This window comes from Miniopterus schreibersii (genome assembly GCF_964146895.1).
Source record: "Miniopterus schreibersii genome assembly, chromosome: X".
NCBI lineage: Eukaryota > Metazoa > Chordata > Mammalia > Chiroptera > Miniopteridae > Miniopterus > Miniopterus schreibersii.
The window spans coordinates 10,526,423-10,668,007 of record NC_138104.1 but is presented as its reverse complement, the minus strand read 5'-3'; the positions used below and the strand labels follow the sequence as shown (position 1 = coordinate 10,668,007).

Sequence of the window (141,585 nt, the reverse complement as noted above, 5' to 3'; positions counted from 1 at the left end):
GGGAGGGGGGAGGGGTTGAGGGAATTGGTGAAGCCTCCACCAAGGTCTCCTGGGGCCTCCTTGTTTTCAAAGGGGAAACAAAGTCTCTTTCCTCCAACCAGCACAGTACATTCTCTTCAGATCTCTACAATGACCTTGCAACCGGCATCCTCCTCTTCAGCCACGCTCACCTCCCTCAACAGGCATTGCTCTTTGCAGCCTTTGTTCTTTCACAACACCCCGCACGATCCACCCCCACCCCACACGTGCTGGTCCTCTAGCCTGGGACACCCTCTCCACCACTCTCCATACCTAAATTCTCCAAATCAAGGTTCAAGACTCACCTCCTCCCAGAAGACTTTTCTGTTTCTGACCACCTCCTAACTTTTCCATCTGGTATAATTTTTTTAAAGTATATTTTTATTGATTTTAGAGGGAGAGGGAGGGAGAGGGAGAGAGAGGGAAACATCCATGTGAGAGAGAGGGAAACATCCATCTGAGAGAGACTGATGCTCTGCTCACTGGCCTTGTTCTCTAGTTGTTTCTTTTAAGCTGTTTCCTGACCTTCTGAGCTCACAGCTTCTGCTACAGAGAAATAAAGGAAAGTCTTTCTTTTTTTAAAAACATATTTTTTTATTGATTGATTTTTTTAGAGAGAGAGAGGAAGGGGGGCAGAGAGAGAGAGAAACATCAGTTTGTTGTCCCACTTATTTATGCATTCGTTGGTTGCTTCTTGTATGTGTTGGCATATGGGGTCGACGCCCTAACCAATTGAGCTACCCGGCCAGGGCAGGAAAGTCTTTCAAGACAGTCATGTGATCAGCTTCCTTTTTCATCCCATGTTCCTCTTGCTCCCTCCATGTTGTCGCCTGGGTTTCTAGCTTTGCTGCCACTGGCATCTTTTCTACAAAGATCATGAGATAAAAAGGGAGCTTCACATGTTTACCTCCATCTCTTAAACCACAGAAAATTCATCCTGAAGCTACTCTCCAGGCTTTGCTGGTCTTTTTGTCCAGGCATTTGTAGAAGGGGAAACAATCTATTGGGCATGTTAATATCTGCAACACTACCTCCCACTTCCCTCCCCTTTATCTACCTCAGCCCTCTCCCTTTCCTCCCCATCAGCCTCGAAAAAACACCCCCCCACACACACAGTTACAGCTGGAACACACAGCCCATTTTCCAGATCTGAGGACCAAGCAGGGAAATGTTGGGCAACAGTGTTCCACAGACTCAAGATGAGGCCACCGCTTGCCACCAAAGGAATTCTTTCCCCTTACCAAAATGCTGGCCATTAAGGGGTCACTTTAACCTTTGAGCAGTGATGGTTGGGATAGGTCTCCCCTGCCAGGCTAGGGAGTAGAGAGAGGCAAGGCTTGAGCCCCCTTCCCAGGCCCCACCTCTGAAACTTAAGTGGGGAGGGGGGAGGTATGTCCTAGTCCTTAAAAGGCTTAGGCCAAATGCCCAGCCTTCCAGTGCCTTCCAGTGTCAGTAAAGGCACCAAAATCGACTGTAACTCTCTTAGTGTTCTGTGTATCTCCCTCCCAACTGATCCTGAAACTAGAGCTGCTTCAGGAATGCTGTACCAGATTCTGTCTTATGCATGCTCACATATCTCCCCAAGGAAGCTGGACCAGGAAGGCTGTTGCTGTCCCATTGTACAGATGGTTGTAACTGAGGCAGTGAGGGAGACAAGACTGGTTCAATTATCTGGCAGGTAGGGAAATTCCTTTCCAGCTTTGGGGCTTTGGAACAGTCCCATCACCTCCGCTGGGGTTTCCAGCACTGAGGAGTTCTGACAGAGCTTCTGGAAATAGAGGTGAAGAGGGGATGGATGGTCCACTGCTGTCTCCTCAGTTCCTCAGCAGCTCTCAACACTCCCAGCCCCTGCGCTTCCCCCCAGTTTCCTAAAGAACCGCCCTATGCCGGGCCACTCCCTCCCCTCAGCTAACTTGGGGACCTCGGGAAAGGCCTCTGGGCCTGGCCCTTCTGAAGGAGCAAGCTGAGAGCCCCAAATAGCCACATGGGCTATTGAGAGAGATGTTCTCAAGAAAGCCAGGCTTTCCCCAACTTAGAACTCTGGTTCTGAGCATCCTCTGTTGGAGCTGTGGACTTGCCCTTGCCCTTCTAGTTAAAAGGTGCCAGCTTGCCTGACTGCCTACAAGAAAGTGCCGCCCTTGACCCTGATGGGGAGGAGGTTGTACTGATTCACCCATATCCTACTCCTGTCCCCCTTCCAACCCCCACCTTCCAACCGTACAGATTTGTATGATGGGGGAGGGGGAGGGGAGGGAGAGAAAAGGCTCATTGTGCAACACAGATCAGAATTCAGACTCGCCTGGATTGGGGAGATTGTTCTGTGTGGAGTTGCGTCCATTGCAGCCTAGATTAAGAGAGGGAAGATGGTTTAGTCTGTGGCCATGATTAGAGCCAGGAGTAGAAGTGAGGGCAGTTGTCTCATCTTTGAGGCATCCTATTCAAGAATGTCTTGTCATGGTCCCTGTCAGGAACTGGTTTAACTGGGATCCTTCATTCTAAGAGGCAGTGAAAGGTCCCTAGAGTTGGCCACAGGGGGCTTGACTTCCAGTCCTGGTTCTGACCCTCATTTTCTGTGTGTGTGGTGGCATTAAGCAGGTTACTCTCCTCTCTGATCCTCAGTTTCTTCATCAGGGCAGGTACTCTGTTTTAATTTCCAAGGTTCCATCCAGTTCTGAGAATGTACTACTTTAGGTTTGTGGGAATAAAAAAAATAAAATAAAATAAGAGACAATGTAAGGGGACAGAATCTGAAAAAAAGTACAAAGTATGAAAGAGAAATGAAATACTATTTTTCCTCCATTAAAATATTTTAAAAGTATCACATTCTCATTGTAGAAATTTTGAAATTACAGGAAACTATGATGATCATAAAAATCATTTGTAATCCTACCACGTAATTTACCATCATTAACATTCCAGTCTTTTATTTGTATTTATTATATATTTTAAATAAAAATGGAATCATGTCTTTAACTGGCTTTTAACTTGTATTTTATAAATATAAAATGTATATTGCATTTTTCTTTTTTAAAAAAATATGTTTTTATTGATTTTAGAGGAAGAGGAAGGGAGAGGGAGAGAGAGAGAAACATCAATGTGAGAGAGAAATATCGATTGGTTGCCTTCCATACTCACCTCAACAGGGGACAGAACCGAAACCTGGGAATTGCCCTAATTGGGAATTGAACCAGTGTCTTTTTTGTGCCCAGAATGACGCTCAACCAACTGAGCCACATCAGCCAGGGCCGTATATTGCATTTTTCAATGTCATTAAGTATTCTTTGTAAACATGATTTTTGAAGACTCCATAGTATTCCATTCAATAAATGTGCCATAATTTATTTACTCAATCTTTTGTTGGGTATTTAGGTTGTTTACTCTTTTTCGGTTATTATAAATATAATACCTTATTGAACATCCTTTGTGCATATCTGACTTTAGGAACAAATTGATCAAGAGATATGTGTATTAAAGTTTTATGATGGAAACTTTCAAACACATACAAAAGTAAAATAGTATAACAAACTCCCATGTACCCATCTCCTAGTTCCAATACCTACACCCTCACCCATTTCTTCCACGGATTCTTTTTGAAGCAAATCCTGGACGTAAGGTAATTTTGGTATGCATATTTTTAACATTTTGACACATGCTACCAAATTGATGTTTTACACTAGTTTATACTCCCACCAGAATGTTCATATAAAAAAAAAGATGTTCATACCAGCTTTGTTTACAACAGCTTTGTTTACAACAGCCCAGTTGTCACTAACTGGAAATAACCCAAATGACTATCACCAGGTGAATGAATTAAAAAAATGACATATTTATTACAATGGAAATATCACTCAGCAACAACATGGATGAATCTCAAAAATATGCTGAGAAAAACCAGACCAAAATACTATATACTGTATAATCCTGTGATATAAAATTCTAGAAAATACAAATGAAACTGTAGAGACAGAAAGCAGATTGAAAGTTACCTCCTGGGGACAGAGATAGAGGAAGAGATGGATATAGGGGCCTGAGCTGAGTTTTGGGGGTGATAAATATGTTCTGTATCTTGATTGTGGCAGTGCTTTCACAGGTGAATATATATGTCAAACTCATTAAATTGTATAATTTTTTAAAAAACCTTTATTGATTTCAGAGAGAGGATGGGAGAGGGAGAGAGAGAGATAGAAACATCAATGATGAGAGAGTCATTGATTGGCTGCCTCTTGCACTTCCCCCACTGGGGCTAAATGTAGCTAAATTATCCTTCAATAAAGCTGATTTTTAAAACGTGCTTCCCTGAACTCTTATATGTATAAATATTAAAATAAGTTAAATGTTTACATATGTATTTACATATGTATTTGAATTTGTGCTTCTCTAGTAATATTGAATATTTTTCCTAGTTTATTGGCAACTAGTATTTCTTGATTTGTGAACTGCCGATTCAGGTCCTTTGTCTTGTTTTCTAATGAAATGTTTGTTTTTTCTTGTGGATTTGTAAGACTTCTTTATATATCAGAGATACTAACACTGTGATATATTGCAAATGCTCCTTGCCAGTAGGCCTTCTAATTTTGCTAGTGGTGTTATCATTTTTAAAATATAGAAGTTGATTTTTTTTAAGTCAGACAGAGAAAGACAAATACCATATGATCTCTCTTATATGTGGAATCTAAAAAAAAAACAAACTCGTAGATGAACAGAACAGATTGGGGGCTGCCAAAGGTTGGGAGGTGAGAGAAATGGGTGGTTAAAATGCAGAAGTTTGACATTTTTACATAGCCAAATCTGTATTTTTGTGTCCTTTATCATTTCTTCATTTACTTGTATGTCTAGAAGGACTTTCCCTACTCTCAGAACTGGAGGAATACTCATTCATTTTCTTCTAGGTTGCTTATGGCCTGTTTGCCACTCTTGACCACTCTGGAGCCAAGCAGATCCAGGGGTGGGGAATGTACAGCCTGCGGGCTGTATATATACACAGCCCACGAAATCATTTGGTCTGGCCCTGCCAAGTCCTCACCAAAGAGAAGCAATTCCAGCCATCACATTAGAGGTGAGTTAATTAAATGTTTGACCAAACATATCAGGCTAATTTTTAAGTTGATGATTTTGTATGGCCCTCGAATGATGTTATAAATATCCAAATGGCCCTTGGCAGAAAAAAAGTTCCCCACCCCTGAGCAAAAGCTTCCACTCTGGAGCCAGATGGAGCTGGGACCAAATCTTAGCTCTACCCCTTACTTATCAGCTGTGTGACCAAAGGCATCTTCACCTTCCTCCTGTATAAAGTAGGGATAATAATAGTTTCCAACTTACAGGGTTGTTTTCAGGTTTAAATGAAACAATATATGTGAAGCGGTTGGCCCAGCACCTAGCACATAGCTAGTGCTCAATAAACATCAATCGGTTTGATTCTCACCTGAGTGTTGCCACAGGTGAGAATGAGAATTACAGAGAGCCAGTGAGAGGGGTGGAGTGGGAGTGGGTACTTGTCTTGGACCATTTCTTTTTATCATTATGTGAAAAACCCCTCTGAGATTCTCCAAATTGAGGCTGGAATTGTCAAACAGACGTCTTGCTATGGGGAGACCTAAAGTCAGAGACATGTTTCTGAATGCAGTCTGTAATTGGACATTTTGGGTTTTGGTTGCTCAGTATCCAAACACCCTGATGAATACTGAGAGACAGGCAGGCAGATATTCTCTCTCCCTATCCACTAACAACTAGGTAGCTGGGATGTGGCCCAGGGTCTGCCTGTTCCATGCTCTCTCTCCTTCTGGACTTTGGGGCTTGAGCATCACAGCAATGCAGTGGGAAACAGCAATTAGTCCTGGAGGTCTCAGCAGCCAGGCATCCAGAAGTGCAGGAGCCAGTCTCTGAAGGGGACCGTGCAGTCAAGGCATCCTGAGCAGGCCAGTCATCCTGAGTGCCTGCTTCCCTTGGTTCCTACCCTTTCCCTGTAGCTTGTTCTTTACGTTTCCAGTCACAGTGAGATCCCCACTGGCCTTCCAGCAAACTCCTTTTCTGCTTAAGTTAGTTAGAATCAGATCCTGTGGTTTGCAACCAAGAATCTGACCATTCAGGTGGCTATGATTTAACTCTGGAATTTACTTTGGTAGATGGCATGAGGTGCTAACTCTTTTCCCCCAAATAATCAGATATCCCCAAACCAATTGTTAAATAATCTATTCTTTTCCCACTGATTTGAAATGGGTGGCATTTTCCATTGAATGAGCACTAACTCTTGGGACTGTCCCATTGACTAGAATCCCATACCTCTCCTAGAACCCCAGAAGGTTTTTTATTCTTTCCCCAAGGAAAGGCTCATGTTCTAGAACCCCAGAATGCCTGCCTGATGCCAAACCCCCTGGACATCTAAGGATTTCCCCATCTTGAAGCTAGAGGACTGCATTCAGAAACATGTCTGACTTTAGGTCTCCCCATAGCAAGACGTCTGTTTGACAATTCCAGCTTCAATTTGGAGAATCTCAGAGGGGTTTTTCACATAATGATAAAAAGAAATGGTCCAAGACAAGTACCCACTCCCACTCCACCCCTCTCACTGGCTCTCTGTAATTCTCATTCTCACCTGTGGCAACACTCAGGTGAGAATCAAACCGATTGACTTTCCTCCAGACACAGGAGCTTGATCTGACCCTCCCAAGGCCTATCATCGTCTACAGAGCTCGCCTCCTGGTCTATTTTCTGGGCGACATCAAAACCAAGTTTGTAAAGCAGTGGAGGTGCCATCTCTGGCTGGAAGGGTGGAAAGGGGATGGTGTCCAGAGGATCCTTGAAGAACCATTAGCCCAGGTTTAGAGGGCAGGCCAGGGAGTGGGGAGAGGCAGAGATGGCCAGGGGAGGGAAGAGAGGGTTCTCTGGGGGAGGGGTTGTGTTGAGTTACAACAGTATCACAGGTCTGAAAATGTCTTGGCTGCCAATGAGTGTACGGAAGGACAGACACACGTGGAAATGGTTAAGTAAAAGGACCCATCCTGACCAATGTCTCAGGAAATAACTGGATCTGAATGTGGGCGTTGGGGAACAGGTTGTTCCCTAATTGTCTTCCCCAAAGACCTGGTACGACTGGGGTGGTCATGGGTAAAGAATAAAGGAAACAGCAGGCCTAGGAGCTTTTATTCTTTTTTTTTCTTCCCAGTTTTATTGAGATATAATTGACACATAACCTGGGAGCTTTAAAAAGCAACAGAAATCTACACAATGGACTATTATGTGGCCACTAAAATGATACTTACAAGGACCTTTTAATAATATGAAAAAATTCTTGCTATAACTTTAAGTAAAAATAAGAAAAGGCAAGCTATGAAATGGTATATTGAGTTAAATCACAAACTGTATGGGAAAAAGTATGGTTTTTAAAAAGACTGGAAGGGAACACACCAAAATATTAACAGCAGTTAATTGTTTCAGATGGTAGTAACAATACTAGGTACATGCAAAATATTAAGAACTATTAAGTTCCAGATTCTATACTTGGCATTTTAAAAAAATTGTATTTATTGGTTTGGGAGAGAAACATCAATTTGTTGTTCTGCCTATTTACACATTTCATTGGTTGATTCTTGTATGTCCTCTGAGTGGGGATCTAATCCCAGACCTTGTTATTTCAGGATGACGCTCTAACCAACTGAGCTACCTGGCCAGGGCTATGCTTGGCATTTTACTTACATAAATTATCACATGTGTTTGCACAATGACCCTGTGAGACAATTACTCCTACTTTACAGGTGAGAATACTGAGGCTCCCAGAGGCTAACTAAAATCCACACAGCTCAGAAGTGGCATAATTAGAAATTATTCATTAAAAATTTTGTTTCTGCTTTTCTTTTCCAATTTTTAAATAATGAACCTAGGGCTTTCTGCCTTTACCGAACTATCTCTTTCTTTATTTAATTAATCCTTCTTGGATTAGGAACTAAGGGAAGCATTCTCTCCAGCTCCTAAGAATTTGTTACTGCTTTCTCAGTAGAGCAGGAGGAGCTCCTCGTGGGGAGGGATTCAGTCCCCAGTCCTGAGCAGAGAGTGGCACACAGTGATGCTGAATGGATATCTGTGGAATAAAGGACTGAATAAAGGAATAAATGAGGAACAGTCACGGAAAAGTTAATTGTGATCATGTTGATGTCTTGAATACACAAGGTGTTTGGGGAAGGGGCAGCCTTTTTACTAGGATGTTGAGAAGGGTGCCTTTAGGTCTATAGCCTTCCTATGAGAATTGGGTCCCCTTGCCCTGAACAACCCCGCCGGCCATATCTCAAGTGAAATTTCTAGCCTTAGAGACTCCATGTAATGGGCCTGCTACCCAAGGTTTGTAGCTACCCTTCCCCCAAGGAAATATCCCTGTGCTTGTCAGGCCCCAGGCAGCACAGGGGCTGGAGGAGGAGGGGTCTAAGGTCAGAGAGATGCTGGAATCTCAGAGCACTCTGGAAACCCTTGTGGATAACAGAGTTGACTATATTTTTCAGGCTAAAAAGGGTAATATAAAGGAATTCATATGATTAAAATGCAGTAAGAAAGGGCCAGTGTGGCCAAGGAACACCTGACCTGCTCACAGGTACCTGGAATCTGGAATTAGAAGCCCTTCCCAGTGCTGCCAAGGGTGAGGTCATGCTTGTGATGACAGGGGAGGGCAAAGGTAAGAAAAACCTCTGGGTGCCCCCGGTCCATGCTCACTGAGTGGGTGGCCACCTCCTATCCCTGTGGGGCAGGGGGAAAAGGTATAGGAACCTAACTTCATTTCCTCCTGGCCCCTGCTTTCCCAAAGCAAAAATGGGGCTGAGGGAAATTTTCATTGAACTAGTAGCACTTTGGAAAATTATAGCCAATTCCCGGTAATCAGCACCAACAAGGGGCCAGCAGTAGGGCCTGCAATTAGATAAAGAAAAATAGCAATGTTTACAATCTAATTTGTTTTAAAACAACAGATTTACCTTTATAATTACGAACCACTGCAGGTTCCTGCGAGAAGGAGCTGGCCAGGGCTTCAGGCCTTATACTCGGAATAATCTCTCCACCTGCATCTGAAACCCCAGACTCCAGAGCTCTCCTGGGGCCTCAAGGCCTTGCTCAAATCCTACTTCCTTCAAGAAGTCTTGTGGTTCCTCAGTCATTTCTCCTGCTTCCATGTGCCCTCTAGCACTTTCCTAGCACTGGGTAGAGCCCCTTTCAAAGTCAGCTCCGTCTGTAATCGCCTCTCCCTCAGGCAGGAGAGGAAGGGAGGTCATAGCCTTTCATCTGTGTTCCTCGGCTGCCTGTACCTAGCACAGTGCCTGGCACAGTGGAAACCTCACCTGAGCCTCATTTGTTGTTGCCCAATGAACTGGACTCACCTTGTTCGGGCCCCATCTCCCACTGGACTTGGGGTGGGGGGCAGCTCTAAGGTCTGGGAGATTCCGGATTCCCAGGGCCCTGGGGAAGCCCCCTGCGGATAACAGGGAGTTGCCCTGACTTTGCTAGCTACAGAGGAGTATTTGCCAGGCCCAGTTACAGCTGACTTTGTCGGCCCAGGAGTGGGGAAGCTGCCAGCTCAGCTGCAGGGGCCAAGTGAGCCAGCGCGGAATAAAGAGCTCCTCCGTCGGGAGCGCGGGGGTCTCCGGTCCCCGTTCGGTCCCTACTCCCGCCCCCCCCCCAATGTGAGACCAGAGTTGAGGCTGGAGAGCGTCGGGAAATGGGGGGCCGTGCCGCCCTCCTCCCTGTCGCTCTGCCTTTCTCTCGCGGTCCCCGCCGGCTTCCCTCTTGGGCTCTTTGTCTGTCGGTCGGTCTGTCTGTTGGCTTTCTCTGCGCTGGCTGCACCGGCGCTCGCTCTTCTCTCCCTCTCCCTCTCCCTCTCCCTCTCCCTCTCCCTCTCCCTCTCTCTCCCCCTCTCCCTCTCCCTCTGTCCTCGGCTCACGTGACCGCCCGCTCTCAACGGCTCCGATCACCTCTTCCTGAGGCAGCACCTTCGGTTGGTAACAGGAGACACTCGGGTGCTGGGGGCAGGATGGGTTTCCTTCCTCCGCGTTTTCCTCTCGCCTTCTCGGGCAGCTCCGGGCGCACCTCGGGCCCGGCCTCGGGCCGCCACCCTCCCACCTCTCCCAGCCCCCACAGTGCTCGCTGCCCTGCCCCCCCCCCCCCCCCCCGCCCGCCCGCTGCCTCTTTAGGGAGGGGGCTTCGGCGCAGGGGACAGACAAAAGGGCCTGGACGAACCCGGGGGCACCCCCCAAGGCGCCCCACCGCGTGGCTCCTCCCTCCGCGGGCGGCGCGCAGCTCCCCCCTCCCCAGCGGGAGGTCTGGGGAGTCCCGGCCCCTAGGCGTCGTCCTTTCCGGGCCCTGTTCGCGCCACTTGCTCAGCTTGGGTGCTGAGCCTCCCCGCACCTCGAACACCGAAAAATGCGCCGGCCGCTGGTGGGGGAGACGCTCGGAGCACTCTCGGTTCCCAGGCTGGGGACCGGCCAGCCTAAAGGGCGAGACTCAAGCCCCGCCGTCGGAAGGCTCCTGGTCCTGTGGGGGTGACAAGGTCTCCAACCTCAGGGATCCTGGGTCTGATGGGAAAGACTTAGCCACCCTCCAATTTGCAGTCCAAACTCAGTAAAAAAAGAACAAATCCCAAAGTGTGATGATGAACGTGCCCTGCCAAGCACAGCTGGACCTCCATGTCCGTCAACTCCTGGCAGAACCAGATTGTTTCCCTGCCCATCTTGCCCAGCACTCAGTGAGCTGCTGCTCCCCAGCCTACCAACCCCCGAAGCCAAATTTTGAAATTAAAAGTGAACTCTCCTCTCGTTCCATACCAGGGTAAGGTTTTCAACAAAGGCCACTTAAGATAGAAGTTATCAAGTAAATCGGACACAACATTTTCGAAGCTGCGTCACTGTAAATACACACTTAGTTAGTGGCTGTTGACAGGGGACTAGTCTGGTCCTAGACACCATGGTATGCATTTTAGAGCCTATGCAGGGACACTTTCCCTGAGCCCCCCAGCTGAGCACTTAAAACCATTTTAGGCAATAAAGCAAAATTCCCCCAGAGCATATTGCCTGTGGCCAGAGCCACACTTGCTGCACCTTTAGCATACCCTAGGCCAATCCTGCTAACAAATTACCCAGATTCTGGGAGTTGAGGGGTGCCAGAAGGAATTCCATCTCGAGGGACTTGGGACTTGACAGGTAGCAGGCAGAATAGTACTTGCTTTCAACAAAATCTAAAAAACAATGGTCATCACAGCTACAATTTATTGAGCACTTACAAAGTGCCAAGTACATAGCACACATCATATTTAATCCTAGTAAGTCTCAGGTGGTAGGTACTATTAGTACCCCTTTTCAACAGATAAGGAAGCTATAGCTCAAAGGAGGTAGCTCGAAGAGGTCTCGCAGCTAGTTAGTGACAGAACTGGGTTTGGAATCCAGGTCTGGCCATTGCCCAAGTCCAGGGCCTCAACCACTGTATTATCCCACCTCTTTCCCACAGGGAGTGACTCTAAAACTCTCCCAGAAAGAACGAGGACAATTATGGGCTAATGTGGAGGGGTCAACAGGGGCCCAAAGTCACCCTGCTGGCTTTGTAAATGCCACAGACTCTCAAATAAAAGTGCAGAAGGCTGGATTCCTAACTTAGAATCCAAAGGACATGTCCTATCTGCCCATCCCCACAGAAGTCATCCACTTCCGGTTTCTGCTCTTTCTGGGTAGCATAGAGATTTGCAGGAGGCCAGGCCATGAGTGAGCTTCTTGGAGACAGTGTTACTGGGGTGGGAGTGGGCTTGATAATGGACCCCCACTGCCCTACCCCCAACCCTCCCTGGAGAGAGGACAAATAGACGCATTGATTTGAAACTCTCCCAGAGGGCATCAGAGTAATGACTCTGGACTGTGTGATGCCTACACCCCCTTTGACCTCCTGACTGACCCCTGCCCTGGGAGGTTCCAAAGGCCACAAATCTCTGTTGCTTGTGGGCCATGTGGTTTGTGGCTGTTTGTAGCTTTGGAAGGGAGGGGGAAATGACAGGGATAGGGGACACTGCTTCTCACTGGGCTGGGCTTCCCGAAAGAACTAGTAAGGGGCTGGCAGGGCCCCTTCCAAACCCTGCCAAGACACATTGCAACTACTGATATGGCTCCATCATTTATTTTTGAAAGCAGCAGGGCTCTTGGCTCATTTGCATAAATGTTTGCACTGCCTGCTATATTTTGGTTCCGGAGAAGGGCATCAGGGCACAGACCATACAAATTTGTAACTGTGCAGCTCAAACCTGCCCCTGGCTAGGTAAGCTAACCAACCAGCCACCGATGGCCCCTCACCTTCTGTGTCTACTTTTGAAAGCCCCTCTAAGTATAGAGTCCAGCACCAGGATACATGGCAATAGTAAGATCTTGCCCCTAAAGGAGTACTTCTAAGCCAGGTGTGTAGGTGAATGGGTAGATAAGGCAGCATTTTGACTTGAAAACGCCTGGGAGTCTGGACTCTTGATTTCTACTGTTCAATAAGGAAACATTTATTGAGTGTCACCTATGTGCCAGGCACTTAACTAGGCACTGAGATAACAAATATCAAGACACTGTCTCCATTGTTGAGGCACTCATAGTCTAGCATGGGTGACGGAAACATAATCAAATAGCCCTAGTGCAGTGTGCTATCAGAGAGGATCGCCAAAGTAGCACTCACCTAGTGGGGGGACAAAGTCTGCAGAACTTGGTGGAAGATGGGATTGCTAAATCTGAGGCTTAAGCATCATCCCCCCCTCCCCCCATCTCCAAGCTGTTTTAACCTCTATAACTGACTCCCTGTGTGAACTCAGCAAATGTATAAGCTCTCTGGGCTGCCTCAGTTTCTTCATCTTCAAAATGGGAGCAATAATCTGGAAAACGGGCCCCTGTATGTCCTGTGTGCCCTACCTCCCATCTTTGCCTGGTCCTATATCCAACATCAGCCCTAGAGTGAGAGCATAACTTTCAGATGCCATGCAAACATGTGGCAGAGCCGGAGAGTAGAGAATATTGGGAGGTGGTGGGAGTGGAATTGAGGTGCGGTTAAGTTCAGGGGCGTGGCTTCAAAGGGAGGTGCGGGTAGAGATGAGGTTTAACTTTCTATTTTGATGTAACCATCTTTATGTAGCTTAGCACCAGCCTGGGGAGGAAAGTGAGGCTGCTGGGGAGGAGGCAGCTCAGGATTAGCAGTCAACTGTCGCCTGCTTCAGGTGGCACCCCCCACCCCCGCCATTCAGTCCATTTTGAAGGCAGAGGCACTAAGGGGCGGGTCGTCCTTTCTGACCTCCACCCCTCAACGATTGAGATCGCCTTAATTTCTCTCTGGAGTTGAGCACTGGCGCGCACTTCTTAAAAAACCCTAAATCTGTCCCATCTTTGGGGAGGGGTTCACCAGTTCCGCTACGTATTCCCCACGTTGAGTAAAGGACTTCCTTTTACTTGTTGTAAGCGACCCCCTCAGGGCTTCAGGGTGGCGCGGGAGCTCGGGGCCCTGCGGTGGCCGAGCCGGCGACGCTGCCCCTCCAGGATTTCCTGCACTCGGCGCGCCGAGATCGGCTCGAACTTCGGCCTCCGACGAAGGCAACTTGGCTTCCCTTTAAAACGCACGAACTCCGGGCACCCGCCGCCGGGGCCGCCTCCGCCCCTGCCCCCCGCCCCCTCCCCGCCAAGGCTCCGCCCCGAGCCCTCGGCGTGGGGGCCTCCCTGCCACCTGCCCGCTGCCCATCCCACATACAAAGCGTGACCGCCGGGGAAGGCGGCCGCGCGCGCCTCCCCGGCCCCGCGCCGCGGCCGCTGCCGCCAGCTCGCCTGCCCCGCCGTCTGCGCTTACCCAGCATGCACTTCCAGGCCCCGAGCTATCTCGGAGCTGCAGCCCCGGGGTCAGAGCGGCCGGAAGAAACAGGAAGTTTGGGACTGTCCTAGTCGTGGGGCCGGGAGCCCTAAACAGCAGGCCCAGCGCTCGGCTTTACCTCGCCCTTCCCCGCCCCCTCCCTCTGGCGGACTTCCCTGGGGTCCGTTTCGGGGGCTGGCCCGAGCTCCAAAAATCCAGATGTGTTTGTGGGTCATTCAGGCGCATTCCCAGGGTTCCCTTCGCTGTAGCATCTCCCGGCTTTCCGGATGAGGGGTGGGCGCGCGGGGGGGGGGGGGTGCTGCCGCCCTGGTGGGGTGGTAGGCCCCGAGGGTGGGTTGTGTTCTGCCCGCGGAGAGGGAGAAAGACGCTCGATTGGGTGAAGGAGAGCTGGAGATTAGTCTCCCACAGCCATCTCTTGGGCAGGTAGGGCAGAGGTTGGAACTTGGTGCCGAGTCCAGGGTTATTGGCTCCCCTCCCCTCTGCCAGTTAGCTTCGCTCTAATCTGCCCTCTACACTGACTAAGGCTGTCCCATTATCCTCAGCAACCATCTCACTAACGGGCGCTGCTGTTAACCAAGTAGAGGGGATACCTATTGTAGCCCCACTCCTTGGGTAGAAAACGCAAAGGGCATGCCCTGTTGAAGGTGTTCTCTACCACACACCCCTTTGTCCAGGCAGGTAGGACTGGAGTCTCAGTTCCTTTGGCCTCCCTCACAGTCTCTATCCCTGCCCCAAGGTGAGCTAAACCAGTGCCGCAGGCAGCCACAGTTGTCCACCCTTGAGCCTTTTGCTGGCCTGTATCCGAAAGGATACAGGTCATGATGGATCCCAGTGGGCTGCATTGATCCTAGCTTGCCACTCGCCTAATCCTTTTTGGGTTGTGCAGACAGGCCCTTTGTGCGGACATGCTCATTCTCTTCCCATAGCCTTATACTTCCAGCCAGGGACTCCTCACTCCCAGCTCACAGGATTTCTAAGGTCTCCTGATGACCTTGACTAAGTTTGCATCTTCCTAGATTTCCCAAGAGGAAGGGGGGCAAGCAGAACAAGAATGAATATTTTGGTATTTAAGTAGGAAAGTGAAGGTAAAAACTCATTGGCTATAGAATGATTATGTGACTGTCACAGACATAGTTTCTGTCCCAGACACCCCCCAGGCAGAATTAATTGGTCTTTCCTCTGTGCTCCCATAGCATAGGATTTATACCTCTATTATCGCATTGTATTGTAATTATTTGTTTACATGCTTCTCCCCCCTGCTAGACAGTGAGCTCCTGGAGGGCAGAGTCTATGCCTTATTTATCTCTGCAGCTCCCTGCACAGATCCTGGCTCTCAAAAGGGCTGTTGAATAAATGAACTAGAAATGGAAGGGATTCGATTAAATGACCTCCAGGATCTCATTCAGCTCCAGTATCCTGTTATGTAATTTAAACATGCACCCATAGATGCACTCACATACATGTAAACACACAAACAGAGCAAAAAGACAAGCACCATCACACCATAGTCCCAGTGTCAGTTTGAGACTACTCCTTGGAAAGTGAACAGATGTTATATGATGCCAAGTAACTGGCCTTTTGAAAGTTGAATCTCCAAACCTAAACATCTGAAGTGTTGACAGCCAACGTCACAACTGGTTTGGCTGATTTTTTCCCCCCACTGCCCTGACTTTTAAAGCAGCCACAGCCATACATGTAGAAACAGTGAACATTCCAGCTGAAAGGGCCCTCTGAGATGCTCTGGTACAAGTCTCTTTATTTTACAGATGAGAATTCCAAAGACAGACAGGAGCAGAAATGTCAGTCCCGCATTCTCGCCACTTGGAGCGTGCACATATATGACACATGTTTGTATGCAGACACCTGCCTGGACCTGCACACGTGGCTGCTGACATGCATAGCTGTTGTTGCATCCCTGAAACATGTGCCACCTCGACACTTAGGGCACACCCTCTCCGGAACAGCCCCCTAGCAAATGAGGATGGCCCCACCCCCATGTAGGTGCTGATCAGAGAAGGGAGGGCAGGAGTCACCTGGGCCTGGGCAGCGCTTGACAGAACGTGAAGGGAATGGAGAAGCCTACAGGTTTGCAGCTGTCATTTAACGTGCTCGGCTAGCCCAGCTCCCCTCTGCTCGCCTCTGTCTGCAGAGGGCGAGGAGAGGAGACATTCCGGGCTCATTCCAGCTAGCAGTGTGCATGCTGCAGGCATGGTATGCGAGTAAGCAGCGCGCTTCCAGCTGCTGCCTTACACTTCGAGGGCTGACAGGCAACCCCCTCCCCCCAAACAAAACTCCCTACCCACCGCTGGCCTCTCTTCACATGGCCATGATTAAGGCAACCGGGGCTGCTGCAAGCCCTTCTCAAAAGGAGCGAAACTGTGGATTTTTGTCCACATAGCCTGCCCACTGTTTCCTAGGGGATCTCCTCTCTCAGACCCACCTCTAACTGGAAGCCGAGACCCACATCACACTCCACCCGGCTCTGGTCGCCCCGTTACAGAGTGCTCCTTTAACGCTCCAGTGGCTAGTTTGCACACTTATCATTGGTGCCTAGTCACTGTTCCCCAGCAGGGTCCTTTCTCCCACCTCTACCCCACTTAGCGTGAGCATCCCATCCTTGCCTTGGTAGAGTGCTTTATAGCTTTCAAAGCACTTTCCCACATGTGTCTTATTTCACCTTTACCACAACCAGGAGACTGAAGCTCAGAGAAGATAAGCCAGCTGCCCCAAATCACACAGCCAATACATGGCAATGGGGCAGCCACACCTCTACCTTTGACTACAAGGTGCAGGCTGTGCCCATGCTACCAACCTAATGCCCAGTTGATGTCCCGGTCCCCAAAGAGAGGGAGCCTTCTTTCTGCTGCATTTGTACCTCCAGGGTACCTGATGTAGGACTGGCTCTGCACACAGTGGGTATTCTGATGTCTGGTAGTCAGACGACAGCAAACCCTGGGAGCTCCAGAAAGGGAGAGGCACCTGCAGGCTAATATTGTGCTGTACTACCAGAGTCTTTCCAGTAGCCTCCACCCCTCATGGCTACTCTCAGTCCTTACTAGCTCAGAGAAAGCAGCGTCAAGGCCAGAGGGGAGAGCTTCCCTATGGTGCAGATCACGGCTCTCCCTTCCCCCTCTCCTTTGGGGCTTCGGAATGTTCAGAGCTCATGAATAAAGTGAATATTGGAACGAGTATTATACTAGCCAGAGAAGGGCTGTGGTCTAGATCCTTCTTTGCAGGGACTGATTGTGCCGATAGAATGCCCCGAGGCCCCAGCTCTTTCGTGCTGGCTCGCTAGAACTGAGGGCACCCCCCACCATTTTATGAGTTTCAGCTGATTTCCCCGGCGGGCGGCCCCCCTGGGCAGCCCCCACCCCGGTCCGACTCCGTCTCGGTACCTGGGCCCCGCCCCGCCAGCCCTCAGGGGCGGGGCCAGCCCTAGGGCGAGCTGGGGCAGGAAGTGGTTGCAATTACACTCTCCCGCCCGGCACTGGCTGCCACTGCCTGAGCGACAATGCGAACTCGCTCGGCCCCAAATGCCAGGGTAGGGGCTGGGAGAGGGCTCTGCTGGGGCTCCTGGGCTGGAACGGAGCTCCTTTCCTGAAGGAAGGGAGTTTCCGAGGCTGGGCGAGGCTGGAAGGCTCAATTGACTGCTCATTACATCCAGGGATGAAGGGAGGGGGTCGTGGGTCTCCGTCCCCACCCCAACAAGGCAGCCACTGGGCATCGTCATTTCTTTTTAGCCTGGCCACTAGCTAGAAGCAGTCTTCCCCTGCCGTTTGGGTTCCGGGCTTGCAACTGCCAGGACAGTCTGCCCTGACACCCCCTACCAGGAGAGGACAGGCTTTGACCCTCTGCTGCTCTGCAAACCACCAGAGCACAGTGGCTTTATACCTCCATTCCTCCCTAGTTTCTTGGGCATTCCCGTGGGGGCGGGCTCTGGACTAGGTGGAGGGTGTGAAGCGCGTGGCCACGACGCGGGCTAAGTGCTGAGTACAGAAGGGGACGGGGGAGTTTGAGGATGTTTGTCTGGGACGGCTCAGAACTCCCTGGGGTGGGCTTTCAGGGAAAGCACCTTTAGCTCAGAACATTGGGGCTACACTGCAGGAATGGAGGTAGAAGGGGGCTCAGTGAAGAGGCTGGAGGAATGAAAAAGATATGGGAGGATGGGAGGTGGGGGATGAGTGAAGTAGTTTAACAAAGTCCTAGAACCCAGTGGATGCAATGAGGTTTCTCTTTGCCCTTTACCAGCATCTTCTGCAAGCCCAGCGTCCTTGGTTATGTTTGCCCCTCCTCTTAACCCCGCCTTAGTCTGGCTTCATTCAGTGATAGAGATCACAATCAGAAGATTGTCTTTGAATATGAAAAATGATGACAGGACACAGGATCAAATAAAGGAATAGGGATGGAAGTGTTTTGTAAACTATTAAGTTTTATACAGATGTGAGGGATTACTCTTATTATTACTGTGCATTACAAATTTTCATTTTGCTCCCATGGATCTGGTGTATTCCATACTCTTCTTAATAGAGGAACATGACACAGCCAGGTTAGCTCTGGGGTTTTGAGGTGGAGTGAGGCATCTTGTGTGTGTGTGTGTGTGTGTGTGTGTGTGTGTGTGTGTGTGTGTGTGAGAGAGAGAGAGAGAGATTGAGAGACAGACAGAGAGGGAGGGTAATGGGAATGAGTGATTGGTTAGAACCCCTTCTCTCAACATTTGTTCCTTGGCAAAATGAGGTTATATAATGAACAAGGAGAGACTTGAAGGGAAAAAAGAAACAACCTAACAAATCATAAGGTCAGAGACGTCTAGGGGATAAGTCTTGTTCTCTTTGTACCCTCAATATCCAGAACAAGCTAGAGACAAGTGGTTCTCTCTGTACTCTCTATGCTCAGAACGAGCTCCTGATGTCTGCCGAATGAGTGACTGATGGCCCAAAATGAGGGAAGGGCGCTCCAACCCTTCTGTCTCCACCGCTGCTGCTACAGTGCTGATTACCTGCAGATGGATCTCAACTCCTTGCAGCTGCAGGAGCCACATTCTCCCAGCCCCGTCGTCCTCCAATTTCTGGTATGCCCCTTTAAGTCTGTGGCAGTGAGTCACTGTACCCCTGATGTCTCTGCCATAGCAAGAGGCCTGGTGCTCAGATGCCCAGCACATGGCCAAGGCCACTCACCCCACACAAGTCACTGCTATTTGATTCTTCGCAAGGCCCTCCAGGCTCTTGTAAAGCCTCAGGACCTGTCCGAACATCAATCAGCAAACAAATGGGGTCACGGATGGGGAAGCACTTGGTGACCTGCAAAGCCCCGTATAAATGTAAGGGATTATTGCATTGTATTGCAAAAAGAGATTCAGATTCTTTGAGGGTTGTGGTTATTTGGATTTTGGCAAATAGGAGTTGACTGTGTTATAAAATGAGTATGTGTGGAGAGTGTCTGCACACGTGTGTGTTCAGTGATAAGACCCAGAGATAGAAACCTACGTGGCCAAATGGCACAAAGACTCATTTAGACCATGCGAAGCCTATATTGGTAAGTTAACAAGAAGTCCTTGGCCCTTTTTCAATATGCTTTTATATAGGTGCTCTCATCAGAGTCTCCCCACAACACTGTGCCACTGTTAAATCCCTCTGACTTGAGTTCAGTGGAATAAAGCACACAGTGAGCTTGGAGGAATCTACTTTTGAGACTTGCAGGCTCTGAGAACTTTGCCTGCGAGAAATTTTCAGGCACAGAAAAACATAGTCTGTGTAGGTCCTGGCAGGGCACTCCAGTTCCATGCCAACTTCCCTCCATTCTCTGTCCCCACAGAGTAGCTCTACAATGCCTCCATAATGACCCCCAGGACAAGAAGAAGGCTCCCTTTCAGTTAGTCATTCAATCGACAAACATGTTTTGAGCGCTTTCCCCGTTGGTGTTGGTACTAGGCCTTCTGCTAGGCCCTGGGGCTACGAAAATGAAGAAGGCTTCATTGCTCAGCATTCATCTCTCACCTCTCAAGCAACATGTTTTGTGGCGTCTCTTCCCCTTCAAGGCTCTCCTTGATGTTCATTTTATTCTGCTGAGTGAAGCCAGTGCGAATGGTTTTGAATCCAGCCTGGTTGTTTGGTCTCTGACAGGGCAGCAAGGGACTCCTTTGGAGAGCGCAGTGCTCACAACATCAAATGGGGCTTTCGGACATGTGGAGCAGGTATCACAAACCTCCAGAGGAGATGCAAGCACGCCTGATTTTTTTTTTTTTTTTTTTTTTTGTCCACACCCTTAAAAAGTCAGGAGAAAACTCATGCGATCAGCATTGTGTTGGAACAGAGCAGACACTTTGGGTTTGGAAGGCCTCTCTGGTAACTCCAGCTTAGGCTGTCACCTTTGGGGGGTCAGTTAAAGGGCTGTCTTATTGGTCCCCAGTACATGGTCATGTGCATTTTTTTTTAAAGATTTTGTATTGATTTTTAGAGAGAGAGGAAGGAAGAAGGAGAGAGAGAGAAACATTGATCAGCTGCCTCCTGTATGCCACCAACCGAAGATTGAGCGTGCAACCTGGGGAATGTGCCTTGATCAGGAATCGAACCAACAATCTTTTGGTGCACATGGATGACGCCCAACCAACTGAGCCACACGGGCCAGGGTGGCTATGTGCATTCTTGGTGGAGAAACTCTAGTTAGTTAACTAGAACATTCAGGTAGAATGACTTCGTGGATTTTGGAATTTTCTAATTTATTGAAGGGTCACCTCCAACTCCTTTCTTGTTTAGCTACTAGGTGTGGATAATCTAACATGGATGAACCCACTTTCTAGATTGTCAGTGGAGTCTACTGAACAACTTGATGGAACCTGTCTTTCTTTGTTGGCTTGGTGTCTTGCAAGGATTTGCAATCAATGGATCCCAAACTGGAGTCCTGAAGCCCACAAAAGCCTGGGTGAGAGCCCATGAATTACATCTGTTATTTCATAAAGTCTAGTGAAATGTGCCTGCATGTGGCTGCTGAGGCTGCAGGGGTTAACTATAATATCAAATGTTTTGGCTTTGGCTGGAATTAAATGACCTCTGTGTAGCTGTCCATCTGAGGCTGATATGAAGTTCTGGTGTAGTTTTATATGTATCCGATACATTTTAAAATTTTTTATTTATTGACTTAGAGGGAGAGAGGCGGGGGAGATTTGTCCTTCCACTTATTTGTGCATTCATTGGTTACTTTTTGTCGGACCTTCAACCTTGGTGTATCCGGACAATGCTCTAACCAACTGAGCTACCCGGCCAGGGGCAGTATCTGATATATTTTTAAATAGCAAATTATTACTTGAAAATATATCCTCTTTAAGGAAGATAAGTATTTTGAACACAGATGGTTAAGAGCACAGATTCTAGAACCAGACTGCTTGGATTCAGATACCGACTTGAAAACTTACCTGCTAGGAACGGATAAACAAAATGTTGTACATCCATAGGATAGAACATTATTCAGCCATAAAAAGGAGTGAAGTACTGATACATGCCACAATGCAGATGAACCTTGAAAACATCGTGTTAAGTGAAAGAAGCCAGAAACAAAAGGCTACATATTAGATAATATTATATTAAATGAAGTATTTGGAATAGGTAAATCCATAGGAACAGAAAGCAGATAGGTGGTTGCTAGAGTCTGGGGGGAGGGGGGAAAGCGGGACAACTGCTTAAAGGGGATGGGGTTTCATTTTGGGGTAACAAAAACGTTTTGGAACTAAGTAGAGCTGGTGGTTGCATAATGTTGTGAATGTACTAAACACCACTGAATTGTTCGCTTGAAAATGGTTAATTTTAAAATATTATGGGAATTTGACCTCAATTTAAAAAAACTTACTAGCTGGGCAACTTTGGACAAGTCACTGAACCTCTTTGTACCTCAACGATTTCATCGATAAAATGGGAAAATACTAACATTTACCTTATGGGGTTGTTATGGCATTTAAATTAATTCATTACTATTTGTAAAATCCTTAGGAGAGTGTGTGGCATATACTAAGCAATATATAACTGTGTGTTAAATGGGGTCCATGAGGGGAAAGAAACAATAAAACCCTTGGTAATGAAAAGTTTGAGGATCTCTGGTGAGAATGAAAAAGCGCTCAGTATTTTTCAAGGTGGAGTCCCCTCTGGTTCCAAATTCTTGGGAGAGATTGCTAGAAATTCAGAGTATGAGGTACCACCCGAGACCTATTCAATAAGACCCTGGGTGGGGGGAGAGGTGCCTTGGCATCTGACTTTCCCCAAGCTCTCCCAATTATTCTTATGTACACTGAGGTTTGAAAAAATTTGGTGTGAGAGTTTAGACTGAATGTGTACTGAAGGCAGAACGCTGGCTCCCTGGATTTAAAAAAAATTGAAATCTATTTTCAACTTGTTTTTTAACCACTTGTAACTTGCTTCCTGAAATGGACAATTCTTTCTCTGGTGCTCCTTGCAGTTTAAGGAGCAAGAACAGACACACAAGGATACATATAAACACATACGCCTGAAATAAGAATGGTATCTTCACTGAGTTATCTATAGCAGCAAAACTATGTGCTTACTCGCTTCTGTTTATGTCCGAAGTGCTATGTTGGGCTGTGTTGGGCACAGTAAAGCATGGCCCTGGCCTCCAGATGCAGATTCTGAGAGACAAGATGGCTTTTGAAAAGGCTAGTTGATTTGAGAAGGGTGGTGTGCTGGGGGAGTGGGGGGTTGGGAGGCTTTGAGGTAGGCAGGACTTGAGGGGACCCAGGTTCCCACTGAATGCCTAGTGTCACTCAGTCCCAGAGTATCTGTGGAGTGCTGTCTGCTCAAAAGCAGCCACGCGCTGTGGCAGAGGCCACGTTCTGTAAGAAGGTGGCCGCCTTCGGATGGGGAAGTAGAATTAAGGCACAGAGCACAGAAAAGCACCAAGTGCTAAGTTGTGCAGGTCCTACCCACAGAGGCAAGAGCTCAGAGGCAGAAGCATTCAGAGAAAGCTTTGTGGAGGTGGGGCTTGAAGGACTTGGCCATGTGGAGAGCGCAAGTGCAGGTACATGGATAGGAGGGAGAATGGTATGCGTGGGTTCAGCAGGGCACCTCTGTCTTGTGCCAACATCTCTGAGCCTCCACAGAATCATGGCCACAGCCACAGGAACAGAGCAGCTCCAGGGACTGGACTTAGATGAGCACCCGCTGAACTGGGTGCTATTCTCAATATTCTTTCGCCTCTTTGGGGGAAGAGGTAATAGTTTTACTGAAAGATCTTGCTAAATTTTATCCCATTTCCCTGCCCCAAAGTATCTCTATTCCTTTATGTTCAGGCTGTGACTTTTATTCCCAGACCTGAATTAAGCAGGTGCTCCCAAGTTCTAAACTCTTTAAAAAGTCCTCACGTTAAAAAAAACCAAAAAAACAACCCACCTACTATGGGACATCTACTAGGTGTCAGGCATTGTTTTTAAGTGCTTAACTTACAAGAACGTATTTGATACTTTTTTAAAATTTTATTTATTTTTTAAACCATTTTTATTTTTCAATTACAGTTGGCATACATTATTGTATTAGTTTCAGGGGTACACCCCAGTAATTAGACATTACATAACTTACTAAGTGATCATCCCGATAAATCTTGCACCCCACCTGACACCATCCATAGTTATGAGAATATTATTGACTACATTCCCTATGCTGTACTTTACATCTCCATGACTATTCATTTGATCCTTGTAACATTTTCAGGAGGTGCTTATTAGTCGCCATTTTATACATGAGGAATCTGAGGCTTGCAGAGAAGTTAAGTGTCCAAGGTGATATCTCTAGGAAGTGGCAGAGCCAGGATTTAAACCACCATGTGTGTCTAAATTCAGAGACTGCATGTGTAACCACTACTTGGGAGGAAAAAGACGAAAAGAGACCAAGACTTAAAACTGAGTCTTTAAATGGCAAGAAGGGAAGTCAGGTGTGGGTCTCAGTTTCCCCACTAGAAAATAAGGGGGTTGGATTAGATAATCCGTTCATTCATTCACCCAACAAACATGTGCAGAGGGCCAGGGTGGGAGAGGAAGGGGGCTGTGAGACAGATGAGAAATATTGGGTCCCTTCAATACAAGGTAGTTAAAATCTAGTTGGAGAGATAGGCAGAGCGTAACAGTGCTAAATAAAGGGCCAAGCTCAGTACTGTGGGGGTACCCGGAGGGGCAATTACCTTCCATGGGGAGGAATGGAGGTCAGGGAAGATAGCATGAAGAGCTGGCTGGAGTAATGGTTGAGTGGGATTTCAACAAGCTGAGAGGGACATAGAAAAAACGGAGGGAGCAGTCACAAAAGCACTTGTCCAAGGAACAGCCAGAGGGCTGGCTGGTTGGGTGAGGATGGGGACTTGTGAGGGACGTGGGAAGAAAGGAGGTTGGAACCAGATCAGGGAGGGCACTGAAAACTAGGTGAAGGCTTATGGACTTGACTTTGTCAGTGGGTAGCCACCACCAGGTTTTCAGTTTTTCAGGAGGGCTGCTGATCTCTTATAGTGCCCTCTACCTCTAACAATGTTTGATTAAGAACCTTGTTAAGTGCCTAGGAGTCTTAGGGAAGGTGGGCTTCCTGGAGAGTCTCTGTGTGATTTTAGCCCCCTTCCTCCTCCCCCCTCCCTGTGGCTATAAAATCTAGAAAGGCTGTTGGTTGTTTACAGAGTTAAGTTTAACCAGACATACTGTCTCCCCATCTAGACCTGGGGCTCAGAGAGGGCAGAGACCAGGCCTTCCACAGCATGCAGTGGGCCCCTGAAATGCCTCTCCAGCAGCAACCTGCTGCAATAGGGCTTGTGCATTTGAGATTTACGAATAGTGAGCAGAAGCAACAAATTCTTCCCTTTGGCCTCTCTCAGGACATAAAGTGAAACAGTAGAGAACACTTAGTGTCTATAACTCATGATTAGCCTTGATGACCTAGTACCAGCTCCACTCCTTTCCTGAGTTTGCAAGGCTCTTTCCCTCCCCCTCTCTCCCCTGATCCCCTTTCAGCTGGAGTGACTTAGAATGAATGCTTTGGCAGTCCTGAGATCCTGAGTTCCAAACCTGATTTCAGCTTCAGCTGACTGGGGTGCAGGAGATGAAGGGACAACCAGAAGCTTCAAATTTGCTTCATTCTGACACTCTAAAGATGTAAGTCACCGGAATTTTGTTGTCGTCATAGGGCTGGACTGTTTAACCAAACAGATAAAACAGAATTGAGGCAATTGTCCTATGAATTTAGTCAGAAGTTGGTTTGGGGCCTAAATTACCCTGGGATCCGCAAATGCCATTTTACCTGATAAGTTTTGGGAGGGCAAGGCCCAGGCAGGTGTCACCCTTAGGTATCTGTGCTGCACCTAGGGTGTCTGGTGATGTCAACACCGATGATAATTTCTGCATTAGCCCAGTAGTTAATAGTGTACAAAATTCTTTCCTATCCATTATCTCATTTGATGCCCAAGGGTGCCCCTGTGAGGAAGGTAGTACAGGTGCATTGATTTCCATATTTTAGAGTCAGAAGGAAGACCCAAAACATAGTACTTGGTGTCAGGCTGGTGCTACTCAAATATTAGGGCTTGCTTGAGGTCCTACTGCTAGCTCTCTGCAAGACAGAACTAGGATCTGGTTCTTGGAACCCCCAAACAATCCTCTTTCCATTACACCAAGCTGCCTCTCTAAGAGTCCAGGCCCAGGCCAGTAGCTGTTATTGATGGGAGAAACAATTAGAAATAAATCTGCCTAGAAAGGAATATTTTGGCAGTAAATGGAGGCACCGTACCACACTGAAAAGAACTCTGCATGTGGAGTGAGGACTGCTGTGGTTGAGTTCTAGCTCAGGAGATCACTAGCCACGTGACCTTGAGCAAGCCACTCACAGACATCATAGACTCAGTTTCCTCAATTACAAAATTGAGAATTGTGGTGAGAAACAAATGAAATAACACAAGTGAAAGGGCCTTGTAAACACCCCGATGGTGTACAAAGGTAAGGTATTATTATTATTATGAATTTGCTGTTGTTCTATCCTCAAATAAAATAATCATTAATATCTGCATTCTCTTCAAGCTCTCCCTACCCTGCTCCTTGGTTTCCCATCATCTGCTATAGGGCAGGAAGCGTGGCCCCCAACAGGAAAGGGCTCAGAGAAGCTAGAGCTTCAGCCAGGAAACAACCGTCTTGCCCCAACCTTCATTTCACCAGATAAATGATGCAGCCAAATGGTGAGACACAGACAAGTGGGAACAAAGGCTTCCAGAATCCATTTCAGCCTCAAACCAAGGAGCAAAGTAGCCCTAAGACCCCAAGGACCTTTAGAGAAGCAGAGATTTAGTAATTACCAGGTTAATTAAAATCAGTGAAGACAACCAACCCAAATCAAAGCAGAACTGGTGGGGCCTGCATTATCAGGCTCAATAGAGGTGATTCCCACCCCTCACCCACACATAACAGCGCATTTTTGAGTTCATATGTTGATTGGCTTAATCAAACCATTTCCAAATCTCCACTTTTCCTGGGTGCTTCTTAGGCCAGAAACTTTTTAAGGTGTGTGTGGGGGGTGCATGGCCAAGGTGAGAGTGGTTAAATAAAACAGTTTCCTGAAGCAAAGTAAAATGACAAGCGTTATGTCCCCATTGCTGGCGATAGATTTGAGGTTGGTGAGGAAAGCAAGCGGGCCTCAGACAACAGCCTCAGACAGCAGCAAAGCCACTGCAGCCTTAGTGGCTTGCCATCCTCCGCAATACTCACACACATCCTTCAAACCAGGTGAGGGAGACATACCAGGCAAGTCTCAACTGCCATCTCTCAAGTCCTTCCAACGGAGAGAAGATACCCCATAAGCTTAGAGGTGAAACCTCTGGGCCTGTGACAGGGGATGGGGGCAGGGAGTAGGAAGACATTAATCCAGGAGGGCTTCCTTCTAGTCCAAAGGACCTTCTCGCTTCCTTCGTATAGATAAATATATAATAAATTATATCAATATATCTGCACATAAAGAATTTTTTTTTTTTTCAAATCCCTGCTATTCATTTCACATTCCGTTTACAAAGCCCTGAACCCTCCTGGAACTGCTGGGCACCTCCCCTAATACCCTGTAGGCTGAGGCGCTGTCTTTGAAGTCCCCAACGGGGCTCAGGGTTGGAGCTGCAAGAAACACCCTAAGAGTGAAAGGAAGTCTGCCGGCAGCTTCAGCTCCTTCGCGAGCTGCTCTCCTCGGAGCTAATGTAAAGTCATCCGAGTTCCACTGTGGACCACTGGCTGCTCAGCCCTTCAGTCCTGGGGATGGCCTGGGATGTAAACATGCACGAGGATTTATTCCTTTGGCCAGACGGGGAGTCGTTAGGGTAAAGGGTAAGGGTCAAGGGGCTGGGTTTGGTGACTGGGGAGCACGGCGACTGCGGGCAGAAGCCGAGTCCTCCTCGAGCCAGGGTTTCGCCCCCGAGTCCTGCAGGCATCCCCCCGTACGTCGTCCTCCTTCCTCCCTCGGGCCTCTCTCACTCCCGCCCCCTCCCCAGATGCCTCCCCGCCCAGGCCGGGGGTTGCCTTTTGAGGGCGGCCCAGGGGGGGTTGCAGCCCCGGAGGTTGCCACGAAGGGTGGGCCGCCCTGGCGATGCGGGGCGAAGGCATCGAGCCCCGGCATTTTCCCTTCCCCAGCACCTGTCCCACTTTGGCGCTGGGGCTGGGGCTGCGCCCGCGGGCTGCCTGGGTGCCCGAGCGCCGGAGCCCTGCGCTGAGGTCGCGCGGGTTAGGGAAGTGGGGGGCCGGGAGAGGGGCGGGGCGTCCCGAGAGGGCGCCCCCCCACGAGTGCAAGACCCTACGCCCCCGCGTACACTGAGTCTAAACGGAGAGAGAATCACACAGAAAGCACGAGCAAAAAACGCTCGATCTCCGACCCCGAGCGGCGTTGCTCGCCCCCCCCCTTCCTGGAGCCGGGGGCTGGCAGGGGGAAGGTGGCTCTGTTCTTCCCCCGTGGCCAGTGCGGGGTCTGCGGCTGCCCGGCGAGGTTCCGGCTTCCCCCGGGCTGGCAGGGGGAGCCCCGAGAACGGCAGGCCCGCCCCCCCCTTCCTCCTCCTCCTTCCCCTCCTCCCCCACGTGTCCTCCCAGAGCCCAGCGGCCTTATCCCAGCACCCCCCGCCACCTCCCTCCTCCTCCCGCTTCGCCCGCTTCCCCGGCGGCGTGGAGAAGAGCAAAGTTGCGACAGCGGTCGGGGGCTCTGTCCAGGTGAAGGGGGCGCGGTGGGGGGTGGGGGAAACGGTGCGGCCCTGCGGCAGGGGCGGAGGGAAGATAAAGAAACTTGCTTTCCGCGGCCCCCACCCTGCGCGGGTTCGGATCTTGCGTGGACCGAGCCCTCGTGGCGAGACGCGGCAACGCCGCCGGGACCGAGGCCGGCACCGGGACCTGGACCCGGACCGCCCGCCTGGGCCAAATCGGCGGTCGCAGGCAGCGGGCCAGGCCAGCACCCAGGCAAGGGCGGGGTGGGTGGCCGTACACCGGACCGAACCGGGGACTCCGGGGGCCTGGGCGCGGGCCGAATCCGGACCGGGCCGAGTTGGGTGGCGAAGTAGGACGTGGATTCGGGGGCGGGGCGCCGCGGGAGGGGGAAACCAGGCCCGGCCGGACCGGCCTGGGCGTGGGGGCGGGGGGGGGGCGAGTTCGGGGCACTTGCTGGGCTCGGGACCGAGCCGTAGGGCGGGGCGGCGCTAGGGGCTGGGCCGGACCCGCGGGGAGAGGGCGAGGGGAGGGGGAACCGGGGGTGGAGTAGGGGCGTGGAGTTGCGAGCGGGGTCTGGCCTCTGCCGGGGGCGAAGGTAGATTCGCGGGGCCGCCAGCGGAGGGAGGGAGGCCCGCGGCAGCTCAGCGGCGGGGAAGGCCAGCTTCCGCGGAGTTTGTGCCTGGGCTTCCCGGGCTCCCGCCGCCTCATGCGCACAAATGGGGCTAGGGGACTGACTGGTAAGCAACTGCGAGTGTTAGACGGTGTTCAGAGGCAATTCAGGAAAAATCGAGGAAAAGACACCGTCTGCAATTATGCCAAACCTCCCACCCACTTCTTAGCATCTGGATTCTGCTCTCAGGGGGCCGCGGACCCTCCCCAGCCACAACCCTTTGACTCTCCAGCGCTCCCACCGCCTCCCCCCTCCCTTGACCATCTGACTCTTTTAGGGGTGTGTGTTTGGGGGTGGACGACGGCGGGGAGTGGGGAGTATACTTTCACTCCCGCCACGGCAGCCTAGTTCGTATCTTATTCCTGCATGTAGCGTCGCTTCGAGTCTTGTGGACATTAAGGTTTAGATAATCTACTGCCCACTAACCCCCCACCAAGTGATTTGATGGCTTTTAAGGAAAGGGACGAATCTCTGGATTTCCATGCCCTGGGTGAGGTTTTAGGATTGGGATTCACCCCCCCCCCCAGCTCACTTCCACTACCAACCCCTTTCCTTATGAGCTATTTCCATGGGGATACGAACTTGGCTGGGGGAAAACGGGAGTATTAATGTTATTCTCTATCTCTACACAGGGTCGAGGTGCCAAGGACGGCTAGTCTCAGAGGGAAAGTAACCACCAGTCCAACTCGGGTCGCCCCCACTACTACTTCGGTGAGGGGGGCAACGATAAGAAGGGGATACTGGAGGGTAGGGGGCCATCATAAGGGAACTGGCTGGGTAGTTGTTCCCGGAGGTACTCCGTTTCTTGGCGGGGAGGGAGACGCGAGCCTGGGCTTCAGGGGAGGGATTTTAGGGAGGGAGATGGGGGGGGTGGCGACGACGGGGGGGGGGCGGTGGCGGGAAGAAGAGGGGAGTCACGCCCTGCCAGCAAGGGGAGCCTCCCTCAGACCCTTGGGAGAAGAGGACTCAATGGGTCTGCTCTGTGATGCCCAGAAGGGAAGATCTGGGGTCTCTGGATTTGCACACTGGATCAGGCACCAGTGGCCTGAGAAAGTCAGGTCGGGCATTAGGTGGAGAGCATTGGGAGAAAGAGGGAGAACCCTTAGGCCTTGGTGCACTGATCTTTCCCTTTCCTCAACCTTCCCCTTCGAGGGGCGTCGAGGGTGGGGGCACGGGGCTCTTGCAGACCCTCAGATAGAGCTCCTCCGCCTTTCTCGAGAGTCTAGCTTTTTGCCCGGCTTGCTTCAGCCACCGCTGCCTCCCTCTCCGGAATCTGCTCGGTCCTCGCAGTGATCCCCTCCTCCTCCCCTCCCCTCCCAGTGTCACCGGGGCTGCTTGGCTCTGCCCCCTTCGCCGCCGCTCGCTCCTGCTTTCGTCCCTCCCTCTCTCGCTTACTCCCTCCCTTCGCCGCCTCCTCCCCATTCCTCCCCCCGGACACGCGGCATTCTGGGAGTTGTAGTCCCTTGAAGCGGGGGCTGGCGCCGCCCGCGGACCCCGCCGGACTCCACTTCCCGTCGAGCCCTGCGACCGGCACCCACTCCACCAGGCTTCGCTCGCACACACAAGACACACATACACCGCTCTCCCCCTCACTCTTTCCCTCGCCGCGGTTGCTGCCAGTGTGTGGCTCTGTCTCTCCTCCGCTTTGCCGAGCCCTCCCTTCTTCCTCTCAGTTCCTAGAGTCCGACCGCCGCCGCCGCGGAGAGAGACGAGAAGGAGGTCGGTGGCGATAAGGGGCGGAGGGGGGCATCAGATCCGGGCAGTGTGAGGCGGGTGGCGGTACTGAGGGGGTAAGAGAGAGCCCGGGTGGCGGCCTGAGCCTCCCCGCGGAGCCGACCCGAGAACAGGTGCGTCTTTTTTTTCTCTCCCCCAACCCCTCCACCCCTTTTGGCTCCCGGGTTTTCTCGTATCTCCCACCCTCCGCTTCTTTCCATCTTAAGCCTTTCCTCAACCCTGTCCCTTCTTCGCCCCGCGGCCGCTCAGCTGCCCCCCAGGGGCGCCGTCCTCTTCGTGTCCCCGGACGTAGTGCTCCCTGGAGCTTGCTCGGTTCTCGCCCCTCCCTTCGGGACTGCTCCTCTCCACTTCCCACCTTCGTACCCCATTCCGGCCCTACCCTACCCCCACCTCACCCCTCTCCCTCAGCCAGGTGAGACTTGTTCGCTAGGATTTGAAAGAGTCTTCTTACCGGCTGGCGGGGGTCTCCATGGAAACGGGGGGTCTGGTTGATCCTAGGGGGGAAACCATTGGAATTACCCCACTCCTCAGAAAAGGAGGTGGAGGCTACGGTTTTGTTAACTACCTGGCCCCAACCCCCGATCCAGGGATTCGACGTTCGGAAGGGAGGATGGCCAGCAGGGCAGGGCGAGTAAGGTCTTGTTTTTTGGGGGGGTACTGTCCGTGGTGAAGTCTTTAAGACACCAGGAGAAATATCCTCCAGCCTCAGAGAGGAGGTGCGACGGGTGCTCTTCAGGGCTGCGTTTTCCCCGGTGTTGGGGTGCAGGAACCGTAGGGTAAGGGGTACCCCTAGGTGGCGGCGGGGCCTGGGTTAGGGAGTGGGAGTGCTGTGATGGGGGCAGGGGCAATTATCTGAGTCCCTGGAAAAAAGGCGGGGGATGACTTCGGAGCGCCCTGGCTCCGCTGCCCTCGCTCAACGGGCGGGGGCCGCCAGGCCGGGCGCGGCGGGGAGGGGTCTTAAATTGAAGGGGGATGAGATCGGGGGCAATTCCCACTAGCTCCGGCAAACCAGGGGGGGAATCCGGCGTGCAAGCTCTCCACCCGCTTCGCGCCAGGCCTGGAGGCAAGTGGTTTGAGAGCAGAGCCCAGGGCTGGAAGGAGGGAGGCTCCGGTTACGGGGCCGGGTTTCGGGATCAGGGGCAATCCCCCAGCCCTTGGAGAAGGAGGGCGAGGGATGGCCGCGAACCCCAGGGCTCCCCCACCCTGGTCCTTAGGGGCGTGAGGAATGGACAGCAGGCCCAGCGGAGCTGGATCCGAGAGGATCGCGGCTGGGGCGTGGGGGGGCTTAGCGGTGGGCTTCGGGGGGAGCAGTCCGGCGGCGGGGCGGGCGGGGCGTGGGGCTCCGGCGGGGCGGGGCCGGGGCGGCGCTGCCGCCGCCGCCGCCGCCGCTCCTCCTGCTGGGGCCGCAGCAGCCGTTGCCGCCGTCGCCGCTGCTGCCGCCGCCGCTGCTTCTGGGCGGGGAACGGAGGCCAAAGGGAGTCCCGTGCCGGGGCAGAGGGCGCAGGCGGCGCACGGTGGGGAGGGGGCAGTCCTGGGGGCGGGAGCAGGCGCGGGGGGGTGGGTGGAGCCCCGACGGGGGGCGGTACGATCCGGGACGAGACGACGAAGAGCCCCGGGGGCCGGTTTGTGGAGAACTAGGTGCCGGGAGAAGGAAGGTGGGGGGTTGGTCCCGCGACGGGTCTCGTGGGCTTGACTCTTCGAGGCTCTTCTTCGGGATAGAACCCTGCAGGGGCGCCCATTAGTCCGGGAAGGGATGGGGAGGTGAACTGGACGGTGGAGGGGGGCCTTCCTCTCTAGGGTCCCGACGAGAGGAAGGCTGGGCCAGAGGGCCGTCCGGGGCAAGGCTGGGGACGCGTTATGGAGGTGTGGGAGATTGTTGTAGGGAAAGATGTGGTTGAGGGGAAAGGCGGGAGGGAAGCACACTGCAAACCCACGAGGCCAACAGCACAGGCCAGTGGGGGTGCCCTTCTATTCCATCCGCACCTCCCCCTCCCCCCAGTGGAAGCACTATGTTTTTCTTTTATTGCTTTGAAATTTTAAACGTTGGCTGTATTAGCCGTCGATGTGGTGATACTTATTCATTCTTGGTATCTGCCAGAGTAGACGGTAAGGGAAGTCGTCTTTTGCCTAGGACGAATCTAGCTCAGGGTTTAGGACCTCTTTAAGCGATTGTGGGAAGGGGGCCTCGTAAGTTGTGCGACAGCTGAATACTCTCAAGACAGTTTGGAGGTCGTCCCTGTGGCACAGAGGTGGAATACTGTCGCAAAATTCCTTGGTGAGATTTCTGGGGATGCAGTTGTAGGTTAGCGTTTCCCTGGAAGCCCCATGGTTCATTCGGCTTAGAAGACTCTCAAAGTCACACTGTTGAAACGTTTTTTGGGGGAAGGAAGGGGAATGCATTTGGGGTTAGGAGTAGATTAGGTTGATAATAAAATTCTTAAGTTTGAAGGGACTTTAAAGGTCATCTAGTTCTCTGTTTTCCTGTCCTATCCTTGAATATTGGGATAGAGGGAGGTTTATTTGGGGGGAGATAGGGTAGGCAGCACAATGGAGCAGAGTTTAGTTTAGTACTAGAGTACTCAAATTGGGTGGTGATGTCACCATGTGGTACCAAAGAGGGCAGCATATAGGAAAGAAATTTGGAGGATTCCACTGGGGAGTAAATGGGGTGACCAAACCTTGAGAATCATTTGGAGGCTCCAAATAGGAGTAAAACATTGGGGGAGGAACCTGTAAAATTTTGATGGAGAAGCAAAATTAGTAGGAAAGACTGGGGGAGCTGGGAGGAGCTGGGAGCTAGGTGACTCAACTTCAGAGAATCTGAAGGTTGATAGTTTAGGAGGGAAATAGGCATCTTGACTAAGCCATGTGGATATTGATAGGCAGACTAATTTTTTGTTGCTGTTGTTAATCCTCACCTGAGGATATTTTTTTCCATTGCTTTTCAGAGAGAGTGGAAGGGGGGAGGGTGGGAGGGAGAGAGAGAGAGAGAGAGAGAGGGAAAGAAACACGTGCCCCTGGGTGGGGTGAACCTGCAACCCAGGTAGGTGCGTGCCCTTGACCAGAAATCGAACCCAGGACCCTGTAACCACTGATCCAAACTGACCAGGGCGGCAGACTCATCTTTTGATAGGGCAACTGAGGCAGCTTCCCTTGGGGTAGATGTGGGAGGTGAGAGCCACAGACTGTGGGGCACAACTCAAATTAACGTTTAAGAGGGGCTGACCCTGTTACCAGCTTTGGAGCAAAGGTAGGTTTCTTTCTATTTTGGCTCTGAGAAGTCACTGATAGAAGAGGAGGGGACTCGGATGTCTGGGTTAAAGAGGACTAGTTCTTTAGATGGCAAATTGTTAGGATAGGGCAAAGGAAGCTAAGTCCCTGGCAGACTCTGCTATTGGAGTCTGGATTGGGCAGAGGGGAGGGGAGCTCCAGAAGAAATGGTGGCTGTACCAAGGGCACTCCTAGATATCACTGTTTTGATTTACCAGGAGTGGAGGGAGGATCCCTTTCTTTCTCAGTGGCATAGATTTTCTTGGGGAGCAAAGGGGGTTCCTCCAAGGGTCTCTTTGCTTTAATCTTGCTGCAGTTCACTACATAGGGAAGAAGTTTCGTACAAGTGGCAGGGGATCTCATGACCAATCTGGATAATGGGTCTTATAGAGCTACTTCTTTTAGGGGAACAGAATTGTGGGCAAAAAGGACTTGAACACAAGAAAGAAGGGAGGTAAAAAGAGAAGTCAGGAAGAGGGCTGGTTGGGCAGTGAAGGAGGAAGAAAGGTGATCATCACTGGTCCCATGTTAGGGCCAACTAAGGAAAGAGTGCAACCTTGAAATCTCCAGGATAATGTTTTCCAAAGTAAAGTTGGAAGAAACTTTAAGGCTATTTACATGCTGGAATCACTAAAGTTGAGGCAAGAGAGAAGAGTGATCTTGGGTAAAAATAGGATTGGGGAGAAACCAGCATGTAGGAAGAAATATAATGTTTACCTGTAAGGAAATAGAGAATCTAGAGATAGTATATAGGCTAAAAAATGCAGAATGTGAGAGAAAGAAGAAGACCTTGTTACTCAGGTGTTATTTGGAGCTGGTGTCAAAAAAGGTAAAAATTGGTAGTTGCTACCTTGGGAAAGCCCAGGAAGCAGAGGTTAGCTGAGATCCAAGGCTTACAAGTTTTAGCATTAATTAGACAATCTAGACTAAATAAGGATACTGAATGGGGGAAGGAATTCATGATCCTAAATAGAATGGCCTTGAAAGAAGGAGAAAGTGGGAATATACCAGTTTTTCCAGTCTGCAAGTGGGAGGGATCCTAGATATAGGAAGGTGAATGATGGAAATTCTCAGAACATGGGCCTGAGAGCCTGGGGCCAGAATTGGAGGGTGGGGTGGGGGCATGGAGGAGAGGTGCTAATTAGGAGTTGAACATCTGGAGTGGTTTGTTGATCCTAAGCTGAGTTAAGTTTGAGATAGACTAGAAGAGCCACAGTGGGTAGGAAGTTATTTTCCAGCATCAGTCAGCATCTGGGTTTGAGAGAGGAGGAATTCATTACTGAGCTGGGTGGGAAAGTGGACCCCTAGAGCGGAACAGAGAAAGCTGGGGAAAGTGGACATTGTTGATAGAGTACAATAGATGGGAGAAGCCACTGACAATTACGTAAGGGGTAAGGAAGACTCTAGACCTTTGAGGTGGTGGTGTTCATCCTCACCTGAGGATATTTTTTCCATTGATTTTTTTAGAGAGAGTAGAAGGGAGGGTGACAGAGAAACATCAACATGAGAGAGAGACATTGATTGGTTGCCTCCCACATGCGCTGCGATCAGGGCCCGGGATCCAGCCTTCAACTGAGGTATGTGACCTTGATGAGGAATTGAACCCATGACCCTTCAGTCTGAGGGCTGACGCTCTAACCACTTAGCATACTGTCCAGAGCTAGAGCTTTGAGTTTTTAAAAAGAAAGGAAATTTTACTCTGCTTTTGCTGGAGTTCTAGTTAGGTATGAGTCTATGCTTGCCAGAAGGTTTGGCTTCAAGATGGCCAAAGAGGGAGGTAATAAGACATAATTTACCTTTTGGCCACTAGGATGCTAGTACAGTGTTTTACGTAGTCTCACATGCAAACCAGGCTTTATTAATGCCAGTTTTTGAATGGTCATCCTTAAAATAATGTAGAAATCATTCTCTTCCCAAATCTACCCTTTCCTACCATTCATACCTTAAAAGCAGTCTTTTATGATGACAACTTTCTTATGTGAACTGAAATTGAATTCTGGTCAAGAGTAAGATTTTAACTGTTTCTATTCCCATAATTCAAATGTGCTGTTCTGTTTTCATGTGTGTGTGTGTGTTTTTAAAGCAGAAGCCACCCTTTTCCCATAAAACATTTAAAAATGGATAATTGTTTAAAAAGTGGCTGCAGGCTGCATGTCAAGGTCATATTTTCCCAGGTCAGTGAATGGTGATGAATTTGAAGAGAGATGATTCATTATTTGTAAAACTTGGTAATGTTCAGATTTACTTGTGAGAGTATGTGAGGCAGAATACATCTTCATTTGGATTTTAAGAAGACCTTAATTAAGCTAAGTGGCCATGAAGAATTGAGAGTACTGATGGGGCAGGCAAAGCTTTGTGTGTCAGGCTTCTTTATCGACTGTCTGCTAAGAAACAAAATTTGGTTACCTCACTGCTAAGGTATGCTTAGAAATCTTAGTGTTAGTGCCATTTAAGGGTACAGTTGAGTTTTGTTATAATGCTGGTGTGCAGGCATAGGAGAACAAGCGGTTTTTTATTTTTCCAAGTTCTTTAGAGAAGTGCACTATACGTGACCTTAATCCCTGAGAGGAGTCAGTTCACTCTCTACCTGGATCCATGAGGTGCTTAGGTATCTTATATGGTGATGAGGTTTTACTTGGTTGTACCATATGCAGGTTAGTGTCGTACAGTGGTTATTTAATTACCTGGGGCTTTGGAGACATACAGCCAGCCGCACGTTAGATTCCTTTCTCTTCTACTTCCTAGCTGGGTGGCAGGAAGCAAGTCACTTAACTTTCTTGAGCCTCAGTTTTCTCATCTATAAAATGGAGACGATAATCCCAATCTCATAGGACCATGAGGATTATATGAGATGATATGTATGTATTACCAGGTCCATAGAGGGTGCCCAATAAATGGCACCTATTATTATGTTATAATCCTAGTTTTTCTTATTCAGTTGTGTCCTATGACAGTACCTTTTATATTACACTGTGGTAAACTTGGTAGCATAATGAAAACTGTCAATAATTCCCGAGCACTCCCCTTCTATCTTGATTTTCCATGCTCTTTCTCCACATTCCTGTAGTACATATTTAGCAATGGCAGGAAGAAATAGTTTGGCTCATCACTGCATTATCGCATCCATCTTTGAGGTGGAAGTGGCAGCTTCTTTAAAAGCTGTGCTGTAACACTGTTAGTCTTTCAGGGCAGGAACTGAAGAGTGTCTATCCAATTGAAACTTCAGGGAACATTTTGGGCCATGCTAAAAAAATTACCCAAGCCTAGTTTACTGGGGTGACATTTTAAAAAACCATTGCTTTCTGAAAAGGGCTGCTGTGTTTCATTATGACTGGTTGGGCTTTCCAGCTGTCTCTGACATCTGGAAGTTCTACAAAAGCTGGTATATAGAGCTTGGGCTTGGTATGGCTCTATGAAAAGGATCTTCATCAGTCATTGGATGGGAGAGGATATCTCAAGTAGCTCAGGCATCGCCAAACCAAACTTCTGAGCAGAGAAAAAAGGTGCACTGTAAAATAGAGTTCTCTGCAGCTAGAGTGGCCTCGGATTCCAGCAATCAGTTTGGCCAGTAAAGGGAGAGAGTGCTAGCAGGTCAGTTTAAAACAGATGAGTTAACAAATTACAATTGACCCTTGGACAATGCAGGGGTTAGGGGTACCTACCCTGCACAGTTGAAAATTGGAGAATAACTTTTGACTCCCTAGAAACTTAACTATAATTGTCTCTTGGTATCTGCAGGGGATTGATTCCAGGCCCCCCGCAGATACCAAAATCTGAAGATGCTCAAGTCCCTTATATAAAGTGATATAGAACAATGCATACAGTCAGCCCTCCACCTGTGGATTCCCAACCTCGAATGGAAAAGACTGTTTTCGAAACCCGGTAAGTTGAGTCAGTGGATGCGAAACCTAGGGATATAGAAGGCCAACTGTATATTTATTGGGGGGGAAAATCCACATATAAGTGAACCTGTGCATTTCGGACCTGTGTTGTTCAAGGGTCAACCATAATAATTTCTATTTTACTTTGGAAATGTGTTACTCTCTACCCACCCCCCTTCCCCAGCAGATTTATATTCTGCTTAGGCAAATATTAAAATGAGTTGTTGCCTGAGCACACATCTCCTGTAAGTGGTAGAAGGCAGTCCGTCCGTAAGTCGGCTGGGTTTAAAAATTAGCTGTGTCTAAACAACACTCAGATAATTGGAAGTTGATTTTTACTGTTTTGCCGCACTCAATTTTATTTTGTTTCTGTGATTGTCTTTATTGTGGAAGTAAAGAAAAGAAAGAAAAGAAAGTTTATGAGTGATCAAGGGAAGTAAAAGGAATCCATAGGCCCAATGCTTTTTATATAGTATTCTTGGTTGCTGTATGATGTAGAGGGGATTTTAGTTTTTTCCATTAGTTTAGCAAGTATTTATTGAGTACCTGTTGTGTGCCTTGTATCATTCTAGACATTATTGGGAGGATGATTAAAAGGAGTATAAAGTACTGTTCCCTGGCCGGTGTGGTTCGGTTGGAGCATCGTCCCATATATCGAAAGGTTGTGGCTTTGATTCCCGGTCAGGGCTCAGACCTAGGTTTCAGATTTGATCCCAGGTTGGGGCATGTACAGAAGGCAGCCAATCCATGTTCTCTCTCTCTCTCTCTCCCCCCTTCACTTCTCTCTAAAAATCAATAGCATGTCCTTGTGTGAGGATGAAAAAGTATAAAATATTCTTTCTTTCCTTAAGGAACCTATAGACTGGTAGCAGGTTGAGCCAATATTGACAGTTTGAAATTCTGTGAGCTAATAGTATATGTGTCTATGTGTGTATATGTGTACCTTTGAATGAGTAACATATATACAGTGAGTTGAGCCCATAGGCTGGGGTGACAGAATAGAAAAAACAGCCTGATAATGACCTCTCCAAATATTTGTATAAGACGTCCAGGAGACTTTAAAAAAAAGGCCAAAGTTTGGTGAGGAGGAATCCTCTTCTGATAAAAATTCCATATCATGAATACAGTATGTTGAAATGGAGGTAGCCGAGGTTAGTCCATGGGAGGGAGGACACAGAAAAGCATCACAAAAGGGGTTCAAATATCAAATGATATGGCTCAACTTTGGAGTGTGAAAGACACAAATATTCACACGGTCCTACTGAAGACCAAGACTGAGGAAATCTAACTCTTATTTTTGATCTAGTCAAAATGAGAAGTGCTCAAAAAGCAACTGATTACTTAAAGTGACATTTTGAGGTGGCTTTACATTTTGAAAAGGACTGATAAATTTTGTAGTGATTGCTTAGGCTTTCTTGATATCTGTGACATTAAAAATTGTACAAAATCTTGTAATTAGATCCTAGGTCTAGTATAAAGATTTGATGAGGTGTTTTCCTTAAATGGAGTAAAATAATTTCCTTGCAGCAGGAAATGGAAGTGAGTACTATTTGAATAATAGGAAAAAAGTATCATGGCAGTTAGGTAGAAGACCTAAACTGACTTGGTGGCATGAAAATATAAATTAGAGATTAAAACTTTTGTTTTTGTGTATTTCATTGTTGGAATCTGTTACCATTGTTCCTTTCAAGTGCTTTCATGTTGTCTATTTCAAGTAGGGACTAGTTTATTCCCATTTTGCAGATGACATAGTAAATGGACATAGTGAGGTGTCTGAGATCATTGAAAAGTGGGAGCTGACAATGCTCTCAATTAGAGGATTCCAAATGGATTTTGGCAGTTTTTAAACATCAAATTGAATGGATGGGGATTCTACCCTAGTGAGGAGATTGAAAAGCTCCAGAGAGATTGTAAGCTCTGGCCACTCCATTAAGATGGATGTCTGGCCTCCCAAGGCAACTGTTGGAGGTAACTACATTCATTTGAATGTGTAAGCTTTCATGTGTTGAACAGATAGTTAACATTCATTTGTATCCAATCTCATAAATTTTTATAGGCGAGGTAGGCAAGGTTTTTTAAAATTTATTTTTATTTAAAAATTTTTTTTAATCATTTTTATTTATTTTAGAGAGAGAGTGCAAACATCAATTTGTTGTTCCACCTACTCATGCACTCACTGATTCCTGCCTGCCCTGACCAGGGATTGAACCCTCAACCCTAGTGTATCAGGGTGATGCTTCAACCAACCAAGCTAACGGGCTAGGGCTCTAGGCAAGGGTTTGTGTGTGTGTGCGTGTTGGGGGGGAGGGGTTGGTTAATCCTTACCTGAGGATATTTTTTCCATTGCTTTGTTTAGACAGAGTGGAAGGGAAGGGGAGTGAGAGAGAAGCATTGATATGAGAGAAACACATGAATTTGTTGCCTCCTGCATGTGCCCTGACCGGGGCGAGGAACGAACCTGCAACCCAGTTATGTGCCCTTGACTGGGAATGAATCCTGCGACCCTTTGGTCCCCAGGCTGACACTCTTAACCACTGAGCCAAGCTGTCCAGGGCAATAGGCAAGGTTTTTAAAGATGGAGGTACACAAGTGGCCTGTGAAGGTGCCCATGCTAGAGCTATGTACAGGCAACTACTTAGCCTTCTTGGTAAATTATAGGAGTTGATGTCTCTGGGAACAGGATGCAATGTCCCTTATGAGACTGATCCCTTGGGATAGAACCAATGGAAATATTTGGATAGCCAAACAAACGGGAACTAGAAAGTGCTAGGACAGATTTTCAGGTAGAAGGTTGGGATGAACAGTGCAGAGGGCCCCTTCCTCTAAATTGCCCAGTGGATTATTTATAGTTGCTTTTGTGTATGTTTATGGTGGTGTGCGGTGGTAGAGGGAAGCTAAGTAAAGTGATCAGGTAGGGAAGTAAAGTATGGTAGGGACAGATGAGGGGTTATAGACACTGGGGGGAATGCTGAGGAGAATATTCGAATACCCTCGTGTGGGAAACTAGTCAGAACAATTTACATTGGAGAGCTTCCTCATTAGGTGGTGAGGTTTGGCATATGTAATTAAGTAGGGAAAATGGGAATGTTAGTCTCCTGTTGAATAACACATGGAAGAAGGCAGAGTGACACAAAGGGTAAGATCTGTGGTAGGGGTTCCTTATCGAAAGCCAGGTAAAGTTATCCTTGTTGGGTATGTGTACACTTTCCTATTGAAAACAATAACTTGGAGGTGTTTTGACCTCTCTCTAAAGGTATGTGGTGACTAGGTGGAAGTCATGGCCTTTTCACTTTAGCCCTAGGATCTCAATATCAGTAATCTTTTGGATCTCCTTGGAGGTGTCTGAGGTGTCTCAGATGCTGCTTTTCCCAAAGTGGGGTAATGGGTGGCCTCTCCTTTGCTTCTGTGAAGTTTAAATGTGAATACCTCTGTCTAATGGGAGCTTCACCCAGAGCTCTGGATTTCTATTGGAGCAATAGGTCCCAAAGTTGGTTTTCTTTACTTATTAGTCATCACTGACCCAGCCCTCCATCTTAAACTGTCTGCTGGCCACGCCTATCCTCTTGAGGACAGATTCAGGGCCCCGCTTCAAGATGAATATTTTCCAGCTCTTATATTTTAAAGTCATAATTGCTTCCAGGTCACCAGGCAGTGTGAACCAAAGAAGCCTGGGGAGTACTTCCAGATTTAGTTTAACTGAGACCTTCTTAATCTTGAATTTCTAATTTACTGTCTTGATGGTAGAGTCCAACCGTGGATAAATGGGCAGGTTTCATGCTATGTTGTTCATGATTCTGGGGAACTTGTCCGCTGGACGCACACTCTGTCTGGTCATTTTCAAGGTTAACTTTTTATTTTATTTTTTTAATCCTCACCTGAGGATATGCTTATTATTTTAGAGAGAGAAGGAGAGAGAGAAACATTGATGTGAGAGAGAACATTGCTTGGTTGCCTTCCCAACGTGCCCCGACCGGAGATCCAACCTGCAACCTTTCAACGGGACAATGCTCCAACCAACTGAGCCACACCACACATGGCCAGGGCTCAGGGTTAACTTTTAAAACAATTTCTACCTTGGCAAAAAGCATTTGTGAGATAGAAATGCTTTATTACCTCCTTTTGTGTCCTCCTCTTCCTCATATGCATGATGACCATGCTTTGCTTGGCGTGTAGTTGTGAAATCTGCTTGCTTGGGTATCTTCATTTCCAAACAAATCCAGAAAAGTCTGTCCCATTGTAAAATCTTTGCGATTTTAGTGCTGTCTGTTCCCTATTACCAACTCCCCTTAATCCTGACTTGGGCTCTAATTTGATGTTCTCCCCCTTTTGATAACATATTCTCTCTAAACTTTTCTAAAATGTCTGTCTTCAGTGCTTCCCCACAGTGTTTCAGTTTGACCCGTGGTGGTGAAATAGTTCAGGTTCCTCTATTTCGTTTTTTTCCCTTTTGGTGGTTATATCCTACAGGCTTCTCTTTCATGCCTTTCACACCTGCCCTTGTCTTCTAGTGTGTTTTTTTCCTTTTGGATTTTTTTGCGGAAAGATTTTTGCTTCATTGTGGTTTCTCTTCTACCTGCTCTCCCTTGGCGTAGCTGCTGTTTCCACCATTTAAAGGTTAGTGTCTTTCTATTAGTCCTTTTGCTTTTTTGGTTTCTCCTGTATGGTGGTTATGCCTGGCTACCTACTTGCTGCTGCCTGCTTGTTGGAGTCATTCTCTTGAATCTTGGTCAGTCCTAGTTGTGTATACATGTGCCTCCTAAACTGGAAAGTTATTTATTTATTTATTTATTTATTTATTTTTCCAGCCACGCTTAACACTTTGGGTTGCTGGAGCAAGTGCTCTCCTTTGTTCTCACCATGAGTTGGATGTGTCTTTTGAGTTTTCTCCCACACAGTGGGGCCAGCTCACAGTGGTCCCCACTGCCTTCTAGGCAGTGACCAGTATTTGATTCTGGGGCCATGCAGCTGTTCATTTCTTACCAATTATATGGTTGTGACATCTGGGAAAATCCTTTGAGGTATTTCATATCCTTGTTCCTGTGCTTCCTGGGTCACATGGTGTTACCAGGTTTCTTCCAAGTTCCTTTTAAGAATTTCGCCTTTTGCCTTTGATGTGATGGTTCCCATCAGAGAGGGAGTGTGAGAGATTGAGAACACACACCACACATGAGAGCAGGTGCTACGAGCAAAAGTAAGTGGTATATGAGTGTGTATACCAGCGGAACCTACCAAGTATGGCGTGTCTGTAAGGTTGAGTGGTTAGTGATTTGATTGGACGTGCTAATAACAAAACCCTAGGCCCACTGGATTAGAATTAGAAACTCCAGGATTGGAACCTACGTCTCTTGTGTTTTTGTTTGCTTTAATCTTCACCCAAGGATATTTTTCCCATTGCTTTTCAGAGAGAGTGGAAGCTGGGGGGGAGAGAGACATCTATGTGAGAGAAACACATCGATTGGTTGCCTCCCACACGCACGCTGACTGGGGCCTGTAACCGAGGTACGTGCCCTTGGCTGGAATTGAAAACTGGGGCCCTTCAGTCCGCTGGCTGATGCTCTAACCACTGAGCCAAACTGACTAGGGCATGACTCTTGTGTTTTGAACAAGCTCCTCAATGATCCTGACTTGGGAAATTGGTGTGTTGGCCATCTTTTTCGTTTGTTTGCTAATGCTCACCAGAAGATATTTTTTTCCATTGCTCTCTTTTTAGAGAGAGTGGAAGGGAGGGGGAGAAACATTGATGTGAGAGAGACATATTGATTGGTTGCATCCCATACTCACCCTGACAAGGGCTGGGGATCGAACCTGCAACCCAGGTATGTGCCCTTGACCGGGAATTGAACCCTCGACCCTTCGGTATGCAGGCTGACACTCCATCCACTGAGGGACACCGGCCAGGGCTCTGCTGGCCATTTTGACTCCTCCTGTCCTATGTGACCATTGATGCCATCAGTGCCTCTTTAAAAGTTCCTTTTGTTTACTCTCTGGCTCAGGAGGACCAATCTTAGTGGCCTTGTGTAGACCACTTAGCTGGATTCTTTCCTGCCTGTGCTTTCTATCCCTCCATGCCCCTCCCCCTCAAAGGCTACTGCTAATTAGCAGCAGTGGGCTTCACATAGGAACGGGTGCTGCTCTGACAAAAGCATAATTCAGGAGTGGGAGACCAAGAGTTAAGCAGGTGCTCCATCTTTGGGAGCTTGTGAGAATGGGGTGCCCGATATAAATTTCCCTCTCTAGGTAGTCATAAAATGTGTATTGTATGGTAATTATTTTGGTTTTTACTTGGTTTTCTTTTTGTAGTGGTGGTTATTTTGTCTTTTGGGAGGAGTCTAAAAACTCCTTTATCTAGGTGATGATTTTTACTTGTTGTTCTGTTTCCAAATTCCAGGATTTCCCCCTTAGATTTCTATCCCAGGTCCTACATGACTTTTATCTGCTGCTTACAAATATTCAGGTAGCCCTTAAAACTCATAATTCATGTTGAAATTCATCTTATGGCAAGAATGGCCCCTTCTATGACCGGGAGTCTTCTAATGCTTCATAAGGAGAAAAGGTGAAAAAAGTACCTGGTGTATCAGTCAGCAGGCTGAGCTGTTGTTTCTTAAACTGGGATATTCCAAGATATTGTAAGAAACAGTCAAAACTTGATTAACCAGGATATTCAGGGAATGGGATCCTGGTGAACTGATGTAAAGGAGACAACTTATTTGTCATACTCCTTGTTGAAATCTTTCTAAAATTATGTGTTAACTCATATAACTGTCTTGGTAATGTTAAAGATAATTTTCAGAAAAGGTAAAATCATGAGTCTCGTACAGATATAAAAATGAACACGTTAAAGATTTTATTTTACTCATTAATCAACAAGGGAACCAGACATGTTATAGATGGTTGAAAGAAAAAGTCCAAAAGCACAGATTTATACGGAGCAAAGGAATTGAGTTGCAAATGGAGGCAAAACTGGTTTTTCTGCAGTGGGGAGGGAAGTCAATCCAAAGTCTATGGGACAAGACAGTTTGCATATCCATCAGTTACCTACAATTTACAGAGGTGCAAAATAGCTTAAAGATAATGAACCAGGCTAGGATCAGGCAGCTCCAGAAGGGTGTGCTATAGACAATGCATAGTTTTTTCATTGAAACACAAACGTTTTTTCTGTAGTAACTGTACATGGTAGGTACTTTTTTGGGGGGTTGATTTTGCTTTTTGTAATTTCTTAGGGTCATCACCTCAATTCTCATCCAGGATTCAGTTCCATATAACATGCATTTGCTAATTACTTACTATATGTAAGACATTGCAGAGGAACTAGAGACAAAAGAAGAGATGGTATTTCTTTACCTTAAGTAGCTGATTGCCTGGTGGGGGAGACAGATATGCCTCTCCCACAGCTAACCACACTTGAGGATAAGAATCAGGGCTGCGGTAGAGGTAGGAATGACATGTTTTGGAACCAGAGAGGGAGGAGTTAACTGACCAGGGACTGGGGCTGGGGAGATGACATGATGACATTTAAGCTAGGCCTTGAGGGTGACAGAGAGGAAGAGGGGGCATGGGAGAGACCATTTCAGGATGAGGAAACAGCAGAGTCTTGGAACTGCATGGCCTGTTCAGGGAAGGGTCAGGATGACAAGGGCAGCAGGGGAATGGCAGGATGTGGCAGAGAAGACAGAGAGGTTTGAGGCTTGGTCCTGGAGGGCCCTGAATGCTGTGCTAAGAAACACAGGCTTGATTCTGAAGACAGAGGAAAGCTATTGAAAGCTTTTGAGGAGGGAGGGGATGAGGGGATCGAACTGGTGCTTTAGAAGATGAATTGATTATAGAATCAGGAGATTGGAGACGGGGACCAGTTAAGAGGCTATTGTAACATTCTGGGTGAAAGACGATGAGGGCCTGCATCAGGGTAGTGGCAAAAGGGGTTGAGAGAGGATGGAGATGGCATTATTTAGGCTTGGCTCCTGGCTGGATGCAGGCAGTGGGGGAGAGAAAGAGTTGGAGGCCACAAGGACAATGCTGAAATTTCCAGGCTAGGGGATAGTGGTGCTATTGACTAAGAGGAAACACGCTGGGCATGGGGGTGGGGTGGGGAGCAGGTTTATGGGAACAGATAATGAGTTCAGTTTGAGACAACATTGAGTTTGAGGGGCTCTGTGGACATCCAATTAACAGCAAGTTGCTGGCAGCTGGAAACTCTGGTCTGGGTCTAAGGAGAGAGGTCAGGGCTACAGATACAGATTTGGGTGAGTTGAAACTGGGAGCTCATGAGCTGAGAGGGAAGGAGGGGCAGGGCTGACAGATACACATACACACAGAGGGAGAGAGGTGGGGGTAGTGGAGAGCCAGCAGGAGCCAGACTGACTGATGGGAGGAAGACAAGAGAGACAGAGAGGAAGACTGGAGGCTGAGGTGTGAAGAAGAGTGGGGGGAGAGGGAGGAAGAGAGTGGAGCCTGAGGGAAGAAGAGGAAAGTGAGATAACGGAGGGAAAGGACCTGGGGCAAGAGAGGTGGGAAAGGAGAGAAAGTTGGAGGAAAGGAGGTTGTGCCAGAGAGACAAAGGAAATAGGGAGAAGAGAAACGGGGGAGAAGGGGAGAGACAGCTGGGAGAAAAATAGGAGTAAAGGGAGGTGATGAGGAGGAATAGAGGGAAATAGGGAGATTGAGGAGGAAGGGAAGGGAGAGAGAGATGCCTGGCAGGTAGGAAGAGAGTGAGGGAAGGAAGGGGAAGAGAAGATGGTAAAGGTTTCTGGCGTGGGTGGAGAGAGAAAAGGGCCCCAGAGAAGCCAGCAGGCACTGAGTCAGGACAGCCAGGAGAGGGCCAAGTCCAGGGAAAGGGTTAAAGGCACAGTAGCCTATGCTGCAGAGATAGGGAGTAGGGTGGGGACCAAGAAGAGGATGGGAGTATGTGGCTCTGCTCACCCCTCACTGCCCTTTGCTCATTCTCTGTTGTGCCATGCTGGCCTCCTGGCCCTTGCTTGATCTTAGCAGGCAGTCCCAAGCCTTAGAAGCTCTGCTTAGGTTGTTCCCTTTTCCATGGAATTCTCTTCTACCAGATATCCACATGGCTCACCCCTTTGCTTCCTTCAAGATGTTGAAATGTCTACTCCTCAGCAAGACCTACCCTGATCACCCACTTTCAAATTGGAGCCCATTCTGCCCCCTACCCCTGACCATCGCCGTGCCCCTTAGCCTGTGTTATACCTCCTTTTAACACTATTATAAATATAGAATCATTTAATGTGTTCACTGTCCGTCTCATACCACCAGAACATAAGCTTCATGGAGGCGGGATTTTGTGTTAATTGTTGAATTCCCAGTACCTAGGACAATGCTGGCTCAGTAAGTATTTGTTAAATGAATATTACTGTTGTGTTGAATATGGACAATCTCTGAAAATTGTTTAAATGATAAATGAAACAAATCCTTAATATGACTCTATTTTACTATGATTTGCTTCTTTGGAAAGTGGAGAACAGTGTAAAATTCTGGTCACTATAGGGTTCTGTTCAGTTGAGCCTTGATGAATAAGGCTTTCGGTTAGTAAGTAAAGAGTTTAAGGGTCTCAAGACAAGCTCGTTGGATAAGTCTCTTTTTTTGATGCCTCATTTTCTCTAGAAGGTGAGTTGGCTGTGCAGTGGTTATCAACAGTGAGGGCTGGACATTGGCTGGTGAAAGGGGTGGTAGGTCATGGGGATGACAGACTGAAGGAAGGAAGGAAGGAACAAGGACAGAAATGTGTGGTTCTTGATGGGACATTGTTTTTTGCTTGTTTGCTTGTTTGTGGTCAGAGTACAAGGAGTATTGTATCTGATTTGGAGGGAGCTTTAAAGCAGGCTAGATATATGCATCATCTCTGTATAACTCCCCACTTGAAATCAGAAAAGAGTATTTTTGAAGGGCTTATAAAGAAAGCGTGTGCTTCCTCTGGAGAGCTTGAATTGGCTACGTCGCTCAAATACTTCAGTACCCGTGGATTAGAGTTGACAAGAAAAAGGTCCTCAGTAGTCTTTCAACTCACTGTTCACATATGGGAACGACCCTCTAATTGTAGTTGGTTAGGCTAAATGTGTGTAGAAAAACATACTGTCATCTCATTTGTCTGAAATAGATTGAATTTCCTCGAGCACTCAAGCATATCTGTCTTTAGGATAATTTAAAAATCACTCTAGGTGATTAACAGCGTCCTCGCCTCCGTCCTGAAACCTATGGATTCCTGGAAAGCTGGTGCTCCCTCATCCCCATTTGGACCTTAATTTCCCATGGCAGGCTGGCTTATGAGAGAGAGACCGCTTGAACATTTTGGTGCTGTAATTACCTTTATTTAAGCATTTCCTTGCTAAAGGTGGTTAAGCAGGTGGTTACAAGTTTTGATTTTTGGGGGGTTCTTTTTCCTCAGGGGAAGTGGCCACAGCAGGTCCTATCTGGTGGTGAGTGGCTGTCATGATCTCTACAGCACCGCTCTACAGCGGCGTTCACAACTGGACCAGTTCTGACCGGATTCGCATGTGCGGTATCAACGAGGAGAGGTGAGGAGGCTGGGAAGGTGGCTGTTGCCGGCTTCCGGAGAGCGGTGCCTACTCACCAAGAGGGGTTAGCCGCAGCAGGGCCTGGGGAGGGACCCTGGGGGAGGTGGCTTTTAGTCATTTCTGATTTTCCTGAGATAGGATGGAACTGGGATGTGAGTGGCCTGCTCTGCCTTGCCGTCCCTGTTCAGACGTAGGTGAGGAGGCCACCAGATGACCTTTCACCAGCTAGTACTTGTCTCCTCATTAAGAACTGTCAGACGGTGGAATAAGGGGAAGCTCAGGCAACTGCAGTTTTTATTTGCTGCATCCATGTTTGGTGCTCAGGAGACGCATAAGATATTTTTGGCCCTTGATACAAGCCTGGAAGAAAGGTGGTTCTATCATTCAGCTTTATACTGGGTGCTGTTAGTGGGTGTTCTGGTGACCAGTGCTTTCCTGCCTCACGAGGCTAATGGTGATTCGCAGTAAGATCCTTATCTTCATAAGGGAGATTGAACTGCTTAACATAGTTTTCATATGAAATTGAGAGTTGATGATGTCTGCCTATCTGTGTACTTTTTCAGTTTTCTGTACACCAGAATATTTTGTTGACCAAGCTATGCTATTTTCTGATCATGCCCCATAAGAAGAACAATCAAAAAGACCTTTAGATTTTATATTTTACTTTCATAAACCTTGGCCAAAGAGCTGCATGTGATGGTTGCAATGCCTCTCCCATTGTTAGAGAAGGCATGGCTCCCCCATGCTTGCCCCCGGTGTTTAGCTTTTCTTTCAATCCATCGACTGCTTACATTTGATCAATCACCTAGAACACAGAACGATACGGCTTTTCCTAAAATTCAAGATCTGGCTATTCCTTGGGTAAATCTTACAAGTGTATGTATGGATGTGTATGTATGGGGGAGTGTTGGCAGTTTTGAAGGGAAAGGGAATGGACGTCTTTGTGTGTATCTACTTTCTTTTTCTGTTGTTAACTGGAGAAGTGTGTACTTGTCTGAGGTTCAGGTAAGGAGAAAAGACCTTTTTTATTTTTTTAAAAAGCCATTAGCACATTAGCACCTGATAGCTTAATACTGGAGAACAAATTAGAGATGGACTTAAAAGGAATTTGATTTTAGAATATAAAAGTCAAGATCAAGAAAAATAAGACAAAATTCTTCTCAGATCTGCATGAGGAAGGTATTTTTCGTTGCATATGAGGTATGGCCTTAGATAATTAATCCAGAATGGTCTGGGGAAGGCAGGGTAGTGGTATTGATTTGCCTAAGTATTCATTGGCAACTAGTTATAAGGGGTTGAGACTTTGATGCAGAGATCTGGACTAGAGCCTCCAAAAATATCAATGTACAAGTTACTTCCCGTCACTGTCCATTCTAAATGCCTTCTGAGAAAGAAGCAGGGAGTGGGCCTGAAACCTGATTTTCCCTCTTTGTGGACCTTTCTTGGGATGTTAAATTACCAAATATGCCTAGTAGTTAAGATGACCTTTTAAGCATTGTCACTTCTGATCTCATCTACCCTTTATCGTCACCTCCCCGCTACAGTCTAGGCCATGCTATAGCTGATTTCCAAAATGTTATCTCACCTTATTTAAAAACCATTGTCCTCAGCCCTTTACAACTTGGAGAACTTAAGCATTTTGGGTAGAAAGCTGTACCTGTGGCTTAACTCTTAAAGTTATGTTTGGGAAGCCTCCCCAGCTTCATCAGATGCAGTGAGGACTGCAGGGGCTGGGGGCAGGAACTTTCTCCTGCCCCAAGGTGACTGACTCTAGTCAAACCTCCAGCTAAATCTGTCTTATGTACTCGCCTCCTTTCTTGCACCCATTCATTCCTGCATTCAACAAACATTTATTAAACCCATTGAGAGCAAACCAATCATCACGAGACATTAGTGGTGGGTGACTGCTATAGAGTGACATATACAGGTCCTGTGGGAGTCTAGATGCAAGATTGACAGACTTCCTGTGGGAATAAGGGAAGACTTCCCAGAGGCAGTAGCATTGGAGTTGGGGCTTGAGGGATGAGTAGGAGTTTAAGGTGAGGGTTGGCATTTCCCACATGGTGTGTTTGGGGAAGACCCTGTGTGGAATGAAGGTGGTCTTGGAGTGTGGTGGGACTGAAGCAGGGAAAGTCTGCAGGGGCTGGAAGATAAGGAGCCGGGTGTGTATCATGTGGTCAGGGAACTGTAAAAGGCCTGGTCTGACAGTGGTGCTGGCCCTTAATACTTAGGAAAACGGCCTGGAAAGGTTATGGCCAGTTCTGGTTTAAGTTCAACAAAGCCTTGAGCATAACAGCTCAGGGTCATCTCTGTTGGGAAGAAATTGTGGGATTGATTTTCAGTCTGATTGAAGCCTGCGTTGACCCCTGCTCCCTCCTCCTGGCCACCTGAACCCTCCTAACCTAGCCTGGTTGACCCTGCTCTCCGGGTATACCCCTCCCCTGCAAGCTGTTCCTGTCCCAGGTTCTCTCAATGGAGCAATTTAATGTTTGCTTAGCTTTGCACACCCCTCTTCTCAGAGGATTTGAAACATGGCCTCACGACATTTTCCCAGAGCCTTGGGGGCTGGCACTCAGGCGTGGGATGGCTGGAGTAGCCAGAACTGCTGCTCCTGCTGCCACTGCTGCTGCCACCTCCAGTCTCTAGGATGGCAGCTGGCTCTGCATTCTCTGGTGGGGGGCAGGATTTCTGTTTTCATGATGATTTTATGCCAGGTAGGAGCTGAGCAAGGGTGGGGGGCGTCGAGTATGCAGCCAGTTCCCCTTTGCATGGTCAGGAGGGGAAATAATGTAAACAGATAACACCTATCCTCTGTAGTCCTTCATGTGGAGTTGGTGAACAGGGGGCACTGCCGCTTGTTTTTCCTTGCCACACCCCCCCAAACCATTCTTGGCAAGTCTAGTTGGGAAACGCTTCCCCCCCATCCCAAGGCTGGGGCTAGGTCTTGCTTTCCTGGTCTCTCAGGAGTTGGTGTCAAAGTATGTTTTCCTTTTTCCTCAGGCTCCCCTTCATCCCCACCCTCGAGACCCCTGATTGCATCTCTAGCCCTCGCTTCTCCTTACCATCATTTCTGTTTGTCGCCAACAGTTGTTGCCAGCAGTGGAACCCTCCCACTTCTGCCAGCTTAGCTGCCTTTTAAAAGGAACAACCCACCCCTGCCCACTCCCATTGCCACTTGTGGAGCCCTGAAAAGACGGGGAGAGGCCTGCAAGTGATCCCCCTTGCCTTTTTTGCTTCTCTTGCCCCAGGTATAATTATAATTTTGGAGTCATCAACGGTGCCCTGTTCCAGTGGGAGGGAGGAAGTTAGCATGGCCCTCCCCTTTCTCCTGGGGCTTGACTGCAGGTGCCGGAATGGCCCTTTGGCTAGGGTTGCAGGTGAGGTGGGTGCTGGCTTCTTCGGGGGCTCAGAGAGAGGGCTCAGAAGAAGGGATGTGAAAACCCAGGCAGCCCATCTCCCCAGAGGCCCCACAGAGCATCTCGTCTTTTGCCCCGTAGGAAGCACAGTGCAATACTTCTGCTGGAGTTTTATTCTTGCACCCAAACCTCCCCCTCAGCCACTCGCACTATGGCTGCTGCCCCAGCATGTCTTCCTTAGGGCAGACAGTGGTACGCTCTTGCTGTCCTCAAGCCACCAAAAACTTCCAGGGGTGTTTTTCTCTCTTTAACTCCTAGTCTGACCTCCTTCCCTCCCTCCCTCCCATCAAGATGTACCATTTTCTAAGGTTCTTATCCGAAATTTAGAGAAGACTTTTTGAGCAGATGGGAGTACAGTTAAGTTTTTCTCCTTTGGGGCCCAGCTCTTTGGCCTTGAACCCTTCCCCCTTGTGATATACCAACTTGAATTTGGAGCCTGTGGCCTTGAAGGCCTCCCTTTGGGATGGAAGAGAATGCAGTGGTGCTGGGAGGTCAAGGGGAGAGTGGGAACTAGCAGGGGTGGGACACAGGCAGGGTAGGGTAGAAAGGTGGAAGAAGGCACAGCTGGAGCTCGGTGGTGCTCTACAAAGTAGGAAGAGGTACCCTGGAGAGAAGGAAGTTGTGCCCTTGAAATGCCCCTCAGTACCCAGTGACCTGGTGGCCTCGAATCAGTATCATTACATGTGCTGGTAAATGTGTATCTGCTCCAGGCAAGCCCAGCCGGTGACTAGGTGATGAGTCAGATTTAGAACATAAAACACAGTGGAGGTGGCTATTTGTTTTAGGAAAGGATTACCCTTACGGTACCTGTAGTCTGCTTCCTTTGTAGACTTAAAATAAGATCACATTTAAGAGAAAAGCAGTTTGCATCCGCCTTTTGAGATCTTATGTAACTTACCCCTGCCCTTTTGGGCAATGCCCAATAACTCCTGGATGGTCACTTTGAAGGGTAAGCTCTGGGGACAAGGCAAAGGTGCTGGGGTATCTTTCACACTCTTGACCAGAGCCCTAGAAAACAGGATACACAACCCAAAGAGGGAAGTCTATAGACGTCAGCCCAGGTTCCTTTGCAAGAACTTGCAAAGCTAGATATGGAGGCTCCAGTTTGCAACTTGGACTCTCCAGTTCCTTGTGATTTCCTCCAAGCCACCAAGGGAAGCAAGACAGGAAGGCTTATGGGAACTCAGACAGGCAGGGGACATTCTGGGGAAGGTAGCAGTAGTCCAAAGACTAGCCTCATGTTTCTTCTGTGGTTGTGTCTCCCCTGCTAGAAGAGCACCTCTTTCTGATGAGGAGTCCACGACAGGTGACTGCCAGCACTTTGGATCTCAGGAGTTTTGTGTCAGCAGCAGTTTTTCCAAGGTAAGGGGCCATATGGAGTCACATGCCACCCGCCAAAGGGTGGAGCTGAACTGCCCGGGCAATGTGCCCAGCCTGTCACTCTCAGAAGAGGGACAGGAAGGGACAGGGTGTTTCCCAGGAGTTTTGCTGTAAGACAGAAATTGGCCAGCTGCTCTTTGCTTCTGCTGAGACCCAATTGGTCGAGTTGCAAAGAGGACCAGCAGTTGTCTCTTCTGGGCCTTGGGACACTTGCCCCATCCACAGAGAGCTACTAAGATGGACACGTTGCTCTGTCGTTGCAGGTGGAGCTCACAGCAGTTGGAAGTGGCAGCAATGCCCGGGGGGCAGATGCAGATGGCAATGCAACAGAAAAACTTGGGCACAAGTCAGAAGACAAGTCTGACAACCCCCAGCCAAAAATGGACTATGCTGGGAATGTGGCAGAGGCTGAGGGCCTCTTGGTGCCCCTGAGCAGCCCGGGAGACGGGCTTAAGCTTTCCCCTACTGACGGCTCCGAGGCCAGCAACAGCAGGGCCGACTGCTCCTGGACTCCCCTCAGCACACAAATGAGCAAACAGGTGGACTGCTCGCCCGCTGGGGTAAAGGCTTTGGACTCTCGGCATGGTGTTGGGGAGAAAAATACTTTCATTTTGGCAACTCTGGGAACTGGAGTGCCTGTGGAGGGAACCCTGCCTCTGGTTACCACTAACTTTAGTCCGCTGCCAGCACCCATCTGCCCTCCTGCTCCCAGTTCTGCCTCCGTCCCCCCATCTGTTCCGGATCCATTCCAGGTTCCTCTCTCTGTCCCCACCCCAGTGCCCCATTCTGGGCTAGTTCCTGTCCAGGTTGCCGCTTCGGTTGCGGCTCCTTCCCCTCCCTTAGCGCCAGTACCAGCCCTGGCTCAGGCGCCACCATCAGTGCCCACACTCATCTCGGATTCGAGCCCCCTCTCAGTTTCAGCCTCAGTCTTGGTGCCTGTGCCAGCTTCTGCTCCCCCTTCAGGCCCTGTTCCCCTGTCGGCTCCAGCCCCTACCCCCATCTCAGTCCCAGTTTCAGCTCCTTCCTTGACCTTGATCCAGGCTTCTGTGCCCCCTTCGGCTCCAACCCTGGTCCTCGCTCCTGTCCCCACTTCAGTTCTGGCTCCCATGCCGGCATCCACACCTCCAGCAGCTCCCTGTGCTCCGTCAGTGCCGATGGCCACTCCAACCCCATCCTCTGGCCCACCTTCTACCCCCACCCTTATCCCTGCCTTTGCTCCTACACCAGTGCCTGCACCCACCCCAGCCCCAATCTTTACTCCAGCCCCCACGCCCATGCCAGCTGCCACGCCAACTGCCATTCCCACATCCGCACCCATCCCGGCCTCTTTTAGTTTGAGTCGAGTGTGTTTTCCTGCAGCTCAGGCACCAGCTATGCAAAAAGTTCCTCTGTCCTTTCAGCCAGGGACAGTACTGACACCGAGCCAGCCGCTGGTGTATATCCCACCTCCGAGCTGTGGGCAGCCACTCAGTGTGGCCACACTGCCAACCACTCTGGGAGTCTCCTCCACTCTTACACTCCCTGTCCTGCCATCCTACCTACAGGACAGGTGTCTCCCTGGCGTGCTGGCTTCCCCAGAGCTACGGTCTTACCCATACGCATTTTCTGTAGCCCGGCCTCTGACTTCAGATTCCAAGCTGGTCTCTCTGGAGGTGAACAGGCTCCCGTGTGTTTCCCCGTCCAGCAGCACCAGCACCCAGCCTGCACCCGATGGGGTCCCCGGGCCTTTGGCAGATACTTCTCTCTCCACTGCTTCTGCCAAGGTGCTTCCAACACCACAGCCTTTGCTGCCAGCCCCCAGCGTGAGCTCAGCCCCACCGCACCCCACCAAGATGCCAGGTGGCACTGAGCAGCAAACAGAAGGGACTTCCGTCACTTTCTCTCCCCTCAAGTCACCACCACAGCTGGAGCGAGAGATGGCTTCTCCATCCGAGTGCAGCGAGATGCCCCTCGACCTCTCCTCTAAGTCCAACCGCCAGAAGCTCCCGTTGCCGAACCAGCGTAAGACACCCCCCATGCCTGTGTTGACTCCCGTGCACACCAGCAGCAAAGCGCTCCTCTCCACAGTCCTGTCTAGGTCTCAGCGCACAACCCAGGCCGCAGGCAGCAACGTCACCTCGTGCCTGGGCTCCACAGCCTCGCCATTTGTCATCTTTCCCGAGGTTGTGAGGAACGGGGACCCCAGCACCTGGGTGAAGAACTCAACGGCGCTGATCAGCACCATTCCCGGCACCTATGTGGGAGTGGCCAACCCCGTGCCTGCTTCTCTTCTACTGAACAAAGAGCCCAACCTGGGCCTCAGCCGAGACCCCCGCCATCTCCCCAAGCAGGAGCCCATTTCCATCATTGATCAAGGAGAGCCTAAGAGCACTGCTGCCTCCTGTGGCAAGAAGGGAAGCCAGGCTGGGACTGAAGGACAGCCCAGCACAGGCAAACGTCACACCCCAGCCCGCATTGCCCCAGGGCTGCCGGGCTGCCAAAGCAAGGAGCTGTCTCTGTGGAAGCCCACGGGGCCAGCAACTATTTACCCACGGTGTTCAGTCAACGGGAAACCCACCAGCACCCAGGTCCTGCCTGTTGGCTGGTCACCATACCACCAAACATCTCTGCTTTCCATTGGTATTTCCAGTGCCGGGCAGCTGACCCCCAGTCAGGGGGTGCCCATCAGGCCCACCAGCATTGTTTCTGAGTTTTCTGGGGTGTCATCTGTTGGCCCCAGTGATGCTGTACATGGACTTTCTGAGGGGCAGCCACGGCCTGGGGGCCCCTTTGCCCCAGAGCAGGACACTGGCACAAAGAACAAAACTTGCCGCATTGCTGCCAAGCCTTATGAAGAACAAGTCAGCCCTGTCCTCCTGACTCTCAGCCCTCAGACAGGGGCTCTGGCACTGTCTGTTCAGCCTGGTGGTGGGGACATAAGAGTGAGTCAGGGGCCTGAGGAATCAGAGAGCCACCTCTGCTCTGATGGCACTCCCAAGACAGAAGGCTCCCAGGGGACTTGTGGCCTGAAGCTGGCAGTAGACACAAAACCTAAGAACCAAGTGCTGGCCACCTACATGTCTCATGAGCTGGTCCTGGCCACCCCTCAGAACCTGCGCAAGATGCCCGAGCTGCCTTTGCTACCTCATGACAGCCGCCCCAAGGAACTCATCTTGGACGTGGTCCCGAGCGGCAAGAGGGGCTCCAGCACAGAGCTCTCGCAGCTTGGGAGCCAGGTGGACCTGGGGCGGGTGAAAATGGAGAAGGTGGACGGCGATGCGGTCTTCAACCTCGCCACCTGCTTCCGTGCTGACGGCCTCCCGGCAGCCCCCCAGAGGGGCCAAGCCGAAGTTCGGAACAAGGCCACACAGGCCCGAGTGAAACAGGAAAGCGTAGGGGTTTTTGCTTGCAAGAACAAGTGGCAGCCAGAATCGGTGGTGACCGATGGGGTGACCGAATCTCTGCCGTCTAAGAAAATAAAGTGCGGCAAAGAGAAGGAGGATGAGGAGCAGCAGCCACCAGCCAAAGTCACAGCCCCGAGTCCTCATGGACCCAAGGTGAGCACTGGGCTGAGGCTGAAGCCAGGACCGACACACCAGTGGTCTGCTTTGTCCTGCAGGTGTCAACCTTGTTTAACCGCGGCCGTGTTCTTGAGTAGCTTTGGGAGCTGAACTGATTGGAAGGCTGGTGTCCCCTTTCTAAGTCACGTTCTCCGTATATGGTGTTTTCACATGGGGAGGAGCTGTATTTTGTAGGATGTGGGAAATGATTTGGTTCCTGAGGTGAGGGAAGCCATTGTCCCAGATGAGGTTGGAAAGCGGAAGAAGGTATTGGCGAGGGAAATCAATAACAGGCCCTTCCCAGCAAAACCACTCTTCCTTTTCCTTTTCCAAGATGACCGCCCGCCTTGAGAACTTGGGGCCCAGGGCGGGAAGGGGCCTTCGACAAGGTTGTTGTCTGCACCATTGGGGAGCCTGCTCAGGATTTGCTTGGAGTTTAGTGGGACTAGAGCCAATTTGGCTTCTGGGCTCATTCACCAGTTTTCCACCCCCACTCCAATGCTTAAGGTGGCAGCTTTGGGATTCTGCCTTTTGGAAATTTGGTGTATAAGGCAGGTGGGCATCTAGACCTGGAGTTTTTATAGGCTAAGGATAGTGGCGGGGTTCTAGGCAAAAAGGTGGGCCAGGAGGATTTGACTTGAATCGAGTGGTCCTCTAAGGGTGGGGATTTGGGGAGTGATGGCTTCATGGGTATGGGGTTTCCATTTGGGGTGATAAAAAAGTTCTGGAACTAGATAGTAATGATGGTAACACAGCTCTATGACCATTAAAAACAACTGAATTGTAAACTTAAACGAATTGTATGGTGTATCTCAATAAATTATATGTCAACAAAGCTGTTTAAAAAAGATTAAATAAGATGATATATGTAAATGCTGAGAACAGCTTGGCACATAGTAAGTGCTTAAAGTGGTAGTGGCTGCTGTTATTATTGTTAGTATTGCCAACAAAATAGACGTCTTCCCTGCTCTCATGGAGCTTATATCTTGCAGATGACTCAATGGCAGGCAGGCACTGCCTCTTCCTGTCTTGGATGAACAGTTCACTGGGCCCACTGACAGATGCAGAGGGCAGAAAGTAAAGTTACAGGATTAGGGGCCTTGAAGCAGCGCTTAGCAATGGCCTGTAATGATTCAATAAATGTCCATTTTTCAGGAGAGCAAATAACGTAGACCTTTCTTTTCTCATATTCCATTTTCCTGAGAAAGAAACCGTTGATAAGCAAACTATGATCGGGAGTTAATTTAAAACAGCCCCTTTCAGGGCATGGCCAAGAATCAGGAGAGTCTCAGGTCTCCAACTCCACCTGCCCCAGGGCCTCGCAGAATCCTGAAAAGCCTTCTGGAAAAGAAAGAGTTCTGCTTCATCTGGCTCTGGGTGTATTTAATTGTCTTCTCATCCTTTGTAAATTTCTTTGGAAAACCTTTCAAAACTCTACTCACCTGCCCCATCCTCCCAACTTTTTGCCTGAGTCAGAGTGCATAATATATCCTTACTCTCAGTGCTGCCCCTGCAGAAGATATAGACAGAAATCCCTTCTAGATGTTGTACTTGTTTTTGTCTGTCTGAGGAAGTAAAAGTTAATGATCTGTACTTGAAAGAGCCAGCTAAAAAATGATATTCAGAAATAAGTAGGGCATGTTCAAATTTACATGCATGGAACTTGATTCCCCTTGACTTAAAATAGTTTTTCTCTGGCCATACCTGAAGGTCAGGTTTTAAGCAGCAGTTCCCCATCTTCTTTCCTCCTTAATTCCCTTTTCCTCCTCTGCTGAATGAGAAGCAGGAGGAGTTCATGGGATAGTAGGAGTCCTTGGAATTTGATGGGGAGCGATGACTTCCCTGTCCCTGGATAATTGAGGTCCCCCTTCCCATGGAAAACGTTCCATCAGTAAGATACCTGCCACCCCCTTAGCTGGAGCTAGATGGTTGATAACCTTCTGGAAGGTGGTGTATGGGTCTGCTTAGGGGGGAAACAACTCTTTCTTCCTCGGGCTTGCTTTCATTGTTAAGACATTTTGCTTATTCGGCGTTCCCTGGATACTAGAATACTGGAAGCCCCTACCTTGTCCTATTTCTTGTTTGGTGGCATGGAGAGACCTCAAAGCTTGTGAGAATACGTGACTATTAGGCTGAGAGTGTCCTTACTGTGTGTAAGTACAACCATTGTGCTTATCTGTTGCATCGGACAGTAGGTGTGAGCTGGGCTGAGCAAAACAGTCGAGGACGCAAGTAGGAAATAGAAGAATGAGAACTGATGCTAAGGGACCCAGGCTGGGAGCCAGGAGCACTGGATCTGAGTCCCAGCTGCCACTTTGTCACTGCAGGCACAAATAAGCTAACTTGCAGGTTTGCCTGGTAAAGCGGCAGCCCCTGAGTGAGCATATGCCGTGAGTTATGTGTTGCCCTGGGCAAATCATTTAACTTACAGTCTTGGAGCCACAGTTTCCTTGTCTGTTCAATGGGAATGATTTTAGCTTCTCTCTCAGGCTTGTTGGGAAGATCAAAACAAATAATAGAGAGGAGAGTATTTTGAAAACCTGAAAGTGCTGCAGAGTATAATGTGGCTTTAGTAATAATGCCTGGGCCTTCTCCATGTCTTTTGTAAGTGCAGAGACTTGAATTGCTTCTGTGTTTTTCTTCTTGTTTCAGTTTAATCTGTTTTCTGGTATTAATTTGCACGTGAAAACAGATAATTTTTCTTGAGTTGGCCCGTACAGCGAATTATTTTCAGTTGTTGGTATCAATACCATTCACAGTGAAGTTATATGAACAGTGTGGTCACCCGGCTTGCAGAAGAGGCACTTTTGTTTTCTGCCTGTCTCTCTGTTGCTATTTGGATATAGAGAGTATGGGGCCTGACTTTGCACCTTTTAAAATGACTTTGGGTGTTCATTCAGCATGTGAATGCAGACTCTGTAGACCTGTTTGAAATGATGGGGTGTGGATATCTATGAATATCAGCGAGGGTACAGAATTCAGTTCAGAAAACCTCAGGAGCCCACTGTGGAAGGTGGCAAGGGGCCCCTTTCCCCAACCCCCACCAGGGCAGTTTGTGTCCATGTGTCAGAATTGGGGCACAGGGTTCAACATTATGAGAGCTTTCTTAAGAAGGGAAACTGACCTCACACCTGACCCTCTCTACCTCTCCACAGTGCCGGAAGCCACCTAGTGACTCCCAGGAAATCACCAAGAAAAGCCCCAGGGGGGCATCAGATTCAGGAAAAGAGCACAATGGAGTCAGGGTAAAGCACAAGCACCGGAAGCCGACCAAGCCGGAGTCCCAGTCTCCAGGGAAACGAGCAGATGGCCATGAGGAAGGTAGGCCCCTGGGTCCTGGCCCTCTGGGCTGGGCTGGGCTGCAGAGGGGTCTGATCCCTCTGGCAGGCCGGGAGGAGGGGCTCTGAGACTGATCAAAAAGTGAGACTTCCTCACTCTGGAAAGAGGATATAATTGACACCTCTGAAATCAAAGGCAGGAGAGAAGGGAGAAGCGGCTTATTTGCCTCACCCTGGTTGCTAGAATAAGACATACTCTGAAGGCCAAAAGAGGTGCTTTTCAGACAGACACAAGTCAGTCCTGCAGCAGAGTAGACAACCCATTACCCTGCAGTAGGTCTAGGCTCAGGGAAGACACGGGTTTTAATGAGGATTGAGACTGAACAGCAGAATTGGGGATTTGTTAAACTGTTTTCTCTACCTTTGGTATATTTGAAAACTCCCATTATAAAATAAAAATTAATAACTAGCTAGCTGGAAGGGTTTAGTGAAATCCTAAACCCTTATTATTTAGGGACACACAAGATGTTTGGGGTGGGGAGGCGTGTACTTAACCTGTGTGCTCTGCCACTAATAGTTCCTTGGCGCCCTCATCAGAGAGAGAAGCCCAAGTATTTCTGCCCACAGTAGCCTGTGTTCATGGCCTTGCCCGTCTGATACGACCTGCCTCTTCTAGTCTGTTCTCATATAGCAGTTTCCCTCTGTCTGCCGCTTCCTGCTCCCCTCTTCCTGCCTCACTCAGTCCTCTAATATTCATTGAGGTTGCCCTTCTCTGGGACTTGCTCCAGCTCTGTTAGAACTTCGTGGAGGTGCAGCAGCCGCAGAGTCATACAGGCAGCCTGGCCTCTATACTTTCTGGCATGCTGGCGAATCTATTCGATGCACTGCCTTTTTTGGTGTCAGCAAAAATGACCCAACTCCCAGTTTTCAAAACCACCAGGAAATGCTCCTTCTCTAAAAGAGATTCGTAGATAATAGCAGCATACGGGGAGCTGATAACTGAAACCAGGGAAAACACAGACCCCCCCCTTGATTTTCTCACCTGAGCCTCTCAGGGGGGCTTCCCAGTCCTTAGACTCTGATTGTGATATTTCTGCCTTCTGCCCCAAAACCACACATCACTTCAGGTTCCTTGGAGAAGAAAGCAAAGAGCAGTTTCCGTGACTTCATCCCCGTGGTTCTGAGCACCCGGACGCGCAGTCAGTCTGGTGAGTGAGTCTGAGGCTGTGGTCCATCTTGGCACTGCCAAGAGAGGTAGAAATCTGGCCGACTGATGCTCAGCTCCTGGCGGAGACAAGAGAGCCCAGGGTGGGGATGGGCGGGGGGATTGCCCAAGATTTTAGGACTATTTACTTAGATTTTCACAACAGGGATTTGACATCTCTTGTTGGCAGCCAATGGTAGAAAGAGGAAAGGCCTGTGCCACTTAGGAAAACTGGCTCTACTGCAAGCTTTGATATCTAATGATTATTGGGGCCAATCTCCAGCACAGACATTTAACCCTAACCCAAACCCTAACCCTGGTTCACCCAGATTTTCATCCAAAGTGGATAGATTGGGGAAGCCGTGCACAGTGTAAACTCAGTTGCCTGACATTCTGTTAACTGGCACCTCAGTACATGGAGAGCACAGTGGTAATTGGGGCTCATAATGACAGCCTGGAGGCCTCACAAAATCCTGAAGTGTCCTCTGAATCATCGAAGAGCAATTACATTGCAGAGTCCCATTTTCCTGTTAAACACATTGTACTGCATTTGATTCTTTAGAAATTGGTGATCCTGTGTGATCTCTATGGTGATTCTGTATTAACCAGAATATTAAATTAACCAGAACACTTTGTTCCCTGCCTGGTCTGTATAATGGAAAGTTTGCTAGATATGTGCTCTTTAAGTGGTGTGACTACTTGACACTTTGGTCAAGGGCTGCTCTGTTTGCCTTAAACCATTTCTTTCTTCTGCTGACCTCACTTGGCTTTGGAGATTGTTGAGTTAATAGCCAGGCCTTGGGAGAAAGAGGGTAGTGTCTCAGATGTGCTTCTGAGGGAGATGTCAGATCCCCTGTAGTGCTAAATTGGGCCAATTTAGGGTTGTACTTTTGTTGTTAGCAGAGTTGAAGGAAAGAGTGGGGAGGAAAATGGCCTCTTGGCAAGGTGGCAGAGGAGGGCAGGGAAGATCCCACCATCCTGGGGTGGTGGGGAGAAAAGGGAGAAATGCTTTGCCAGTGGCCAACAGCTGCAGCGGGGGCAGGGGGAGGGGCCAGGGAGAAAGCTCCACCCCTGAACTCTTGGCCACTCAATAGAAGGTGGGGTCAATGTAAGGGAAGAGGGAGTGCCTGAGGAGCCTTTGGGCGGGACTAACCCAGGCTGTGCCACAGGAAAGGAATTCCTTCTTGCTTCGCTTTTCCTGAGACCCTTCTTTTGTGAGAGATCTGTTTCTTTAGGGTGGCTGCTCCGTCAGTGAGATTGGTGGTCACATAGTGAGCAGGGGCGGGGACATGCCATGCCATTCGGTCCTTCCTCACTCTCTTCTAAACCCTAACTTCCCAAAGGGCAAGGACCTGTGGCCCTCTCCTGTTCCTCACAAAATGCTTGACACCTTGTAAGCACTAAGTAAGAGTTTGTGGAATGAAATAAAGTGGCAACGTGGATGAGGAAGGGTGTGTGGTTTTGATACTCGATAGTTGTGTGGTATATTAGACTCTGTGAAGCGCTTATGGGCAAATTGTCTCTTTTGAGCCTCATAACAGTCCTGTGAGGTCAGTAAGGCAGAGAACAGTATCCCCGTTTTATAGAGGAGGAAACAGAAGTGAAGGAACTTTCCTACAGCATACAGCTAATAACAGGTGGAGCCTGAACTTGAACCCAGACCTTCAAATTCCAAATCCAGAGCACTTGCTTCAATGCCATACTTTGTCCTCTGAAGAGGTACCTGACCACTTTCTGTACATCCCATCCATAGGAAGCATCTGTAGCTCCTTTGCCGGAATGGCAGACAGTGACATGGGAAGCCAGGAAGTCTTCCCCACAGAGGAGGAAGAGGAGGTGACCCCTACCCCAGCTAAGCGTCGGAAGGTGAGAAAGACCCAAGAGGATACCCAGTATCGCAGCCACCATGCCCAGGATAAGACTCTGCTGAGCCAGGGCCGCAGGCACCTGTGGCGAGCCCGAGAAATGCCCTGGAGGACGGAAGCTGCCCGGCAAATGTGGGATACCAATGAAGAGGAGGAGGAAGATGAGGAGGAGGGTCTAGTGAAGAGGAAGAAACGGAGACGGCAAAAGAACCGAAAGTACCAGACCGGGGAGTACCTGACTGAGCAAGAAGAAGAGCAGCGGCGGAAAGGGAGAGCAGGTAAGGCCGGCTGGGGGCGCCGCTCTGGTGAGCTGCTGTCACCCGTCCCCAGGCTACAGTGACTTTATGTTCATTTTTTTAATATGTTTTATTGATTTCAGGGAGAGGAAGGGAGAGGGAGAGAGAGAGAGAAACATCAGTGATGAGAGAGAATCATCAATCGGCTGCCTCCTGCTCGCCCCCTACTGGGGATCGAGCCCACATCCCCAGCTTGTGCCCTGAATGGGAATCGAATGGTGACCTCCAGCTTAATGGGTCAATTCTCAACCATTGAGCCACACCGGCTGGGCAAGCCACAGTGACTTTAGCTTTTGGGTGCCCTGCAGCATCTTGAGTGTTCCCACCTCTGCCTTCTGTACGCCTGAAAAAGGCCTCTGCACCCATAGAAACCTGGTACTATGATCCCCTGCTGCCAGAGGGAGTCATTGAACGCTAGTCAGAGATTTTGGCTTGGGGTTGAGATTGAAATGAATTTGGACTGACCTACATACAGGTGAGCTGAGGACACATTAGGCCCAAGCCCTTCAATTTCTTATAAAAGTCTGAATCTGTGGACAAGACCACAGTGAAACCCTGGCATGGCACAACTCGATACCAGGGAGTTCTCTGGTTGGCTTGAGGGAGTCGGGTCTTTCAGGAGGCTGGGCTCTGTCTCCTAGAATCCTGGGTTCAAGAAGAAAGAAGGTATTAATTGGCTTTTCTGGGATGTCTCCAGCTCCTAAACTAAAAGTACAATGGTTTTCTAAACCCAGCAGAAGAACTTCAAGTATGCACAGCTTTGCTTTCTCCATTAGAGCCACAAAGGCTCTTAAGAGGCAGGATGAAGCTTTGAGGTGACCGAGATACCATCATTTTGTTGGACCTTAGTTGGAAAAGCAGGCAACCCAAGGAGAAAACCAGGCTTTCTTTGGCCACATCAGATGCTATAATATGTAATCATGAAGGCACAGCCTGTCACCTAGCTAATATCAGTATGTTTCGCTAAGTACTGTTCAGGAGCATTCCTATAATGGATTTCCAGATGAGCAAAACACCCATCTCTGGGCTCCAAAATAACACCTCTGTCTCGCACTCACTCTCTTTCTCTGACCTCTGCCCGTGAAACAACAATTGATTGTCTCCCGTAATATATTCATCCTGAGCTGCTGGTAAATATCTGCAGCTTCCTGATTAGTGAAAACTGAATAACTGCATACCGAGCCGGTAGTAGGTACTGGGCTTGCTATAATGCAAAGAAGGCTAAACCTCATACCCGGCGCTGTTTTAAATAGAGACGTGTATGATACCCATCCCTACATTTAGGAGAGTAATTGAGCTCATTTTCATCAACTCTGTGGGACAGCAGGAATAGTGTTCCTTTTTTCTGCCAGAGCCATAATGGATTAGTTAGGAATGAGTTGTCAAGCCGTTGGCCTCAGCCACTTGTGTTAGGATGAAGAGGAGCTTTTGTATCTCCAATCTTCTCTAATGAGGGCTGGTTTCCTAGAAGCTTGGAAGCTTCTTATTGAACTTGGGCTTTTGAAACGAGGAGAACCTTCAAGGTTGCCCGGTCCTGTTTTCTACCCAGTACAGAGATCTCCACAGCATTCTTGGCAGGTAGCCTTTACTTAAACAGCTCCAGGAGCATGGAGAGCACTGTTTAGCAAGGCCTCCTATTTGACTTGGGGGCAGCTCCAGTTGTTGGAAAGTAGGTCATTCCCCCTCCATGTGTGTGTCTAAGGTTTTCAGTGAGGCTGTTGGCTTTGGCATATGTTCTGGCCACCTTCCTCCAGATCTGATAGTGACCTTCATGAAGGAATTGCTTGGCAAATATCTCTCTCCTCAAAAAGCTCTGAGCCCCTCCTATTACTATTACCTATCTTTCAGGTGGACATCAGAGAGTCAAACTAGACAGGTCACCTTACTCCCGTCTGAGCTTCATGATCTTTCCTTTGGTTCTGGGCTTGTGTTATCTCCTTTCTTGGCCTGCAGAGCGGAGAGGAAGAGCCACTCCCTCCCACTCACACACCTACTACCTCCACTCTCCGTTCCTTTCCGTGCTACTGGGAAGTCCTTGCTCCATCACAACTGAATAAACTCCAGAGCCTGCCCTGGCCTGAGTAACAGGGGTAGGGGCCTCTGCTTTTTTTGTGGCATTGAATGCTGTAATACAGCTTCCCCCTGTTTCCTGAGGTCCTCACCAGGTGCGGTTCTATCCCTTCCTCTTTTGCCTCAGCCCAAACTTGTTGCATCAAAAGCCCTGGTTTAGAATATTTTGGCTGGAAGTGCCATTACAATCCATCTCGTACAGCAGTTCTTGAACGGGTGTGGGGACCCACTAGTGGGTTGGGCCTAGTTAGGAGAAAGGGGCGGTATTACAGCTGGCCTTCTAAGAGCTTTGCATAACCTCCAGCCAATTCCTTCTACTATAATAATGGCTGCCACATCTGGATCTGCCCTTGCTGATGTCACATGTGAGAGCACATGGCAAGGTCCAGGGAGGCGAGTTGAGAACTCTTGGATCTTGGCAACCCCCTCATTTTACAAATTGGTGAAACCAACGCTGCAGTTATTCATTTGACAGACATACTGATCTTTTGCCATGTGCTAGGTAAGCATGGTGGTCAGTCCTATGGAGGAGATAAAGAAGACATGAGCATGGCCCTGCTTCAATAATACAATAATGATGCCTTATTTTTTCTAACACTTTATGAAGGGGTTTTGCATATGTTACTTCATTTAATTCTTACACTAGTCCTACAATGTGAATTATATCCGCCTCATTTTACAGCATAGAAATGAGGCTTGGGGAGATTATGACATCTCCAGCCAGTCACACAGCCAGTGGCCAAGCCATGTAACACTAATATTAGCTAAGAGATCAGTCTATCCCTTCTACATGTGGGGTTTAGGACTGACCTGGGTGATGAGGCTCTTAGTAATGGGGTTCCCAGTACCAATCAGGGATCCCTGCTCTGGAGCTGGAACCAGTTGTAAGAATCACAAGCACACTTTCTGAAATTAGGAGGTGCTGTGTTCAGTGAGCTGTAGCTAGAATTAGAGATATTACCCCATCTGTTCCAGTAACTTGATTTCCAACCAAGAGAGGCAGCAGGTTTCTGTGATTGTCCACCAGCTAAGTTCCCATGGCACTTTCTGGTTTTAGGAAGTTTCTGTGGCTTTGATCTTTGTGTCCTCAGAGAGTAACCAACAGGGTGGTCATGTGGATAGAGCTGAGGCTATGAAGGAGCCTCCTACCCTTTACTCCCCACCCTAGTGTGCTTCATACTTTACTTCAGCAGAACTTCTCAATTTGTTTTCCTATTGGAATGGAGAAAGAGGCAAAGGGGATAGAGAGAAAGCTGAAAAAGGAAGTTCTGATTTGCTCTCGGCTATGGGGAAATCTTTTAAACATGACCCTCATTTTGGGGACAGCCAGATTGGCGCCCTCCTGGTAGGGCTGGGAGTTGTCACCTGCTTATAGAGGAGGGACTCTGATGTTGAATTACATGTTCATTTGAGAAGTTTTTAGTGGAATTGTCAGCACCTCACTAATACAGGTAGCGGATAGTTACACAACTTTGTACTGAGATTCTAATCCCCAAATTCCTCTGATTCATTTTGGAGGAAGGCTTTACTATTCTGTGTTCCATTTCCCTGACACCCATCCTTTCCTGTTTCTTGCCTTCAGATTTAAAGGCCCGTAAGCCGAAGACTTCCTCCCAAAGTTCGGAGCACCACCTCAGGAACAGGAACCTTCTCTTGCCCAACAAAGCCCAGGGGATCTCGGATTCACCAAATGGTTTTCTCCCAAATAACCTGGAGGAGCCAGCCTGCCTTGAAAATTCAGAAAAGCCATCAGGAAAACGAAAGTGCAAGACCAAGCACATGGTGAACGTCTCGGAAGAGGCAAAAGTATGTTGCTAGCTAAGGGGAGCTATGGGGGACGGGAGAGGGCTGGGGTGGCAGGCTTTCCAGAGGTTCCTTCGTAAACAGTTCAGTGAGTGAATGAGTGAGTGAGTGAGGATCACATTAACCCATATTTATTAAAGTATTTTCAACTAATTCTAGAAGTGTTGAGGGGAGAACTTGAAGAATGGGAACCAAAGTTAGAGCTAACAATGAGCATTTGCAAAGTATAGGGTTTGGCTCCTGATGGCTTTTCCTTCTGCAACCCTTGGATCTCCTTTGAGTTAAGGAAGAGTTAAAGAATATGGCAGGATGTTAGCCTGAATAGCTAGTTAACATCCAAACAAGAAGCTTTTTTCTGGGCTTAAGTCACTGGAAATCAATCAAGGAGATTTCTGAGTCAATCAAAGTAGAAAACAACTTACTAGGAGCAAGGTAGTTGGTGTTCAGACAAAGGTTGCTGGAGGGTGGGGCTGAAGGAATTCCACTTGGGCCCCATTATAGCCACCCTTTCCCACACCCACTGTCTAGTCCCTTTGCTTCTCATGGTAGCAAAGGAACAGGTAAGTGGGCACTCACCATCAATTTTGAACCCTGTTCAAAATTGGCATCTTTTTTTTAAAAAAAAAATATATTGATTTCAGAGAGAGGAAAGGAGAGGGAGAGAGAGAGATAGACACATCAATGATGAGAGAGTCATTGATCGAGCCCGCAACCGGGGCATGTGCCCTGACCGGGACTCGAACCCTGATCTCCTGGATCCTAGGTCGATGCTCAACTGCTGAGCCACGCCCAGTCGGACGACATCTCTTTTGGGTCTGATGTTCATGGCATTGCTGTTAGGTTCCACATTATACAATTTGAAAAAAATCACACAGTTCTTATCCTGGGTGAGCTGTACATTTGAGAGACGTGAAGGTTTGGGTTCAAATGTGTACCCGTATTTGTCATTGACAACAACAAAAATACAATCATATTGAGCTTGTTTGGGTGGCTGTGCCTCTTCCTGCTCTTTCCAGCTCCCAAGCAGGGATTCCTGTGTGGCACTGGCAAAAGCGGGGAGACTGGGTGCTTGTTTACCCCCTCCTTTCCTCCTCTTCCTCATTCTGGAATCTGGTTCCAGGTCAGACGAGATTCTCAAACGTATTTCCTCATCTTTGAAAATAGAGGTGATACTCCTTCCATCTCACAAGGGTGCTTAGGGGAACAAAGGAGGCAATGCTGTTTAAAGGCTTTGATAATCGTGAAGTGCTGTTCGAGGTTGGTATACATCCTTGAGCTTTAGCCCAGTCAAGAATGAGGGTACAGAGGCACGGAGTATCAAGGTAGCAGTGACCATTCCCTATGACCCCCAGAGGGGACGGGGTGAGGGGGTTGGGAGAGGAGCAGGGAAGTCGTGTCTGTGCCGAGGGCTCCATTCACAGGATGGCTCTTAATTCTCACAGGGACTCTTGGAGGTAGGCGCTGTTGGTCTTCTTTTTATGGTGAGGAAACGGAGGCTTGTGCAAGGTTACTTTGTGGTCCTAAGTGACAGTTGGGTCCTGAGGCAGGCCTGGCTACCCCCTGGAGCCCCACCCCCACCTGCTCTTTGCATATGCTTCCACCCAGTGAATGGGTGGCTGCTGTCTGTATCTGGGAGACACTGGGGGAGGGGCCGGCTGGGCAGGGAAACACTGCAACCCTGAGCAGTTCTGGCAAAAGGTGGGAGTCCCCCTCCCTTCTCTCTGCTCCTCCAGCACTGACATGGCCCTGTCCTACACAAAGGTGACCAGCCGTCTGACATTCAGGAGCACACGCTGATCCTTCTGTCTGGTTATTCTGCTTGGCAGTGTGTCGCCTGAAATGTTCCTCCTGGAGAGGTTTTGTTCCTTCACAGGGCCTCCCCTTCTCCCTCCCGCCTTCCTTTTTCTCCCAGTCACCACCACCTGCTCCAGTTGCCCCCATGGCATCGTGCTTTGTAGTAGGCTTGGGGGGGGGGGGCTGCGGCAGCAGCGGCAGGGGACCTGCCTGCAACACTAAAGCTGGGGCATTGGCCAAAGGCTTCTTCCCACAGGGGATCCCAGCCAGGATGAAAGAGGGGAGGGGAAGGTGGCCCCCATTTTCTCTTGTTCCTCCCCTTCTACGGCAGCCTCCCTTGTCTCTGGCAACTCTGGCCCCTAGAAGGAGAGTCACCCTTTGGCTCCTGTCTTGGCTTAGCAGAAACTTGGGCACTTGACCCAGCATCCCCCAGTACTGCCATCATACACCTCTGCCCTCCTGCTAGCGATTGTACCTCTCTGCCCCTTTGGGATGGGGATGGATAGCAGCTCATGTTGTCTCGGGATTTACCAGAGGAAACAAATGCCTGGGCTCTCCTTTCCTGGCTTCGTGTCTTTCTAGGCAACTTTTCTGGATGCCTAGGGCTCAGCACATGGCTGGCTTGAATCAAGTCAACAAATATTTGTTGCACTGTTGTGCCCAGCTCTGAGTTAAGCACTATAAGGAACAAAAGAGAAGATGACAGTATTAAGCCCTGTTTTTCAAGGAGCTTAAAACCTAGCAGGGGAGGCCAGACTTGCCTATGAAACGATGAAAGAAAATTAAGACAGTCAGACATCAGGCACCGGATTATGTGATTCAGACAAGGTGTTCTGGGTATGCAGAGAAAGGGGGCAGTGGGGACCAGAGTGTTATAGAATGTTGTAGAAAACAGGATTTAAGTGAGACCTTGATGCCCTGAGGGATTTGGATAAACAGGCATGTATTAGTTACCTATTCTAGTGTAACGGATTATCCTAAAATTTAGCAGCTTCACACAATGATAAACATGTATTGTGTCACGCAGTTTCTGGGGGTCAGTAATTCAGGAGCAGCTTAGATGGGTTTGACTTGGGGTCTAATGAGGTTATAGTCAAGGTATCAGCCAGGGCTACATTCATCTGAAGGCTTGCCTGGGACTGGGGTTTCCAGGGTGGCTCCCTCACATGGCTGGCAAGTTGATGTCGGTTCTTGGCAGGAGGATCCTTGCCCATGGGTTTCTCCAAATGGCCACTTGGGTGTCCTTATGACACAGCAACTGGCTTCCCCCAGAACGAGTGATCCAAAAGAGAGCAAGGCAGAAGCCACATTGTCTTTTAGGTCCTAGCCATGGAAGTCACACATCGCCATCCCTGCAATCTCCTATTGACTACACAAGGTCAGCCCAATCCAGTGCGGGAGGGGGCTATGCAAGAGAATGTATATCAGGAAGTGGGGATCGTCAGGGGGCATCTTGGAGTCTGATGAAGGCACAGTCTTCCTTTTGCCCTCCCTCCATGATTCCTGTCCCTTCCACATGCAAGGCACACCCATCTTTCCCAAGGCCCCTCAGTCTCAAATATGGTATCATCTTTAAATGTAGAATCTCATCATCTAACTTAAGGCCAGGTTCTGGTAAGGTTTCTTAGGTCTAGTTCCTTGAACATAGCTCCTAGAGCACAGTTTTTCTCAATATGAAGACTCCTGAACTAAGGAGATACGTTACTTGTCTCCATAGATACAATATATCATGGTGTGGGACAGGCATGGGAACTTGCTCTAGACAAAGGTTTTTGCAACAGGAGTGAAGGCTTCTGCAGCTCTGCCTCTTTAGTCAAAGATAGTCATCTCTGCTTATCTTTACTCTCAGAGTTTACTTCTGCTTATTTATAGAGACGGTGTATAAATGAAGATTGAGACAGGTAAAGAAGGCACGCAGAGTTCCTGTGAGAAGCTGAGATGTCCTCTCAATCTCTGATTTCTAATCCTTTGTCATTCCTTGGTTCATTTGATTGAGGATTGGAGCCCTTTAGCATTTCTCACTGGGTGGAAGTGAGCGGGAACCTGTGCTGATCCAGGACTGCATCTCTGCTTTCCAGGCCAAAGGGCGTTGGAACCAGCAGAAGACACGATCTCCCAAGTCGCCCACCTCAGTGAAACCTACGGAACCGTGCACCCCCTCTAAGTCCCGAAGTGCCAGCCTAGAGGAGGCCTCAGAGTCCCCTGCAACCCTGCAGATTCCCCCAGAGGCACGTCGGCTCATAGTGAACAAAAATGCGGGCGAGACACTCCTGCAACGGGCGGCACGTCTTGGCTATAAGGTAAGGAGCATCCAGCCGCAGGGTGCGATTGCCCTGGCATCTGCGGAGAAACTTCTCCCATTGGCTCTTCTGCAGCCTGGGCAGGGCTTTGTTTGGGGCTTGAGCCCAGCTGGCCTCTATACTGCTGGCCGCCTTGCTCCTGGCATAGTGTGTGTGAATGCAAGCTCATCTAAATGGCAATTTGCGATCATTGAAATGGTAACACAATAATATCGTGCAATACATTTCTAGGCCAGAAATGGGCTTGGGCAGGTGATGTTTTCTTGAATTTCCCTGTGCAGTGGCTCCCCCACTCAGAAAGGAGGAGGAGGAGTACTCTTCATATCTTCATGTAGCTTCCCCTCATTTCGGCTTCTAGTAGGGGAGGGTCAAGAGTATGTTGGAGGGCAGGGCTGGGCTTAGCCCACTGTAAATGACTTCCCTGTGGTTCAGAAGGAAAGCAGTTAAGGAAGCTGGCTTCATTGAGCACTTCTTCTGTCATGTTAAGAGCTCTGATTACTTCATGTCAGTTCATCTTCACCATAAGCCTGTGGAGGTAGGTTTTATTAGCCCCATTTGACAGGTGCGAAAATCAAGGCTTAGCAGTGTTAAGTGTTATGTCTAAGATCACCCACCTACTACATATCCTGAGTGTCCCCAAAAAATGTATACACACACTTGAATAATTATAAAGGCAATGTTTATTAAAATACATTTCATTTTTAAAATTGAGCTGTCGGCTATTAAAGTGTATGAACAGTTTTTGGGGACACCCTGTATGTGCATCTGAATTCACACCAAGGTCTTTTTGATTCCCAAGTACGGGGATAGGGGTGGAGGCCTGACTCATTGACCTTCATGAAATAACATTATTGGACATTTTGGTTGTTTCCCACTTTTTATTGATATGAACTCCCTTGATATCATGTAAGTTGGCCCACCACACTGTTTCCTCAGGATTTGTTCTTAAGGGTGGAGCGTCTGGGTTGTAGAGTAGGCCCTCTTTTTTTAGACTTCTGATGGCTATAACTGACTCATTTATTTAAAAACAGCTGCCCTCTCAGCTAGACTGGTCTGCATAGGAGAGCTGCCTTGACAGTGTCTCACTGGCAAGCTACCATCTTTCTTGAACACCTAGTGTGGGGGCCTGAAGAACTGCTAAGGGAGATCTAAAGGAAAAAACAACAACCAACCCCTGCCCTCGACATTAATTTTCTTTAACTTGGGGCCAAACCAGCAAACAGGAAACTGCGGGAGAACCAACCAGGACAGGGCCAAAGCTGTAGGGCAGCCGGTCACAGGAGGGAGGCCTAGGGGAGAGGCGAATATCTGCAGTGGTTAGGAGAGTAGGGGGCCCCATCCTCCCCCCCAGGCACAGGCAGTGTGACAGTTCCTGTTTCCAGGAGGCAGCACCCCCAGCATAGGCATACTTGCTCACGTGCATGCTTGCTCACTCACTCCCAGCCGGCCTGTGAGCTAGCTGTCAGTCAGCACGGCTTAGCAGGCCATTTTCACCAGGGCCTGGGAGAGTTGATGATGGGCTCCTGGTAGCTGCTGTGGCCTCTGCCCTCCCCCTCAGCTGATTCACCAGCTTCATCCCAGACTAGTTTAGGGTGCTTCTAGGTCCGAAGTCCTGCTTCTTGTCCTGTCATCTCAGCCCAGGGAAGCTAATAATCACTAAGTGGATGAATGACTGCACTGGATTATACTTGAAACAATCTTGATTTGAGGGGAGCATCCAGAGATAGTACTTAAAATGATGAAAACCAGCACCCACGGACAGTACTTAAACCAATTCTTTCTTCCTTGTTGTCGAATTACCAGCAGAGGCTGTGCTTGCCACGTGTCTCATTGCCCTTGCAAAGCCCTGGACCAAGGAATCGGTGCTCAGGGAGTCGAGGCCTGAGGGTTTGGGCTCTGGTTGGGTAGGTGAGCCTCTCTGAGGATGTCACTCTGGCAGTCCACACCCAGATGAGTGTTCTTGGTCATAAATGCCTCCCCAGTGCCGAGGAAGCAGTTCAGAGCTGAGGCCCTGGCAATGGCCACTCAGGACTAACTTTGTTGACAAAAGATTTTGAGACTTGCCTGTTGGTCCCTGGAATAAAGGGTGGGCTCTGAGACTCTCCCAGACACTTGAGAGTTTCCAACCTAACTGGGGTGGCTTCAAGAATTAGGCCACTTTTTGCTCATGGAGCTATGCCTGTCCCCACAGGACGTTGTTCTCTACTGCCTCCAGAAAGACAGTGAGGATGTGAATCACCGCGACAACGCCGGCTACACGGCACTGCATGAGGCCTGCTCCCGGGGCTGGACCGACATTCTGAACATCCTGCTGGAACATGGGGCCAATGTTAACTGCAGTGCGCAGGACGGCACAAGGCATGCTCCCTGCCCCCCACCACTCCCCGCTCCCCCAGCTCAGCTCCCGTCTAGACCTTTGCAGCATGCCAGGCTGCATATTGCACAGAGACCTTGTCAGGAGGTGTTTTGGGAAGACATCTATAGACTGCATGGGGGGGAACCGGGTTAGGGCAGAGGTGGATGCATTCCTGGCTGACAGGTCCACAGCATTTACGGGGAGGCTGCAATTGTCAAGGGATCACCCCATCACATGCAGCTTCCCCAGGAAGGCTGCTCAGGCTATCTGCAAACCATCCTGGTGGTGCACCTGTCTTGGGCCGAGTCCCAGGCTTCAAGAGCCAGGAGGCTGACCTTAGGTTAACATCCAGATTGGAATTTTTTTTCCATTTTTTTTCAATATATTTTTATTGATTTCAGAGAGAGAGGAAGAGAGAGAGAGAGATAGAAACATCCATGATGAGAGTCATTGATGGGCTGCCTCCTGCACGCCCCCTGCTGGGGATCAAGCACGCAACCTGGGCATGTGCCCTGACCTGGAACGGAACCTCAATCTCCTGGATCCTAGGTTGATGCTCAACTGCTGAGCTACACTGTCCAGGCCAGATTGGATTCTTGATTTAATCTCTATATACTTTTAAAAAGACACGTGCTGTGTCTTACAGAAATTCCACCCATTCTCCTCTGCTCTGTCGGAGAGCTTACTTCCTGGGCAAAATTGAGACATGAGCCACATACCAAGTGGTCAAAGGACTCTGGCTTTGCTTGGCCGCCACCTGGAGTGTGGAGCTTTTCTGCTTATCCCTGCTCTCATGAGTGGTCATCGGGTTCTTCTATTCATAACCCCAAGCATCTGCTTTAAGTTTATCCTCAGTCAGGGGCCCATTCTCTCCAGCTCCAGAGCTACCACTGGAGCTCCGTTGTACCATACTGTCCCAAGATGTGGGGGGAACATAAGAGAAAGAAATGGGAGGGAGGAGAAAGAGGGCCAGGCAGAGAAGGAGGTGGGGAGATGTAGTGGGGGGTACAGGCCAGAGGTGGTTCCACTGCTCTAAGTCTTACCCGCATTACACTGGGGTCATCTTCTTTTACCTCTCTCTGACGAGGTAGCCTGTGGTCTAGAAACCCAGGTTCCCCCTTGGGCCCTATTGTCCTCACCCTGTATCACGTCCGCAGGCCAGTCCATGATGCAGTGGTCAACGACAACCTGGAGACCATCTGGCTCTTGCTGTCCTATGGTGCCGATCCCACACTGGCCACCTACTCCGGACAGACGGCCATGAAGCTGGCCAGCAGCGACACCATGAAGCGCTTTCTCAGTGGTAAGCACAGCCTGGACTTGAGGCTGGCCTCTGATTCCTGAATTCCTGAGGAGATCTTACCTCCTTCCATCTCAAACAGCTCCCATGAGGGGCATCAGCCCTTTCAGAGGCTTTCTTCCCAGCGCCTCAGAAATCTGTCTACTTTAAAAAGCTCTGAGGCCCGCTTCCTCTTGTGCCTATGCTGAGTGTCCACATTGAATGTATCCACTTCAGGACCCTGGTAGCCTGTGGGGACCTATGTCCCAGCAAGGCATATGGGGCAGGCTTCCCTGTGGGATAGCAGCCCCGCTAATAGATTTAGTTGGGAGCAAAATGTCTTGACCTGTGCTTTGAATGGGATGTCAGTTGCAGAGAAGTGATGCTTAGTGTTTTGCTTTTGTTTTCGTTTTTGCATTTTCTACTGTCGGTGATCAGAGTGGAACCCTTGGGTTCCCTCCTGATGCTTTCTCACAGCCCTTGCCTGTGGTAACTGTGATGTTCCCTCTGCGAGCCCCCCCCCCCCATTCCTTTCCCTCCCTCACCTAATCCCCCTGGAAAAGTGTCTGGTGTTCAGGCCTGTGGCAAGGGCCACAACTGACACGCGTTCATTTTCTCATTATCAGATGGCAGCTGTTTGTCTGCAGTTAGATAGCTCCACTGAGATGGGCAGCGGGAGGAAGGTGAGGAGGGAAGTCTAGCTTGGGCATGCTCAGTGGGAAGCTCCTCAGACTTGACCCCGAAGGGAGAAACCCGGCCTCCTCAGTGACATCACAACTTGGCCCTCTAGAAGTTACTTCCTCACACTGCCTGAGCAACAGACAGACGGACTGTATCACTGACCCTCCTCGGAGGTGTTGATGTTTGTGGTAGAACCCCTCTCAGACTGGGAGCCCACGGGACCAAGGGTTTGCCTAAGGCCACTCCTTGGTTAATCTCCACCCCGCACCCCAGAGAGACAGTTCTGGGCTCCCAACCAAGGACTCATTTGCTTATTGAACAAAGGTTAACTAGGTAGGTAGCTGATGATGGAGGAAGAAACAGAGGGACTGCAACTGAAGATCTTCGTGAAAGGAGGACTAGACGGCAAGTGCCACCTTGATACAAATAAAAGCTGCCAGGGAGTGATGGGATTCCACTGAGGGGGACCTTGGCTTCTGCTCAGCCAGCCTCCATGCGGTCCCCAGTCAAGTCAGCTCACAGCCAGACCCAGCCCTTCCTGGCTCAGGGAAGGAGGACTGCCTTTTCCTTTTTCCAAGTTCTGGGGTCCCAGGCCCCTGTCATTGAGGGACAGAGCCACTCTGTGATGCCCTGTCAGTCATTTGTCCTGGGCCAGGGATGACTCCTATTCCCTTTAGCTGAACCATCACCAGGGTGCAGGGCTCAGGGCAAGCACTCTTTGTCGCCTCCTCCCACATCCCATGACCTACATGCGCTCGCTCCCTCCCTCCCTCCCTCCCTCCCTCCCTCCCTCCCTCCCTCCCTCCCTCTCTTTCTCTCTCTCTCTCTCTCTCTCACACACACACACACACACACACACACACACACACACACACACACGTGTAGTCTGCATGCCATTTGATTACCTGGAAAAGCTGGCACAGATGACCATCCAGAGCTCCTCAACTTGACCAATGCACCACATGAAGCTCTGTCTTTGATCCACAGCTCTAATCCAGGGCCTCTGTGGGCTAGAGACTGCCCCCCTGAGGGTCTTGGGGCCCTCCGGGTCCACAAAAAGCTCTCTTTCACCACCTGAGTAAGCAGCCGAACTCTTCACTTCCCTGACCTCTTCTCCAAAATCCTGAAGGAGTTTGAATGTTGAAACCATTTTAAGTAGTTAAGAAATTAGAAATAAACACATTTTTCTCTCTTCTTCTCATTTCTGTTAACTCATCCTAACTACTAGGCAGCCTTTTGATTCCTCCCACTGAAACTAACTCGATGCCAGTCCCTGTTGGAGAAGCAAGAGAAGACTTCTTAATTCCCGCACTTCCTAGCTTGTCCAGGTTGAACACCTTCATTCAAATCTTGACATTGTTTCTCAGCTTTATGGGATAGAGCTGTAGCTTCATAATGGGGACCAGAAGTTGAAGGGAATGTTAAAACTGGCCACCTCTTTTCCATGCAAATACCAAATGGCTTTAAAGGCAGAGCTCTGTCTGGCTGTTGGAGAAAGTGCTAGCAAGCGGGGCCAGGACCTTGACCCCACACCCTAGGAAGGCAGACACAGACAGAAGTCAGTGGGCTTCCAGGAGGGGGGCCTTGGATCCAAAGACTCTTTTTGGGGGGATTAGAGGACAATACTCAGGGTCTTTTTAAAAATTGAGCTACAGTTCACCTGAGAACTATTTGGAAGTTAACAGTTCAGTGGCACTTAGTGCATTCACAATGTTGTGCAACCATCATGAGGTGCTTTTTTGGTTCCTTGAACTGAGTATTTCTCTTTTTTTGTTCTGGTACGTCTCCTCCCTAGATCTCAAGAAGCCACGGGTACAGTGGCACAGTGGCTCCAGGAAGCACCATGAGGTTGGAGGTTGTAGATGCAGTTCCCCCCCCAACCTGTACCTCCCCAACCCTGACACCTGGATGCATTTGGGTGGATTTCTGGATATATATTTTTTTACTCTCCCTGTCTGGCTGAGGTATTTTAAAAGCTTTTTGCTTTTCATCCCAAAGCATTTGCCTAACCAGACTCTCCATAGATGGGATTCTCCCTGTCTTCTTCCTCCCCTAGTGGAGAATCCCACTGGGCAGAAAATGAAGGCGAATCCCCATAGGGTTCAAAGGGCTCCATTTCCCACAGGCGGCAAAGGTGAGCGAGAGCTTCGGGGTTGCAGCTTGCGTGGAGCTCCCCTCATTTCGTGCAAGGCCCTTGTTCAGGAAGAGTCTGGGAATCAAATCCTCTTTTAAATACGCAAAGGAATGTTACTATGTACAGGTCTCCTGTAGTGAATCCTTTAGTAAAGAAGATGCTGATACTCAACTGGGTTGGAAGTGTGGATTTCCTATACTGGGCTGGCTTACAGTGAGACCATTTCTCCTGAGATCATGAAGGATATAGTGGCAACTCCTTCATTTGCTCATTCGTCCATGCATTTATTGAGCACCTGTTAGGTTTTGGGTACAATGCTGGATACTGGAGACCAGATAGTGAGCCCTTTCTCTTATGTACTGGGGCTGGGAGCACCAGGCCATCCAAACCCTCCCCAAGGCCTTTGGAAGACCTCCTTCTTGGCCCAAATGACAGGCAGGCATGTGACTGATTTTATCACTTTTTTGCATTGATTTTAGAGAGAGGGAGACAGAGAAACATCAATGTGAGAGAGAGACATTGATTGGTTGCCTCCTACATGCACCCAGACTGGGGCTGAGGATTGAGCCTGCAACCCAGGTACATGCCCCTGGCCGGGCATCGAACCAGAGAACCTTTGGTCCGAGGGTCCATGTTCTAACCACTGAGCCAATCGGGCCAGGGCTGATTTGCCTTTGACCCTTTGAACGGAAGAAAAGTAAGCTAGCTGACGGGAAACAGATTTGCTTTCCCTCCTTTGTCGGAAAGAATGTGGGGGCTGGAGGCATTGTTGCCAGTTGGTGTGGGGCATTGGAGGAGGTATCGGGACTGCTTTCCTTCCACTGATGAAAGGGTTAGCAAGTTACCACTCGAGGTCAATGAATCACAGGTTTTTGTTTTTCCTGCTGAAGACCTCTGCCATATGACCCCATGTCTAAGACTGCTTGTTTTTTCTTTTTCTCTCTTTTCATGCCTCTCAGCTGGTGACTTGGTTGGAGGAGATGGGGAGGGGTATCATGGGACCCTGGGAAACAGAGAAGCTCTGATTGCCAGGGTGACCACTCACATTGAGTACTTAAATTTTTTTTAATCGAGGTGAAATTCACATAAAATTAACGATTTAAAAGTAAACAGTTCAGCCCAGTTGGCATGGCTCAGCAGTTGAGCATCGCCCTAGGATCTAGGAGATGAAGGTTCGATTCCTAGTCAGAGCACATGCCTGGGTTGCGGGCTCAGTCCCCAGTGGGGGGCGTGCAGGAGGCAGCCGATCAATGACTCTCTCATCATTGATGTTTCTATCTCTCTCTCTCTCCCTCTCCCTTCCTCTCTCTGAAATCAATAAAGGTAGATTTAGAAAAAAAAAAAAAAAAGTAAACAATTCAGTGACAGTAGTGCATTCACAGTGTTGTAGAGCCACTACCTCTATCTCATTTCAAGACATTTTCATCACCCCAAAAATGAAACCCCATACCTTATTAACCAGTTGCTTTCCATTTCCCTCTCTCCCCAACCCCTGGCAACCACTCATCTACTTTCTGTCTGTATGGATTTGCCCATTCTGGACATTTCATATAAATGGAATCATACAATATGGGGCCTTCCATGTCTGACTCCTTTCATGGAACAGCATGTTTTGAAGGTCCATCCGTGTGATAGCACATTTCAGTACTTCATTCCTTTATAGTCTATAGTCTCGCCTTGCCAGGAATTCCTCCCTCCCTTCCTTTCTTTCCCGTGTTTTTATTACGTTCTTACTATATGCTAGGCACTGGGGTTTAGGTACTGAGGAGACCATGATGAACAAGACCAAGTGGTCCCTGCCTTTTGGGAATGTAACGATATCATTCCTTTGTCTCCTAGGACACCTAGCACAGGGCTAGGCACAGAATAGACACCTATCTAACTGACAGATGCTGTAGGAAGAAACCACTGCCACCTCTCAGGTAGCACAGGGTACAGAGGAGCACATCAGCTGGCAGCCACTACCTCAGAGTTTTTTCATGGGATGCACCAAAGATCTAATATACTTGGCTAAAGGCTTTCCATCCTGGCCACTCAGCCATTACTTTGAAAGCTTCTCTTTGCCTGCCTTTTCCTACTGGAAGAAACCCTTCATCTCCTGAACGTTGCTGAAAAAGGACTTCTTTCAGTAGGTCACAACGGCTGCTAGGTATTTTTGCTGATGGGATATGCGAAGGTATGTTGGAGTGCGATAGTACCTTCCATCCGGGGAAAATAGCCCTTCTCCTTTAAGAGTGGCTGCCTGGCTCTTCCTCCTGGGATTTCCTTTCCGGGGGGCACCCTCACCTCATCTGCACGATGTGGACTCTCCTGTCCTGTTGCCCAGGTGTCACTTAAGGGCTGGTGGCAACCATACACAGATAAATCAGCTTGCCAGCTGTACTAGGTGGCATATTGGTAACTACTGGGCTGTGTGCCCACAGATGACACACTTGAATTTGTCATGAAAACCTGCTTTTTGTGCACATGGGGCTGAGAAGTGAAACAGTTTTACTAGATGAAGCTTAGCTGGGAAACGAGGCTAAGGCTGACCTGATATCTGTCCTCGGACCAAGTAAGTGAAAGGTGGTTTAAAATTTTTTTATTGTGGTAAAGTACCTATAACATAATTTACTATTCTAATCATTTCAGAGTGTACAGTTGAGTGGTATTAAGTACAGTCACAGTGTTGTGCAAACATCACCACTATCGAGTTTCAGAACTTTCTCGTCACCCCCAAAGGAAACCCTGTACCCATTGGGCAGTCACTTCCTGTTCCCTTCCAACCACCCATTTACTTTCTGTCTCTAAACGTGCTTGTTCTGGACATTTCATATACATGGGATCATACAATGTGTGGGCTTTTTTTTTTTTTTTTTTTTTAAATATCTTTATTGTTTTCAGAGAGAGGAAGGGAGAGAGAGAGAGAGAGAGAGAGAGAAACATGAATGATGAGAGAGTCATCATTGATCAGCTGCCTCCTGCACACCCCTGACTGGGGGATCGAGCCTGCAACCTGGGCATGCGCCCTGGCAGGGAATCGAACCACGATCTCCTGGGTCCTAGGTCGAGGCTCAACCACTGAGCCATGCCCGGCTGAGCAATGTGTGGCCTTTTGTGTCTGGCTTCTTTCACTTAGTGTGGTGTTTTCAAGTTTCATCCAAATTGGAGCATATATCAGCACTTCATTCCTCCCTATGGCTGAATAATACTCCATTGTATGGATATACCACATGTTGTTTATCCCTTTATCAGCTGAAAGGCATTTCTGTTGTTTTACTTTGAAGCTATTGTGAATAGAGCTGCTGTGATCATTTGGTGGGTATAGGTTTGTGTTTGACCACCCGTTTTCAATTCTTGTGTGTCTGTATCTAGGTTTTTGTGAGGATAGGCTTGGCCATCTCTTAGATGTTTTTGAAAGATGAAACAGGAATTGTGCTTCCTTATCTTACTTTGAATTGGGGAGATGGCAGTTGGATAACTGAACATTGTGACCATCAGGGAATTCAAGTCCTGGGGTAGGTCTGGGATTCTGCTGGCAGAGTAATTGCCCTACACCACTTAAAGCAGGGATCTCAGACCTAAATGCCTTCAGGCTGATCCTGTAAGAGAGCAGAGCAGGCTGGGTGGGGACTGGTGAAGTGGACTACAGCACATGTTGCCTCCCCCTCCAGCCAACTGTTGACATGCAGGAATGTAGATTCAGTGTTGCCAGATCTTCTGATATTTTTTTCAAGAAAAGTTAGGAATCTGGATTTTTTTAAGTGAAATCTCTCAATTTTAAAACGTTAATTATTTTTTGTTTGTTTAAAACACTGGGTCAAACCTCAGGTGGTCGGTGGGCTAGATTTGGCTCCTGGCTGCTGGTTTGCAACCTCTGATTGACAGCCAGAAGCATGTCACTCTGTCATCACTCCCAGTGCCTCTTGTGGTCCTTCCCTTCTCCCATTTTCCTAGCCCCATGCGGACATACTTTGCTACAGATGCTTTACCCAGCCTGTCCTCCTTGTCTTACTCCCTTCTCTTCTTTTATCAGATCACCTCTCGGATCTTCAGGGCCGGGCAGAGGGTGATCCTGGTGTATCCTGGGACTTCTACAGCAGTTCTGTGTTGGGTAAGCTTATGGTGGGATTCTCCAATCCCCCAACCCCGTCTGTGGCTCAGAGATGTGGGATTTGCTTGATATTTCACTAATTCTTCTTAGAGGCAGGAATGGCCCTGTGGAGGTGGCCCTTCTTCCCCTGTTAGTAGTTTACAAACCCTTTCAGCCCAAACTCTAGTGCATGCCTCCCCCAGACTTAGAACTCATTGGTCTAAACTAGGAGATGCCACTTATTTGGAAAAAGCTATCATTAGCCCTCTACCACCCCGCACCCTGGGTATTTATGTATTTTTATTATTTTTATTACTTTTAAAAATATATCTTTATTGATTTCAGAGAGAGGAAGGGAGAGGGAGAGAGAGAGTTGAAACATCAGTGATGAGAGAGTTGTCATTGATCGGCTGCCTTCTGCACACCCCTGACTGGGGATTGAGCTTGCAACCCGGGCATGTGCCCTGACTGGGAATCGAAATTCGATCTCCTGGATCCCAGGTCGGTGCTCAACTGCTGAGCCACGCCCATCTGGGCTGGGTACTTATTTTTAATTCACTGTCTTCCAAGGTCCCTTTCTCCTCCCTTGTTTTGTCCTGACCCTGGTGGAAGCACCGCCCCTATGCACATTGTCACCTTTTGTGGGATTGCTCATGCTCAAGAGGGACCTAGCCCCTCATCTGGCAGCTGCTACTCCCTCCCCTGGCCCCACAGTGTGCACAGTTTCTGAGATAGCTGCTGTCTCCCGAGCCCTCAGCCTCCTGGCCTGAGCTTTCCTCTCTTAGTCTTTATCTGTGTCAGTCATCTGTCATTCACCGTCAGGCCGGGGGCTGCACCGACCCTTAAGCTTAGGGGAAGCTGGAGCAGAAGGTTGGGATGGAGTGAAACAAACCACAACCAAACTCACATCTGGGGAAGGGAACTGGCCAAGCCCCTTCTGGGCTTCTGGAGATTCCAGCAGGCAGTTGGGGTGATTTGGGAAAACGGGGGGAAGTGAAGGACAGGTGTTTTTACCTTACCTTTGACTGTGATGGTACCTTCAGGCTTTCATTTCCAACAGTAGAACAGCCCGTCCTTCACATCACCTTGCTTTTTTCCAATTGAAAGATGGAGTAGTGTAATGAATCTCTGGCCACTAAAGATTACTATCTTCCAGGGCTCGACCTTTCATGTGCCCCCCCACGGATGGGAGCCATAGGATCATCGAACCTTGGCCCTGGCCAGGGGTCTGTAGGCTTGTTGTTTTTCTTCTAATCACCCACCTTCATACCCCTTTGTCTTTTTTTTTAATCCTCACCTGAGGATATGTTTCTATTCATTTTTTAAAAATATGTTTTTATTGCTTTTCAGAGAGGGAGGAAGGGAGAGGGACAGAGAGAGATAGAAACATAAATGAGCAAGAAACATCATTGATCAGCTGCCTCCTGCATGCCCCCCACTGGGGACTGAGCTCACAACCCAGGCATGTGCCCTGACCTGAACAGGAATCGAACACGTGACCTCCTGGCTCCTGGGTCGATGCTCAACCACTGAGCAATGCCGGCTGGGCTCCATTGATTTTTAGAGAGAAAGGGAGAGGAAGAGAGAAAGAGACATTGATGTGAGAAACATTGATTGGTTGCTTCCCATACGCGCCCTGACTGGGGATCGAACCCACAATCTGGGCATGTGCCCTGACCGGGAATCGACCCTGTGACCTTTTGGTGTACGGGAAGATGCTCCAACCAACGGAGCCACATAGGCCAGGGCCATACCCCTTTGTCTTGTTGGAACATTTCTGTTCTTCAGTTTTATGCATCTAGGTAAATCCTAATTCCCTGTGTGCTCTCCTTACAGAGGAAAAAGAAGGGTTTGCCTGTGACCTCCTGCATAACCCCCCTGGGAACTCTGATCATGAAGGAGACGATGGCGAAAAGGATGACTTTATGTTTGAGCTCTCAGACAAGCCTCTTCTCCCTTGCTACAACCTCCAAGTGTCAGTGTCCCATGGGTAAGTGTCCAAGACATCTATGGGGACCGAGTGCCAGGATCCTGGCAACCCCTGGCCTGCTTGCCTTGGAAGGATGGAGTTTTCCAGAAGGAAGCTGAGACCTAGTGAACAAATGCTGGCGTGAGAAAGATAATATATGACCAAGGCCAGCCTCACTTTCCAGGCCAGATTGGTTCGGTTCACAGATTAGTTCAGTTCACAGCAGAGGCTGTAAACTCTAGATACACTGGCCGTATTTATTTCCCAAACTCCAAATCTACATTCACTCTCTGAAGGATTTTTGTGCTTTTCCTGGGTGTCAGAGATGATCTCTGGGAGATATTTGAGCTGATGAACTGTAAGAATCTCTGGAACATTTTTGTGGTTTCTAGAGATAGCCAGACAGAATATTTGAACTCGAGATTCTAGGAAAAGCCAGGACATATGGCTGCCATAGGTGCGGGCCACCGGGTCCTTAAATAATCCACAGGCTGATTTCTTGTAGCCTTAATGCTGCTGAGATGATGGCATCAGCGCTGGCATCTCAGATTAGCATGTATAGTACAATGGGGATCCCCTGTTATCGGAGACTAGAATTTACCTGACACTTAACATTAGGCTGAACACAGTTTAATCTTTACTTGATGATGCAGAAGGCAGTTGGACGGCCCGCGGGGCTGAGGTTCTTGTCAGGTTCAGCGCCCGGCGCTGTGTGGCATGTGGCAGTGCTGGTTAGGGCGATGCAGCAGGCATTGTCCTTTTCTTCTTAGCCTTCACCAGGTATTTTCTTCCCGGTCTCTTCTTCACATATTTCAAACACCTTTGCAAACACTTTTAAGGGTACTTTTCCTTTGATGTCTCTTCTTAAAATCTCAGATCCTTTTTTTAAGTGGGAAGCCCATGAAGTGCACGTGATGGGGGGGGCAGTGGGTTAGGAACCCTTCAAGCGAGCCCCTCCATTGAGGACTCTAACCATTCAGCCACAGTTTCTTTGCATCCCTTCCCTTAAGGCCTGATAAGAATAAAAATAGCCTATATGATGACACTAGTGAGGATCAAGTTTCAGGGGCTTTGGGTCCTTACTGTTGTGCGCATAAGCTGATCCCTGAGGGCGGGGCTGGGCCTCTGGGATATAGTATTGCACAGTTAATTAATTCCTCCAAAGTATTCAGCACCTCCTCCTCTGAAACAGGATCTTGGGCCCTAGGCAGTAAAAGGACCAGGGTGGTGTGCTTTAGGTGTAGACAGAACACAGGCATCTGGGGCTGCACACCGCCTGGCAGGCAGGGTGGCAGGCGGGTTTTGGGTCAAGTGCTAGGTGTGGGTAACACTGGTTTTCCTGATGTTACATCTTCTGGCGCCTCTTCTGGATCTGCCCTCCCCACAGCTGCAGCGCAGTGTGAAAATTTTGTTTTTCAAGAAGTAGGGGGGGTGTGGGACAGTGACTCTCTGAAGCCCTGTGGGGTCCAGAAGTGGCTTCCCCATCACCAAAGCAAAGCTGAATTCTGATCACTGCTGTCAGTGTTCTAGGGGTTTCCATTCTTTGATGGTCCAGGTGTATGGTAGGTGTAGTCCTTTCTCTTAACCAGAATACTCCAGTGCCTGAGCATGTAAGATAGCAGAATCCGCACTCGTTTGGAAGAAATGTTGCATTTTAGGCATAAGAATTGTGGGTCTTGGTAGAAGTTTTAGGTGCCTCTATAAATTCCATAAACATGTTTTAAGCAGTTGCACCAGGTCAGATGCTGAGGACCAGGATACATCTCTGGCCTTCAGAGTGTTTCCAGTCCAGTGAAGGAGATAGATGGGTACACAGTTAACTCTAATAAAAGGCCAAATGTCCAAGCAGATTTATTATTTTAAGCAACTCAAACAGCTCGGAAGAGCATCAAGTGAAAAATAACAGTCCAGCCCGCCCCCAGCCCCCATTCCTGTGCCACAGAGAGAACCATTGTTGACGTCTTTCCGGAATGGGCTCCATTGTAAATAGTATAGTAGGGGTGTGAACCAAGTGCCCGAGACTGTGGAAGGTGGGACGAGCAGCCAGGTACACTGGGGTGGGGGAAGGCTTCACAGGTAAAGTGACGTCTGAGCTGGGCCAGAGAGGACAAGAGGAGGGAGGGCATGGCATGAGCAAAGGCGCTGAGACAAGCTCAGCAAGTTCAGAAAGCTGGGCTGGTCCTTCCTCAGATGGCTGGCACTTGGGTGGGGGGATACCGTGTGTGTGTGGGGGGGGGGGTGTTGGGTAGAGAATTGGGCTGATGAGGTTGAATGGGGTCATGATGCTTGGAAGGCATAATATTGCTCCAAAGAGTTGGTAGTGTTCTTTTGCTGAAGGTACTGGGGATCCATTGAAAGCTGTTTAGGGAACAAGTGAGCAGGTCAGGTTTTCTGTTTAGGAAACTAATAGCAACAGAGGATCCAGTCAGGGTGGGAGCAGAAGGGTGACTCTCGGCAGCAGGAAAACCAGTTAGGAAGCTGATGTCATATAGTCCAGGCCTGAAGTGGTGAAGGCTGGACGTGGAACAGTGGTGGAATAGCAAGAAGGGAAAGCCGTGGAAACAGACCCCCGACGTGGGGATGCAGCATTTCTTCCTGGTGTAGGCAACGCAAGCGGTTGGCCTATGACTGGCCTCTCCAGCACCCCTCCCAGCTGTCCCCAGGCTGCCACCCAGTCGGGTGTGCTCAGCAAAGACCGACTGGCTGTAATGTGAGCTCCGGCCCTGCAGAAACGACGGTGCTGCCGCTGGAGAAAAAACTTGTCTAATGCATTCCAGAGCCAAAGAGAAATGCCTTTTGGATTACCCGGAGTTTCGGCCTTTCTCCATGGCCCCCCTCTGCTGGGGAAGATCTCAGAGAGCAAAGAGGCAGGGGAAGCGGGAGTGAGAACAGGAAGGGAAACCAGCGGGGCTGGCAAGGGTTGGCGAACTGGTCCCAGAAGATGGTCAGTTCTAGGTCCTGTCCTGGTGCCAGCAAAGGCCCAGGGAAGCCTGCTGAGAGCTTTAGGCCCCTTTCCCTCCTGTTCCCACTTTCTGGAAGAGGTCAGTCAGTCATGGGTTGAGTCCTCGCCATTTAGCTGAAAGCTGGGCCAGCCAATGGAGCAGGCAGGAAAAACTTTGCCTCAGCTACACCCAAGGAGCCTCTGGTTTTAGTGGGGGGTAGCTGGACGGGCAGCCTTCCCAGGCCTTCCAGAGTGTTCCTGGCATGTGCGCAGCTTCCCTGCAGCCCCCTCCCTAACGCCCAGGCTTCCTTTTCCAGGCCCTGCAACTGGTTTCTCTTTACTGACGTCCTGAAGAGGCTGAAGCTTTCCTCGCGGATCTTTCAGGCTCGGTTCCCGCACTTTGAAATCACCACCTTGCCCAAGGCTGAGTTCTACCGGCAGGTGGCCTCTAGTCAGCTGCTGACCCCTGCCGAGAGGCCCGGAGCCATGGACGAATGTCCCCCGGGCTCCTCTGAGACTGTGGAGCTGCTGCGGTATGAGCCCGAGATCCTGCGGCTCCTGGGGTCCGAGGTGGAGTTCCACCCGTGGAACAGCTGATGGGGAAAACGGCTCTCCCCTTTTCTCCTTTCTCCTCCCAAGTTCACCCTTCCCCACTGCCCGGGTTCCCCCCAGCCCCAGAATGCAGAATGAGGCAATAATACGGACCAACAAGAAGCCGCCTTACCAATGCCAGCATTATGACTGGATTTTTTTGAGGGGGGTTACAATTAGTTCTCATGTCCCTGTCATCGTTATTGTTGTGTGGCTGATGATGGGGGTGGAAAGTTAAACTCCACATCTGAGGATGAGGCCCCGGGGGCGGGGGGGAGGTGGCACCAGGGTCCCTTGGACTGGCCGCCTTGTATATGACCAAGACGAAACCTGGGCCCTGGGGGGCCGTGGCCTGTCTGGAGGAGAAAGGAGAAAAGCCTAAATCTCTGAGCGCCCCTTCCATTCCCCTGTGTTCTTCTGTCTTTCATAGTATTTATTTTATTAGTATTTAATTTGTGTTTCATTGGTTTCTGATAAGTCTGTATCACTGTGATAATTTGAGACAACTTGTATTGAGGGACTTTCTTCACCTCCTTCCTTTGTTTTTCTCTTGATAAGCTCTGGAGCTGCTCCCTCCCTGCCACTGACAAAGTTACTCCCAGGGTTTTTTCCCTCCCACTGGGGAGGGGGCGGAGAGTGGTGGGGGCCATCCGCTTGTGACTAATGAAGGTGGCTGGTGCTGGCCCAGGGCTGGGGGATCAGGGGTAAATCCTGAGGCTTTGGTGCTCCCCTACCCCCAGTTTTGCGTGTTTCATCGCCCCCTACCCTTCCCAGCAGCCCCGCTATCTTGACATTAGTGTTTACTGGGGAAGAGACAGGATTGTGGGAGTGAGGGGTTAATGAGGGGCTCTAACAGAGAAGAGTTGAGAAAGGGTCTGAAGGATATGGTCGCCCCCTCCTCACGCTTTCTTCCCTGCTCCCCTCAGTGCACAGTATGGGTATGTTCCTGCCGCTGTCCCCCCCTGCACCCCAACCACCCACCCCATCTGCCCTTACCCTCTGGATACTGAGCCTCTCAGCTCCCAACCCTGGCCCCCCTTCTCTCCCCATCACCAAACTTGTGGGACCCCTTTCCTCGATCTCCTTCTCCTCCCTTTGCCCCCTCTTCTTGTTTGGAATCTGCAGAGGGCTCTGGGGTTGGCTGCCAGATGTGAAGTCGGGCCTCAGCTGTTTCCTCGGCGAGGGCAGGAGACTGGTCTCGGGCAGGCCCCGGGGCTGAGTACGTGGCCTCCAGCACTGGGCTTGTCCAGGGAGAGAGAGGGAGGAGCTTGGGCTGCTTCTCTGTCCCCACCCCCTGTGTGGAATTGTCTTTCCCACTCTTGTTCTTATTTTTCTACCAATTGCTATTTTTCCGAACAATCCTTGTAGAGAGTATGTGCCATCCAAAGGCAGGAGGGCCTAGCCGTGGCCAGCTCTGGTTGGAGATGGTACAGTTTTATTGTACAGGTGCTAAAACAACAACAACAAAAGAAGAAAATGGAAAAAAAAAGACAAAAAAAAAAAAGACAAAAAAAAAGCCAGTTTGAGGATGGGGACAATCTGTTCTCTGGAGACTCCTGACGCATTCAGGAGCATTGGTGGTTATTTTCTTTGTATTGTGTTTGTTCTTTGTTCCCAGGGGCAGGTTCTCAGCCCCCGTCTGTAGGACTGCTCCCCACCCCCACCATACTGCCCGGTTGGTTTTGAACAGTTCTCCCTTTTAAAACAAATATATGTGTGTATATATATATATATATATATATTTATATATATATATATATATATATCTCAAGTTAAGGGGTTTTGGGTTTTAATTTCTTGTTTTGTTGGGGTTCATGGTATTTCGTGGTTTGTTTTGTGTTTGCCTTTACTTTTTGGCCTTTGGGTGTGTATCCTGGCTGCCCTTCATGTTTCATTTTAAGCAACTGGCTGTGGAGTCAAAAACACTTGCGTACTGAAACCCTGTGTCAGGGCTCCTGTCTCCTGTCTCTCTTGCTCTTCTGTGTTGGCTTTTCCATGTTTAAAGAAGATGGGCATCCTGGGGACGTCAGAGGGGAAACCCTGGAACCTGCTTTGCACTTTTGGGTCCTTAAAGGGGACAAGGTGGAGTGGCTAGTGAGCAACTGGGGCAAGATCTGGAAAGAAAAGGAAAGGGAGGGGCAAGTCCCCGAGGGTGGGCTGGTGGGGAGAACTGCTTACCTCCATTGGTTTAGGGTGTGTCTGTGTGTGTGTGCAGGCGTGTGTGCATGTGCGCGTGTGTGTGTATGTGCATGTGCACGCACATTGGAGGGAGGAGCACCCCTTTAAAGGCTGTGAGGCATGGTCCTCTCTAACTCCAGGAAATCACCTGCCTCCTGCCTCTTTCCTGCCCTGGACCACCCACGTCGCATCAGACTGCAGGGTCTTACCACAGCCCTCACTGTTGAGCCAGTGTCCTGGCTGCCCACCCACATACTGCAGACCTTCCGAGGCTCCGGTTGCCTACGATCCAGCTATTATGGAGGCAAGAGGCTCGACTTGTCTGGGTGCCCTGGATTTTAGAACTTTTCTTCCCACTTCTGAAAAACAGCAGTAGAAGCTATGATTCCTTCTGACCACTGCCTCCAGAATGTGCCTATTACTGTTTGAGGGGAAGGGGATGTTTGATAGGCCTGGGATGAGACCGTTTTAAGCAGCATTCTTAGGGCCTCTCATTGTGGTTTAGGTCTCTGGAGAGCCCTGTCAGTGTATAGGCCAGGAGATCTGTATGTCTGGCCAACTGGAGTCCAGCCATCCCCAGGAAAGAACTGTGAGCTGCTCTCTTTGCTCAAGCCCCAGGAGCAGCCTCAACCAGAGTCTTTCTGACCAGATGGAGGAGTATCGTCCCCTTGGAGCCCCAGCATGAATTATCCTCACTGTCCTTCGCTTCCCCACTTTCTGATCCCGAGGCCCTCCGGTATAGTTGCCTTAGGTTCCCAAACAACCTCATAACAGTAAATTCCAGGTCAGTCTTCTGTTTGGCACTTGCGATTAGGAACTCAGATACGTCAATAGATCATGAAAGCCATGTGGTGAGGGCAAGGACTCAGCTGGGCCCAGGCTGGTTTGGGAGCTTGAAGAGGTGGGCAAGGGCACTGGGGTGGTCGGAAAGACTTTCTGGGAGAGGTGATGTCCGTACACTTTAGTAGGAAAGTAGGAATTGGGTGGCAAGGGAAAATCTCTGAACTGAGGAGACAATCTGAGCAAAGGTTTGGGGACGAAGGTAATATGTGCAGGAAACTACAACCCACTTCAGTGTCACTGCAGCTGGAAGGGACAGGTGGGGAGGGAGGATGCAGGAGCCCTGCTGGCCATGCCAAGGAGCAAGGCCCGACTTTTGCCTTAGGTGACATGGAACCATGGCAGACTTGAAACTGGGTAGTGAGAGTGGTTGGTTCTTGTTTTAATAAATTGAAGAAATTGTGTTGAAAGTGGGGCAGGTAGAGGGAGGAAAAGGTAATTGCTTGAGGTTCCACAAAGGATGAAGGGAGAAGGGTGGGAGCTCTACAAGGAGTTCCTTTGAAGACAGGAAGGAGATGCTGTGGGCAGCATCAGGGTGACCCAAAGGAATAGGCAGTGGCCTTCGGGCGAGCCATGGACAGCTACTGACATTTGGGCTTGGTTATGTGGGTGCTCACACCCCGTTAGTCCCCCGGAAAAAGACCAAGTTAAAAGTGGAACAAAACAGCAGTGTCTTCTTTCCTTGCTTTTGGGTTCCTTTCCCCATACCTTCTCCGGAGTCCTCTGGCTGCCCCTCAGCCCGGGTGGGAAGATCAAAGCAGGAGGGATGACCTGCCGCGATGTGATAGGAAATCTGCATCCCTGGTGGAGATGGCATAGGGACGGTGGCCTCTTACTAAACGACCTCTCCAATCCTTTCAGTGTGGCCTAGGGGAAAGGGGCCAGCTCCACCACTTACCATGCCGGTTGGTTAACTTTGGGCAAGAACCCAATGTTTCCGAGCCTTAGTTGCCCAATCTGCCAAATGGGGCTCAATTTACGGACTACGGAAGAGAATCATACCGAGTAAACACAGCTGTTCAGCTCGAAGTAGTTCCTCCCACAGGCCCGAGGTCATGAGCCTACAGTTAGTTAATGATGGTCTCCCCAGGTTGTTCCTCTGGGGTGCGGGGTTGAACCGGAGGCCCTGTCCGAGTGTCAGTATTCCGGGAGAAAAGGGCCATCCGCTGTCTCCGCATCCCTATTGGGGTGGGAGGGGGCGGATTGGGCAGTAAACTCACGCCCCTTCCACATTCCAACCTATGACGGAGGAAGCTTGTCAGGTGTGTTTATTGCGCCCTGCCCCGCTAAGACGTGTGCGTGCGTGTGTGTGACGGGGAGGGTGGGGTCCGCCTGCTTAGCTGCGGAGGGGAGCGTGCAGGGGGCTGGCCGCTGGGCACAGACGCGTCCCTGGGCTCACGCCGCGGGCACTCGCGGCCGTCGGCTGACAAACGGATGTAGCGGGCGCCCTGGTCGCTTTCGGATTTCAAGGTAGAAAGCGGCGCTGCGTGCAAGTGTGGTTAAAGGCGCCGTGAAGGGGAGGTGGGCAGGCCCGGCCCGGGCACACTCGCGCCGCGGGCTGGGAGAGCGGCAGCTGGGCTGCGGGGCCTGCCGCGTGCTCACCTGCCCGTCCGGGAGGCTGGTTGGGGGGGCTGCTGGGGGCGGGGCCAGGGCGCCACCAGCCAATGGGGAGAGGGCACTCGATGGAGCGCTGCATTTCCCCAGGAAAGTGGAGGGGCGGGGCCCCGGGGGGAAGTTCGAAGCTTCAGAGCAGTGGAAGGCCTCGGCGGGGACCGGAGTCACCCAGGGACAGTTAGGGGTGCAGGGTCAGGACCTAGGGGCTAAAAGATGCTGGCCCTGTCCGCCTCTGCCGGGAGCGACAGGCTCCGCCCCTGCTGCTGCTTTTTCCCTGGGCTCAGCGGGGCCACCAGGCCCCGGTCCTCGGCTGGACAGCGCCCCCTGCTGGACGTCGGCCCCACGTCCAGCGTGCGAGGGCGGAGGCTCGCGGAGACTGCGACCGCCTGGGCCTCCCAGCCCCGGGAGCTGACGGTCCGGGAATGAGCTCAGTCGCCTTGGAGCCAGCAGCTAGAAGTATGTGATGGGGCCAGAAAGACCTGTGTTCGTGAGAAAGACTTCTTGTCCTGCCCCTGCCACCCGGCCTGACCTTTCTGTCACTCAGTCCCACCCAGGAATGAGGAAATGGTCATGAGGCTGTCCCAGGAAGGGGCAGCGGCTAAGGGCAGGAGTTCAGGAGTCGCCCGCAACACCTGGTGACAGCAAGGCACAGCTGGAAGCAGCCTTGGGATCCTCGTGGCCACAGCCCCGGGCAAAGGAAGCAGCTGCCTGCAGTGTTAGAAGTCAGAAATCTGCGGTTGCCCCCAAGTATGAGTTGTCCTCCTCCCTCCCCTCTTGCCTGCCATAGCATAGGCCTGCATTCCCCATGATTAGATACAGGACTCATTCTTTCAATAAACATTTATTGAGCACCTACTGTGTGCCAGGCACTGTGCTAGGCGCTGGGGATACATCAGTGACTAACACACAGTCCCTGTCCTTGAGGAGCTCACAGTCTATTGGAGGGGAAACACATAAACATGTAACTAAGGACCTATCGTGCTAAGTGCTACAGTAAGAGGTATATACAAAGTGCTGTGGGAGCCCGAAGGAGGGAGGAATACATCAGCTGCTGGGGGCGAGGAGTGAGTCTCTCGACTCCATTAAACCATCACAAAGGCAGGGATGTTGCCACATGACCCTGGTTAAAAGACACCTGTCTCCTGAGGTTCTCCTCTAGCCCTCTCCCATAACTATATCAGCACAGGTTAGTTTATATTAGCTAATTTAACACTTTGAGTTAGGAAAGAAACTGGACAGGGAAGTTTCTTTAGGGGTGGGGGACATTCAAAGTAGTAACAACTCTTGGGTGTGGAGGCTGGGGGGGGCTATGAGGGCACTGAGCCAGGGAGTGCAGGCCCTGGGCAGCGGAGCACCTGTGGTGAGCGCCTGTGCAGAGGGGGTTCAGCATCCCTCAAACCTATCTCAGAGTTTGGTCCCCATCACTCACCAGCTCAATCAGTAACCGTTTGCTGATGCTCCCTAAGTGCTTCGCGTGTAGTGTGCCCTGCTCTGTGGGTGATATGCCCCCAGCCCTCAGAAAGTAACACACTAACTGGGGTGACTAAATAAGGCCAGGTCATTGAAGATTTAAGTAACAGTTTGTGATTACAACAGAGATGTCACAGGCTGTTTGTGATCAGTTGCTTAAAGAGTGGCAATTGCTACAAGTTTCAAATAAAGAACCCTAGGGAGGCAGCTTCCATGATGGATAGTATTCAGTTGGTACTAGTGGGGTGGGAGGAACATTCTGGTTGAGCAGAACCAAGTAAAGGAAGAACGCAGAAGTGGGAAACGAACAGAGGCCTGTTCCGAGGCCAGCGAGACTATGGATTTGGCTGGAGCCATACATTGGGGATGGGGGAAGCAATGTGAGAGATGACTGGGGAAGTCAGATGTGACCAGATGGTGAAGGACCTTGCTGGGAGCTCAAGGACTTGGGACCTTGTCTGAAGACACGGCTGATGCTAAACTCAAAATACTTTCGGAACTACTGCCCTGAGCCCTAAAGTGTCCCCGTCCCCCAGGACCCCCGGACTGCCTCATGCAGCAAACAAAGGATTAATGCCCGGCTGCCTAGGATTAGAGGTTATTTTGAGTCTCACCCCTACCTGTGTAGGCAGTGAGGAGCCCTTGAGACCTTTTAGCAGGTCAGATTGGAGGGGACATGACAGGTCAAAGTGGGGCTCTGGCTGTGTCTGAGGAAGGGGATACGCTTCGGGTAGTTTGAGGCTCTGGGGATGTGGCAGAAAGACCAGATTTGAGAGACGTGAATGGCACTGGACTATCTGAAATGGGGGAGGGGGAAGGGTCAAGTAAAGGCAGCCTTCAGATGGCTCTGAGACTTCAAGCTTAGAAAGTCAGAAAATTGGTGGCACCATTAACAGAAATAGGCAAGGTTTTGCGTGCATGTGTGGAAACTTTCAAAATCGACTGAGGACCTGGCAGGCATCTAGGTGGGAACATCCAGCAGACCCCTGGACCTGTGAGCCAGGAGCTGAGGAGAAAAGTGGCAGCTGTAGCTCTAGGTTTTGGGCTCATCCCCAAAGAGCTGATCCAGAGCCCAGAGGATGGATGAGACCCTTGGGGACACCCCTCTGAAAGTGGCAGGTCTGGGGCCAGCACTGCACAGGGGACCGGTGATGGAGGGCACAGTTGAACCGGGCTGGTGCGGGAGGTGATGGGAAGTAGTGTCACGTGCTGTGAGGGCTCACAGGGGCCAAGAACTTTGAAGACATTTGATGTCACCATGAAGATACCAGTGACCTTCAGAGGATGAGTTCTATGGAGGTGGGGTGAGTAGGACAGGACCACCCCTAAGCCACGCAACATCTTTATGCAAAAAAAATTTTAAAGGTGACTTTCTCAAGTTGCTTTACTTTCCACCATCAGGAAATTGTCATAATAAACTGATTTATTAGAAAAAGGCACTTTAATGCCAAGTGCTGGAGACGTGTAATAAATACACCTGCACAACCGTATATAGTTCCCTCTGGGGGGAAGGAGGGAGCGGGAGAGGATAGTAGGCTCAGCAGTGACCAGAAGGAGAGAGCAACCTGGGGAGGTAGTTAGATCAAGTGGATGGTTTTGCCCAAGGACATAGCAAAGGTCCTGAGGCACTGATTCACATTAACCAAATTCACCAGATAACAATTGTTTCCTAGGCTGACGTGTCTTGGCTCTTAGCTTTGCCCCACACTTGGCGGGAGAGACGCAAGCTAATGCAGAGAAGGGGGGGGGGGGATCCAGGCCCTGGGTGGAGGAGGGGGCGTGCAGAGAATCAGCTGAGCCTTCCTCGGGAAGAGGGAAGAGGGAAGCGAGAAGCCACGCGGGCAGGAGTGCCACGGGAGCTCGCAGCTGCTGGCTCCTGGCTCCTTGGGGAAGAGATGGGGAAGAGGGGCGACAGTCCCTGTGAGTGAGTGCTGCAGCCATGGTGGGGACAGGCGGGTTGGCAAACTTACAGGCGAGTAGAAGGCTGGCTGCGCGCAGGCACACGTGGGCAGCAACGGAGGCAGACCCGGTCCCCACCGCTGCGCGACTACCCCAGCGATGCCTGGCAGCAGGGAAATACCAGGAGCGAAATTAACCAAGGGGGAGCCCAGGGTTCAGGGTGCAGGCCGGCGCGAAGGCTGGTCCTACAGCCCCAGCCCTTGGTGCAACATTCAATTAACAGCCCTGCCGGGGGGCGTGGCGGCTGGGTCTAACCCTGGAGGGACACTCGGCCCATCTAACCCTTCAGCGCAGCCTGCTAGGGTGGTCAAGGTTCCACGCGTGCTGCCAAGTGACTGGTGGGCAGTGAGGCCAAGCCCGGGAAGATGGCCTCAGTCTAGCCTGGGGGCTGCTCCCCAGTGCTGAGTTCCCTTCCCTCTCTTCATGCTTTTATCCCACTTGGCGGCCTCCTGTCCCCCAGAACTATAGTCACCCCAGCACACAACCGGTCAAAGCCCTTCTACCTGGGACCTGCTTCAGCTCTGTGACATCTCTCCAGATTTGGGGGATGCAACCTACACCCCACAGTCTCAAAACAACTGAATCTTGGTTTGTACAAAGGAAACTAGAGAATTCTTTTCCTTAAATCCTCTGTGCCACTGACACCCAGAGAGACACATGTTCCTGAAGACCTCACAGTTGCACCCTCGTCCTCTCCAAAGAAACGAAGGCACAGACCCACGAGGACACACAAATACATACCGAGATATTCACATGTGGGATAGTAACTCCCCTGCTGAGGGAACACGGGTGGTGAGATGCAGCCAGGCAAAATCATCTTCCCACGAAGCCCCTGCACCCGCCTTGGCCACCAACTTCTCAGGGGGTTCGTCACCACATCAGCCCACTACCCCGACAAGAGTGTATCCCCTAGTGCTCTTGGAGGCCATGGCCTGATGCCAGGGATGCTCAAACTGCGCATGGCTTGGCCATGGTGACGTCAGGCAGAGGTGAGGCTTGGGGAAGTCTGGTGTATTGACATTCCACCGAAGGGTAAGGGGCACGAGAGCTGCTCAAGTCAGTCTCTGCTAGAGGCAGTCCATCTGAAAATGCTGCTCAGCTTTGCCCGGTGAGCCACACCTCCCTGACCCCCCCATTTATATGTTATGGGGCTCCATCTTAATGAGGGAAGTGGGGTTGAATGGGGAAAAGGGGGCTGGGGTTGGGGATCTAGTCAGTAGGCTCCCAGATGTGGTCACACTAGGCTCAGCCATAAACAGGGACCCTGAGCCTGAGGAGAGCTCAAGTTCAGCCACCGGGGTCAGCCCAACAGTGGGGCGGCTGGGAGGAGAGAAAGTCTGGTTTCCCAGAAGGCTCGGATTGTGGGAGCCCCTTGAAACCACATGGGTTGGAAGTGGCTGAAGGTGAGCCTGATCCCTCAGAAGCTCCCTCAGGGTCTCTTCAGGAACCAGTAGCCCCTCCATGGGGGCCCCGGTCACCATGCCCTGCACATATGAGGAGGGTCTCAGTGGCCCATCCTTGACCCCAGGGGCTGCTGTGGCACCGGAAGTCCTGATGAACGCAGCGATGACAGTCCCGGGGGGCTGAGAGCTGGGCCCTGCTGCCCCAGCCCCTGTGACGGAGGGCGCTGTTGGATTGGTCGAGCGGTTGGCCCCAGCCAGAAGTTGGGGGAGGCCACTGAGAATCAGCGGAGTCCCTGGCGCTGCCACCTGGCTCTCCTGGAAACTGGTGTTCAGGGGGAAGGAGGCCTGCAAAGTGAAGGTGTCCTTGAAGGTTGAGGCAGGCGGAACACTCTGCAGAACGAGCTGGGTCGAAGCAGTAGTACTGGCAGGAGGGCCATTGGTTAGCACTGTGGTCAAGGGGATTGTCTGCAGGGTCAAGGCCGAGGCTGACCCCACAGGGGCCACTCCCAGGTGGATGTTGCCCGCCACTGAAGGAGCACTGAGAAGAAACAGAAAACAGATTTGGTGAAGGTGGGAGGCATTTCCCAACTGGCTAGAAAGGAGGGACCAGGGGGAAAGGAGCCGAAGGTGTTTTGGTTCTTTGTTTTTGTTTCGGCTAATATTTATTTTATTTTATTTTTGTTAATCCTCACCCAAAGATATGTTTTCCATTGATTTTTAGAGAGAGTGGGAGGAAGGGAGGGACAGAGAAAGGGGGAGAGAGAGAGAGAGAGAGAGGGAAACATCGATGTGAGAGAGACACATCCATTGGTTGCCTCCTGTACGCGCCCCAACCGGGCCCGGGGATCGAACCAGCAACCCAGGTATGTGCCCTTGGCTGGGAATCGAACCCATGACCCTTCAGTGCATGGGCCAATGCTCTAACCACTGAGCCACGCTGGCCAGGACTTGGCTAACATTTACTGAGTGCTTTTATTAATCTTAACATTTATTACCCTTATTCAGCTCGTGGGCTGTTGTGAAGATTGAGGGAAATGGCACATGTCAATCATTTGCCATCTCCCTCAATCTTCACAACAGCCCACGAGCTGAATAAGGGTAATAATCTGATTTTATGGGAAACTGAGGCAGAGGGAGGTTACGTCACTTGCCCTGGGTTACACAGCTAGTAGCACAGACTCTCATCGGGGCTTTCTGACTCCAGCGCCCGTGCTCCTCGCTGCGCCACTCTACTGCTTTCTCTCTAGAAGGGCATGTCAGTGACTCATGCCAGCGTAGTGAGAGCTACACACACGCATCCCAGACAAAACCAAGCCTTTTCGGGGAAAATTGGAAGCACTTAGCATGGACAAGAGGTATCAAGAGCTTTCCAGGTGGGCCTGGAGGGCCCAAGGAAAGCCGAGTGGGTGTCTGTGCAATACTCTCTGTTGCCTCTTGTTTGGAGTGGGGGAGGCTCAGGGAGAGAGGCCAAGACGTGGAGGCCCCTGCTGGCTGCTCGGGGGGGCCCTCCTCTGGGGTAACAGGAACAGCCCCAGCTGGAGACAGAAGTCCCCCAGGTCAAGTACTGGCTTTGCCATTACTCTGACGGGTGAACTCGGACAAGCTGCTTTTCACTCCTTGACCAACAAGTGCCCTACTGGCTTCCCAGGGATTCTGTGAGGGTCCCATGAGGCTGGACACAGCAGGGCTTTGCAAGAAGTTGAAAACTGTCCCAACTCGAGGTACTATGGGAAGATGCATCATGACCTGGTGCCCTTACCTCCCAGCTTTGGTGAGTTTGGTCTGGCCCTCTGCTGGAGAGACCAGCACAGTGGAGGTAGTGGGGATCTCCTCATCTGGAGACAGTCCCAATTCCAGACTCGCAGATGGCTGCAGCCCGACGTGCTGAACCTTCGGCTTCTCCCAGGCAGGGCTGCCCTTGCTCTGGGCAGTGGCTCTGGATGAGACCCTGGAGCTGGCTCGCCGGGCAGTGCTGCTGGAGGAGGCGGAGGCCTTAGTGGAGGCCTCCGCGGCTTCACTTTTCTCGTCTTCATCTTCGATCACCACTAGGTCCTTGGGCATTTCTTTAAACTGGTACACCAGCCTCTGCCCTTCCACTTTGGCCAGGATGCCCCTTTGGTAGTAATATCTGGGGGAAAGGGTTGAGGAGTTAGTTGGGGGCATACCACCCTGCAGGGCAGGGCAAGCATGAGGCGGGGGCTGGCCAGGAGCCAGCTGGGAGCTCAAGGGCAAGGGCAGTGGGGAGGCCAACTCTTGGACTTGGAAGGCTTTTATGAAATTTCTGAGATGTCCCGAGGACTCAGAGGGTCCATGAAAAGGGCTAACAAATGCCAAGCCCCACCCTGAAGCCCCACCCTGCTTTGGGGCAGAGGACAGGGTGAGTGAAGAATGGGGCAAGATGGATGGGTGATGGGCCTTTAGCAGTCTTTCAGCCTGAGGCACCAGCTGTGGGTAACTGCCCCCCCCCCCCCCCCCCCCCGAGATCTCTGGCTTGAAGAATGTGAGGAAGACCTGGGGGGTGGGAGGCCCTAAAATGCCTTGTATCAAAAAAGAAAAGCCAGGACAGATCTGCAAGAGGGAGGGGATTGTTCCTTCCAGAGGGGCCTGGGGAGTGGGCTTATGGGCAAGCAAATGAGAACGTAGGGAGACCCCACAGCAGGAGGGCCTTCTTGCAGGGAAGGAAGAGCTTAGTGACTCCCCCAGGACAGAGACCCCAGCAGCCCCTACCTTAGTGCCCTCCCCATTGTCTCATAGTTCATGTCAGGCTTGTTTTTCTGCTTCCCCCACAGCTTGGACACGGCTTTGGAGTCCACCAGCTTGAAGATGCCTTTCTCTCGCTGGGTCCACTTGATGTACTTGGGGCAGGTGTTCCTGTCCTGCAGAAGCGCCAGGAGGAACTCCCACAGATAGATGGTGTTGCCTGAGGACGGGCGGGTGGTGAGGGGCGGCCCAGGCACCCGGCTCCCCTCCCACCCCTCCTGACTCCCAGCCATACCTTTGCCATCCTTTGATTTCTTCCGAATGGGGATGCTGGGGTCAGTGACAGGCGAGGTACTGCGGTTGCCCTTTGTCTTCCGGACTGTGAGGAGAAGGGGAGAGCAGATGAGGCTGAGACCGGGGCAAGCGCTGCAGGGTAGGCTCCCAGAGGGAGGGCCTGGAGCTTATCAAGTTGGGCGCGACAAGGCAGACAAGGAGGAGCCCGGGATCATTCTCCTTGGCCACAGCCCTCGGGTACCTGCACCTGCCCGATGGTCCACCCTCACTTTCAGGCCCCAAAGGTGGACCAGAAAAGCCTCTACGATGCAGGGGCAGTGTAGTGCTTGCACGAGAGTCACCTTTAGGTCAGAATCTACCTCGTCTGATGTTTGAAATGAAAAGGAAGCCTAAAGGTGTGGCTGTTGTGCAGGTAAGTGTGACACTGGGGTTTTGGTTGCCAGGCTGACAAGGCAGCATCAGCAGCCATCACCTGAGTAAATCAATAAACCGGGGCTCGGGAAAGCCCAAAGTCCTCTCCCATATCTGGCCTCAGTTCCATGCGCTCCTAGAAGGAAGATAAGCGCGCGAAGCACACAGCAGAGGCCCCCCGGGGGGCCCGGGCCCAGCCAGGGGGCCACGCCTGGTGCCTGAACACCCAGCCTAGGATTCAACCTGTTGGGATCATCGGCACTTCTGGAAGTTTACATCTATGCCGGGCAGACAGGGGTGGCCTGGGAACTGTCAGGCTTTGGGCAGACCCACCCCATGGGGCCAGGTTTCCGTCCACCCCGCCATACCAGAGAGCTGTCTCCTTAATGTGTCTGAGGGCCTCGATCCACTCACCCCTATGGTTTCCCTGACTGCTCCTCTCCTCTCACCCACCCCCTTGAAAACACACACACACACACACACACACACACACACACACACACACTTCTCTCTCTCTTACTTCTCTTCTTTGATTTTCCAGTCTTCTTGGCGCTTTCCTCTCTAGGGATCTGCTCCTCCAGAGAATGTCCCTCCTGGTCACCAGTGTCACCAGCCTTGTCCAGGGCATTGGGCTCAGAGACAGGAAACAGGTAGTTGGGCAGAGTGACGGCTGGAGCAGGGTCTGAGTCCGGAAGCATTTCGGAGGTGCTGACTACAAAAGAAAGGCCAGTGCAGGGTAGAAGCGTGGTCTCCCAGTGCTCCGAGAATGCTGGGCTCCGGGGAGAGCCGAGGTGCTGTTCCCTCAGCCCCAGCACAGGATACACCTGAAAGCGTCTCATGTGTCTCACACCATGGGGAGAGGAAACATCTGCAGAGCTGTGGGCATCGGCCGGCCCCAATCACGGCTGCCACATGTCAAACCCACTGCGGGTGGTGGGGAAGTTCCAGGAGACACCCAGGGGAAAGGGCCACCTTGATTTAGTCATTCACTCACTTTTACAACTGGAAGGGACCTTAGAAATAATTTAGCCTGATTCCTCTGCTTTCCTGATGAGAAAACTGAGACCCAGAGAGGGCAGGGCATGTGCCCAAGGTCACACAGCAAGTTGATGCCTGTACGTGTAGACACTTAGTAAATATCTGTTGAATCCTGAATGAATATTAGTGACAGTCGGGATTAAAGATGCTGGGACTCTCAACTCGCAGCTTCAGGGCTTTCTCTCCCGCACTGTATCCTAGCTCCCCTTGGGAATGGACAGTTAGGGCCAGGAATCCTCCTGTGCAGTCGGGGCAAATGTCTGAGGGAGTCCTGCAGGAGAAGCCTGCCTTGGGGGCCTTCTGGGGAGGGGTGGCCAACCTCCCAGAACAGGAAAGGGATGAGGGGGTACCAACCTGGCACATTTTAAAATAAGCCACACCCTGCACAGTCTTCCTGGGAACCCAGCAAGAGAGAAAGGGGCCTGAAAAGTGACCCTGGCCAATAGTATTCGACCTTAAAAAGGAAGTAGATTCTGCCTGACCAGTGTGGCTCAGTGGTTGAGCATCGACACATGAACCAAGAGGTCACCGGTTCGATTCCCAGTCAGGGCACATGCCCGGGTTTCGGGCTCGATCCGCAGCAGGGGGCGTGCAGGAGGCAGCCGATCAATGACTCTCATCATTGATGTTTCTCTCTCCCTCTCCCTCTCCCTTCCTCTCTCTTTCTCAAATCAATAAAAACATTTGAAAAAGAAAAAAAAGGAAGTAGATTCTGACATGTGCTACAACATGGACAGACCTTGAGGACACTATGCTCAGTAAAATAAGCCAGTTTCTGAAAGACAAACACTGTATGATTCCACTTACATGAGTTACCTACAGTAACCAAATTCGTAGACACAGAAAGTGGAATGGTGGTTGCCAGGGGCTGGGGGTGGGGGGTGAAGGGAGTTGTTTAATAGGTAGAAAGCTTCAGTTTTACAAGATGAAGGTTCTGGAGATGGATGGGGACGATGGCTGCACAATACAAATGAACGTAATGCCAGTGAGCTGTACCCTGAAAAATGTTTAAGGTGGCCAATTTTATGTGTATCTTACCAGTTTAAAAATTTGGGAAAAATGTCACCCTGGCCATCTTTCCTTGTCTGTGGTCCCCTCCAGCCCCCCCCCCCCCCCGGTTCCAGTCACAGCTCAAGAGTACGTTTACATGTATGTCGGTGGGTGTGGGTACATGTGCTACACGCACACATATGTGAGACTCCAGCACATGGACGTGATCTCTTAAATGGCATTTGCGTCACCTTGCATTAAGGCCCTGAGGTTCACACTTACAGATCTGCTTTTCATCCAGGATGTTGTTGGGAGACTCAACATTGAGCAAGACTTCAGTGGTTGACACGGTTTGTGAGGTTGCTTCATTTTCATCTGGTTCCAGGTTCCATGGTGGGGGCAAGAAGAAAATTATTCTTAGGGTCTGAGGTAGGGGTACAGCCATAACCAGGGCCAGCCCAGAGAATAGTGTGAAAGAGCCAAAGGACAGCCAGGAAGGGACCAGTGCTCCCCTTGCCCTAATCCTCCGCCTTCTCTCTATACCCACCCCAGCCAGCTCCACTCTTCACTGTCCCCCTCCACAGCAAAAGATCACGAATCCATTTAGATGGCTTCCTCCTCTGTGAAGCGGTACTACCTTTTGTCTGTCCTAACTGCCCCATCTAATTTCCAACTGTTGGCGGCCTTGCCTTTGCTGCATGTGTCACTGTAAGCCATTGTGTGTGTGTCCTTTCTCCTCCACACCTTCCCTGCCCAAGAAGGGGACAGACCTGTCAGCATAAAACTGCCCTCCAGGATCTGATCCTGTGTCATGCACAAGGTCCTGTCCGTTATGATGCCACTGTGACCGTCTTCCAGCTCCAGTCCTGAATACAGATGCAGTAATTCGGGGTAGGGTACCTGCTCCACGATCACAGCTGGGAATACTGAGGGGTCTTCCAGCTGTGGAGAAGAGAGGAATCTGGTTGAAGACCCACCCACCTGTTCCAGGAAGCACCCCTACCAGAATCTGCCCTTCCTGCAATTCCTAATTCTTAGAACCCTCAGGAGCTGTCCTTTGTATAAGATGACATTGCTCTCGGTCCAACTCCACTAGATGATCCTTTGAGTGAATTTTTAATTAATAAAGATGGGCTAGTTCTGTACCACCTACATTCAACCAAGGGCAGACAATTTGAATTGGTTGTAGTTATGGGTTAATCCATGGCCAGGGTCAGTGCTCAATTCTATGGAAAGGGTTAGGCTCATTCTGAGGCCAGTGGGAAAGGGTTAATCAATGGCAAGGGAGAGGGGCTTGATTCATGGTCAGGTGATGGACTCAGCCTACACTCAGGGTTGGGTACCCAGGGTGAGGGGCTCAGGTTGTTGACATCTTAGGGTTCAGTCTGTGGCAATGAAGATGGGAGAACAGAGGCATTACAGAGGTAGAAAGGTAAAGGCTCAGTCACTGCCTGGATGGGGGAGAGTATGCCAATTTCCAGTTTGATTTAATGGGTGCACACAAACACTCAGGTTAAGGAGGAGGAGGGATAGGTTTTGGGAGAAAGGTAAGGGGGACAGTGTCTAGACATGGTGAGTTTGAGGTACCCTAGAGATATTTAAAATGGAGATACCTCTCAGGGAGTCAAAAATATGTGTCCAAGAGTTCAATAGGGTGCTCGCTAAATCCCTTGGAGTGGAAAAAATGATCAGGATGAGAATTTGACCACTGGAGGACACAGTTGTTCTACAACCAAACAAAGCTAAATAAAAAAGGAGAGTGATCACAACTGATATTTAAAAGCTAGGTATATCCCTGGCTAGCTTGGCTCAGTGGTTAGAGCGCCGGCCCAAGGATTGAAGGGTCCCGGGTGCTATTCAGGCCAAGGGCACGTGCTTCAGTTGCAGGCTCGATCCCCAGTCGGGCGGGTGCAGGAGGCAGCCAATCGGCAGCCAGTCGATGTGTCTCTCACATCGATGTCTCTCTCCCTTCCACTCTCTCTGAAAAGCAATGGAAAAAATATCCTCAGCCGAGGATTGAAAAAAACAACTGTGTGTAGAAGGAAATATACCAGAATGTTCATAATGATTATATTTAAGTTGTGGGACTTTGGGTGATTTTCCCCCTTTCTTTCTACTTTTCTGTATGTTTCAAATTTTCTTTCATGGCACTGTTTGAAAAAGAATGTGAATGGGAAAAGAATGTGAATGCTCAGTTCTGCCTAACGTTCCTGAAGGATGCAGAGGAACAAAAATTAAGAACATGCTTTTGGGTATACTGGGCAGTCACCCTGGCTAAACCAGTTTCAGGGGAGTGCTGGAGTCCCGAGGCACGTTACAGTGGGTCGCAGAGAGGACAGACTGAGGCAGGCAGGTGTAGTGATTAAGGCCATAAAGTTAAGAGCCATCTGTCCAATGTGGTAGCCACTAGCCACGGGTGACTATTTAAATATAAATGCAAATTTTTCCAAGATTAAAAATCAGTTTTTCTGTTGTGCTAGCCGTAGTTCAAGTGTTCCACAGCCACGTGTGACTAGTGGCCCGTACTGGGTAACGCAAATATAGAACACTTCTAGCATCGGAATATTCTACTGCATTGTGCTGGTTTAGTGCCAGACTGCCTGGGTTTGAAACCAAGCTCTACTACTTACTGGCAGTGTGACTTTGGGCAAGTCACCTTTCTGTGCATTGGTTTCCTCATTTATAAAGTTGGGGGGGGGGTCATATTATTGACTCCATAGGGTTATTTAAACGAATCAATATGTATAAAGCACTTAGAACAGGGCCCAGCATAGAGTAGGTTCTCATTGTTTTAGGTATCAGGACCTTCTAGGAGACTGGTAACATTTTGTTTCTTAACCTGGAGGTGAATTCATGGGTGTTTATTTTATAGTTATTCTTTAAACATATACACACACACACGTGATTTATGCATCTTTTTGTATTCATGATACAAAAAATTTTTGCAATAAAAATTGTTTCCTAAACAGAGAGAGAGGAGGTGAGAAAGTAAACACAGGGTGGAGCCTGTGCTGGGGGGAAGAAAGGTGCTAACAAGGTGGTATTTGGAAAGAAAGAGAGGGAAGGATTTCTTTTAGGGTTGGGGAGACCTGACTGTGTTCTAAGTTGAGAAGAACGGTATGGAAGGTCTGAAAGATATAACAGAAAGAGAGGAGGTAATCGATGGCTTGAGGGCTTGAAGGAGGCAGGAGAGAAGAGTTTAGGTACAGGGCCAGGAGGTACCCTTGGAAGAAACAGGGACACTTTCTCTCAGGCCAGAGGAAAGGAAATAAGAACAGTGATGTTATCAATAAAAGGGAGGAGAGAGGGGAAACTGAGGGTGTCCCTGGCTTTGAGCTTCTCTGTGGATTGGAGGAGAGGCTGTCTGCTGGGGGTGAAGGGGCAGGTGTGGGGTTGGAAGGTACGGGGTTGGGAGCTTCTATGAACAGCCTCTGTGAAGAACAGAAACAGTTTCTGAGCAGACTAGAAACAATTGAAAACTGACTAGTAGCATTGAGAACCCAGGTGAGGTTAGATTTTTCTTGCTTTCTCCTCTACGCACTCCAGGGGTGTTCAATAAAACCAAGCAACTTTTGGCAAGGCAGGGCAGGACAGAAAGTTTAATGTGCTCAAAACCCACTAGGGGGCAGCCTTTCGTAGTCCGCTAGGGACTGCACAAAGTTCTCCATCTTCACAAGGATTTAGGACAGAGAGCATCAGAATTGGGCTGAGGTGCCTGCCCTTAGACATGATCGAGCTGGATCTCCTTTTGGTGAAGATGGGGAGATGGCAGCCAGATAGGGTAGGGGACAGGACTTGCCTAGGTGACACTGTGGCCAAACTAGGATGAGAACCCAGGACTCCTGACTCCTAATCTTCCATTCCTTCTACTGTACCTGGCTGCCTCTTCTCCAGTTTGTGAAAAGAGGGGAGTGGAGGGTGGCGCTGAGTGTGCCAGGACACTATCCGATGGGCACAGCTAAGTGCATGGAAAACATTCTCTCTTAGCCCCAGTGCAGGGCAAGGTATGGAGTGGTGAGGAACCGAGTGCCCGAAGTCTGTCCTATTTTCTAACTTCCTCCCACCAGAAGACTCCATTTCCAGTTTATCCTGAATTGAAGATCAAGGCTGAAAAAAAGGTTTTGGGAGGGCTCATCAGCCAGGCTAGAGCCATGAGCCTGAAAATGCCAGGGGTTGAACTCTGCCCTGCAGTTCCAGATGGCAGTGCTCACTCTTGCTATGTGGTTGTCCCAGCAACTTTCTCACTGTGACACTGGGGGTGACGGGAAGTGGCTGAAAACACGTAAGAAGGTCAGCACACAACTGTGCATTCAGCCCATGTTGCTGACTAGCCAACAGCTCAGCTGGTATACTTAGCAGCTGCTTGGCTGACTTAGTGACTGCACGTGCCCTGTAATTGCACGTGGGCAACTGGCTCACTAAATGACCGCCCAGTGATTACTGACTGGCTGTATGAGTTACTAGCTGACGCAGTCTGGCTGGCAAGCAGGCTCAGTGCCCTGAACCGAGTAGGTGCTTGATCAATATTTGCTGACTGGCTAGCAGGCCAGCCGGCTGGCTCACTGGCTGTCTGCCTGCCCGTCTGTGTCTATCTGATCGTCTGCGCTGGCTGACTGGGCTCTGTTCTCTGGGGGCTGTACCTGGTGTATATCATCCATCCCGTTGCTTGCAAACTCAAAGATCAGGTCACTGGGCTGGAGGGTAATAGCCATACTGTCTTCTCAGAGCTGACCGCAGGATTCGCAGGGCCCTCTGGAGCTGCGGGGTTTTCTTAATGAAGAGATGCTCCTCAGGTGCCTTGGTGCTTAGAGCCTACACCCCGAGCCACAGGAGAACAGCGGGTGTAGAGAGCTGGAGTATGTGGTGGCTTAAGCCAGATTCAAGGCTGCATGCTGGGCTGGGCCAACCACAGGAATGACCTAGAGAGAAGGGAGAGGTGCAGGCATTGAGGAAATCACCTTCCTTGAGCTCTGTTCCCTGGACAGCTGACGAGCCAGAGAGACTGCCACTCCAGGGCAGACTGACTGCGAGAAGAGGGATGGCTGAAAGGGGATGGCAGTGGGAGAAGGGAGAAGGGGAAGAAAGGAGGCAGGTAAAGGAGGGGAAAGGAAGGTAACTGAGTCACCTCCAGTGGGAAGTGGCCAAGCCTCAGTGCCAGTCTAAGTCACCAGCATTTGCACCTGAGCTGGCCCTGAAGCTACACAGCCTCCCTCTCTCCCTTCCCTCCCCCACTCCTCTGGAGGTGACAGATAGAGGGACTTTGGTCTCTCTCCGCCCTGAACATTAGTCCCCAGGGTGTGGCCACAGGGAAAATCAGGGCCTCATGGATGGGGCAATAGCATGAAAGAGCCCTGAAATTCCTTTGGCTCAGGAAAGAGTCTTGTGTGAGGGGGGTGGGTGGGACACATGAGTATAAAGGGTGCGCTTCCAGATGCTGCCTGGCTCAGTTTACCTGGGGAGTGGGAGTCACTTAGCTCTGCAGGACAGAATCTACAGAGGAAATGTCTTGCTGTGAGGCTTGTGCAGTTGCCTAACCCTGCTTTTGGGGATGGGACTCTCAGACATGGCCACGCCTCCAAAGAGCCTGAAGACAGGGACGGGTGGACCCTAAGATGTGAGATCTGCGCACTCATCACCACCGCGCCACACCAGCCACAGGGCCACCCGCCAGAGGATGGCCTCTGCACCAGTTGTGGGCTTATGTTCTGGGTTCAGCTTTGCTTTCAGTTTCAAGACTGAACTGTCACCCTGGGAACTTGTGAGGAGAGCCCTGCCTGGGGGAGGGGCCCGAGGAACCTTGCCCATCCTCCAGGGCAGGCTCGGGGGCCCTCTGTTTCCAGGAAATCTGTCTGCTGTAGTTCGCACGTCTCTCCTCTCCTTGAATGCCTCTCGTGCTCACAGTCTGTACCTCAGGCATTCACATGGCACCCGGGCCTCCAACTGTTTCCTGTGCTCGCTGTGCTGGTACGTGCTGTGTAGGGTCCCACCCATGCCTGCCTCCCAAAGCCCTAGCCCCTGCTCCCATGTCTCTCCTGCTAGTCTGTTCTGCTCCTCCAGCCCTGAACAGTTGGGCTTCTCCACGTCCAGGTGCCACGTCTTTGGTCCTTAGTGTTCTGGTTTTAGTGATAGCGTGTGTGTGTGTGTGTGTGTGCGCGCGCGCACACACGCTGGGTCTACAGACAGCCTGTTTCAACCATGAGCGTCTGAAGAACTAGGGTCACGCATCATAGTGGGAGCAACACACTTGACCCCTACCTCCCCGATACTCCTTTGGCAGTGCCGTGGGTGGCAAAACCTTCTCCTGGCCGGAAAGAAATGAGGAACTTCAGAGAGGGGCAAAGGGGAGGAAAGGGTGGGGGACCACGGGTGACCTCCCCGATGACCGCTCTCCCCCACAGCAGACACCCAGTAGCCTCTCCCACTTCCTTTCCGTTAGCCCACAGGGCTGGCCCCTCCCCCTCCCCACCCCCATTCTCATCCCCACACCTCTCCACCCCCCCCAAAAAAAACCTTTGACAAGTCACTCAACTCAACCTGTCGGGTTTGAGTTTCTCTGTGGGTGAATGAGAGACTGATGCCTGCTGGGACCCAGACAAAGCACTGGTGAACCATGACGCTCGCCTGAGTTCCACGCCTCCCGCCCTGCCCCACCCCCACCGGACCCCGCATGTGACCCGGTCTCCTGTGGCCTGAGAGGCCTCCCAGGGCCATTTATGCTTGGAAGGTCTGTCTCCCCCAGTCAAAGCACCCAAGGCCCACATTCCGCAGCTCCAGCCCTCCCACAGGCCTGCTGTCTGCCCCCCAGGAAGCATTCTCCAGCTAATCAAACGAAAGGCTATCACTTTCACCTAATCCCACTTTGTCTAAACACGAAACTTCTGAAACTCCTGTGTCTGCTTCCTCGCCTGCCAAGGGCCTGGGCCTTCCCATCGTGGGCCTTTGGGTCTGCTCATCTCTTGGGCTTCTCTTCACAGATGAGTATTTCATGTTTGGGAGCTCACTGCCCCTTACCCCAGCCGGTGGAACCTCAAGGCACCTTCCTTACCTCCCCCATTAGACACTGGCTTCCTTGAGGGCAGGGACATCTGTGTTGGTCATTGATGAAACTGGCACTCTTGCACTATGTTTGGCATGTAGCAGACACTCAATTCGTGTTTGCAGAACAAATGAATGAATGAATGAATGAATGGTACTGGTCATTCCGTACAAGTGAGGTGTGTTTTCTGGGCCATAAGTCTATCTATGTGTACACTGGGTATGGGGCGGGTGTCATGTCCTCTGGCTTATACGAGAATGAGAGGAATGTGTGGTGCACTCTGTGTACATAATATCTGCATATTTTTGCATTGTACTTTACAATGGGATTTCGCTGTGTGTGTGCAAACACATGGTAGACATACGCGTGCAGGGCATGCCCATGTGTCCCAAGTGTGGGGACATGTGTGTGAGAGCCTCTGTGTGTCAAAGGGCTGCTCTGGTCAGGCCATTGAGACAGCGAGCTCAGTCATCAGTTTCCTCCCAGCTCCTGCCAGCTCAAAGAGGCTGTGGTGAAGATTGGGGGGGGGGGGGCTGCCGCCACTGCCTCTGCTTTCCAGGGAGAGAGCGCCTGCAGAATATGTATGTGGCCCATGCATCCTTGGGGTGAGGCCCCAAGGTCCACTCTTCTAGGGAGGTGGTGGGAGAGGGGAGGCAGCAGCAGGAGAAGAGGTTTGAAATAAAAGGAAGAAATGAGTCCAAGTGTCTTCTTTAAGTGTCCACATGTCTAAGTCTCTGAATTAAATAAGGACTTGGTTGGTGCAGACACCGCTGGTCCAGGACTGTGAGGATTGGGAGGCTGCGCCCAGCGTCCACAGCTGATCCTACTGTCTCCTGCTAAGCTCGAGCTTGAAGCTAAGGGTAAGAGGTGTAGGGGGTCAACTAGCTCTCCCATTTGTCCTACTCTGTTGGCTGAGGCTAACTCTCCCCGCACCACCATGGAACCTTCCAGTCCAGAAAGTTTTGTTCCTCCCCGCTCAGATGTTTGAGGATTTGAAAGTGAGAGGTGGAGAGAGGCTCATTTGCATGCTCACTCACTCTCCCCAGCAGAGGAGTGAACCACCTCCCCAAGTCCCTCAAAATAACCTCCCTCTCCCAGGAACCTGAAACCAAAGAGGCCACCACCACAGAAGGCCCGCCCTGCTGGAGACCAGAGGGGCCCACACCAGGGGCTCCCTGCTCCAGTGTCCTCAGAGACACATTGGGATGCCTATTCAATGGCCCAGAGCCCTGGGCACTGTCTTGCCAGCGAGTAGGGGGCCAGGGAGGTACACACAGGCTCAAGAAATTGAGGCGCCTGGAAACCCTTAGTAACCAGTGCTGAATTCCCCCCACCCCGCTCCATCACTGCACCAAAGTCCACTCCCTTGAACCAGGAGGCTGCCGAAGAATCCCTGGTTCCCAGGGCCAGTCCTCCTTAGGCTGAAAGCAGAGCCTCTGAGAGTGAGCACATGGCCCCTGGACACTGTGTGGGAGTGTGGGAGCCACAGGAGGGAGCGAGCAAGTGAGGGCGCCTAAGTCCCAGGCCTGCAAATGCACACCTCTGGCTCTCTGTGGTTCTGACTGCATTTCAAAACCAAAATAGCAAAATAGAAGTGGTTTGGGCTGCTCCTGCGTCACCACAGCTGGGTGGTGGTGCAGACGTAAAGACCCTTTCTGGGGCTGTCACAGGAACACGTCAAGCAGTGTGCAGCACCCACCCATCTGGCCTCCTCCACAGGAAACGGCCCCTATGCGAAAGCCACGTCCACAGGCTCCGTGGAGTGAGTTTAAATTTACACCCGTTTGGCTGAGCCAATGGCTCTCACCCGACTGCTAGCAACACCCGTGGCATTTTCACACACGCCAGGAAACATGGGGGCCAGATGGTCAGCTGGGCCACAGAGCAGAGTTCTCCTCCAGTTCCTTGTCCCCTCGGAGCCAGCCCTCGCTCCTAAAATACCCGGTCCCCCATGAAACCTTTCTGGAATTCTCTGGAAAGGAAGTGACAATTTCCTTCATGCCATTTCCCACTCCCTCAACACTCCTCCCCCACAACCACAAACAAAATGGAAACTACCCCAGGAACAGCTGTACCCTCCACTGAAAAACAGCCCCTCCTCCAGCTAATAGTCATCCAGCAGCAAATTTGCATGCTGTGTCACGTGACCAGTGGCACGTCTTTAGGAGACGAGGGCCAGAGGCAGGGATCCAATCTCTAGCCATGGATGGATGGAGCAGAGGTAGCCCGGCCATAGAGTTCCCGCACAACCTTGACTCAGGTGGCCGGCTGAACTCTCCTTGCACAAGTGCCCAGTGAAAGGGCCCTGGCCACAGCTGTTTTGTCCGCTCCCTCTCCTCTATTCCTTTCTTTCCACCACCCCCTCCATTTCAGATGAAATCAAGAAGAGGGAGAGAAAAAATAAATGTTTTGCAAGCTCTGTTGGTTGGGGTTTCTCTGTGCTTATTTATAAGAAACCCAGTTTCCTTCCTTACCCCCGGGTCACTGCCTGATTCCAGCTTAGGGCCTGTCACAACTCGGGTGGCGAGGCCGGCCCAGAGCTCTTCTCCAGCTGCTCCCAGCCCTTTCTCAGCTCCGGTTTTGTCCCTACCTTCCCAGGCCCAAAGCTGTCCCAGTGGAGGGGCAATTAAGGTTGCAGGAGATAGTGGACCACAGGCAGAGAGATGTCCCCTCGTCTTTCTCCAGGAGACACACCAGCCTACCCACAGTGTGTGGTGTACCCTGCTCAGGCTGAGGCAGGACGATGGAAGTCCTCTCCTGGCTGCATCCCGACCAAATGTGTGACCCTGGAAAGGTCAGCCATCACTCTGGGCTTGGTATCTGTCATCCTTCAAGCGGGTGCGGGCCAAGGGTAAGTCAGGCTTCGCAGATGCTCGCCAGGGAGTCTCGGGTGAATGAAGGTGGTGGTGGGAAAGCACTTGGAAAATTAAAAAGCACTCATCCAGATGATGAGTTTCAGGTGACCTCAGAGAGCAAGGGGGACTGAGGACCCCAGGAAGCCCCCCAGAGGTCACCCCATTGGCTTCAGAACATAGAGAGGATGGAGCTGGAGTCTCCTAGTTGCTGGCTGGGAAGGGCCTGGCTCCTTGCCTGGGTTGGGGGCCCCACAGGGAGGGGCAGGCTGCTGTGGTTGGAGGAATGCTCCCAGTCCCCTGCCCTCACCACCTTCACCCCACCCCAGCCCTTTGGGTTGTGGTTATGTGGCAAGAACACTACAGAAGCCCAACAGGGGAGGAGGGGGAGGGGGAGGGCGACTGACAAAGGGAACCTATTCCCCCAGCTGCCCTGACTGCCAGGAGCCTTGCCTGAGAAAGCCCAAAGAGCACCCCCTGGAGGTGCCTGTGGTTCACACCCTCCTCTCCAGTGCCCAGGGATAGGGAGGAGGCAGAGGGGCACTAAACTTTCCTGTCAAGTGAAGGCCAAGCCAATGATGGGGAGAACACACTGCAGGAAAGGAGGCACAGCCATGTCCAGGACAGCTACTGAACCCCAGTACAGTAAAGGCCTGGGGATTCAGCAAAAAGATCCAGCTTTGCCTTGGGGTTTAGGCAGATTCCCTTCCTCTTCTGTGAAATGAGGACACCTGCCCTAGCTCCAGGGGCGGTCGTGAAAGGCCAGTGAGTTAATGTAGGTGAAAACTCTCTGTTACGTCCCAAACATGTTTTTCACGTTCCTGGTCTGATTTGTGTCTTTTTGGCCACGGTCACTCATTAAGTCCTCAGTATACCATTACCTTGATGGGCAGGAAGAAAGGGAAGTGGAGATGGTGAGATGAAATGAAAACAGAGGGAAGACATGACCAACAACGGTAAAACTTACGTCAGGGAGAGGCAACCAGCTTGCCTCTGGGGAGGAAGGATTGGCTGGGGATTCAGGGAAATGAGTTGAGTAAGTGCATAGACCCGAGATCCACCAGGTAGCACAATGTGAAAATACAGAAAGCAACTGGGAGCTACTGTGGATTCTTGAACAAGGGAGGCGCGCAAAGTAAGCAGTTCTTTAGGAAGACTGGTTTGGTCTGGTGTATGAGCGGAGGAGATGGAAGACCAGGTGAGGCAGCTGGAGTCCAGGAGGTGAATCTCAGGGCTACCCGAGGAGAGAGATTACAGAGTATGGGGTAATGCAGTACTTGAAGAGACTCCAAGATGTATAATCTGTTCTTGCTGTAAGAATGTTGAGATATGAAGTGACTGAGCCGGGAAATATGGCAAGAAGATGAGTTCAGCTTGGACCTTTTGAAGTTGGGATTATCTGAAAAACCCCAGGATTAATGGTAGTAAAAAGAGGACCCAGAGAGTCACATTGCTACACACACTCACACACACAAACAAACATACAGTAAGAGGGGCCTCAACAGGCCTTCAGCGGCCAAAGGAGCAGTCCTGGCCTGGTGAGGCTGGCAATCTGGACACAGTACTGTGGGAGAGGCTGCATGTGCTGAATGAAAGGTGGCTTCAAATGGCACACACCCCACCCCCACCCCCAGAAAGGCTGGCTTGCTTCCTTGGGGGCCCGGGTGGGGAGGGAGGGAAGAGAAACACTGACCAGAGACTAATTAAATCCATTACTTTGTTCTTTAGAAACTGGGGTAATCTGTGACTCGGCACCGACAGAACATTAAGTGAGATAACTTTTATTGAAGGGACAGTGTTCTTTGTCATGACCCTTGCCAGCTCACGTCCTAGAAACTGAGGCGGAGGCTCCTTGCTCAGATCTGGACTCCCCCAGGCAGGAGGGGCCATGCTGGGTTTGCTGCTGGGCTCTGGGCCCATCCAAATGCACCCTCCACCGCTGGCCACACCCAGGGGAGGGTACACTGAAGGATGAGGTGGAAAGATGGCCTATGGGGGTGTGTGACCTGGGCAGACAGGGAGGGCAGTCTAAGCTCTGATGTCACCAGGAGTTCCCAGGGGTGTCTCCTTCCCCCTCACCCACGTGGCTGAAAGCATCTCCTTGACCCAGAATCCCAGGATATCAAAGTTAAAAGGGGCCTGAAAGATCATCGAATCCATCCCTCCTATCATCCAACCATGGACACCAAGTTCTCGAGGGAGCAGTGACTTGCTGAAGGTCACACAGCTAGTTGCTGTGACTTCCAGGAGATCTTGCCTCCTTCCCTCCTCATTGTCTCTCGGCATCCTCAATCAAGCCGACCCTTTCCTCTGGTGAGAGCAAACAGCAGCCAATGGCCCAGGGCTGGCAAATAACAATGAGGCCATGCATGTGCAGAACACAGTGAACTTTTGCAGAGGCTTCCCCAGCTCTGTGCCTTTGTTCACACGGTTTCCTATGCCTGGTATGCCCTCCCTCAATTTCTGTGGCTCCAATTCCCACACAGTCTTCAAGATTTAAAGCAAATGCCTTCTGTGCTTCCTCCCCACCTGGTATATTCTCTCCTTCCCCTCTTCCTTCTCCTCACACCTTAGCCTGACTTCTTAGACAAACTCGGGGGACAAAAACCATGGTCTATGTCCCAAATCCAGGCTGCCTCCTATCTTTGTATGGCCCATTAGCTAAGAATGCTGTTTGCATTTTTTAAGATTAGGGAGAAAATGAAAAGAAGAATAATATTTCATGCCACATGAAAATTATATGAAGTTCAAATTCCAGTATCCACAAATAAAGTTTTATTGGAACATACTATGCACATTTATTTACACACTGTCTGTGGCTGCTCTTGCATTCTAAATTGAATTGTTGTCATGGGCTGCAAAGGCTAAAATATTTTCTATCTGGTCCTTTGCAGGAAAAGTTTGCTGACTCCTAGACTAAAGGCTTCACTCCCCTTTAGAGTGAATAGATTAATCAAGTTCATTTCTGAGAAGAACGTCACGGAGCATTCAGAGGTGCCTGGAGGGAGGTGTGGAACACCAAATACAAGCTTGGCAGCTTCTCATCAGAAAGAAAGTCTGTCCTAGCTCTGCCCATGGTGTGACCTTGAGCAAGTCACTTCTGCTTTGCAGGCCTCTTGTTCCCTAAGCTGCACAATGAGGGGATTGGACTGGATGGTCTAAGGTCCATTCTAGCCCTATGACTGAGAGTCAGCAATCTGTTGCATTTATAACTCACACAGTTTCAAGCAGGCACAGTCCTGATCACTTTCTCGCACAACAAGGGCTTACAGAAGGTTCCCCTGCCCAGCTGTGGTTTTCCGCTGCCAATGTGGGCTCCCTGGCTCCATACTCACCTGCCCTGCTCCACCCTTCCCTTCTGCTGACCTGTCTGCCTTTCTCTCAGAATTCCTCTCCCTGCAAAAGGAACATGGCCTCCTCTGAGAGAGCTCCCCCTCCAATCTGGTGGGCCAAGAGCTTCCATTCTTTTGTAGTGGTGGGGACAGGGAAAGAAAGGCTCTCAGCTCTCCCCAGCCTCCCAGGACCCACAGCCGGCAGGCAGGAGGTAGGGCCAGCTCTCACCGCACCCCTGCTCTGCCTGAGGAAACAGCCCCTCTCTGCCACTTCCTGTCCCAGGGGTTTCAGCAGTTTCCCCTTCAGGGCCTGCTGGTCCTCCCAGCCCCGCCCCTGTCCCACACAGGTCAGAGAGCACAGGGAAGGGAGGAGCTTTTAGGGAGAGCAAGGAGGACCCTCCACTGGAAGGCTGAGAAGACAGCTGTCTACACCAGAGGATGCCCCAGCAGCTCCTCTGTCAGCCTGTTTGGGCTAGGGGAGTGGGAACCTGGGAGGGAGTTGGGACTGTTTCCAAAAATCCTATCCTGTTAGCAGGTGAGTAAAGGTGAGTTCATCAGCTTACCTAGCTATCACCTTGGGGACAGAGTGAGCCTGGCCTTAGAAGACTGGGTAAGAGACTGGACAATAACTGCTGAGGTCAATGTCCATCTGAGCTGAGGACCAGCCCTGGGTGGCTTCGAATGGAAGGGAAGGGCAGGTTGAAGCAAGAGCCTGGGGAAAGTGGCCCACAGTGGGGGTTAGTTTGGAAGAGCAGGTGACACTGAAATCAATATCACTTCATAATTTTGCATAATTCTGTCATTAGCATCAATGGAAGAGGCAACAATGGAGAAAACTACGTGTGTCAAGACTAGTGGCATTTTCCAGGAGACTGGAACAGAAAGCTATCACATTCCATAGCCAAGGCAGATTTGGTGTGATGACTTCCACTTGTAAATACCTCCCAGATGCCTTGCAAGGTGGGGCTCCTAGCAGTGAGGCTGTGCGCCTGTGAGGAATCCTGTGGGCAAGTGACCAGCTCTGCTAGGCCTTCCCAAGGCAATGGGTCAGAGAAGCAGTAGCAGCTCGAGGCCCTGGACCTCTGCCCAGTTGCTCGAGGCCCTGTGGACAGGTTAGAAATCCATGATGATGGTTCTAGAAGCCTTGATGCCTGGGATAGGGGCCTAGTAGTAGGTAGACACCATCACCTTGGTCCTCCCTGTGGTAATATTGTTCCACGAGGTTTAAGTAGTAGTGAGAGAAGCTAAGGGGACCCCACCCCTTAGAAATGATGGTTCTGGGTGGGCCAACAAAAACTATGGATGGGAAGATGGTTTTGCTACCTCTCTGAGAGGTCATCCTCTTGTGCCTTTAACCAAGAGCCTTGCCCAGCCAGGCCTCCTATCAAAAGAGTAGAATCCCACTTTCCCTCTCCCTACTCCCTCAGGGCAAATAGGACCCAGTGCCCCAGAGATAGGGCCCTAAGGGGAGTGCCTGTTCCGCACTAGCCTGTTTACTACACCCCTGGAAGGTGTAGTAAATACTTCTTCACAGCTGGTATGACGGATGCCAAAAGTCTTAGAGACAACATCTGGATGTGCACCTTGGCTCCTGCCAGCCCCTCCCAACATCTGCAGTGCAAACCAAAGGCCAAGATTTGATTACAAGCCCAATTCAAAGTTGGTGGCATATGTTTAGAAAGCGCATCTAGCCTGGCCCGAGTAGCTCAGTTGGTTGAGCATCGTCCTGTGCACTGAAAGGTTGCTGGTTCCATCCCCGGTCAGGGCACATACCCAGGTTGCAGGTTCGACCCCTGGTTGGGGCATGTTCAGAAGGCAGCCAATTGATGTTTCTCTCTTCCATTGACATTCCTTCCTCCCTCCCTCTCTGCCTCCCTCCTCTCTTCCTCTCTCTAAGCATGTCCTCAAGTGAGGATTAAAAAATAATAATGAATACATTTTAAGAAAAAAAAAAAAAAGACATCTAGTTGGGGCGGAGGGGGTGGAAGTGCTTGAGATCAGTGCCAGCTCAGGGCAAGTGCTTTCGGGGTTGGCACTCATTTGAGCTAGTGCTGGGCCAGGGACGGCAGATGTGGCCACTGCAGCCTTCACCCATGGGCCTGTTGAGGGAGGGACATAGGGGCACGTGTACTTGTTTAAACCTAAGATTTTCTTTTGTGCCTTCTGATGTCACTTCAAGTTGTTCCCTCTGCTTCTGGGGAAGAGGGCAAACAGTAAAAATTACAGGGTGACAGGATGGAGCAGAGGAAAGGAGATAGGGACTTACATTTATTGAGTACAAGCTGTGGGGCTGGTGTTACCCCAGGCACTTTACTGGGCTCTCTCCTTTAATTCTTTCAACAAAGTAGTTGGTCAGTGGCAGAGCTAGTTTATTTTCAAATATTTCGCTTTTTGAACCCAGGTTTATTTCCAAATATTTTGCTCTTTGAACTTTGTTTTCAGTGAAATCTCTTTTGGTAATAATCCTGCCTTAATAGTTCCATTTAAGATACAGAAGTGAGGCTCAGAAAAGATTAGGTAACAAGATCAAGGTCACGCTGCCTGTTAAGAATGGCGGCAGAACTCAAACCCAGGCCTGTGTAACCTTGATCTCAAAGTCCATGCTTTTCCCTCTTCCCCATGCTGGTGAGCAGCTGCTCAGATCCGTAGTTCAGGCCTTGCTCACAAGACCCAACTTCGAAGGCTCAGAGCCTCTATGATGCCCCTTCAACAAAAGCTCCCTAAGCCAATGTTCCATTCCCCCTGGGGCCTCAATCTCAACCAAAGCTCCATATAAGTGAATCCTAACTTCCTGGGCCAAGTCTGTACCAAAATGGTGACAAGTTGCACCTCTGTGGCCAGCTGTGGAGGAAGGGTATTGTGGAGCAGGAGGCTTCCAGCTCTGGTATGAAGGAAACTGATGCGATTCCTGTCCCTCAGGGGCCTACTGCTTCCAGAGAGTTCCTGGAGACCTGGAGTGGCCATGGTGTGGTCCCTGCCCCATAAATATACACTTGCTCTTGGCTGACACATATGTAGGTCTGAGTTCTTATCTTGGGGTGTTGGTTCACATGCTCATTCAAATATTTATGGAAAGTCAGACCTGAGCACTCATGGGCTTACTGCTGGGTCTACCCTATTCTTCGCTGTGGTCAGGTCTCTTCATAGCTAAGTTCTCAGTAAACTGGGTTAGCCCATCTGCCTGAATAGTATTGCTGGGGGGTTTCTCCCCAAAAAACCACTTCCAGAGCAAATGAATCTTCAAAACTGAGGCCCAGAGGTTGTGGGGAAATGGGGAGTGACTGCTAATGGGTAGAGAGTTTCTTTGCGGGGTGATGAAAATATTTCTAAGTGGATTCTGGTGATGGATATACAACTCTGTGTGTACATGAAAAGTCACTGAATTGTGTACTTCAATTGGATGAATTATATGCTATTGAACTATATATAATAAAGCTATAATTTTTAAAAAATCGATACCCAGAGAGGGGTAGCAGTTCACTAGAGGCCGCACATGAGTTGACGGAGCAGCTCAGGCCAGACTCCAGGTCTTCTGAATTATGTCTCTGGGGCTCTCTCCTGCCAGCCTCACCATAACCGTAAGCAAGGATAACTACCGAGGTTTAGCAAGTATGCAAGGCAAGGCCAGCCCTGTGCCTGCAGGCTGGCAGCTGAACCTAAAGGAACAGGGTAGACAGTGGAAAATGCTCTAGGGCAGGGGCTTTAACTAAGGTCTGCCATGAACATGACGATGCCCCTCTCTGGATCCCAGCGTCCCCATGTGTAGAGTAAATGAGTTTGGTGATCCCTTGCAAAAGGCTCTGCCAGCTCTGAGATTCTAATTAATTATAAAGAACTGCAAGATGGAATAGAATGGCATGTCCTGGGAGTGCTGCAGTGGGCCTTGGACATAATTAGGTGTTCCAATCGATGCCCTTCACTGCTAGTGATGACCAGGACTTTCCGGTGAGAGTCAAATTCTCTCAGACAGTTCTGCTGCCTTTTTTGTTTTGTTAATCCTCACCTGAGAATATTTTTTCTATTAATTTTTAGAGAGATTAGAAGGGAGGGAGGGAGAGAGTGAGAGAAACATCGATGTGAGAGAGATGTATTGATTGGTTGCCTCCCACACACGTCCTGACCGGGCTGGGGATCGAACTTGCAACCGAGGTACCTGCTCTTAACTGGGAATCGAACCCGAGACCCTTCAGTGTGAGATGCTCTAACCACTTGGTCACACCATCCAAGGCTCTACCGCTGCCTTTCTCTGTGGGGGGTAGCTTGGCGCTGATTTCCCCTCCAGCAGTGCTAAGTGAGAGAATCACCTATAATAGAGACCCATTGATCACGTCCTCTGGAGACGTCAGGAACCAGTTTCTTGGCCTGGAGCCCAGGCAGCCCCACCTTGTGCTGAGCTTGCCTCTGCAGAGGAGGGAGTGATTGCTGATGGCCACTGGTCTAGCCCCCGCTGGACAGGATGTTTCCACATCAAGCCCCACTTCCTGCAGCTAGGCCTGGCCTCCGGTTCCCCCCTTCTCCTGCCATCTGGTCGCCTGCCCTCTGCCCCCTCCCCTTGCTGGGTGTTTACAGGCTGCCTTATCAGCCTGGGGAATCTGGGCCTCACCCAGCTGGCTGCCCCGCCCCACCAGCCTGCCCAGGGCCCTACCTGCTGTGGTTTCGTCACTACAGGCACAGTAGTCTGGAGAGGCACCCTCCCGTGCAGGCCCTGGTGTGTGGATGAAGGCTCACTACTGAAACCTGAATATTCATAGTGCTTTATCTACCTTGCCCAAGCTGGGGGACAGCACACTTTGTTCTTTCTATATTGTCTTGTCTCTGTGGGCAGGCTACTGGGACATGAATGAGGTGTTTAGGCTGCTGAGGAGGTTCTTTGACCTGGAGTGCTTCCTTGGCCCTTTTGTGTTCAGCCACTAAGAGGTGGGGGGGGGTGTGCAGCACTAGGCCGGAAGGCTAAAGGTGGGGTGGAATGAGGGGCTGCAGACTGAGTGTGCTGGAGGAGGAAAAGTTGGGGAATCTGTGGGCATGGCTTCCACCAATCCATGCCCAGACTTCAGAACCTCATGAGTCCCACACTGTCTCCATCCCACCCTGGGATCTGCTCACCTACCCAAAGGCTGAGGCCAGAGCTGACCACTGAGCAAGTTCAACAACTTTCTCCCAGAACACAAAGTTTACATTTGAACCAAGGAGGGGGAGGATATGGGGACAGTAGGCAAATGAACACGCTGCAGGTGATGGATTTCCCTTCCAGCATTCGGGCTAAGATACTGATAGTTCAAGTTCTGGCCTGTCCACAGGCAGGGCTCACAGGGACAGGGCCTGCCTGTTAAAGCTGACAAAGCCCCAGAGCAGGAATCAAAGCCATTGTCCAAACCTGGCTTATCTTCCACGGGCTTCCATTTTGTTCACTGATAAATCAATGAAACTATATTTAGGCAGTAGATTGCAACATTCACACTTAAGATAAAATGTCATACTCCAGAGAAATTTTATGAGACTGTGTCTTTCTAGGTGCAAAGCATAGTTCAATAGTTTGGGGCGCTAGGGTGGGAAAGTTTGGAAAAAGTTTGCTCAGACAATTTTGCCATTAATGGGCTATGTAACCACAGGCATGCTATGTCACATGGCTCTCACAGCCTTGGACCTCCCCTCCTCCCCCTCCACTATAGATCTCATGCTGCCCAGAGCTCCTCTCAAGCTTACTGACCCTAGTCGCAATCAGGGCTTCCGCAGGCCACCATCCCATCTCCCCAGGAATGACTTTCCCACTGCTCAGATATATAAACCACTTAATGTTCATGTGTTAATGGGTTAATATGTCACCTCTCTCCTTAACACATTTTCGTTTTAAAAGACCATCTGGAGTTGCCTTGCTTTAGCCTAAGGAGGGCCCCCGGGCAACAGTGGAGCAGACCTGTGGATAGGTGAGCCAGGGCTGTTTCGCAGTGGCTCTGCCTCCCATTACACCATTAGCCAAGGAGCAAGCTGGCATCTACCATCTACTCCCCCGGCCTGTGGTCTCTGTTAGGAAGCTGTACAGAGTGGATGTGAAAACCTTTGAAAAAGCTAACACTGAGGCTCGGTGCAACAGAAAGCCCACTTGACTGGGTGTGAGGAAGATTAAGTTCCAGTCCTGGCCCTGCCTCTCCCTAGCTCCTCCCTCAGCCTTTGAGCTGGTGCCAACTCCTACTCCAGGGCACACATTTAGATCTATGGCTGTGGCCACACCAGCCATACTAGGCACAGCTTTAGAGTCCAAACTCATCTGCTTGGTTTCCAAAGGTCCTTCACAGTCTGACCCCACCCTACCTACTCAGCCTTGTTTCCCATGATTTCCCAACTCAAGCCTGGGCTTCAAGCCCAGTGGTCTCCTCATGGTCCCCTGAGGGAACATTCCAGGCTCATTCACAGAGTTTCTCAGGCCTGCCATGCCCTTGCTGCTCTGTTTTGCTTAATCAAATAGTGCCCATCCAGCAAGGTCCCAACCAAGTCCCCAAACCCATGGAGCTGGTTACACCCTGATAACTAGAGTCCACACCCATGGAGGCCCCCTTCTCTAAACTCCCAAAGCCCTTAAATTCCACCACAAAATCTCTTAATCCCACAGGTCTCGAATTGTTCTTTAATTCATGTGTATGTCTTGTTTCCCCAACAGGCAGTAAAATCCGTGGGATTAAAGCCTATCGCATCTTCTGACTCTAACACAGGTCTGGACATTCATGGATTAAGTCCTTGTAAATTCTCAGCCTGAGTAAAATCTCTAGAAAAGAGAGTCCAGGTCCTGCTAGATAGAGTCTGGGGATAGGGATAGAGTTAGGAAGCAGAGGTCTCCAGGCTGGCACATTACTTGTCCCTTTTGCTGCCGGCCTCTGTTAGGGGAAACACATACCACCTAGAGCCGTTTATTCCAAGCAGCAAGAGGGCAGCTGATGATCAATCAGGCCATCATTAAAGCATTGACTTTTTGTACAAAACCAGTGTTTCAACCCCAGGGATATTGGGTGCTGGTCTGGTCATTGGACCCTTGGGACAGACTTCGTAATGCTGGATCCGTTTTAAGAGCTAAAATGATTCAAGAGAATGGGGTGTGAGGATAACTATAAGAGAACAACTTTTTTTTTTTTTTTTTTTTTTTTTTTTTTTTTTAAAGAGGCCTTGTGTTGTCTAGACAGATAAGGTTGAAAAGGGATATGACAGACATCTATAAAACAACGTATGGAGCAGATAATCATGGACACATTCACCAAAAATGGGCTATTCTTATACGCTGTTGGTAGGACTGTAAATTAATGCAGCCACCATGGAAAACAGTATGGAGATTCCTCAAAAAATTAAAAATAGAGCTGCTACCCTGGCTGGCGTGGCTCTGGGGTTGAGCATCAGCACATGCACCCAAAGGCCTAGGGTAAGGATTAACAACAAAAAATTAAAAATAAATAAAAATAGAGCTGCCATATGATCCAGCAGTTCCACTTCTGTGTATTTATCTGAAGAAAACAAAAACACTAATTTGAAAGATGTATTATTAAGCAATAAAAAAGAATGAAACCTTGCTGTTTGCAGCAACACGGATGGACCTAGAAGACATGCTGAGTGAAATAAGTGAGACAGAGAAAGACAGATACTGTATGATCTCACTTATCTGTGGGATTAAACAACACACATGAATATACAAAACAAACTGGAAAGAGACCCACAGGCATAGAGGAGAAGCTGATGGCTGCCAGAGGGCAGGGAAGTAGGGGAATGGGAAGGAAATAGAAAAAACTTAAAAATAAAAATAAAAGAATGTTTGGAGCAAGATATATAACTATAATTTAGAACAGATCCAATCAGTTCTTTACGGATATAATATTCAGATAGTTACAAGGGGCCATATATATTAGTTTGGTGCATTACAAAAAATGGGTTATAAAAGAAGGGCACATAAATAGTCCTATTTTGCGAATGCATAGTGAAGTTAAGGAACTTTTTAGCTGACGCGTACCAATAAAACATCTAAAATGACAGTCACATCAGGGCCATCCATGATTACAAAATAAGATCACAAAAGCACAGCCAAGTATGCCTGTTGTAGCTATTAATGTAAACGGGATAAATTCAAGCATAAAAAAGAGATACTGACAACCTAATTCTAAAATTCATATGAAATTTTAAATAACTTAAAATAGGCAAAAACATCTTTGAAAAAGAACAGAATTGAAGAGCAAACACTATCTGATTTCAAGAATGATTATAAAGCTACAGTAATCAAAACAATTGGTATTGGCATAAGGATAAACAAATAGATCAATCAATGAAACAGAATATGGAGTCCAGAAATAAGTCCACATATATAAGGACACTGCAGTAGAATAATGATAGCGTTTTCAACAAATGGTGCTGGAGTAATTGGATATCTATACGTAAAAAAAAATGAATTTGGATCCATACTTCTCATCATACAGAAAAATTAACTTGAAATGAATCAAAGACCAAAATGTAAAGCCTACAACTATAAAACTTCTCAAAGAAAACATGAGACAAAATACTTGCCCACCCAAACACTATTAGAACTGATAAATGAATTCAGTAAAGTAGCAGGATACAAAATTAATATTCAGAAATCCATTGCAATTTTATACACCAAAAACGAACTATCAAAAAGAGAAATTAAGGAAACAATCGCATTGAAAATTGCATCAAAGACATAAAATATCTAGGAATAAATTTAACCAAAGAATAAAAGACCTGAACTTGGAAAATTATAAGGCACTGAAGAAAGAAACTGAAGAAGATACAACTAAATGGAAGCACGTGCACATGGACAGGAAGAATTAACATCATTAAAGTGTCCATACTACCCAAAGCAATCTGTAGATACCAACGGCATTTTTCAAAGAACTAGAACAAGTAATCCTAAAATTTATATGGACCCACAAAAGCCCCCAAAAGCCACAGCTATCTTGTGAAAGAAGAAAAAAAATGGAGGTATCACACTGCTAGATATCAAACTATACTACAAGGCTATAGTAATCAAAACAGCATGGTACTGGCATAAATCAGACACATAGATCAATGGGAGAGAATAGAGAGCCCAGAAATAAACTCACAACTTTATGGTCAATTAATATTTGATGAAGGGAGCAAGAATACACAATGGGGTAGAAACGGTCTAGTCAATAAATGGTGTTGGGAAAACTGGACAGATACAGGCAAAAAAATGAAACTAGACCATCTTCTTACACCATACACAAGCATAAACTCAAAATGGATTAAAGACTTAAATGTAAAACTTGATACCATAAAAATCCTAAAACATAGGCAGTAAAATCTCTGACATTTCTCATAACAATGTTTTTTCTGATATATTGTCTCAGGCAAGGGAAACGAAAGAAAACCAAATGGGACTACATCAAACTAAAAAGTTTAGCACAACAAAGGAACCATCAACAAAATGAAAAGACAGCATACTGAATGAGAGAAAATATTTGCCAATGATATATCCAATAAGAGGTTAACGTTCAAAATTTATAATGAACTCATACAAACTTAACACCAAGAAAACAAACGATCCAATTTTAAAAAATGGGCAGAGAATCTGAATATACATTTCTCCATAGAGAACATACAGATGGCCAATGGACATATGAAAAACAGCTAACATCACTAATCATTAGAGAAATGCAAATTAAAACCACAGTGAGATATCACCTCACACCTGCCAGAATGGCTACCATCAATAAACCCACAAACAACGAGTGCTGGCGAGGGTGTGGAGAGAAGGGAACCCTCATGCACTGTTGGTGGGAATGCAGACTGGGGCAGCCACTGTGGAAAACAGTGTGGAAGTTCCTCAAAATAAAAAAAATTTAAAAAAATAGAACTACCTCATGACCCAGCAATTCCACTCCTGGGTATTTATCTGAAGAAATCCAAAACATTAATTCAAAAAGATATATGCACCCTTATGTTCATTGCAGCATTATTTACAATAGTCAAAATATGGAAACACCCAGGTGTCCATCAATAGGTGAGTGGATAAAAAGTAGCGATATATGCCCTGGCCCCTGTGGCTTGGTTGGGAGTTGTCCGGTGCACTGAGAGGTTGTTGGTTCAGTTCCCAGTCAGAGCACATGCCGGGGCTGTGGGCTCACACCCAGTAAGGGGCGTGCAGGAGGCAGCCCATCCATGTTGCACTTTCACATTGATGTTTCTTTCTTCTCCCTTCCTCTCTCTCTAAAAATCAATAAACTATTTTTTTAAAAAGTGGTGGTATATATACAAAGGAATATTACTTGGACCTAAAAAAGAATAAAATCTTACCATTTGGGACAGCGCGCGCGCACACACACACACACACACACACACACACACATATATCCACTAAGCTGTACACCTAAAACTAATGTATAATAATATTGAATATCAACTGTAATTGAAAAAATTTTAAAAGTAGAAAAAAAAATTGTGACCTGGGGCTAGGTGAAGAAATTTTTAGATACAACACCAAAAGCATGATCCATAAAAGTAAAAATTGATTAGTTGGACTTTATCAAAATTAAAGTCTTCCACTCTTCAAAAGACACTGTGAAGAGAATGAAAGGATGAGCTACAGTCGGGGAGAAAATCTTTGCAAAGCATGTATCTGATAAAGGCCTTGTATCCAGAATATGTAAAGAGCTCTCAAACCTCAACTACGAGAAAAAAAAGTCAATTTCAAAATGGGCAAAAGATTTAAATGGACATCTCACCAAAGAAGATATATGGGTGACAAATAAGTGCATAAAAAGATGCTCAACATCATTAGTCATTAGGGAAATACAAATAAAAAAATCACAGTGAGATACCACTGCCCATCTGTTAGAATGGCTAAAACTAAAAAGGCTGCCCACACCAAGTTTTGGAGAGGATATGGAGCAATTGCAAGCCTCATATACTGCTGGTGGGAATGTGAAATGGTAGAGCCACTTTGTAAAAAAGTTTCACGGTTCCTTAAAAAGTTGAACGTACAAATTCTGTACAATTCAGCCATCAAACTCCTAGGTATGTAACCAAGAAAAAAGGATACATATAGTCACACAAAGATTTGTACATAGATGTTCATAGCATCTTTGTTTGTAATAGCCAAAAACTGTGTGTGTGTGGGGGGGGGGGGACCATGCAATGTTCATCAACTGATGATTAACAATATATGGTATATCCATACAATGGAATGCTACTTAGTAGTAAAAAGGAATGCAATACTAATATGTATAAGAACATAGATGAGTCTTAAAGTAAATATGCTGGATGAAAGAAGCCATACAAAATGAGAGTACATGCTACATGATTCCATTTATATAAAACTCTAGAGAATGAAAGCAATTATAATGGGTAGTAAATAAACCCTAGAGCTCCAGTGCACAGTATAGTGAATATAGGACAGCAATAATGTGTTATAATCATCAAACTTTCTAAGAGACTTGATCTTAATTACTCCAATCACTAAAAAGAAAGGATAGCCCGGGCCGGCATGGTCAGCGGTTGAGCACTGACCCAGGATCCAGGAGATCACGGTTCGATTCCTGGTCAGGGCATGTGCCTGGGTTGTGGGCTCCATCCCCAGTCGGGGGTGTGCAGGAGGCAGCCAATCAATGACTCTGTCATCATTGATGTTTCTGTCTCTCTCTCTCTCCCTCTCCCTTCCTCTCTCTGAAATCAATAAAAATATATTTTAAAAAAATGGATAATTACGTAAAGTGATAGAAGTGCTAATTATCACAACAGCAGCCATATTACAATATGTAAATGTTCAAATAAACATGTTGTACACCTTAAAGTTACACAATATTATATGTCAAGTATACTTCAATTTAAAAAGAAAATACACAGTAATAGTGACAGAAAGATAAGTGGTTGCTCAGGATGAGAACATGAAATTGGAAAGATGCCCAAGGAAACTTTCAGGGGTGATGGTTTCATGAGTATCTACATATGTCAAATATTATCAAAGTGCACACTTTAAATATGTACAGTTTCTTGTATGTCAACATTACCTCAATAAAGCTGTTAAATAAAGAGAAAGTTCAGTTCCCCAGATAGATATAATAATGGCACTCTGTAATTTTACTAAGTCACATTACTATGTAACAATTACATTACTATGTAATCTAACAATGTACAGTTTTATTCTATAACAGCAATAAAGACAAAAGAAGCAAGAACACCCATGCTCTCCTAGAAAACATATTCTTTGGTGCCACCAGTAGAGACAAATTCTGAACCTTGGGACTTACTGAGTGGGCTGATTCTAGTGGGTTTGTGTTGTTTAATCTTGTGTTCACTCTCATGCCAGGGTTACTGTCCCACCTAGCCTCGAATGCCCCTATAGCACAGCCAATGCTCTCTTTCCTATTTTGAAAAATCATCTGCTCTCTCACCTCCAGGAAGCCTTCCCAATGAAGCTGAGAATGGAGAATGACCTTCCTCTAGATTAGCCGTGGACCCCCACTATAACCCAATCTCCAAATCTTAAGTGCCATAGCCTGCTGCAGGACTATGTGCATATGTATTGCTACAGCTCTAGATTTGGGTTTAGATCCTTCAGAGCAGGAGGCTGGGCTTGTTTCGTTGTGTGTGTGCGTGTGCATGTGTGTGTACATGTGTGTGTGTGTGTAAGATTAGCCTGGCGCCAAGAAAGTGGTCACCTAACGAGAGAGGTGTTTTCTGTGCATGGATTTTAGAGAATCAGCAGAGCTGAACTAGCGTCTCTTATCCTCTGAAGGCATTATGGGAAAAAGACATATTAGCTCTTAAATGTATGTCTAAGTACCTCCTTGTTATCCGGTCATCGGGAATTTGGGGAGATTAAAACTAATTGCCCACTCTCCAATCCCCTGAGGCCTAGCAATTCTAATCTGAGGGGCTGGACCAAGGGACTGAGTGAAGTGGTTCCAGGGGTGGTCCAAGGGTGATCCAGTTTATCCTGGGCCTCCTGGCCATGCGGGTGGCCACAGGCTCCTCAAGCAAACACAACCCATTTGATAGCAGATGGAATCTCCAAGTTACTTTCTGGGAGGCCTTTGGAACTGGAATGGCCCAGCCCCCTAGGAAGTCTTCTGGGCAAAGACAGTGCCCCAGTTCTAACCCCAGGCCTCCCGGGCATTGGTCCAGAATGGACCCATCATCTACTCCAGCGAAAAGAGGGAGAAAGTGAGCAGTGTTGGCCAGTCAGCTCCCAGAATTCTTCATTCAGTAGTGTAAAAACAACAAACTGATGATTGCTAAATACTCGCCAGGGGTGGAATGTGAGGCCTGCTCTCAAAGGAACTAACTTACCCTGATTCCTGCAGCGAATGATGCTCAAGATAAAAGTGAAGGGAGAAAGATGGCAACGTTAATAAAAATATTAAAGATGAGTCTTCCTCTATACACACACACACACACACAAACCCAATCTTCTTTCACATTGCCTCCTTATCCCGTGTGATGGGAGCATTAACAAAAGTTAGCAGAAAGATGTGGAAAACCTTCCTCTTGGTTTTAGGAATGTATATGGCATACCCTGCCAGCACTGCCAGAGAAGCAGTGCATCCCCTGGAGCCTGGCAAAGTCACGGGTGTGTGAAGGGGAAACGATAACAACAACAACAACAGCCACAGGAATAATAACAGCTTGCACGTATTGGGAAGCTACTATTTGCCAGACACCATGCTGAGTGCTTTACATGCATTATCTCCTTTAATCTGGACTCCAGCCCTGTGAGGTGGGCACTGAGACCCGGAGTAGTTAAGCGAAGAACCCAGTCACATGGCCAGTAAGCGGTAAGTCTGGGATATGAAGGTAGAGAGCCTATGCCCTTCCCTGCTTCTAGACAATACGCTTCTTGAGAAGGATTTTGGGTTAGACTAGAAAAGGGAAGGAAGCTCCAGGAGGGGCAGGTGGACTATGGAGCAGGAAGTGCCAGCACTGGAACAAGAAAGTGATCCATCAAGAAGGAGGGAGCCTAAGAAAAAGTTTGCTCAGCCTGGGCAAGCTGCCTGGCCTCTTGCTTCTTGTTGGTCTGTCTGAGAAATGTTCTGGCACTTTCCCTTGCAGACTCTCCTGCATGAAACACCTCCCCTTACTGCCTGACCCTCCCCTCCTCCTTACCCTGGGAGCAGGCTGGGGTCTCTTTGCAAAGAAACTCACCTTAGGATACAATTTCTTGTCCAAGAAGTCAGAGCACTCTGGCGTGCCCCTGCGGTGTTGCAATGTTCCCGGGGAGGGGGCAGGACAAGAGGGCAATGAGAGAGGAAAAGTGATGCGCTGGAGGCATGTGTGCGTCCAGGTGTTTATATCCAATTAAACCCAACAACGGCAAAGTTCCCCTCTATGCCCGGCCACAGGAGACACAAAAGCAGCAAAACAAATATATGGCTAGTACTTGCCCTTGCCCTTGCCCGGTAGACATGTGGAAATCTTTAGACCCTTGGTCCTCAGATGGATGAGAAAATGAAAATCACTGTCCCCCACCTGTACCCCTGGGCTTCCCAAGAACTCCCAGAAGCCCAGAGAAGGTGAGACCCAACCAGCCTGTGGCTGCTATGAACACCTGTGGTGTGTCAGTTTTCCTGTTCCTTTGGTGTCCCCTATCTCTTTTTCCCCCTCTCTTCTCACCAGGGCCTGGGAGTGGGGTGGGGCGGGAGGGTGATGTCAAAATGAAATCCCCTCAGCTTGGGTGGCAGGGAAGCCTGGCCATCCTTTGTGTCTTATCAATACAGGCTGGGCTTCTGGTCTGGGCCAGGCACTTTATACCTCCTAGAGTGGTGACTGGGGTCTGCACTGAGCCACCCACACTGACTGACCTGGTCTTTTATGTGACACACACTTGCCAAACAATTCTCCAGGCTTCCAAGGTCAATCTGTGGCCAGGGTACAGGGAGGAAGGCATTTTTTCTCTCCTTTCTGCCTAGTCAAATCTCCCTGTGCCACCCCACCCCCCTTCAAGGTCTAGCTTGAGGCTCATCCCTCACAAAGACTTCCCTCCCTCCTCCAGCTGCTGCTGACCTCAGAGCCCTGGCCGCCTCTGGCCCCTGCTCCAAGGAGCACAATTAGCACCTGACCAGTCACTGGCCTGTCTGTTTGTCCTAGCCTCTGATTGTTTCAGTGTCTTAGTCATCTCTCGCCCCACGGCCTCCTTCATGCGCCTCCCCCACAGCACCTAGCACAGGTTGGGCACACAGTAGGTGCTAATAAATGTCTGTCAAATCAAAACTCAGCAGCTGCTATGAGGTCAGAACCCTCATAAGCTCCACAACCAGCAGTTCCTTGGCAACCAGCGCTGGGGCCCGGGCTACAGGGCATTAGCGGCAGGGACAATTACAGGCCACTTAGGCTCAGCGGCCAGAGATTTGCAGGCAGGTTGGTGTTGATGAGAAAAGCCTCTGATACCTACACAAGCGCCCATGGAATTCTGGGTACCGTGGATGAGTTTATTTTCTCCCCTGCAGTACTAGTTTTCAGTCTGAGAACCACAAAGGGAATAAAATGGCAGCAAAGCCAGAAACCTCTTTGCAGTTTAGAAAACCCAGAGAGAAAAGCAAGCCAGGGCTGGGGGTCAGCCCCAAGCCTGAGGAGCGGAGGCTGTTCAAAGCCCTTCCCAGCTCATTGGGAAACCCCTGGGGTGTGTAAGGGCCATGACAGGCATGGGCCCTGCCACTCCTGGGTTCAGAGGGGTATTTGGGGGTAGCCCTAAATAATGTCAACCTGCCCTGAAACCGAACAAATGACACCACTGAACACTTGCCACTGCAGCCCACATAGGAACGAGGTCTCCCTTTCCCTGTCATTCACCCAAATTCCTGGACAGGCCTGGGGGGGGCATCCAGACCAGAACCCAGCCAGGGCCCCCCAGGCAAGGGGGTACCTAGCTCTTCACACTAGCTCAAGGATTGCTGTGTGGTTTTGACTTACGGTTATTTATACAGATGACCCAGCCACTCTCTCCACCCCTCCACCCCCACCCACCCGGGCTGGGCTCCCCAACAGCGGGTGGTATCCTCTTGACCACACTTTCCTCACTGCCACTGGTGCCTGGTCCTGGTTCTCAGCAAATGCTTGCTGAGTTGAACCTGAGCTTTAGGCACTGAGTTGGGCAATATCATTATGCTAGTCTGTGCTTACTGTGTGCCACATACTGTCATGATCATCGGAACAACCTTGTGAGGTGGGTCCCATTAGACAGATGAGGAAACAGAGGCATACAATTGATTGTGAGCACATGGCTAATAAATCAGAAAGCTAGATTAAAACCCAAACAGTCTGGCTCTAAGGATTGGAGGGAAAATGAAAAAGTTGGGGGGGGGGGGGATGGCGAGGGCCAAGGTCAAACAGGATCAGGGATTTCCCTGGGAAAACAGTCCCCCTCACTTGCTTCTGGCTGGGGCTTTTGGGGACAAAAGCTCTGAATTTTGCAGTTTGGGGTGTTCTGCACATCCTTTCAATCAGGCCCACGAATGATAGATCACAGCACCTTCATTTTTAGATCCCAATATAGGACAGAGGAGTCAGAAGCCACTGTGCCACCTCTTAGCCCTAGGCAGGAGGAGGGTGGGTTTCAGGCCCCCAGCTTGTCCATGGGTGGGCGCCAGTTCCTGAGCAACCACCGAGCAAACAGTGCAGCAGTGGGAGGAATGCCAGACATAGTTGCAAACAAGCCACTCCTTAGGCTCACAGTGGAGGCTGGGTGAGGGTGGCAACGTGGAGCCTGCTCAACGCCCCCTCCCCCCCAGAAATCCCAGCCTTTGAACCCAGGCTCAGAGACAACCACATGCAAGGCAGCCTCTTCCTCACACCAGCTGGCCTTAGGAAGTCTCCAGAACAGTTCAGTCCTTCACTTAACTCAAGATAACTCCCCGATAAGCTGTTTGTGCTCTGGGTCCACTGAATTAATGGTAGGAAGCGCCTTATAACCGGCCAAACCCTGTGTAACTCACTGTGAGGAGGGATTTGCATTCTTGCCAGGCATACGTGTTCCCTGGGCATTTTCAGTGCCAAAGGGGAGAGCTAGATTTGTTCCCTTCATCCCCCTCCCACCTGGCAATCAGGCCAGGGGTGAGCTCTTAGGGGGTGAGTCCCCGATGGGTGGGCGTGCCCACCAGCTGTTGGGGCCCAGCCTTGGTGGCTGAGGCCCTGGGGTGGTGACCTCACTTCCGCTCCTACCTCCCCATCTCCCCAGCACTCCTCCCATTTGAGGCCCCACCAGGCAAAAATCGAGAAGTCCAAGGTTAACTGTTCCTCCCCATTTTAAGAGCTAATTAAAATGATTAGCCACAATGAACTGTCAAACATTAACCAGAAGAAGCTGCAGGACTAGACAGGCCTCAATCTCGGGCAGAGGGATGGGGGGCAGGACTCAAAAGGCCATCAAATCCCACGGTTGGGGTGTGGTGGTGGTGGGAGCAGCCAGGGAGAGCCCGAACGAGCCAGGTGCCAAGGGGTCAGGAGGTGATTCTGGTCAGAAATGCACTGTCCCCGAACACGGTCTCGGGAAAGGGCGGCAGAGTTAGGGTGCGGTGGGGGGACCAAGAGTTCGTAAAGCCACTCCCGCCTCAGCAGTCTCCGCAGGCTCGGCGCTGTCGGCAGGGATCCCGCGCCGTGTGGCTGCGGACTGCCCTCGCCAGCGGCGGCAGGAACAGGGAGGCGGGAGAACCCGGGAGAGCGGGAACGCGGGAGCGGGAGCGGGAGAGGGAGGGCTGCCTGTGGCTCGCAAGCAAACTCCGGCCCCCACCCCGCCAAGAGGTCTCTATTTGGGCGATCCAATGATTCGTGTGAGTGTGTGTGAGGGTGTGTGTGTGTGAACGTGTGTGAGTGTGAGTGTGTATTTCACCCTAAGGCTCTGGGCCCCAGAAGCCCTCCGGGCCGTTGGATCGATCGAACTAACAGCCCAGCCACGGACCCGCCCAACCTCCCGCCCTCAGGCACCCAGCTTTGGGGGCCTGTGGTCGCGTTCGGTCCCGTCAACGGACACAGGCTGCCCGAGACGGAGGGAAAACGATCCCCGACCCCGCCTCGGGAAACCAATTCCGCTTCTAACCCCGGGATCGGGCGCCGGGTTCCCCAACGTCCACGCGGTGGGGCGAGGCCAGGGCGGGACTCGACACGCAGCGGCTCCCCCCCCTTTCCCGGGCCCCCAACCCCACACCCCGCGGCCCCGCGGCCCGGCTCCCGCCCTCGGACAAACTTTTCGAAGTCCCCGAAGGCTCCGAGAAACGGCGCCATCGACGTACCTGAGGCGTAGTGGGCTCGGTCGCCGCGTCCCCTCCCCGCTCCGGGGGCCGAGCCTCCGGGTCCCCAGCCCCGCCAGCCCGCCCGCTCCCCCGAGAAGCCGGGCCGGGCCAGTGGCGCCGGGATTTCGGCGCCGGCGAAAGGAGAAGTGGAAGTTGAGCGCCGCGCCGGTCGGTCCCCGCGGCCGCCGGGCCAGCGTCCGCCTCCCTCCTTCCTGCCCTCTCCCCGCCCGCCGGCCCCGCGGCCCCGCGCCCGTGACTCACCTCAGCGCGGGGGCCGGCGGGCCGGGCGGGCGGGCGAGGCGCTGGCTCTCCCACACGTCGCGCCGCCAATGGCAAGTTAGAGGGCGAGATGCAAATACCAGGTGAACCCGCGGCGCCCCTGAGGAAACGGCTCCGGCGGGCGGGGCGGACGCGGCGGGGCCCTGGCGGCCGGTGGGGGCGCCCGGGGAGGGGGCGCGAGCCGGCCGAGACCTGCGCCGAACGAGCGAGCGAAAGGGGAAATTGCACCAGAGCCACACACGTCCCCTCAGGCGGCGGCTGGGGCGGGCGCGAAGGAGGCTGGGTGGGAGGGAGGGAAGAGCTGGAGGGAGGGACCGACGGGAGGGACCGCGGGCGCGCGGGCGGAGGGAGGGAGGGAGCGGCGGAGGGCGGAGGCGTCGCGGTGGAAACAGCGCCCCTCCACCCGGGGCCCGCCGCTGTCGCCAGCACGGCAGGGGGAGCCGTGCCAGGGGCCCGCGCGGCCTCTCCTTCCCCTCGCGGCTCGCTGGCCCCCGGGGACGCCGAGGGCCGGGCGCCCCCAGAGAGCACAGCCGGTGCTCCGCCTGGGCGCCGGCGGGAAGCACCCCGCAGGGTGCCCTGGAGGAAACTACGTTCTCCAGGGACTACGGATGGCCCGATGCAGCCGCCTGGGCCTGCACATGCCGCTTGCTCGACGCCTTTGGCCCGAGCCCCGAACTCCGGATTATGGAGCTGCCGCCGCGTGCGGACCTGGAGGTCGGGCGGGGTGAGCGAGTGGGTGAGGCCAGGAGATGCCCAGAGAATGCAATTTGAGAACAAATCCCAAATGCCGCGGAGTCCCTGGCCAAACGCATCCTGAGCTTGGGGCGACTGCGGAGTTTGGGGGACTTCTGAGAGAAGTCAGGCCTAGGGCTCCTGGTGGAAGGGGTCGGATGAATATGAATGGGGGAAGGGCTGGGGAAAGAGGTTCTGGGCTGCCACAGCAGGTGCAAAGGCAGCCCGAGTTGGGGTGCTGGGAGAATTCTCATGCCCCCTTCTGTCCAAAGCCAGGCTGCTCTGCCTGAGGCACCCACTTGAACCCCAGTTTCTTCTTTCTCCCCCTTACCCTCCCTCTCCTTTGACCTGCCTCAGCCGCCACACAAGCCTCCCCTCCTCATCCTACAACTAGGAGGCTCTAGGAGGGAGGCGCTGGCAATTGTCCCTCCTTATGGCTCTATACAGTCTCGAAGAGGGTGCCAACAAGGCCTCAGCCCTGGCATCTCTTTGGCAGAAAGCAGCAAGGCTGAAAAGCCCCCAGGGGCAGGAGGGCCCTCTGAGGGGCAGGCGTGCCCAAAGAGCCTGAGGCTCAGGGACCTGCTCAGCCACCAGCACCAGCCTGCTTCCCCAGCCTTGGGAAAAGATGGTCGTTGGCACAGGACTGGGGGACAGGAGTGGTGACTGATGATGCCTGAGAAGGCAGCTGCCCATGACAGGTTTCCAGGGAAAGCCCTAGGGGCTGCAGTGGGGCACTGGCCCTTGAGACCTCTTGGCTACCTATAGCCAAGTCCCTGAAATAAGCGCCAAGCAAATTTTCCACTTTTTTTCTTTTCTAAGTGTGCACACTTCCCCCAGGGGAATCCAGGTCCTAGAGACACACAGTTCTCTGCAGGCCTCTTGTCCATGAGGTTCTGCTATCAAATTTGTGGTAGGTCCCAGTTGTCCCCTAAGTCCCCTTTATCTTGACCTTGAAACTCACAAATGGATACACACACACTTTTCCATGTTGCTGAGAATTCAATGGGTCTCTAACAATAGACAGACCTGGGTTCCTATTCCAACTGTGTGTCTTTAAGCAAGTCAACTAAACTCTCTAAGCCTCACTTCCTTTATTTTTAAATTGGGGATAAGAACCTACCTCACTCTCCAAAAAGGGTACCACTGTCTTCTTGGGGCATATATTAGCTTTATCTCTTTCTGTATTTTATATAAATGGAATGTTATGCTATAAATGTCGTTGCGTCTGGCTTCTTTTGACCAACACTTTGTAAGATCCATCTACGTTGCTGCAGATAGTTATAGATCATTCATTCTTGTTGTATAGTATAATGTTTGGAACTGCATCATGATGTATTTATTCATTCTGCTGTTTAGGGGCATTTGAATAATTTTGAATTAGAGATTATTAAAAATACTGTTGCTGTGAGAGAGAAAAAGAACCCACCTCACAAGGCTGTGCTGAGGATTGGATGAGGTAACCTGTGTCTATGGCGTTGCCTGGTGCCCAGCAAGCCCCCGATAAACGTTGGCGACCTTCAGTATGTCTTAATCTTTATTTCGCTTTTCTCTACCCAGCTCTCGAGGTGGGAGAGTGGGGAGGTCTGACGGGGCCAGTCCAGAAGATTTGGAAGACTAATGGTGGATCTCTCCTGTGAGTGTTTGTGGTTTAAACCAAGGCTAGAGCCTCAAGAAAAGAAGAGCCAGAGCAGAGAGAGGTCTTCCTCTTGGGAAGGGTGGGGAGAGAGGACAGTGCTGCCCGGACCAGCTCACAGTGACTGGCCCTAATGCCTGCCAGTGACCTGGAGCCCACAGTTTGTGGGAATCCCACAAGTTTCCACCTTCCCCAGCCACTCGGAACTAACCACAGCCCCATGATCTGGGAGTTACAGCCAAAGCAAACCCTACCGCCTTGATGAAAATCTTGTGCCAAGCTCACCTTGGGGAGCCATGGGTCACCTGAATGACCTTCGTGGCTCCAGGTCAGCCGGGCTGCCCTTCCCGATGACCTTGTTGCTGCTCCCCAGCCCGCCAGCCCTTCCCTACCTGACTCCCTGCTCTTCCACTCACCCCGTCGGGTGAGCTGCAGCCAGGCGGGGCCAGCAGGCTGAGATCACTACTCCTGATGACAGCCACGCTGTCTCTGCCAATGGCTCATTCCCTGACTTGGCAGGAATTCCCCTTCTCGAATTGCCCAGTTGCCCGTGGATGCCCAGGCCTCGCCATCCAGCGTGCACTCTCAGCCTCTTTCCTTCCAGCCCTGTTTTTCCCTCATTCTCCAACCCCTATTTAGTCCAGTCAGGCCTCAGAACCTGGATCATTCAGGAGTGAAGGGGCCTCCTGGCTGCCCATAGCCTGCGTAGGGATACCTCCCACTTTTCCACTCAACTTGCCTTTCCATCTCAGCAACTTTCTCAGCCCCTCTTTGTCCCCTCTTTTAAGTAGTGCCTGGCAGCCTATGTTCTTTTGCAGATCACCCCAGGTTCTTTGGAGACAAGGTTGCTTCCCTCTCCCTGAACCCCTTGGCCTGAAATTCTATTCAAACCCTTGGCCAGAACAGAATACCACACTGCCACAGCATCTGTGGCCATCACCCGTACTTTCCACCACAGACACATGCTAGAAAAGCTGCCTATCAATCAGACTTTTGGAATGAGAAGCATATTCAAAAACCAGGAGAAAAGTTATAGTTCAAAAGGAACCCTCCCACCTGTGAAGCTGAGTAGCTCCCTATAATCCCATCTATCCAGCCAGTAATCACGCCTGTGTCAATAGGTTCAGTAACTCCAGGTTTGCCTCTATTGGGTTTACATGACCAGGCCCTAGTTGGATTCAATGATAGGCAGAAACCTCTAAGTCCCAGGTTGTGGCGGGGTACCATAAGGAGTGTTTGTTCTAAAAACATTATTGAGCCCTGGCCGGTTTTGCTCAGTGGTTAGAGAGTAAGCCTGTGGACTGAAGGGTCTCAAGTTCAATTCCCAGTCAAGGGATCAAGGGCATGTACCAAGGTTGCAGGTTCCTGGTGGGAGCACGTGCAGGAGGCAGCCAATCGATGTGTCTCTCTCACATCAATGCTTCTTTCTCTCTCTCCCTCCCTCCCTCCTGCTCTCTCACTCTCTCTCTGTCTCCCCTCCCTCCTTTCTACTCTCTCTAGAAATCGGTGGAGAAAATGTCCTTGAGGATAAAAAATTAAAAAAAGATTGTTGAATAGCTGCAAAATAGAATTCCTTGGGAGAGTTTATACCAAAGTGCTCCCTCCTGGGATGATGGTCTGTTGCCCTGGTTCATATTAGGGGGTAACGAGGGTGGAGATTGCCTAGGCCAAAGCACAGGCATATGGGTGGAAAAGTGAGGTTGGGAGCAACTTCCCTGACCGTAACTTTCATCTGGCCTACCACCTTCCCTGCCTGGGGCTCTTGGAAAGCCACTTGCTCTTCTGACTGAACCCTGCTCTCACTTAAATGGAGTTATACCTTTGCTCTCCAGGACTTGGCACCGTGAGAGCCCCTACAAAACTTCAGAGGACTGCTGGGTTTCACTTCTCAGAGGGCTGGACAAGCAGCTCAGGGGCCTGCCTGGAGGGAGATGGCAACCCTGATATAGGAGGTGCCCTTTGCAGGCCTAGTGCTTTATTGGGGGGGGGGGGGGCAAATTCAGTGCCCTTCAGGCCCCCTCTGGGTTGGTGGGAGATTTGTGGGGTAGGGGGAGGAGGAGGGACCTAATCTTGTGGTTCATTTGCAAAAAGATGAGGCAGAAGTGGTTTGGGGCAGAGTTCAGCAAATGAAGGCAAGCCCCATGGCATCTCTAATTCCACTGGTCCCTAGTCCCTATCTGGGAGCCAGGCTTAGCTTGGAAAAGTCCCTGAGACCAGGGCAGAGGGTAGGAGCCTGCTCTGGGGCACCTATCAGAGGCACAGAAGCATCCAGAGTTTTCGAGCCACTCTGGTGAAGCCAGATTTAACCCATCAACCCTCCATATCTGCTGGCCCAACACCTATCTTGTGTTGCACTGTGGCAGGTGGCTGCACTGTGCCACCAGGCCCTGCAGAGACGCTAAATGATGCTCCAAAGGTGCTTCCCCTCATGGCCCACAGGGAAAAAGAGTGGGCCTAATGAGGTCTTGGCCCAAGAGGCTGCTGCTGGGCCAAGGGGTGGGGAGCAGAGGGATGCCAACACGTGGAGGCCTTCTGTGGGTCCTTGGGTGGGCTGGGGGACAGGGACAAGCAGTCATCAAGCTGGGTATTCCCTCCCAGGGAGGCTCAGGGGAGTGGAGGGGGCTCCAGTGGCATTGCATTGGGGCACTACAAATTACCTACAGGGAATAGTGCCCCCTGGAGTTGGGCAGGGCGGTGGCAGTAAGAATGGACACAAGAGAGTTGGGAAGGAGTGTTTGAATGGAAAGAGAGATCAGGAAGCACTCAGACTGGGCTACCACAGTGGGGGCACTATGCTTGGCTCCAACTCCTTGGGACTGGGGATGAGGTGGCATAGTGGGGAGAGGCTCTGAGGGGGCTCGTCAGCTCCTAATTTCACCCACTTCACATCCTGCCAAGGGGCGGCTCCAGGCCGAGGTTTGTGCCAGGAGGTAGATGATTCTGCTCTTTCAGGATTGCCCCATCCCACAGGGAGGTAAGGACAAGCCTGAGGCATGCGCTAGACAGAGGCCCAATGGGAATGAAGCCACTCCTCAGTTTCCTCGCCCTGCCCCCATGACAGGGGTCCAGGGTTGTTGTTTAATCCAGAAAAATACAACATTTAATGTCTATAAAGGTGCAGTATGAGTCATTTCACGGAATGTCTAGGCCCCTTCGCTGGCAGCAAACAAACTTTCCAGCCCTCTTTTGAGGAAGCCATCCAACTCGGCGGCTGCTGCTGGTTTGTGTGTGAGCGGTTGTGTGTGGGTCTGTGTGTGGGATGGGTATCTGTAGGGCCTTGCCTGCCTATGTGTGTGTCCTCCTGGCCCGTGTGTGTGTGTGTGGGGGGGGGCGCACTAGCAAGGGCCAACTCTAGGATGTGAGTTTCGAGGCTCCTCATGCGTTCGCCTGTAAGGCAGTATGGTATGTAAGCCTGTGTGTCTGAGGGTGTCTACGTGTACATTTTTTCCTCATTGCTGCCAAATTATCTTCCCATCTCTCCCCTCAAGAAGTGAAGGGCTGGCTGAGGGAAGCTAGCAGTCCAAAGGGGTGCAGCTGGGGAGGGGAGAGAGGTTGGAGGGGAACCAAAGCAATTCCACTAGTCGGAGGAAAGTGTCAGCCAAGGATGAAACTGAAACCGAGGCAGCAGCTCGAAGGCACCAGCACCCTGGGATCGTCCCAGGCTTCAGTTCCTCCCACTCCCCCGCCCCCTGCAGCCGGCTGTGGAGATTAGTCAGCCAGAAATTCCCATCCCTGCAGCCTCCACTTGGGGCCGAGGCCGGGAGGCCGGGCTAGAAATTGGCCAGGGGCTAGCACGTGACCCAATTAGAGCCCATTATCACATTAACACAAATTAGCATATCAGATCCTGTCCTAGTCACCTAGTGGGGCACTGGGCCAGGTTGGAGGGAGAGGCCACAGCTCAGGGCCTACTCTGGGAGAAGCCAGCTCGAGGGCATCAAAGGAGGGGGCAGACTGAGGACTGTGGCTAGTCAGGTTGGGGACAGAGAGAGAGGACAGAAGACATCAAGCTTTGACGATACAATCCCTTTCCTAGGACAGGCTCTGGGAGGAGACACCTTGGGGAAGGGGTTAGTAGAAAGGAGGGAGTTTCCAGGAATAGCTGGGCACCGCCCTGTAGGAAGGAGGCCCGGGCTCTGAGGTCTGGGCGGGAGACAGCCGGTATTTCTCCTGGCACACACTGAAACCTGGGAACGTTTAGGATCCTTTGGGTTTTTGGTGATTTTTTCCTTTCTTTCTTCCTTTTTTTTTTACCCCTTTCCTCTTCCTCATGGAAAATCCTTAGATAACTTTCTCAGATGGCTTTGGACATCCTGAAAACAGGGAGAATTAGCACCCAGAACACTAGGACAGGGCATAGCTTTTTTATCTTGGCACAGGAAAAGGAAACGCACTCTGTACATATGTAAAGTTGTTTCATGGGAGTAGCCACTGGAACCTCTGAGGAGGGTGAGAGCCCCAACAACTCTTTTTTTTTCCAGCTTAAAGGTGTCTGGCCACAGGTTATTTTTGTGCCCAGATACTCAATATGTTAACTAGACGGCCACCGCACAATATGAACCAACGCGAGGTCAGCAGCATCAAGCCTTCTAGAGCTCAGCGCTTGCAAGGAGGCAGGACACAGAGTTCTATCTACCGAAGCCAAGGTTGCAAGTTTGAGCCCTACATGGGCCTCTGAGGTTTTTTCTTTGTGGCTGCTGACTACCAGATTGACAAGCCTGGAATCCTTAACCATCCCCCTACATCCAGCCCGAGGCTGAGACCCAACCCCTCATCTAGGGCTAAGCCCTGGTCCCAGACTGAGTCGCAGCACCAGCCAAAGTCTATCCCTGTGCAGGAGATACATTCTGGGCCTCAAGGGTGCCAGGCTAGAGAGTGGCTGTTCAGGAAAACCCACCTCCAATGCCCAAGACGCGACTCAAAGTTTCCATTCCACTGCCCGCGGGTCAAGAGCGCCGTCCGCGGAGAGGAAAGCCATTCTGAAACCACAATCCCTTTGCTGAAAGTGAGCTGCCCAGAGCTCCACGGCCAGGGAGGTGGCCTGAGGGACTGGACTATTTAGAAACGCGCAGGAGCCAGCCCCAAGCCTGGGCGCCAGCGCGGCAGGTAGGCTCTCCACAACTCCTGCCACGTGCGGGGAGCGCCGGGCCCCCTGGACTGGGCGGGGGAGGGTTCTGGCGGCCCCTCCTGCCTTTGCTTGGCCACCCCCTTTCTCCGCTTGCTCGCCTTCCAAAGGCCAGATCCCCGCTGGCTGAGCTCCACCCCCGACCCCAGACGTGCGCCCAGGGCGCCTCCGCAGCACCATCTGCAGGCAAGACCCGAGCGGCGAGGCGCCTGGGGCCCAGGAGGGAACTGGCGCCCTGGAGTAGAGGGGAGAGGTCAGCTTCCCGGCCAGAGCCTTCCGGGCTCGCGCGTGCCTTCCCCTCGCCGCCCCAGCCCCGGCCCCAGCAGGCCCGGCCAGCCCCGAGCCCGGCCAGTCGCAGGCTGCCGGCCGCTCCGACCCGGC

At 50.2% G+C, this 141,585-nt stretch overlaps 2 protein-coding genes across 9 annotated transcripts; one reads left to right on the top strand and one right to left on the bottom strand.

Moving 5' to 3' along the window:
* Nucleotides 1-27,967: 27,967 nt before the first annotated feature.
* Nucleotides 27,968-89,024, top strand: BCORL1 (BCL6 corepressor like 1). Of its 7 annotated transcripts, XM_081125726.1 has the most exons (16): nucleotides 27,968-28,051; nucleotides 29,345-29,423; nucleotides 37,455-37,598; nucleotides 47,991-48,120; nucleotides 52,808-52,898; nucleotides 53,180-56,452; nucleotides 59,611-59,776; nucleotides 60,861-60,941; nucleotides 62,691-63,080; nucleotides 66,751-66,974; nucleotides 70,844-71,065; nucleotides 73,257-73,423; nucleotides 74,579-74,724; nucleotides 81,531-81,608; nucleotides 83,424-83,577; nucleotides 86,815-89,024. In XM_081125726.1, the coding sequence occupies exons 4-16, from the start codon at nucleotides 48,035-48,037 to the stop codon at nucleotides 87,092-87,094; spliced, it is 5,358 nt and encodes a 1,785-aa protein (XP_080981852.1). In that variant the 5' UTR covers nucleotides 27,968-28,051; nucleotides 29,345-29,423; nucleotides 37,455-37,598; nucleotides 47,991-48,034; the 3' UTR covers nucleotides 87,095-89,024. The 7 variants fall into 7 exon arrangements, with proteins under 7 accessions (XP_080981852.1, XP_080981850.1, XP_080981856.1 ...); XM_081125724.1 differs by lacking the exon at nucleotides 37,455-37,598; XM_081125725.1 differs by lacking the exons at nucleotides 27,968-28,051; nucleotides 37,455-37,598 and adding an exon at nucleotides 28,669-28,779.
* Nucleotides 89,025-92,557: 3,533 nt separating this feature from the next.
* On the bottom strand, nucleotides 92,558-133,941 carry ELF4 (E74 like ETS transcription factor 4). Of its 2 annotated transcripts, none has more exons than XM_081125906.1 (9): nucleotides 133,697-133,941; nucleotides 106,626-106,904; nucleotides 102,756-102,927; nucleotides 102,268-102,360; nucleotides 100,478-100,669; nucleotides 99,548-99,631; nucleotides 99,280-99,472; nucleotides 98,312-98,680; nucleotides 92,558-97,090 (listed from the first exon to the last, which is right to left on the bottom strand). In XM_081125906.1, exons 2-9 carry the CDS (start codon nucleotides 106,695-106,697, stop codon nucleotides 96,286-96,288), a joined length of 1,980 nt encoding a protein of 659 aa, XP_080982032.1. In that variant the 5' UTR covers nucleotides 106,698-106,904; nucleotides 133,697-133,941; the 3' UTR covers nucleotides 92,558-96,285. The 2 variants fall into 2 exon arrangements, with proteins under 2 accessions (XP_080982032.1, XP_080982033.1); XM_081125907.1 differs by lacking the exon at nucleotides 133,697-133,941 and adding an exon at nucleotides 133,436-133,503.
* Nucleotides 133,942-141,585: the final 7,644 nt, after the last annotated feature.

Bases quoted from the DNA above. Each gene is read 5' to 3' on its own strand.
- BCORL1 (XM_081125724.1), top strand. From the start codon at position 48,035: ATGATCTCTACAGCACCGCTCTACAGCGGCGTTCACAACTGGACCAGT. The intron at 52,899-53,179 runs GTAAGGGGCCAT...CTGTCGTTGCAG, and splicing joins TCAGCAGCAGTTTTTCCAAG to GTGGAGCTCACAGCAGTTGG. The intron at 71,066-73,256 runs GTAAGGAGCATC...CTGTCCCCACAG, and splicing joins CGGCACGTCTTGGCTATAAG to GACGTTGTTCTCTACTGCCT.
- ELF4 (XM_081125906.1), bottom strand. From the start codon at position 106,697: ATGGCTATTACCCTCCAGCCCAGTGACCTGATCTTTGAGTTTGCAAGC. The intron at 99,632-100,477 runs GTAAGAGAGAGA...TTCTCCTCACAG, and splicing joins TGGAAAATCAAAGAAGAGAA to TCCGGAAGACAAAGGGCAAC. The intron at 99,473-99,547 runs GTATGGCTGGGA...GCCCGTCCTCAG, and splicing joins GAAATCAAAGGATGGCAAAG to GCAACACCATCTATCTGTGG.